The sequence below is a fragment of the Limanda limanda genome, chromosome 15 (assembly GCF_963576545.1).
Source record: "Limanda limanda chromosome 15, fLimLim1.1, whole genome shotgun sequence".
Lineage (NCBI taxonomy): Eukaryota > Metazoa > Chordata > Actinopteri > Pleuronectiformes > Pleuronectidae > Limanda > Limanda limanda.
This window is the reverse complement of record NC_083650.1, coordinates 2,695,362-2,825,000: the sequence shown is the minus strand read 5'-3', so window position 1 is coordinate 2,825,000 and position 129,639 is coordinate 2,695,362. Positions and strand designations below refer to the sequence as shown.

Below are 129,639 nucleotides of genomic sequence, written 5' to 3'. Positions count from 1 at the left end.
ACTTCGAACAATGGCTCATCACCCAAGCGCAATGCATCCTGGGATAGATTAGGCCGGGAGGGATGCACCTTCAGGTATGGAAGCATTAATTTGCAACATTCGAAGGAACCACTTTCGAAACGGAGCAATCTAGGTACGCCGCCGTCACGCGAGCTTCTCGAGCTTCCTCTGAAGGAGCCTCCTCCGTTCTGTAGGTCTTCATATATCAGGTTTTTTTCCGAGCACTTGCAGGACTCCTCATCCCCGCTGACTCTGTGCGCTAATTACAATTGTGTGGTTTCATCGAAAGCCCAAAGCAGCAACTAAATGGACCGTGCAGCGAGATTGTTTTCTGTTGTGTTATGACCTCCCTCAATAATGTTCCCATTGTTTCCAGTTATCAGCCAGCATGCCCCCACCCTCCAATCCCTCCCTGAATGACTCAGTGCAGTTCAATTCGATCTTTATTGTTCCCCGAGATGAGTGCGGTTTGCAGATGGAGTAAAAGCTCAGTGGGAACGCAGTGAAATATAGAAACACAAGTAAAACCACAGAAAAAAACAAGCATGAGCTGATAAAGCCCCTGAGGGAGTCAATAGCTGAATATACAGCAATAAAAAACTCAATCATCAGTGCAGCCAGAGCTTCCACCGAAATGAATTGGTGGCAGCACTTATGACTGACAGTAATAAGGTTTACAAACAGCTCCAGTCAATTGGGAGAATGAGTCAACATCTTTTTCTCTGCACTGAGTGAATAATGGGACAGCTAGTTAAAGACAAATCCTCCTGAATACAGTTTAACATTGTTTTAAAAATAGAAAGAAATTACATTTCTGGGTCCATTTTGTTATTTGGGGCTGTTTCTCTCCAGATAACTGCACGTCAGGAGATATTACCAGCGCAGCAGCAATGCTATAAAACAGCTAAAAAAGGCAGCACCAATTTTTTTGACTTATCTGAAACATCAACAATGGGCTAAACATCCTGTTTTGGTGTTGGTCCCTCGGGATTGTGGAGCAAAGCGCTGCTCTTCATTTTCCACCGACTTTCAACCATCACACGAGGAGAAAAGAAATCCACCCAGCGAGGAGGAGAACATAACAATCTCTCCTCCGACAGTCGCCTCCGGGGACCGCGGCACAATGCATCCAGCAGAGTTGTGTAGCGTTATCTGTAAAAGGATAGGATTCCGCCTTTTCTCAGATGAAAAAAGCGTGTTCTCCCGCTGTCGGTATCACTACCTCGCCTGCTATTGCTCATTACTTCAACACGAAACTCAAAGCTTAATACAACACACAACTCCGGGAGTTGTGGGAAATTGTGTAAAGTAAATGTAGACAGGGCAGGTTGAGGGGAACGCGGGTATAAAATTAGAGAGGGAATTACATCAAATTCAGCATAAAACCAGAACTTCGCGGAGGCCAGACGGCCCTGTAATGAAACCACTTTAAATTCACTAGATCTGGATTTTCCAAACTCTTCTCCTGAGCGGTGGTGTAGTGGAGCAAGTTACTAAACTGGATTAGATCACTTGAACCCGTTCAAACCACTTGACCACTTCTAAGAGCACTGACTCTTTTCCTCCATCTCTCAATCCTTCACTTGCTCTTTATCTAAAGATATAGATAATTTACTTCGCTCTTGTATGTTACTTCATGAATTTGCAGCCTTGTGGTTATTGTCTCAGGTGGAACTGACTTATCTTTATCTTCGTCATACTGTTGCTTGATTCTACATCATCTGTATGCGACGTATGACAGTTTGAATTAAAGATACCTTATGTTTACTTATTAGGCATAACGAAAAACTAATTAGAAGCGGCTATTAAGGTTCAAAGTTCATTGTTTCAAACAGCAGTTGAGAAAATAATCTTTTGTTCATATCACTTGCTCTAAATCTGCAGATGGTGTTTGTTTATTAACTGCAGTTATTTAAATATATGTTTAAACATTCCTGGATCTGTCCCTTGATCTGAATCCACACCAAAGTGCTCTTTGTGTAACGTGGACTGTATACATGTGATGAACGTTGGATTTATCTTGCATTCTGATCGACATTATTTCCTATTTGATTTAAAAGCTTCTTTCTTTGTGCGTCTCAATCTACTTCTGGTTTCTTGTGATCGTCTGCACCTGTTTCTAATGTGTTTTACCTGTGTTCAACGATCCCGTCCTCCCCTGAGTGTTCAGCCTCTGTTCTTCTCTTTGTCTTTGTCTTTGTCTGTTCAGTCCAGCTCCTGCGTCTCCTGCGTCTGCTTTCACTTTCACCTCCTGCCTTCTCTACTTTGTTCAAACCTGTTTGTTTCTGATGAGATATTTTTCCAGGTTGTTTCTATTTGCCTCCATTTTTGTGCAGCTCGGAAAATAATATGACACTCGCCATGTAAGTGATGAAAGAATCCCTGGATCCCCCCCGATCAGGATCCACATCTATATTTAATGGGTTCTTCCCTGACCCGTTACACATCCTTCCTCACAAGTTCTAGTGTAATGCTTCTTACATACAAACAAACCTCAATGGAAACTGGTAATAACTCCTGGGTTTCAAGGACCATCAGGCTGAGATCCCAGTGGCGTGCAGGAGGAAACGCAGGCGACGTGATGGGACGTCTTGTTGTCCATTCACAGTGGCCTGGCTGGAGGTGAACTCCGGTTGACGGGTGGGAGTTGACAGCCGATGACCTGCTCAGACAAGGTGCTGCGGTTCGTCCTTGGAAGCTGGAGGAGGGCCGAGTAAGATGGGGGGGGGGGGGGGGTACAAGGACTCTCCGTTACTGCCTCAGATGAAATTGGACTGGAAGAGGTTTTCTCGAATGCCACAGCAAGAAGAAGATCAACTGTTGTGCTTTGCTAATTAGGCAGGAGATGTTTTTCTTTCCCTCTGCAGGTGTGTGTGTGGTTGTGTGTGTCTGTGTGCACATGACATGCATGCCCTCTGCAGAAGCGATCGATGTTTGTGACTATATGAAGGAGGCGGTTATGGGGGAAAAATGGTCTCGCAGCAGAGATAGTGATTTATTAAAATTGCTCTCACACACAAAAAGGCCCTCACAGACCGAGAGGAGGAGCGGCGCGGGGAGAAAGTTGCTCCAGGCGATATTACCCACCTCTGTTGTCTTAAAAACTCGCCCTCAGCCATGTAGTCAGGAGTTGAGTCGGGGTTGCTTATAATACACACTCTCAAATTTGTCAGCTGTAAGTAAGCTGCGAGGTGTAAGGGCGTCGTGCATGACAAACGTGTTATAAATAAAAACCATACACTCCTCTGACATAAGCAAACGCACATAGGGTTGAGAGCGAGCTGATACACAACGCCGGGTAACGCGTCTGCAGCCGAGGACACTGAGTAAACTCACCGTCTCGCTGTGGGACTCATTAGAGCACACTCACTGGTACGGCCATTATTTGGGAACCAAAACTGTTGTCGCTTATACCCTCGAAAAAACCAAAGCTCATTAAAACACACAAGAGCACATGAGAGCCTGAAAGGAGCAGGCGGGTGTGACCCATTTCGGCTTGTTACTGTGTACAGTAGTTTGGCACACACACACACACACACACACACACACACACACACACACACACACACACTCGTGTCTCCATGACTGCAGAGCACATTATGTTAACTTACATAAATTTCCTGGAGACTTAGTCTAACCTTAACCATAGTTACTACTTAACTAACCCCCACCTTAACCTAATTTTTTTTACCTAACTTTAACCTCAAGCTAATCCTAAACTAAATCTAACCTTCTGTTCAATTCAAAATAGTATAACCCTACTCTATGGGGACTTGATTTTGTCCCCATAATGTGACTGTAAACAGAATCAGGTCCTCACAATATGATTAATACACACACACACACAAACAGAACCTTGTACTTCTATCTTAGTGAGGACATTGGCTCATTAGTGTAATACATTCCCTAGAACCTTAACCATCACAACTAAATGCCTGACCCTATAGTTCTAACTCTAACCCTGAAACCAAGTCTTAACCCTCAAACAGCCATTTGAAAGTGTCCTCACTTTCCCAAAATGTCCTCACTCTGTAGGTTCTAGGCTCAATATGGTCCTCACAAAGCTACACACAATACAATACAATACACACACACACACACACATCTCCTGAACTGTCCGATGAACCGAAGCAGGATATGGACGAAGGCCACATGCGTCAAATGTGCCAAATGAAATCACATTAGTAACTTAAATGAAATCTAATTAAATCAAGTTGAATCAGCAGCTGAAGCGGTGAAACCCCGGCTGGTCGTCTCTGCGCCTGCAGCCGGGACACAAGCTCACGCTCCTGGTAAAAAAATGGGGGGGGTTGACTTCTTAATAGAAGATTCTGCAAAACGACTGCAGTCCTGCTGCTGCTGCTGCTGCTGCTGCTACTGTTGCTGCTGCTGCTGCTGCTGCTGTTGTTGTTGTTGTTGTTGTTGTTGTTGTTGTTTCCTCTGCTTTCGCCCTAATTTCCCGCCCAAAGCACAAACAACCTACACCGTTTCCAGATAGGTCTGAAATTTCATCCAATACTCAGGCAATCACAGTCATACCAGGGGTGTGTTAATTGACCAGCAGTCTAAACAATCAGCCTGTTAAACAGAGGCAATGAGAGCGGCCTTATGTGCCGCGGCCAGATGCTTCCTCTCTAACAACCGTTTTATGCTCAGGACAATTATTTTCCTCTTTTTTCTCATAGTTTCCCGTCGCATCACTTTCAGGGTTTCTGCAGCACAATTTGTTTTCTTAATAGTGTATTTGTTTGTCTTACTGGTTTTATTAGTCGGCACCACCTCATTCCTGGCTTCTCTCCGTTAGGATGTTTGCTTTAGAATTGACTTTGTGATTTTCCTTATCATTTTGAAAGCGCCTGCGTGATGTGGCAGCAGCCTCAGATCCTCAGGTGGAGCCCGTCTGCTTCTGTGATCAGCAACATCCTGCCTGAGGAGATAAAGCTTCTTTTAAATCACTATTTAACGCCTGTTTTTACAGATGTGTCTTATTGAGTTTAATGCTTTTATTCTCTATATTTTAATTTACTGCTTTGACACAATGCTGTATTAATTCTTTCTATTAGTGAGAATGCAATCGTGCAAATGTTCCAAAGCACGTTGTAAACCCTGTTTGTAAAGGTGCTATATAAATTAAAGCCCTCAAAAAGCCAATTCATTTGCCTGAATAATAATAATAATAAAAATGGCCACTAAATGCAAGATAGCAGGCTTCCTGTTGTGTTTTTCCAATTGCAACTAAAGACTTTTTTGTTTGTCTGGTCATGATACACCTGTATATCGATTTTTGTGAAGACTGGTCAATGTGAACATGTTCCAGGGCTCTCGGGGGCACCGTTGAGCCATTTTGCGACGCCCATTGAAAATTCCTTCAGAATACGTAAATTTTCACCACTTTCTAGCTTTCTGCAAATTTTGGTAAGAAGTTGAGCATGTTAAAGCCCTCAAAAAGCCAATTCATTTGCCTGAATAATAATAATAATAATAAGAAGAATAAATTAGGGCAGCGCAGATAATCACAAAAGTGGGAAACCAGACAATGACAGGAATTAAGGAAGAAAAAAAGAAAACAGGACCAATCTAAAAATCCAATACATACAAATTTCTAGGGCTGCAAAGCAGCACTGGCTGGGCCCGAGCACATGCATTTTGAAGTGTTGCATGCTTCTTGCCTGAAAAAACAAAAATAAAATAAAGTTTCCTTTGATCTAGGAAGACTGAAATCAAAGGATTCATGGTCCATGGAACATCGTGTTTTAATGGCGTGTAATCAAACTTTGACGCCACGCCACAGTCACACCGTGTGATTAAAAAAAAATCTGTCAGTCAGTTTTTATCTCCATCTTGTTGTGATGAAACTCATCTCAATTTAAAGTTGATCCGATGAAAACCCTGGTACAAGTGCATCAAACAAAAAATGTGGAATATGGCCAAAATGGCCACTAAATGCAAAATAGCAGGCTTCCTGTTGTGTTTTTCCAATTACACCTAAAGACTTTTTTGTTTGTCTGGTCATGATACACCTGTATATTGATTTTTGTGAAGACCGGTCAATGTGAACACGTTTCAGGGGTCTCGGGGGGCACCGTTGAGCCATTTTGCGTCGCCCATTGAAAATTCCTTCAGAATACGTAAATTTTCACCACTTTCTAACTTTCTGCAAATTTTTGTAAGAAGTTGAGCATGGTAAAGCCCTCAAAAAGCCAATTAATTTGCCTGAATAATAATAATAATCCTTACAATTTCAATAGGGTCTCACCAGACACCTTTGATGTCTGTGCTCGGGCCCTAATAAGGTTTATTTTATTTAGGGCCCGAGCACTGATCAAAGGTCAGGGAGGACCCTATTGTTGATCAAAGGTCAGGGAGGACCCCATTGTTATTGTAAGGATTATTATTATTCAGACAAACAAAAAAGTATTTTGGTGCAATTGGAAAAACACAACAGGAAGCCTGCTATCTTGCATTTAGTGGCCATTTTGGCCATATTCCACATTTTTACTTTGATGTACTTGTACCAGGGTTTTCATCGGATCAACTTCAAATTGAGATGAGTGTCATCACAACAAGATGGAGATAAAAACTGACTGACAGATTTTTTTTTAGTGACACGGTGTGACCGTGGCTTGGCGTCAAAGTTTTATTACACGCCATGAAAACACGATGTTCTGGCCATTAAAACACGATGTCCTGGACATACATCGACCATGAATCCTTTGATGCTGAGCCGGTCAAATATCAAAGGAATCTTGGTTTTTATTATTATTTTCAGGCAAAACGCATGCAACGCTTCAAAATGCATGTGCTCGGGCCCGCCCAGTGCTGCTTTGCAGCCCTAGAAATTTTATTTTATTTTGATACTGTATTTTTGCTATCATATTTATTTTTATTAGTATTATTCATTATTATTATTACTGTATAAAACCATTTTGTGGTTATTTAAACTCACAGATCTAAATCATGTGATCACTGCAAGTAGCTCAGTTTGAACATATAGATGTAATATGTGAAAATAAGATGTGAACATGTCAATAAAAATAACAATTTTATAGTTGGTAGATCTAAAGGAATTGTGCATGTAAATGGCTCTGTAATAATGTCATGCTCATAACTCCATACCTCATTATGAAATCTACCAAACTGAGGGAAACTGACCATCATCAAGACTTTTTCTCTATAAACCATTTATAAACATGAGTTTAATTTCCATTCAGCTGTTTAAAGTTAAACACTTGTTTGTAAAAACTCTAATTTCTGTTCTCTTGCTGACTCTGAGCTCTAAGGGAATGTGCTGGAATTCTGCTTCTTCTTCGCTTCTCGTCAGCGTCTTTCCTCACAGACACTGCAACACTGACCTCCAGCGGTCAAACACCCAAACTGCACAGTAGTGACATAGAAGCCTGAGTAACAAACCCTGAGAGTCCCCCTCCTGTGGAGAAGCCAAAAATTTATAAAAATAAAAAATTTGTGATATTATAACACTATAACACTGAGCATCATTCTGTGACATAACAATTCATCTCATATCATCCTTATAAATATATATCTATATATATATTTGCTTTTTCCTTACATAGGCTTTTGGCTTATTAATGTTTATCTGCAGTGGTATCTTATATATTTTACAGCCTCTCTCGCAGTAATAACAATGGTGTCTTGATTTCCCAAGGCTCCATCTTTGACATTAAAACACAGTAAAAATAGAATAAAAATAAAGCAAATAAAAGACAGGAGCTGGGCTGGAGGAAGGTGGGAGGGGGCGTAGTAACACAAATATTGACTTGATATCTGAAAATGAATGACTTCTGATCTCAACATAGATGGTTAATATTGCAATAAAATGACTTAATTGATTTTTTATATATGTTCGATCACTGTCTAGTCCCTGTCTGGTTCCCCCCCCCCCCCCCCCTCCTCTCCGAGCTGTTCTCCCTCTATGACCAGACCCGCTGCCTGAGATCCTCGGGGGAAATCTCTGTTATCTGTCCCTGAGTCTGAGCTGAAGCCCGAAGGTGACTGTGCTGTTTCCTTCAGAGCCCGGCGACTTTGGAATGCCTGAGGAGATCAGGCACTTTGAATGTCGCCCCTTTTTAAAACGCTCCTTAAAACCCATTTATACAAAGCTGCTGTTCATTTCTTTATTCTGATTAGGACACTTTCATCTGGTTTTAGTTAATTAACTAAATTTAATGAAGTAAATATTTTACCTCCTTAATCTTTATCTTGATGTCTTTCACTGATTTCTGTTTGTTGTTGACCTGCTTTTTGACACGTATCTTGTTGGATATTGTTTGTGTGATGTCTAAATGTGAATGTGAATCTGAATCTGAATCTGTTCTGATCTGAATCTGAATCCTATCTGATCTGAATGTGAATGTGAATCTGAATCATATCTGAATCTGATCTGAATGTGAATGTGAGTCTGAATCTAAACCTGAATCTAAATTTGAATCTGAATCGAATTCTGAATCTGAATGGGAGTCTGAATCTGAATCTAAACCTGTATCTAAATTTGAATCTGAATCTGACATGATCTGATCTGAATCCTATCTGAATCTAAATTTGAATCTGACATGATCTGATCTGAATCCTATCTGAATCTAAATTTGAATCTGAATCGAATACTGAATCTGAATCTAAATCTGAATCTAAATCTGAATCTGAAATGAGGCTCCATGGAAAAATCGATTTGTAACCTGTGTAGGCTACGTGTATGGACCATAGGCATGGACCTTTATATATAGTCTGTGGTATGGACTACACTACCCATCATGCCTCTCGGTGAGCGCGATGACGTCAACGTACGTCCCTGGCTCACATGTGTCGGTTGAGCTGCTCCGCGCAGGTTCGGTAGCAACATCTGGCTAAACGAGCTAAATGTGGAGGCGACGTCCCTTCAGCAAACTGCACTTTGGAATTAACATCGCTGGTTGAACGCAGGTGACCCGGAGCCAAGATGCCCCCGAAGAAGCCCGCTCCGGTCGGGGGCAACAAGAAGACCCAGGAGAAGAAGAAGGAGAAGATCATTGAGGTAGGAAGGGAACTACACGAGTGTGAGCATGGCGGGGCTAGCCGGGAAGCTAGCCGGGCAGCTAGCTAACCGCTCTCTGACCGAAGCTAGCACGCGTCGTCACGAGGGAACCGCGAAGTTAACATGGTTTCTGAACGGCTGTTAGTGTTTATAAACTTTTAATATGAATCCAGTTTCCTCTTGGATTAGTTTAAATCACAGTGAGGTCACATTACGGGAGCTAGCAGCTGTCCGAAGGCCGGGATGCTAACAGGGCCGAGCAGCCACACAGGCTCTTATCTCCGGGAGCTAATGAGCCTAAAGTCTGCAGCGGAACCCAGAAGCATCATCTTCATATATCTGTTTATTCTTTACTCTAATAACCCGAATTGTTTAATGTGTGGTTAATGGAGCTGGAGCGAGTGGATCCGGGCCTGGTTCCCATCGGCCCTCGGGACACATGAGGGAACTGGTTCCCAGCGACGAGTTGACCATGATGTGATAAGTGAAGTGTTCAGAGAAGTTTCCAGAGTTTAAAGCTCCTCAGGAATCATCAGGTCCGAATGAAACCATCTCTTCCTGGAGTCAGTGTGATTCCAAACACCTGTCAGCTCCATAAAGGCTCTTAATGGACTTTATTTAGTCTTAGAATGAGGTTTTAACCGAATAGAACTACATGCTTCACTGGAGAATGGAGATTATAGTCTGTAAATATTATTAATAAGTGAGTATAAAGGAGAGAATCTACAGGAAAACAGTTTATTACAACGTTTAGGAAACTGCTGTTACAGATGTGTATTAACCTGGTGGGTATTCTCACTTTAGAGTTAACATATTAAATCGGAGAAAGTTGAAGCTCCATTAAACAATCAAACAATATTTGCTGCAGATGTTTTTTCTGACAGGAGAGGCAAACTACCACGTAGAATAGAAACATTGCATCATCTGTTTAACTCGCACACACACATCACAGTCCACACACAAGGAATTGTGTGTCAAACGCACACAACTGTATCACACTCGTGCTACAGCTGTAAATTCCTTCATAGCACTGTTTCTTTTCTCGTAACACGTTTAATGTCCATGTTGACACTGTGTGGTTTAAATTTGGATGCACGTCACGTCAGATTGTGTGTTTATAAAAACCAAGCAGCAGCCACATCTGAGGGTTGATGCAGCCTGTCTCTAGGATCTAATGGTGGAATGTAGAAGCACTGTTGTATAATTAAGGTCAATATTTCCCTTCAAGTTATAATGTAAAGGTTTGCTCTGTCAATGTGGAGGCCTTCAAGCTCTGTGCTGCTATGAATGCATTTCCCCTGGTCCTTTGTGTTTGGTTGATGTAATAATGAAAGAGAACCAGTGCAGGGAACTGATTCTTGTTCGTCTGTTGGTGAAGTCGTGAAACTGATGATTACTTGTCCTTTTTTTTTTTCTTAGGACAAGACGTTTGGCTTGAAGAACAAGAAAGGGGGCAAACAGCAGAAGTTCATCAAGACTGTTGTTCATCAAGTGAAAACAGGAGGACCAGCTGCAAAACAGGTCAGAGCAACTCCCTCCATCCCTTCATACCCCCCGACTGTCTCATGTTGGAAGTTTCCCCAGATCGAACATTATCACCACATTCCTTTTCCTCTCTTTGTCTGGTCGACTAGATTGTAATGAGTTTTCAGTCCCCTGGTGTGTTGTTGTGCGTTCTTCTCAACAATACATCCCTCATTTAACGTGTGTGTGTGTGTGTGATGGCCCAGGCGGATGGAACCAACAAGAAAGCTGAAAAGAAGAAAGATTTGGACGAACTCAACGAGCTGTTTAAACCCGTCGTCGTTGCCCAGAAAGTCGCAATAGGTAACAAACACACGGCTGTGACACAACAGTGACTTGTTACCTAATCACATTGTGTTGCTCTGCATCAAGTCTTTATTGACCTAACCTGCTGAACAGATCATCACAAACTATCCCCTCTTCTCTGCAGGCGTCGACCCAAAGTCAGTGCTGTGTGCGTTCTTCAAGCAGGGTCAGTGCACTAAAGGGGACAAGTGCAAGTTCAGCCACGACCTGTCGGTGGAGAGGAAATGTGAGAAGAGAAGTCTCTATGTGGACGAAAGAGATGACGAACTGGAGAAAGGTTGGTGCCCAGCGTCCGTGACACCATCATATAACTGTACAGTGTGTTATGCCAGAGCCTCAGCATCATGACTTTCTGTGTCTGAAAAATTCGTCCCTCTGACAGTTTTAAGAATTGATGGCATTTCATTTTACAAATCGAATGTCGCTCAGCAGAGAGTGAACCTCTGCCCAGCACAGTCACCTTCGGGCTTCAGCTCAGACTCACGTTCACACGTAGATATCAGTCCCTTAAATATGTCTCCTTTTTCAAATTAAGATCCATGAATTAGTCCCTGGGAAATTGGTGAAAATGTCAAAGCTCCACCATCTCATAATGTCAGAGAAAGTAATAAAAAACTCTTTCTTGGCCTGTGTCCCATCCTTCCAAGTTTTGTGGAAATCACTTGAGACGATTTGGTGTCAAATGAAAAGGCTGAAAATGTAACCTGGGGCGGAGACGCTATTATCAAACATAAGCCTGTTTCCTGTTGGCTCGGCTTCTTATTTTGTATTCGTTTCTAATTAAAACCAGTTTGGCAGTTGACTTGATTTGTTCGTCTTTAGTGAAACGATAAAACAAGGGAAGATAAATTTATAATTCAGTATCACCCTGCTGCTATTCCAACTGACCCCCTCACCGAGCAGAGACTCCAAAACATTCAGAGTTGAGTATTAAATTACTGAAACAGCTTCTGCACCAAGCAGCACAACTGCAGTGTTAAATATATACACTTCACAACAGAAAACAAACGTTTTTGCATTGGAAGTTACATAAATGTATTTGTATCTGCGTTACTCAAATTTACAAAAGAAAACACCTTTGTCATTTCATTATATATACACCTCAGCGGTGGGTGTAATCATAAATAATAAAGACAGCTGTTACAATCCCTGCCACGGAGGTTAAAATCAAGTTTTAAATGTAAGTACATTTAAGAACAAAGTGCAAATATAACTGCAGCAACTATTCAGCGGAATGAAATGCTGAAATGTCGTCATTGAGCATTCAAAGGTCACAACATGATAACACTGTTTAACATTCAGCAGCTGATCTCTACCGGTCGTGTTTAATATGGTTCCTGTTTGTGTTCGGCTCAGATACGATGGACAACTGGGACGAGAAGAAGCTGGAGGAGGTGATCAACAAGAAACATGGAGAAGCTGAGAAGAAGTCTCAGTCCAAAACACACATTGTGAGTCTGGTTTAAAACTTGAAAATGAACATTTAACAAAGAAATTAAATATTTATATGTAACAATGTCCTCTGTGTTGTCTGCAGGTGTGTAAATTCTTCTTGGACGCCATAGAGAACAATAAGTACGGCTGGTTCTGGAGTTGTCCGGGAGGCGGTGGCGAGTGTATGTACCGACATGCCCTGCCGCCCGGCTTCGTCCTGAAGAAAGACAAGAAGAAAGAGGAGAAGGAGGATGAAATTTCGTTGGAGGAGCTGGTGGAAAACGAGGTAAGGAGGCGTGGAGGGAGAGATGCAGAAATACGATTTAGAAAAACAAGTTTAGGTCTAAACTGCTGAAGCTGACGTCTGTCTCTCGTCCCACAGCGAGCGGCTCTGGGTCCCAACGTGACTCGAATCACCCTGGAGACTTTCCTGGCCTGGAAGAAGAGGAAAAGGCAGGACAAGGTGGGAACCCATGGAAATCATGTCTTCAGGATTAAATCATGAATCTTAATGTGACAAACTAAACGATTGTTGTTTAACAGGCGGACAAGGCGATGGAGGACATGGAGAAGAAGAAGGCTGACTTCAAGGCTGGAAAATCACTCATAGTAAGTTCCTCTGTTATCCGTGTCTCTTAAAAGATTCCTGTTTACACTTTGTACCATTTTCATTTACTAATGGATTTATCTGTCTGTGTAGGTGAGTGGACGTGAGGTGTTCGAGTTCCATCCGGAGCTGGTGGACGATGACGATGCTGAAGCCGACGACACTCGATACGCCAGCGACGACGAGGAAAACGATCAGGAAGAGGTGATGATGAAATTTACGTGATGCGAAATATAAATAATATAGCTGTGTCGTCAGTTCAACAAAGTGATGTCACAGCCTTCACCCACAGGCTTCCTGACCGACTGTAAACAGCTGTTCAAGCCCAGCTAGCTGCCAGGGCGTCGGGTTACATATTTAAAGCCCAGAATGCTGACAAGGGGCTCCAGGCTTATCAGGAGCAGTGCTTCTGTGTGAGAGGACGATTATTTGTTTTTTGTATTAATAAAAAAAAATGAAGCCCCATACAGACACTTACTTAGGAACATTTTTAGGTTTTATGGAACACAGCAACAGGCCAAGTGTGGTTCACGTTTGTTTTTTACATTGATTGATTGATGTTAATATTTCTTGTGTCCCTCTCCTGTCTGAACCTGCTGTTTACCTTCCTATTGCAGGTTGATTCCACAGAGTACCAGGACATAGACGTATCCCGTTTTGTTCCACAAGAGGTCGACAACACGGGCATTACCATGGCAACCACGGACCGCTTCGCCTCTCGGACTAAACGCGCACCAACAGATGATGAGAGCTGTAAGAAAACTAACCTTTTTATTACAAAAGGAGTATTTCTGATGCACACAGGAACCAACTTTAATCATCCTATTTCTTTGCTCGTCTACAGTGGAGCAGATGAACGGAGCTTGTGGCGGCGCTGAGGCCAACGGCCTTTCAGGAGGAGAGGAGGAGGAGGAGGAAGAAGAGGATGTACCGGTGGATGAGAACTTGTTCACGGGTGAAGACCTGGAGGAGCTGGACGAGGAACTCAACGAACTGGCCCTGGAGGACTGAGCGGCATCGCGTGAGGTGGAGGTTGGGAAGGACTAAGTGTCAAAGGGACAGACTGATGGATGCATGGAGCCTCACAACAGAGACCAGATGTTTGAGTGATTTTAAATTTCAGAGACTCCGATAATAAAGCCTGATCATATCATGACATCACTGCCCGTCTCCGCCCCGTTTCTCTATCGCCCCTTTCTCATCCATCTGCCTCCCAGACCAGAGTCCACCGGGGGTCCACATTTTCACAGCAGGGCCAGTCAACATCAACCAACTCCACCTGAATGTCGCCTGTCTCCGTTCCCACTAACAGAACTGGGCTGTTGTGCACGTTCTGTTGCCCAGCGCTGGCTCCCGATGAAACCGAACTTAGTTTTGACGAATTAGGCCTCGAGCTGATCCCAGATAAATAGTTAATTCGCTGAGTGAGACATTACAAGGGTTTACAAATGAAAGCATCATACCTGAGAGCAAATATCCTCAATAAAGTTAATGTCATTACCGATGGATGTTGAAAGAGAGCTCGTGTGAAATGAATCTGTTCACAGCTTCACTTGCTCTTGTACCAAAATAAAAGCTGTAGTTGAAGCACTTTCATTCTAACTAGTGAAGATTGTTTTTTCCACTAATTGATTTTGCTGAAGTTGCAGCTCTTTTGAATTTTATTTGAAGGAAAAGTCCAGACACAGCTTCTAACAGAGTGGACCTTTCTTCTGAGAGCAGTTTTATGTGATAAACCAAAAGATCCCATCACCATCCTGGTTTGTAAATAATGTTCTCATGAGTTGCCTCCTGAAGAAATAAAAGATTACTGTACATCCAGTGTGTGTGTCTGTCTTATCTTGAATAATGCTTTAACACAATTACTACAAATATACATACTGGCATTTATTGATATGAAATCATAAATGAGTGATTCATCTGCTAATTATTCAATAAGATCATAGCATCAACCAACCAGCACTTCACTGGTCTCAGTTAAGAGTTGGGACACATTTGAAAATAGACATGGAATGTATAGCAATAATAAAGACAGTGAACTTTTCAGCTTTAGTGCCATTGAGTTCCAAATAACATACTTATAAAGAATCAAATACTTTGAGTAGTGAGATTTATTCTCAAGTGTCCTCAATAAAATTCGTATGTTATCTGAAACCAAGGAGACATCAGCAACGTGACTTGATCCAATTAAGTAGGTTGTTTCTGAAAGTAATCTCATGACCTCCCTCAGTTGCCCAGGTAGTGTGATGAAGCCTCATTATCTTACACTGACAAAGACTAGTGAAACAATGTTGATAAGAAATGAATCACCTAATGAACAGGAGGAACAACTACAGCAACTAAAACCAGTTTTCATATTTAAACCTGATTATTGTTTCAACACCGACCTGTAATGATATTTGAACTTCTCCCAACGTGATTCATGTCCTCTTAAAAAAACGGACTGATATTTCCATTTAATTGAAGCAGTTTCTTCTAACATGTTGAATCAATAATACTGTTTGAGAAAGTTATTAAACATTAACCATTGACATATACATACCTGCCACTGGGCTGATCCTAGACAGTCCAGCTTGTACTTTTATATTTAACATGATGAAAAATCCTATTAAAACACTGAAACTGCCAGTTATCTATCCAAAGTTCCAGAGGAAAAAGTGAGACGAACAGGAAGGTGTTTGGAACTAATTTTTATTTGCATCAAGGCAGAAAGAAAATGGACAATCTACGAAACATGAGATTACAGGTCACAGCAACATAGAAAAAATAAGGACCTGTCTGAAATAATTAGTCCAGATCCAGCTTTACAATTCCTGCGTTAAGTTCTCAAAAAGAATAATGTTGCCAAAGTAAAGTAACTTTTTCTGTTGATATAAAAAAAAAGAAGACGTGCTGCTGTTGCTGTGGTTCTACTGTTCATCATTTAGTCGTGGCTCAAACTATGAACTTAAAATAAAAGAAGCATAGAATCTGGACACTGGTGACAGACGACTACACACAGGAAATGATGCTGCTGCTCACACACTGGGGAGGTTTACGCTCCGTGTGCACTTGTTCTGTCAGTGAGTCGTGGCAAGGTCACAGGCCAGAAGTAAGGTCAGACAGGTGTCAAAGGTCAGGTCAGTGGTCAGGAGGAGGGCTTGATGTCGGTCGGTCTGTCAGGTCAGGTGTCAGTGTCATGACAACAGTCGCCTAGGGGACAAGAAGCTTCAGTGTTATTCACAGGAAGAGAAAGAAGTCAACAGTTACTTGTTGACGTCTCATCACTGGTAGTAAGTAGGTAGTTAACAGGTGTGTGTGGACGGAGAAGAATGAATATCTACAGCCTCTAATGGGAGAAGAATGGTTCTGAGAGATAAGTATATCAAAGTAGAGATGAGGAAAAGCCCTGCTAACAAGCTTTCTTTGTCACTGTAATGGAGGATTATTAAAAAGAGGCAACGAGAAATACATAAGAGAATAAAAAGATAGAGTAACATAAACCTGACTCACAATCCGTCCTCAATGTGTCTCAGGTTAAATCTGTACTTTCATGTTCAACCACATGAAAGTACAGCTCAACCGCTCTATCTGATCATAAACATCCATCACCCAAAACACATGTTAAAGCCAGATTCATTAAATGGGATTAAAAAAATAACAGATTGGTACCGAATGTCCTGTGATTCGTTCTGGTCCCTGCAGCTGTGGACGTGGTACTTACCGCTGGTTTCGGGCAGGAGGTCTCAGTAGGTGCGAGGGCGTTTGTGTGACTCCTCTTTGGGAGGATCAGCCAGCATCACCTTCATCTTCACTCCGTTCACGACTCGACCGTGAAGCGCTGCCAGGGCGTCGTCTGCACACTGATGGACAGACGGACAGAGGGACAAGAGGGGAGAAGAGCAGGTTATATAAAGTAAGACAAACTTTACACAACCTCCATCTTTCTTACTGTTTGTTATCAGTCTAGACTCTCACCTGTTTCTCTGCGTACTTCATGTACCCTACTTTCCTTCCTGGAACCAGATGGACCTCGATCAGTGAACCAAAGCGACTGTGGTGACAGACAGAGAGACACAGTGGGAAGAAACAACATTTAATTGAACCGCAGGAACATTTGTTAATCCTGATTGTCTGCTGCGTCATTGAAGAGCACTTAGCTCGTGCCCTCATTCCGACAAATGTACAGTGACTGTGCTTTCGAGTTGTGATCGATTGAACCTTTGACCCTCTGGTTAATGGACCATGATTCTGACCATTTGGTGACGTATATATACACAATATGATATTTTTCTGATGAGCAAACAGACAACGCAGGATGAACTGACCAGAAAACGTCCTCCAGCACATCGGGGGGCAGCTGGGCGGGGGAGAACACGACAAACAAGCGCTCCTTGGTCTTGCTGTCAGGGGGAGCGAGCTTCTTCAGTGGGGGCAGGTTGACGTCTGTCTGAACACGAGACATTGAGGAGACGGAGGAGAAACCCTGGAGGATAGAAGAAAAAACTCAACAACTTTCATATTTTATCATTTTTACACCTGAAAACATCCAAGGTTAGTGTATGTGTGTGTGTGCAATTACCATCTTTATTCCATTAATTATTTACCCTGCAAAATGTCATAAGTGTCAGAGGCCTGGAGGAATAATTACCCAGAACAGTAATTAACTTTGAAATGTTGTTTACCGGGTCTGTTTTCTGAAGCTTGGATTCGTCTCTCAAACAACGGCAAATAAAATAAAACGTTTTTCAGATTGAAAAAATTGCACAGGCAGTTAGTGTTGTTGATTCCTTTGGTGCAGGTTCAATAAATGTGTGAAATACAAGAGCAATGAGCAGAAATCTAATTCTTTCATAAAAAAGCTTTTAGAGGAGTCTGTGAGTGTTAATCTTACGCAAACACGTTGCAAGTGACATTTGAAAAAGTGGGAAAATAACTCAAGAGGACAAACGGGTCGAGCTGAGACGAGTTTGTAACTCAGGCATCGATTCTCTGGACTTACAGGAGGTTTCATCACTTGACTGTTGGAGGGACCGTTCCACACTGAAGACATCATCTGTGCTGCAACAAACTGCATCGCCATCCGACCTACAGGACTACACACACACACAGTCACACACACACAGTCAAACAAACACCACATTGTCCACATTTTGCAGCTCAGAAATTGTTGGTTTTTATGGTCATTTCAACCTTTGGAGAACTGACTAATAAGAACTTTATTCGTGCTATTAAGACGAAAATCAGACCGATAAAAACGACCTGACAAGACAGTAATGTTTTATATAAAGAGAATTTCCTTCTTCATCTCTGCACCCGACATGGAACAGTCACATCCACACATGATGAATATTTGACAACAAATAGAAGGTGAACATGAAAAATGTTGCCGTTAATTATCTGTGCCATTTTGGGTCCCAATTCTTTAATTAATGGATATATTAACTTTTAAGGGCCCTTCCGCTTCACGCCTCCATTAACGCCTGGTCCATGTGTGTGTTTATTACACATGTGTGTTTGTGCTTGTGCTTGTGTGTCTGTACCTGTTTCGGTCTTCTCCATCGTCGACGAAATTTACGACCAGTCTGTTTCCAGGTGGATGTTCAAATCCATTCAGCTTCTCTTTGGCATAAACTGCTGATCCCAAGTTACTGTAACGAATCAGTGCGTGACCTGAGAGCGCGGGACACAAACACATGAGTTTCAAGTTAAAAATCAAGAAAATAATGTATGAACTTGTATTTAACAAGGATTTGACTCATGTTCTGACAGTAGCAGTTAATCACAGACATCAGGCTGATCCAGCAGATCACAAACACAACATTAAAGACAAATTAGGGTTTATTTTGAAATCCTGTAAGCAGTATTGGATCACTAACCTTTGCTCATTCCGTAAGAGTCTCTCTGCAGCTCGCAGTACTCCATACCAGGGATGATGTCAAACAGTGCAAAGATCTGCTCCTGAGTGACGGCCGCCCGCGTGGAAACCATCAGACTCCGCGTGAAGTCACCGGAGCGGAAGTCCATGGCCTGGTAGTTCCCAGGGTCACCTGTAGAGGGACAAACATTTCCTCAACACACTTAGAAAAAATCCTACAGCTTCGACATTGATTTGAATGATAAATGAAGAACTACGTAAGCTGTAAAACATCTAATGAAACAATGTTCCTGCCGCCCTCCACACACTTCACCCTCCTTTCTTTTCTGGTCTGTTTCAATGACAGTGCGTGAATGTCAGTGGGTTTTAATCAGGTGCTGTGTAGATGGTAAATCGCTGACTAAGGAATCATCTACAAATTCCAGCACATAGAGCCACAACGGCCTCTATAAACAACCCATACTGTCACTGTGGCAGACAAGTCTTCTGTTTTTCATATTTCAGCTGATGTTTTAGTGTCTTAAACCAATTTACAGTTTAATATGTAACCTGGTGCTTTGTTGCCACCTACAGACCAGAGGAATAGTGTGAAACCACCGGCAGGAAAACAGGAGACACTCAGAAAAACATAATGTAATAGGTTGAAAATGCCATGCATTTAGTTTTTAGTTTAACAGACACCCACCCAATTTTTGCAATACAACTGAACCATATTCACAGTTTGTCATGACAGTTGTGCTCCACGTCAGTGGGTGGCGCTGCTTTGCAGCGGTGGATCGGAGGGGCTTCTGGGAACTCAGATAGTGCGCATCTCATATTAAATCTGAGTTTGTTTGAAGCAAGACGTGTTTAACTCGTCTCCTTCTGTAATCCACAGGTAAGACAAAAGTCAGCTTCATAACTAGTTTAGTGTCAGAGTTAAGTGTGGATGTTATGTTAGATGAGTGCTGATGACAGTGAAAAGTGTGGGGAAAGTACTTAAATGTATAGTTTAGTGACTCGACGGGCACCGTAAGCGGGTACACATACTTTTCCTTTGAAGTTTCAACCACTGGTCTGTATCACAAATACTGCGGTTCAGTAAAGTAAAAATGTTCGGAAATGTGTTAAAAGTATTTGTAGCCAGCTCTGGCGTATGTGCACAGGTTAAATGTTATATATTAACAAGCTGTATTTCATCGGCAAAAGCCGGGTCTCGCCATTTTGTGAGAGGCCGCTGAGGAGTGGGAATGTGTGCGTGCGTGCGGAGTGTAAGATGGCGATATGTGGGATGGAAGAAAGTGTTAAAAACCGTGTGTCTGAGAGATATTCAGAGTGTGTGAATCTGTGTGTAATCAGAGTGGTGTGTGTATGAGTCAGTGTAGTAATTTATGTCCAGTGAATGTGTTTCAATCTTGTTAATTATTATTTATGTATCTGTCATTTCATGTTGTTTTATTTTTGAGTATAATGTTAATGTGAAGATTTATAAGTGGTAATGTCATATTAAATCTGAGTTTGTTTGAAGCAAGACGTGTTTAACTCGTCTCCTTCTGTAATCCACAGAGTTATTTATCTATTGGTTACACAGCGCTCCCTAGCCTGTGAAACCCTTGCTGCTGGTCCAGATAACCCCTAGGTCTGGTGCCGGTAACAATAACATGACTAAAGGGGCCAGTGTCTCTGTCTGAAATGCTTGTCAGATGGCTAGATAGCTTAAGACCCCTGAAGCTGATCTTAGGCTTGAAAAATCCTAAATACAAATATGACAGAAAAAGCACTGATTTAAGACGCAAAGAAAGTGTTCGTACCCATTGGGGGGGCGTACTGGTTCATGGAGTCGTTACCGCCCATGTACTCCCCTCTGTTGGATCCCCCACTGTAATCCTCTGATGATGTAGCCTTGGTGCGAGGTTCAGCCAGGATCGCCCTGTAAGCTGATGACATCACAGTAATGAGAAACAACAATGACCAGTGGACGTTTAAACACAGAGGGGTCAATCACACCTGGAAACAAAGTCAACATTATGGTAAATGTATCTTAGAAGTTCAGGTATGAGCGAGAATATCTCAGTAAATCTCCTGCTACTAGTTCTTGAGCAAATAAAGAAAAGAGTCGTACTTTTGTCACAGTTCTCTATGGCGTGTGCAGCCTGGGAGGGTTTGTAGTATCTCACGTAGCCCAAACCTTTACTTTCCCCCGTGAACTTGTTCTTGATGATCACACAATACTCAATATCACCATATTCCTGAAAGACAAACAGAGATGGAAGTTATAGCCTAACCCTGACTCTGTGTTTCAAAGAGCCATGGATTAGAATTTAGTTTGATCTACACGCATCAACACAAGAGATATATTGACTACTGTAAATATAGGAGCTACGGCATATACCACCAATATAATCTTAAATCGGTCACCTAATATTCCTGGTGTAACAACACATGTCATCTTAATCAGCTCATCTGAGTCAGTTGCTGTGATTTAATGTTCTAGAAATGTGCCTGTTGTTATAAACAGGTCTGACGTGTACAATCATAAGTGAAAGACAAACTGTGGAAATTATTTATGACAGCGATGAGGCACAGAGGAAGTATGTGAGAGGGAGGTGTCGTTACTTTGAATGTGTCTTTGAGGTCCTCCTCCGAGAAGCTTTTAGGGATCATGACGAAGATCCTGGTCAGCTCTTCATCCTCAACGTCTCTGTGTCTCGTTGACGACCGTGACTGGGCAATGAAAACCTACGTGACCGAAGAGAAAAGGAACAAAATGGGTACAAACATTGTGTTAGAAGTTTTAAAAAAACATACAAATTTACAGTGAGACAACCATAATTTAAGATTTTCAAGCAATTACATGCTCTACTTGTTATATAACCTGGATTTCAAACATGAAACCCAACAACTTAATTGAACTCTTTACCATTTATTCGTATTCATTCATTTATCCATGGATTTTGTAAGGCACACCTTGTTTGCTAAGTGCTAGGAAATAATGATTGAACTATAAACTTCTCCTTCTCTCTTAATTATAATGTTTTTGTAGGTTGCTTTGGAGACTCAGACAACACAATGGAAGATAATAACATTAATCTGCACTGATGGGGACACACGTTACTCACTCCAGTTCTGGTTCATCAAGACAATCCACATTCCCACCTGTTGTTATCTGGGACTACCGGTTTCAGGGGTTCACTGGTTCAACTGGTAACACTGGGACACGCAGATGTCATCAGAATCTAAATTAACCTTCACACACCAACTTCATTTTTAACATCAGTAGATTATATGTCAACTATCAACACCTGGAATTAGAAGTAAACTCACACTTCTAAGTAGCTAGCCTAGCATGCTAACAAGTATAACACGCTACCCTCCATTGGTTTTAAGGGACATTTAAAAACTATTAGCATCAAACTGGTTTAACCCCCTCATGTCCCGGGTCCCAGTGTCCGCTTTACCTTGACTGGTTTGGACGCCTCCGCCAGCTGCTTCCCGTGCATCTCCTCCATGGCCAGGCAGGCCTGCGAGGACTTGGAGAACTTGACGTAGCAGATTCCCTTGGACTCCTTGGTCTGCTTGTCCTTCACGACCCAGACGCCCTGGATGTCCCCGAACACGGAGAAGGCGTCCCGCAGCGCCTCCTCGGTGATGGAGCGGCTGGTGACCACGAACAGCCGGCTGTTCGGGGGGTCGTCCAGGTTCTCGGTGGGCTGCTTGGTCGGGTATTCCTCCATGTTTGTTTCTTCTGTGAACACTGAAGCAACGGCTGCTGCCTTCAACTGCGCCCCGGGACTTCCTGTTTCCGGTTTTCCATCGTTAGCTTTGGCAATCATCACAAAACAACCAAACAGCTTTGAATGATTTAATTATTATTTGTATTCATTTATATCTCCGCTTATTGGTAATAGGTAAAACAAACTCAATAGATAGAGCTGAAAAACTGCAAAGAGAGCGAACGTTTACTGCCATCTGGTGTCTGGGAAAACTCAATGCACAAGGACGCTTCATAGAAAATACATATTTGCTGATTAACAGTTTAACTTTATTACAAATAACTATAATTAAAAAGGAAATAAACATTCAACCGAATATGTAGGACTTGAATTAAGAAAAATAGTTGTTTGTGAATATAAATACACATCTTTTCTTTATAGTTTATTGTGTAAAATAAATCACGTAAACACTGATATGGCTCTTAATAAATCGAATAAAAATACAATATTTTTTATCTTTAATTTATCCGATGGGCTGATTTCAGTCTTTATCAATAAACATATACGAAAAATAATAATCAGCAGTAAAGAATCAGTTATTGTCAAGTAGTTAAACACGTACAAGGAATTTGCTGTGGTATGTTTGGGCATAAACACAACATATCAGGTGAATTGTGGTATTCGGGAAATTTTGTCTTATGAATTATTATCTTCTGGGATAATAGTTAATTGTTTTAGAGATTAGATCAACATAGTATATGTTTCTGCAATCCTTAAGATCTTACCAGACTAGCTGAAAGAATTGACAAATCATAATCAGAGGAGGCATTGCACAGCTTTTAGTTTTCTTTGTGCCTGAATTTTCACTTTGTAATCAAATTTGACAAATTACTTGTTAAAAAAAGGTCTCCATCAACTTGCTTAATGCAGGTCAAGGTCAATCATTAACATCGTATCAACAGACTTAAAGTTTAGGTGTCAAACATTAACCAATGTCCAAGATTACCTGAATCATCCCTAATAAATAAATAAACACATACATACAAAGATATAAAAATATCGCACAGGGGGAAAAAAATCACACTAGAAATAAGATATGTGCTATATATATGATAAGCATGTTTATTTGACGTATGACCAGTGTGACGTATTAAGGCCAATTTATGCCTCTCTTCTATTACGGACAGATAAGACCGCCCTATCCGTCGTGAAACGCCCTCTCCGAGCGCCTCCGACAGCTTTTCGTACACGTCTGATTTTTCTAACTATCCGTCTTCATTTTGGAGACCCGACGGACCGCTCTTGGCTGTGATTGGTCCGCGAACGTCATCATTTCCGTATGACGTCATTTCCGTATTTCCGGACCTCAAACTTTCTGTTTACTTGTAGCAACAAACACGAACACAACTATGATTCTACGATTAATGTGACGTGTGTGTTAAGCCAGCGGAGTTGTCCGGCTGACGGTGGCTCGTTAGAGCACTGAGGGCATGTGTGCACGGTCACATACGGTTATAACGAGCTTTCAAAACGGCGCTAGCAGGCTAGGCTAGCCACCATGCTAACTGCGGTGGTAACAGTGCAAGAACCCGCCGTCACGACTTTAATTCCACTTCTATCATGACACTGTTTCTATAATACCGTCAGGTTAGAAGCAAACACTGGGTAGTAGCTAGTGCCGGGAGTCCCTGCTGAATGTGTGTGGAAGCTGGGGGGGAGCTAGGTCCGGGTAGCTTCTAGCTACATGTAGCCTCAAGCAGATTCAAGCTGTGGAATCAGCAACACAATTCGGAAACAAGACCGGGGGACCGCTGCGCTAAGAAACGATTACATCAGCATCTTGACACGCTGGGTGTCACTTTATTTAGATCTGTTAGTTGCTATGGTTCAGTGTGTGGGACGCAAGCTAACATGTCAACAGAGACACGTGGACTTCTTCTTCCCAAATGGGGTAGGCTTCTCTGAGCTCGTCTTCCGTTGCGCCACCTATGGGTTTGGCGGGGAATTGTTTTTAGACGGATAGTCGTCGGAGAAGTAAAAATCAAAAAGACACTTTGTCTCCCGCTGAGACCTCTCCGAGAAACGGATACGTAGAAGTATATAAGAGCCTTTCTAGGGATTTCAGTGGATAAATGGTAGCTTGGAACTGCAGGTGGCGCTAGAGGACAAGATAGAAGTCAGCAAAGTCATGAGCAGTCATCCTCTGTTCTGCTTTTAAGCTTTTCATCCCCTGATGAGTATAATCCTAAATGTGTCACATACAGAAATAAACCACACAGTTTTTAAAAATACATTTTAATAAAACATTAAATGTGCCATAAAATGATGACCTTTCCAAACAGTGAGAACTTGAGCCTGTCAGGAACTGACTCTGTCAAACATTTCTTATCCTGAAGTCACAAAGAACTGAGACAGGCTTGAAAATGAAGTGAAATCATCAAGTTGGCCCTAACCTTTTCACAATAAGTGCCAATGTGAAATTTTCTTGTCAAATAGTGTGCCATATCAACATTATTTTTATCATTAAGTTTTATTATTGAACAACATTCATATATACAAAGACATGACATTTTTTTCTATCCATATTAGCAATATATATATATATAGGGTTAGTGTTAAAAGAATCTTATTCTCATTATGACAATAGGTTTGTCCTACTAACCCCACCAACCACACTCATATTAAGACAGATTGCACTGACACCATTTCAAAACACTGCTTTCATTAAGTCTTTAACAACTATTGCATTGGAATTGTCCAAAGTGGACATACTATAAACTATAAATATAAGAGTATAAGTTAAGACAAGTGTCTCCACAAAATAACACAAACTGGTCATAACACAACAGGCCAAAAATGTCCACTGTCTTCAGGACATCATCTCTCAGACACTTTCTGTCCCTTGTCTCTGCTGTGAACCTCCCATCATCATTTATTTCCCAGCATGCTGCTGTTCCCAGAGGCCTGCTACAGTCTCCCCCTGGTGGTTGTTCTGAGGTGATGGTCGAGAACGTAGAACAAGAATCCTCATCTACGTTTGTATAAAACGTGGAGGACCATCTAGTGGTGAAGTTACATATTACAACAACCTCCTCTGATTCCTCTGGAGCTCTGTCTCCACTCTGCCTTCCAGCAGCAAGTCCCAGTCAGAGCCCCTCTACACACAAGCTGCTGCTGCTTCAGCCTCTGGATCCTCAGGACACAGCTCAGCCTCCATTCACACACACTGTCCTCTTCACACTCACCTCCACGAAGACGTCCACCTGTTGAGAGAAGAAGACATCAGTGTTACAGAGACTCACTTCGTCAGCTGTGAGTCAGTGATGCAGCACATCCAGTAGAAAGAGCAGCAGGGACTTCAGTCCTGCTCAGAAGTGGAGCAGATTCCTCTCTGCTTCATGTTCACGTGTTGGAATGAACATGCTAGGAGCTCAGTGTGTGTCCTCTGCATGTCAAAGTGCAGAGTGGACACCTGAGAGGTGGATTTACTGCTGTTACAGGTGAAGCCATGTTTCACTGTGTGTTGATGAACATCTGCTTCTGACAAACTGGGAACAGATAAGACAGATGGACCTCAGCAGAGGTTCTGCTCTGTATAAAGAGCTACTGGTTACCATGGTGATGATGAGAGGCTTCAGTCCCACTGATTTCAGAACTGTGACAAAGATCCACCTGATAAGTTCTTCACTGATGAAGTGAGAGAACAAACTGTCTCAGATCAGATGGAGACATCGTCTCTGTCCCTCGTTTGAGGCTGTCAGCTGTGGTCCAGCTTCATTTCCTGTTCACATGAAAACAACAACTGTTGTCTTCACTTCAACTCAATCACATGATCTCAAGCAGCTTGTGGCTCGTCTGATTGGCCGACTGTTGTATCTCTGTGTCTCTGTCCAATCCTGACGTCTGTCCTCATTGTCCTCTCACAGCTTCACTGAGGAAACACTGAGGCCTGAACTACGAAGACATTTCAACATGTCTGTTGTTTACTAACAAGACGAGTAAAAGAGAGGAAGGTTCTTGATGAGAAACGTTTGAATCCCAGATTGTGGCCTTGATAATGAGCTTGAGTTTGACACACACTTTCTCACGGTCTCTGAGGACACACACGGTCTCTGAGGACACACACTGTCTCTGAGGAAACACACTGTCTCACTGTCTCTGAGGACACACACTGTCTCACTGACTCTGAGGACACACACTGTCTCACTGACACTGAGGACACACACTTTTTCACTGTCTCTGAGGACACACACTGTCTCACTGTCTCTGAGGACACACACTGTCTCTGAGGACACACACTGTCTCACTGACTCTGAGGACACACACTGTCTCACTGACACTGAGGACACACACTTTTTCACTGTCTCTGAGGACACAAACTGTCTCACTGTCTCTGAGGACAAACACTGTCTCTGAGGACAAACTGTGGTGGAAACCTCTGACATCACTACTCAATAGAAACACATGGACCTGTCTTCGGGAAGCTGACTGAGGTCATCTGGTGTTTTGGTGACAGGATGAGTCTGGAGAGATGGAGATGTTCTGGGTGAGTTAGAGATCAACTGAACCAGACGTTGATTTAAACTTCCCTTATCCGTCCCTTTAAGGAGAGTGTGCACCTCACAACAGTGTAGACTCACTGTGGTCAGTGGGCGGAGCTTTGATACGGGTTGATCTCCAACTTAACCTGGAGCAGGTTAGCCGTTCATCAGAAGTGACCATGGTGATTTACCTCGTTAAGAAGTGCACAAGCTTCGTAGGACTGAAAAAACTAAACCTGAAGTTAACCGGATAACCACAAATCCTGATTGGTAGCACAGACCCTGGATCTGTACTGTGATACTGACTGTGTTTAGTAAAATACTGATGAAAGCAGCGTGGACGGACTCCAACCATCTACTGACCTCAGACTCTGCAGTCGACAGGTTGGACTCTGCTGTAGATCAAGCAGCTCCTCCACTGCTGAGTACTGCAGGTAGTTGTAGCTCAGATCCAGTTCTCTCATATGAGAGGGGTTTGACCTCAGAGCTGAAGCCAGAGAAGAACAGCTGATCTCTGACAGTCTGCAGCTCACCAACCTGGATAAAGAATAAAACTTAACTGTAAATTAAACTGAGCTCATGTGTGAAAATAACAGACACATATTCATGTCAGCACAGACTCATAACATGGAAGATAAATATGAAATTAGACACGTTGGACAAAAAACGAGTCCTGATTCAGTAAAAATAGATTATTTGGACCCGGTCTCTGTCCTGCAGATCAGTTTAGGAAATCCAGAACTAAACTCAGGGTTTTAACAAGTAGCTGAATATTTAAAATGTCACAGATTAATTAATGAATGGATCATGTTATGTATGAAGAGGAATTATATTAAATTAGAATTCAATTAGATCAAGTGGGTATAAATGCTCTATTATAGATATGAGATCTACAAAAGTCAGTCAGTGAACTGACCTCATAGTCTCCAGTCCACAGGTTGGACTCTGTAGAAAACCACACAGCTCCTTCACTCCTGAGTCCAGCAGGCAGTTGTAGCTCAGATCCAGTTCTCTCAGATGAGAGGGGTTTGACCTCAGAGCTGAAGCCAGAGATGAACAGCTGATCTCTGACAGACTGCAGCCCCCCAACCTGGATAAAGAATAAAACTTAACTGTAAATTAAACTGAGTTCATGTGTGAAAATAAAGGACTTTGACTAAACATCACTGTCTCTGTTTTCAGACCTGAAGTCTGAGTCAAGTTGTTCTGGACATTTTCTGGAACTTTTCCTGCATCCTCTTAATAAAGTTTCTGAGTGAGTCCATGTGAGAATAGAGCAGGTGAATGTCCAGAGGATTCACAGAGAGCGAGTGGAAGTGTTGATGAGGTTTCTAACACTTGACGGACGTGAAACTGGAAGAACACAAATATCTCAGGATGAAGAAGAGGAGCCGTACACGTAGAAGACGGAGACGTCAACTTGGAAACACGAGGAGATTCTAGAGCTTTTGGTGCTGAGGGCCGACGCCAGTGTGGATGAGCTGTAAACAACACTGATCTTTCCACAGCAGGATTTATACGTCATGTCCGGCCTCCTGCTGCTCTACAGGCCCCGCCTCCTGCTGATCTACAGGCTCCGCCTCCTGCTGCTCCACCCCCTTTTCATATGTGAAATTCAAACTCCAGAAAATGTCCAGACACTATTTAACAGAGTTAATGACAAAAACAGCTTGAAAGTCCTCGTGTCCTCGGGGTTCAGTTGTTTGTAATATGTAACTTCACCACTAGATGTCTCTAAATATCTTGCTGGACATGTTCAGGAATCTTACAGGTGAACAAGTGGACTACGTTCACATGTACGACACATGGAGACATCACTAACTCCTTCACAGTGAACCTGTAACATAACTTAACTGAACCTAACCATGGTTGTCATCGACATGTGTTTTGGCTCCGCCCCTCGTCTGAATGTTCCTACATGTTCCTGTTGCTGTCAACGAGTCGGACCCGGACAATCTCCTGCTGCTGCTTTAGCTCCAGAAAATGTCCGACCCACTTGTCAGAACATGTTCCACAGTTGATGTGTGCAAAGGGCGAGCAGTTCTATGATCATGTTTTCTTGAAGTGGCGATGATCTGAGCAGCAGTTTGACCAGTTGAAAGTGGTGCAGGGAGCCTGAGGAGCACGTGTGTACAGGGCGGGACAGAGATCTAGTGCTGAAAAGATAAAGGCATGGACGACCCCGTGTAAGTCCTGCAACAAGAGGAAGGGTTTCATGTTGGAAATTAACCCAAAGTGGAAGAAACATGGCTGAAGAACTTGGTCCTAAAAATAAAAGGAATCAAATACAACCAACTTGGACTCTGGACCCTTAGCCCAGTCCCAGAACACCAAAGCAGCACGCTGTCATGTGGTCAGTCCACAAGACCACCGGGACAAGTCCTGGTTCGCTTCCACAGAAATATTACATGTACACATTGTCCAGCATTAGATTGTTTCTCTGTCAGTAAAACTTCAGTCACATTGAGCCTGACTCGGTCCTCAGCACTCATTCTACAAACATCTCTCAGCTCAGTATCAGTGTTCACTGTTAGGAACACATGTTCTGACCTTTGACCTTAAAGCTCCAGTGTGGAAGATTCAGGTGAAAGGATCTTCACTTGTTTCATCTGTACCAGTTGTGGTTTTCTGTACTTCAGAATGAGCCATTTACATACATACTTTATATATAAATACTTTACATATGAATACTTTTCATTTAAATACTTAATATTTCTATACTTTATATTTAGATAATTTATATTTAGCTGCAATATGAAACTTCACCACTAGATATCACTACATTCTACACACTGAACCTTTAACATTAAAACATGGTGTCTGACCTCAGAGTCTCCAGTCGACAGGTTGGATTCTGTAGAAAACCACACAGCTCCTTCACTCCTGAGTCCTGCAGGTCGTTGAAGCTCAGATCCAGTTCTCTCAGATGAGAGGGGTTTGACCTCAGAGCTGAAGCCAGAGAAGAACAGCTGATCTCTGTCATTCTGCACCAATCCAATCTGGATAAAGAATAAAACTTAACTGTAAATTAAACTGATTTCATGTTCTGCACTTTGACCTTAAAGCTCCAGTGTGGAAGATTCAGGTGAAAGGATCCGTTGTTAGAAACTGAAGAGAAAAGCATTCAGAGATGATTTCACTAGTTTCATCTGAATTGTACCAACTGTTGTTTTTCTGTACTTCAGAATGAGACATTATTATTTATATACTTTATATTTAAATACTTTATATTTAAATACTTTATATTTAAATACTTTTTATTGACATACTTTATATTGACATATTGTATATTTACATACTTTATAAATTAATACTATATATTTACATACTATATATTTAAGTAATATATATTTACAGACTTTAGAATTAAATACTTTATATTTAAATATATACATTATATTTAGACTGAACCTTCAACATTAAAACATGATGTCTGACCTCAGAGTCTCCAGTCGACAGGTTGGACTCTGTAGAAAACCACACAGGTCCTTCACTGCTGAGTCCTGCAGGTCGTAGTTTCTTCTCAGATCCAGTTCTCTCAGATGAGAGGGGTTTGACCTCAGAGCTGAAGCCAGAGAAGAACAGCTGATCTCTGTCATTCTGCACCAATCCAACCTGGATAAAGAATAAAACTTAACTTTAAATTAAACTGAGTTCATGTTCTGACCTTTGACCTTAAAGCTCCAGTGTGGAAGATTCAGGTGAAAGGATCCATTGTTAAAAACTGAAGAGAAAAGAATCCTAGAGATGTTTTCACTAGTTTCATCTGAATTGTACCAGTTGTTGTTTTTCTGTACTTCGGAATGAGACATTTTTATTTATATACTTTATATTTAAATACTTTATATTAAAATACTTTATATTGACATATTGTATATTTACATACATTATAAATGAATACTTTATATTTACATACTATATATTTAAGTACTATATATTTACAGACTTTAGAATTAAATACTTTATATTTAAATATATACATTATATTTAGACTGAACCTTCAACATTAAAACATGATGTATGACCTCAGAGTCTCCAGTCGACAGGTTGGACTCTGTAGAAAACCACACAGCTCCTTCACTGCTGAGTCCTGCAGGTTGTAGTTGTTACTCAGATCCAGTTCTCTCAGATGAATGGGTTTGACCTCAGAGCTGAAGCCAGAGGAGACCAGTTGATCTCTGACAGTCTGCAGTACTTCAACCTGGATAAAGAAACATGAATATTAGAATGTGTCCTCCTGTTGTTGTGGATCGTCATCATGTCAACACAGACTCTCAACATGCTGCTGACCCCAGTCCAGTCTGTGACCTGAAGGTAAATATCAGATCAGACATGTTGGACCATGTTTCATTCATCAGCTTCTTCTCTGTGTGTTGGTCACTGAGCAGGTTTGTGTAATTAAACACTGTTTAAAGTAGGGGTGGCTCCTGACAGTCACTTCCTGTTTGTTTCTATACTTATCAAGTGTCCAACGTGTTTCAATAAGAATGCGTCTTATTTTGAAAACCTGACGAGGACGAGTGCTCGGCCTCAGTCCACATGTTATTTACAGACACTTTCTTAGTGATCAGGAGCAGGTGAGTGCAGGTGAATGGAGTTGATGAGGTGGACGTGACTGACAGGCTGGGTGAGTGACAGATGACTGAGGGACAGTGAGCAGAGCGGAACTGAGACAATTTAAATAAATAATGACCCAATAAGAAAGAAAGTCTGAAAAGGATTTAAGGACCTCAGAGTCTCCAGTCGACAGTTTGGACTCTCCAGTCCAGAACACAGCAGCTTCACTCTTGATTCCTTCAGCACGTTTTAGCTCAGATCCAGTTCTCTCAGATGTGAGGGGTCTGACTTCAGAGCTGAGGCCACGTCTTCCCAGTGAGTCTCTGAGAGTTCAAGACCATCAAGTCTGTAATTGAAGAAAATATCTGTTGGAATAAAACAAGAAAACACAACATTCATACAAAACATGATCATGTGACCCTCACCCTGGTAAATCCCCTCTTTGCATCATGAACATGTTAAAAACTCCTCAAGATAATCCTTCAGATTTGGTTCAAGCGTTCATTCAGACTAACAGAGGAACTCATTAGATCAGGTGGTCAAAGGTCAAAGGTCAAGGTCAGACAACATGTTCATGGCCTGTTGGAGTCTCAAGTCTGTCTTAATGGGATTTCTTCACATTTAGACCAGTTGGACTCAAAGATAAACTGATTAGATTTCAGTAGTCAAAGGTCACAGTGACCTCATCTTATTGTGAATGCAACAAGTAAGGAACCTGGAGGGCCTGACACTGCACTGGTTGGTGGTGGCGAACAAAAGGATAAATATAAATATTACCTTGTATATAAGTACATATTGAACATTAGTTCTCCAGCTATCAGTCACTCACTTCCATTGTGTGTGATAAGGACTGAACTCTGTGTCTGTAGGAGTGAGACAGGTGACCTCAGGAGGCCTCAATTAGTTTGGATGCAAATTTCAGTCGACCACTCGATTATTCAGCCAGTTGCAGGCATTTTAATAAAAGTTCTTTGTATTTATGTTATTTATAATACAGTTCATGGTTAAACTGTAAAATATCAAGTCTCAATTACATTTCTTTGCCGTAAGGGTTTGATAACGACATCTTAGGAATCATTGTCAAATCTTTTTCATAAATGTATTTACCGTTATATCGGTATCAGATTTCCTATCACTCTAATATCGATATGAACAAACTCTCAGAAACTGATGCTTTAGGATGTGTCTGCTGATATGAAGCTGTTAAGGCAACGTGACAAGAATAAAGTAGTTTACAGCATCTCCATGACAACAGGGTTATTCTTTAGAGCAGAATATTGTAATTCTCAGTACAGAATATACAGTTAACTTACTTTAAATGTGTCCTTTGAAGCATCTGATTGTGAATTTTCCGTTTTGGGTTTGTTCAAAAGAAATAATCATTAGAAGAGACATCACATAATAAATGAACAGCCGAATTAGTAAGTATTCATATTTACCTTTAGTCTTCTAAAGTAGAAGAATCCTGCTCCAGCTCCAAATGCTACACACACAACGAGCACTCCGACCACAATTGCTGCAACTGAACCTGAAAAACATCAAAAGCATCAACAGAGTGCAGTGATGTGTCTTCAGTGTAAAGTGTAGTGTGTGTGTGGACTCCTCGTTCCTGTATGTTCTCCTGACAACATGTGGACATGATGTTCCTGATGAGCTGGAGGACTGAGCCCTGGGGGAGCTGCTCCACCAGGAGGAACCCAGGGCTCACTGCACCAGCCTCAGGTCTAACAGTCGCGCTGAGGATTTCATCAATCAGTTCTCGTCTCATGGGATCTTACCTTTCTCTATCGTCACGTAGCTGTTGATGAAATGCGTCTCCTCTTCACTACTGAGTTCACAGGTGAACGTCCCTGGTGGTCTGAAGATAAGTGGTGCAGCGTGAGGCTGCCTGACGCTGACACATCCTCCACCTGCTGCCTCCACTGCTCTGAGACGCTGTGGAGGCCGTCGACCCCGGTCTGGTCCACAATGATCTGACTGTGGTTGAATTTCCACACCCAGTGTGTCGGGGGTTTGGTGTTTGGAGCAGTGCAGTGGATTGTTGTTGTTGTTTTCAACAGTGACACAAGGACGGGCGCTGAAAAGAAAAGGGATCAAATAATATCATCTTTGTCAGAATGTGGTTTCAGGCTCTGATGAGACTTTCTGAACATTTTCTATCATCAGAATGATTCATGTGGAGGAGGGTGTGGCCTTGGAATGATGAATTGAACTAGAAGGTCACTCAGTGGAGCTGATATCTCCTCCAAGGACCAACAGTCAATTCAAGCTGCACCACATCTCACACATCAGTCCTCTCAGGGAAAATGTCAAGAAAGGTCCAATGTTAAAGAAAGAAAACTAATGGATATGTTCAATGTTCCATTTGTTTGTTGGGCTTCAAGCAACATTACACAACAACTGCTGGACAGATTTCCATGAAACTTGGCAGGAAGGTGTGTTATGGGTCAGGCTCAGTGAAGAACTCATCAAATGTTTGTGTGGATCCAGGATTTGTTGTTTTTTCACATTACCATTGTGAGAGAGGACGTTTTTCAACATTTTCATTGATTTCCCTGCGAATACCCGATGAAGGTGAAGAAACAATCTGACAAATTTAGAGGACTGATATTTATGAGTGTGTGAAATTTGGTGCAGATCTTGGGCCTGGTGAATTTCAATGTGGTTTCATAAGGAGACTGTTGGGCCTTGTGGAGGTCTGATCTCTACTGAGTGACCTGTGGCCACTCACAACTAGTTTAGTGGAAATCTGTTCAGCGGACAAAGAAACAAACAAAGTAAAGATTGAGAATCAACATTGATATAAAACGTAAGTTATCTGCACGAGCAGATAGAAATATGCAGCAGTACAGTGAAACAAGCAAAGGTTCAGTTCCATAGAGCAGATAAAACGTACTGGGTTGATACCACACCGCGCTCCTCCTGCCACTGCGAGTGCTGATGCTGCAGATCAGAACAGCGTCTCTGTCTGACAGTGTCACTGTGCTGCTGATCTCATAAAGCTGCTGCTCAATCTCCTTCATTGAGGTTTGGTTCTGAAGGGTCAAGTTGGACGGAGGCCTGGTGGACCACGTGAGCTGGGGCTCGGGGTAGATCCCCTCTGAGCGGCAGGTGAAGCTGTCCTCCACTTGCTCAATGTCCACGTGATGCACCAGAGCTGCAAGACAACATTTCTCTTTTATTACTCATTGATCATCTTTGACCCATGCACTGTGGAGCTCTTCATTAATTTGACATATTGTGCTTATTATTTAACACGTCACATATGAGCCATTATGTGGTGCTGCTGACATTAGCTGTGTCTCAATTCAGGAGCTGCATTTGAAGACCGAGCTCCAACGAGTGGATCCGTCCCCGTCCAACCTGTCTCAGGATTCATTGCACTTTAGTGACTAACCGTTTTTCAAAGAGGAAATGGTGCCGGCAAGCAACGAGACGTCCAATGCTTCAGTATCAGCTTCAACTCAACCCAACAGTATGTTAAACAAGGTAACAGCAATAAGAGAGAAATATAATTTCTAGTCTTTGTGTTCTGTTTTCACTGTGAGTTTCTTTACCATCTGCTCTTAGGTTGATAATTGACTCCTCCGTGACTCCAGTGGTGCCGGTGTAGCACTCGTATCGGCCCAGGTCCTGAAGCTGCAGCCCCGTCAGCCTGATGGAGGCGTTTCCACTGGAGATCTGATCTGTGAACAGAGATGTCCGGCCTCTGAAGCGCTCGCCCTGGTGTACAAACTGGTCTTTGGCACTGTAGTAGGAGTGGACACAACTGTTTCCTGGTTTCACCTGCATCCAGTAAATGACTGGGTCTCTACCAGGTTGAAAACTGCAGGGTAAGATGCAGCTCTCCTCTAAAACACAGGAGACCTCATCATCTGTGAGACACCGGGTAAAAGAACAACCAGTTCAGGAACAACTGTGGTGAATAGAAGCTTTTTTCAAAGTACAGTTAGAGAATTTGCTCACAGATGGATTGTGAATGTAAATATCCTGATGGAACTGTCTGTCTGTTTGACTGTTGACAGTTAACATACAGTAGTTTTATCTGAGCTGCTTTCACAAAAACAACCTCCTGCCACACGAGGCATTTGAATGTGTAACGTACATTTACTGTCAAACCAAAGGTATGAACTAAAAGAGGCTCAGATTCACATTAAGTTGGGAAAGTTGTGTTGATGATAAAAATGTTCATTTAGAAAATTGACTTTGAGATTCAGCAAAATCTGAAAATTCTTTGCAATGAGAAGAATTCAGGATCTGGAAATTTAGACAGTAAATAAAGACGGACAGCTCCCAAAAAGTCAATCAATCAAATTTGATTTGTATAGCCCATATTCACGTATCTAAATTTTTCTCATAGACCTTAACAAGGTGTGACAACCACATTATTTAACTTGTTACTTTTCCCCCTAAAATAATTCATTTTTTCCCCCCAATTGAATTGTTCATGTTATAGGTCACATTGAAGGTGGAAAAAGTTCTGACAGGATTTATCTTGGTCTCATTTTTTTAAATCACAGGGGTGTGTAGACTTTTTATATCCACTGTACAGTCTATGGTCTATATACAGAAACCTTTAAAAAACCACAACTCAGTTCATTTCTGTTGACGATGAAGTTTCAATGAAGAATAAAAGAAGCCTACATCCGGTGTGAACTGTTTTACCTCCAGCTCAGTGAGAACATGTTTCTCTATGTTGTTATAAACCTTCACAATCATTTCTCATGTTTCCTGCTTCGTCTGATGGAAACCAACATGTCTGTAGCCTACAAAGTACTACGTTCAAACAGAACCTGTGATTTTCTGAGTAAGATGAGACTTCACGTACCTGCTGTGGTGAGAGTCCACATGATGAGGATCCACACAACCAGAGACTTGAACGCAGACATTTGTCTTTCATTCTGTGAGAACTGAATGTGGATCAATGGAAGAAGGACGAGTTAGTTTGACTCGTGACACCGAGTCAGAGCAGCTGAGGTTCAGACTCCGCAGCTCCAGTCTCTGACTGCAGTAAAGTGAGCCCTCATATGTGAAGCCAGCCGCCACTCGGGTTTTTGTTGCGCGTCCACTCATTCATTTTACGGTAAAGCGGTATAGATAGTCGGAGCGCCTAAAAAATACGTAAACACAACCAAATTTTAGTTTTAGTCTCTCATTTGATTATTTATTTTTGTATCTTCATGGCGTATCTGTTCGTGTTAATTATGTAATTTTTACTGCAAATTAAAGGGAAAGTCTGAAAAAAAAGGACCAATGTATTAATCGTAACCATATTTGGAAGCTGATTAAAAATATTCCTTAATAGGTTGGTTATAAGTGACTTTGAGTGGATTCCTGTTATAGGTGTCTCTGACTATGCTGAGAAAAAAGTTTCGTGCGTTTTTACTGTAGAATAAATGAGAAAATGAAAGAGCAAGTCTGTGAAAGTGGCCCAATGTATCCTTACTCACCTAACAACCGGGTGTCCACTCCTCCTCCGGGTCTGTTACTGAAGAACAGGCCTGAAACCTGGTGAAATCCTAATAACACCGAGTCACACTGTGTTTCTGTACTTCCTCTTTCTCTGGCTGCACCCTCCTTCAGACAGATCACTCCGCCACGGGACTGCGGTCAACGCAGCCGACACAGAAATTCTACTGCACTCATATACTGACATGTATGGTAAACCATAGACTGTCAAAATAAAGTGGCAATATAAAACCGGCCTACGTCCGGTTTTCAAAATAAACTTTTGACATGGAGCCTAAACTAACTGGATAATTGAAAAATAATTTGGATTAAATTCACAAGAAGTATATATCGTCTTACCTGTGTCATTTTTATGACTTTAATTTTAACTATCAATTAAGACATTTTACAAAATAAAAGTCACTCATTTTTAGCTTCAAGTAGCTCATTACTGGATATTACTATATAGTACTATAAAAACACTTTGCTCAATAATTCCAGAGAGAGACTAGTGAAGCCCGGGTATAACCTGAGGCTATATTGGTTCTATGGTATTAATGATGTTTAACTTAGGTGAATAGATGCAAATTAAATAACTGTTAATTGGGCAATAGAATATGGTTGGGCAATAATTGGTCTACAGAGTTTCAGTTATGGGTTAAAAGAATAAAAAAGGTGGGAGTGTAGTCAATCTGGCATGCTAGGTAGGTGAAGTGGTCAGTAGTTGGTGGGAATGTCCATCACTCAAGAATGGTGACTCCTTATTTGATGGGAGGCGGGATCAAAAAAGGAGACACGGGAGATGCCCGAGTGAGAGAGACAAGAGGAAAAAAGAGAGACGGAGTTGAAGACACTTGAGATAAAGTGAACTTAAGAAGACTACTACAGCACCAGTGAGACAGTTAAGCCACTCTTAGATTGAGTGTAACTAAGGCTGTAGTGTTTTCCTTCAGCCACCGAACGAGCACTTTATTTTATGTGTTGTTCTGGAGCTAGTTAGCTTGCTCAGGACTGTAAACTTATAGGTAGTGCTAGATAGCCACCGTGATTTGTGAAGAGAACGTGCTCCTCAAATAGCGCCCGAGTAACCCGGACGCTCGTGGTTCCTTTGAGGCAGCCTACGAGGGAGCCACGCCCAGTGCTTAATTTGTAAATCACAAGGTGCCGGAACGCAAAGTACATATGACAGCGCAGGGGTGACGAGACGGGCACAGGTCCCGGAACGCATACAGAAAACGGTGCTGAAAAAAACATGCAAATGCCCACTGACAATGCTGTGGGAGTAACAAGCCTTAATTTCAATTAATATCCATGGTATAAATTTTATGACAATAATTTACAATTATTTTAGGCTATACAGCACAGGCAAATGCCCACATCAACACAGGTGGGACTTACAGTCAGCAATTAATTTCTCAACATAAATCTAACTTGTAAAACATAAAAGTTCAAAGCTTACAATAAATCACATAAATCTTCCATTATTATTATTTAAAGATTGGCACGGCGGCCTATTAATAGACAGTATGCTCATCATATTTAGTCCAAAACACCCCACATCACGACCATGTCCGGATTCTCCTCCTCCTCCCGGAGGTTTTACTGTGTGTGTCTGTGGCAGTTCTGTGTCCTTTGGCCACCCACGACCTAACGTACGGGACTGGATTGAATTTAGCCAGGGGGGGTCCAACAAGATTTAGGAAGAGTAAAGATGATATGGTGGATGTGAGCAGAGAGGTACGGTTGGGAGTGCAAATTAAGTTCACTTGCGAAAATCCGCGCTCACATTCAGCACTTGCAATAGGAATGCTGTTGACAGCAACAAGTCACTCCATCAGTTCATCGGGGATGTCTTTTCCATCCGAGTCTCTGTGTTTTCTGTAGGCCCGTATGACTGCGCGCGGGTTGGTAATGTTAAAGCGCTGGCACAGCGACTCAACCTCAGTCTCTCCATACAGCACACCTGCGTAAAGCACCTTCAGCTCCTCAATTAACTTGTTGCACAAGTTGCAAACACAAAAATCAAATGAGAGATTTATTACAAAACGTCACATCAGCGGCGGTGTGTCTTTAGCCGCCGCCGCCACCTCCTGCCCTGGACGATGTAGCGAACCTCGTCCGCGGCGGGCCTCTAGTCAGGGGGGGGGGGGGGGGGGGGCGTGGCGGCGCCGGCCCACACAGCATTCACGATCGATGTATTGGCCACTTGTAAGAAATCACTTTTTTTTTTTGGCGTGACAAATTGGATGAGTGTCACACGCCGAAAGCGTGAGAGTTGTCAGCTCTGTATTCATATTTTTTTCTATACGAGAGGTACCGGATCAGCACAAATAAGTCCCGGAACACGGGCAGGCCAAAACCAAGAGGTGCCGGATCCTGTTCCGGCATGATCCGGCACAAATTAACCCCTGGCCACGCCACTGACTAGCGCGGCTAGCAAGAGGGGCCGTGAGCGGCTCCATCCAGCTAAGTGGGACGAGTGCCGGCTAGCGACGAGGGGTTGCTAAGCGACGGACTGACGGCAACATCAACGGTGCACGCGGCACCAACGTGGTGGTTGTGAGTAGCCCTGGTGGGGCGCAGAAGGACACAGTAACAGGCCTGCAACGGGGGGTTTAACTGATAGTTTTTTATTTGTTATTTTCCATGCCGGCTTTTGTATTTTCTTTTATACCTGTATGCATGTCCCTGTTGTGAGAGGTGACTGTAATTTCATGTGACACATTGTCTAAAGTTTGTTATCCTAAGAAGAGTGTTTTGATAGTTGCTATCGTGTGTGGCCTAGTAACAACTGTGAGGTGCTGTTTTATTGTATTTCATTGATAAGGGAGATTTCTATTTTCATTATTGGTCTAGTGCCCATATCCATTGAGTCTGATATATAGTGCCTAAATATAGTTTAAATAGTTTTAAAAATACTAAATCTTATTTGTTGTAGTGAATCATTATTATTTCAAATACATGACTGCTTGGGTTAAATAAATCCTTTGTAAATAATTGACTAAGTGTTATGGACTCCACTCACTTTCAAGTAGCATATGTTATTCAGATTCAGGTGGTATAAACTGAGCTCAGATAAAAGCCTAGTCTTAACTGGGAAGTGACTAAAGGGCTACACTAGTATGCCTGTGTTCTGGACCTCTCTGAAACATTTTTACTGTATAGTTTATGAGATTTTGCAAATTAACTCAAACTGTTCAACACAACAGGCCCATAATGTCCACTGTCTTCAGGACATCATCTCTCGGACACTTTCTGTCCCTTGTCTCTGCTTTGAACCTCCCATCATCAATTATTTCCCAGCATGCTGCTGTTCCCAGAGGCTGCTACAGTCTCCCCCTGGTGGTTGTTCTGAGGTGGTGATAGAGGTCTTACAACAAGAATCTTCATCTACGTTTGTATAAAACGTCCTCGGGTCAGTTTTCTATTAAATATGGTAAAATGTTTATTAAACAGTTTCCTCAGAGACTAACGAACATATACACATAATGTGGTTATACACACATGGAGACATACTGAGGGACAAAGGTGGAACAGAATAAAAGAAACTTAAATACATATATGTGACTCTTTACAGAGGGTTAATACATTCTGCTTGTGTTGTGTCATTTCAATAAACACATTCTTCATGTGAATAAACACAAGCAGTAGCGAGGGTCATCTAGTGGTGAAGTTACATATTACAACAACCTCCTCTGATTCCTCTGGAGCTCTGTCTCCACTCTGCCTCCCAGCAGCAAGTCCCAGTCAGAGCCGCTCTACACACAAGCTGCTGCTGCTTCAGCCTCTGGATCCTCAGGACACAGCTCAGCCTCCATTCACACACACTGTCCTCTTCACACTCAGCTCCACAAAGATCCCCTCCAACTGTTGAGAGAAGAAGACATCAGTGTTACAGAGACTCACTTCATCAGCTGTGAGTCAGTGATGCAGCACATCCAGTAGAAAGAGCAGCAGGGACTTCAGTCCTGCTCAGTGGACAGAGTGGACACCTGAGAGGTGGATTTACTGCTGTTACAGGTGAAGACATGTTTCACTGTGTGTTGATGAACATCTGCTTCTGACAAACTGGGACCAGATGAGACAGATGGACCTCAGCAGAGGTTCTGCTCTGTATAAAGAGCTCCTGGTTACCATGGTGATGATGAGAGGCTTCAGTCCCACTGATCTCAGAGCTGTGACAAAGATCCACCTGATCAGTTCTTCGCTGATGAAGTGAGAGAACAAACTCTCTCAGATCAGATGAAGACGACACCGTCTCTGAGGACAAACACTGACTCACTGTCTCTGAGGACACACACTGTCTCTGAGGACAAACACTGACTCTGAGGACACACACTGTCTCACTGACTCTGAGGACACACGCTGTCTCACTGACTCTGAGGACACACACTGTCTCTGAGGACACACACTGTCTCACTGACTCTTAGGACATACACTGACTCTGAGGACACACACTGTCTCACTGTCTCTGAGGACACACACTGACTCTGAGGACACACTGTCTCTGATGACACACACTTTCTCACTGTCTCTGAGGACACACACTGTCTCACTGTCTCTGAGGACACACACTGTGGTGAAACCTCTGACATCACTACTCAATTCAAAGACATGGACCTATCTCCAGGAAGCTGACTGAGTGCATCTGGTGTTTTGGTGACAGGATGAGTCTGGAGAGATGGAGATGTTCTGGGTGAGTTAGAGATCAACTGAACCAATCAGACGTTGATTTAAAGTTCTCTTATCCGTCCCTTTAAAGGGACTCTTACCTTTGTTGCATTTTTACACTTTTTTTGGATAAGGTTAAATTGGTATTAATAAGGTAATGACACTCTAAAATGCAAGACAGACCCACGAGGAGTAAAAACAAACAATTATTTCACTCTCATAATATTTAGTGAAAACTTCAACCAATAAAATTCTTCGGACCGAAGGACCTTATTGGCCGACAGACCTGTCTGTTTGCTGCATGGACATGCAGGTTTTCCGTCTGCTTCTTGTGGCGCATTCGGGCCCGCGTCATCAATGTATATAACTTACCGGTGCTTCTGAATCCGAATCCATTGCTTTGGTAAACAAAAACTCACATGCGTGCGCGGAGGCAGTAGGTAGTAAGTAGGGATGCACCGATCCGCTTTTTTCACCTCCGATACCGATACCGATATCGGTATCGGGCCGGCGGAGGGACCGGGAGCCGGACCAGGAGCGGGACCGGGAGCCGGACCGGGAGCCGGACCGGGAGCGGGACCCGGAGCGGGACCCGGACCGGGAGTCGGACCGGGAGCCGGACCCGGACCGGGGTTCACAGCCGCCCAGGGGAAGCTAGCGGCGGCGGCGTGCGGAGTGGGAAAAGTTCCGGGTCCCGGTCCCGGGGCAGCAGCACCAGCAGCCGGCAGCCCGGCTCCGGGGAGCACCGCGGCCCCGGTGGAGGCGGCTCGGCTCGCACCGGGAACCAGGGGAGAGGCGCCGGGCACTGTCGGCTCCGCACGGCGTGTTGCTTGCGTATGACGTCACTCACAGCGCACAGCATAGAATTACACTGAATAGATCAGCCGATATGGATCGGCCCATTGTCACCGATACCCGATCTAGAAATTTCTTCAATATCGGTACCGATCCCGATACAAATATCGGATCGGTGCATCCCTAGTAGTAAGTGTGCTTGTAAATAAAGTTTCTTCAAAAAAACACCGCGGATGGGAACGAGGGGGTGGGGCATTGGAGGAAGGCGGGATGATTTGAATGTGCTGTAATTCTCAAATGCAACAAAGGTAAGAGTCCCTTTAAGGAGATTGTGCACCAAACAACAGTGTAGAGTGACTGTGGTCAGTGGGCGGAGCTTCGATACGGGTTGATCTCCAACTTAACGTGGAGCAGGTTAGCCGTTCATCAGAAGTGACCATGGTGATTTACCTCGTTAAGAAGTGGACGAGCTTCGTAGGACTGAAAAAACAAACCTGAAGTTAACCTGATAACCACAAATCCTGATTGGTAGCACAGACCCTGGATCTGTGATACTGACTGTGTTTAGTAAAATAATGATGAAAGCAGCGTGGACTCACTCCAACCATCTACTGACCTCAGCGTCTCCAGTCGACAGGTTGAACTCTGCTGTAGATCAAGCAGCTCCTTCACTCCTGAGTCCTTCAGATTGTTTAGACTAAGATCCAGTTCTCTCAGATGAGAGGGGTTTGACCTCAGAGGTGAAGCCAGAGAAGAACAGCTGATCTCTGACAGTCTGCAGCCCATCAACCTGGATAAAGAATAAAACTTAACTGTAAATTGAAACTGAGTTCATGTGTGAAAATAACAGACACATATTCATGTGAGCACAGACTCATAACATGGAAGATAAATGTGAAATCAGACATGTTGGACTAAATACGAGTCCTGATTCAGTACAAATATATTATTTAGACCGGTATCTGTCCTGCAGATCAGTTTAGGAAATCCAGAACTAAATTCAGTGCTTTAACAAGTAGCTGAATATTTAAAATGTCACAGATTAATTAATTAATGGATGCACGTCATGTATGAAGAGGAATTATGTTAAATTAGAATTAAATAAGATAAATTGGGTATGAATGCTATATTATAGATATGAGATCTACAAAAGTCATTCAGTGAACTGACCTCAGAGTCTCCAGTCGACAGATTGAACTCTGTAGAAAACCACACAGCTCCTTCACTCCTGAGTCCAGCAGGACGTTTCTACTCATATCCAGTTCTCTCAGATGAGAGGGGTTTGACCTCAGAGCTGAAGCCAGAGAAGAACAGCTGATCTCTGACAGACTGCAGCACTCCAACCTTGATAAAGAATAAAACTTTACTTTAAATTAAACTGAGTTCATGTGTGAAAATAAATGACTTTTACTTAACATCACTGTCTCTGTTTTCAGAACTGAAGTCTGAGTCAAGTTGTTCTGGACATTTTCTGGGACTTTTCCTGCAGCCTCCTAATAAAGTTTCTGAGTGAGTCCATGTGAGAATAAAGCAGGTGAATGTCCAGAGGATTCACAGAGAGCGAGTGGACGTGTTTATGAGGTTTCTAACACGAGACGGACGTGAAACTGGAAGAACACAAATATCTCAGGATGAAGAAGACAGGCCGTACATGTAGAAGACGAAGACGTCAACTTGGAAACCCGAGGGTATTCCAGAGCTTTTGGTGGTGATTTTTTTTTTTTTACTTTTGAAACTAAAACTTTAGTAGCACTTAAATGTCACTTACTTATAGCACTCTGTAGTTTTGCTTTATTTTTTCAGAAATTGTACTTACTTGATTCTTGTCGTCCTGGGTCTGTACCCTCGGGGTGGAATGCACTTATTGTCAGTCGCCTTGGATAAAAGCGTCAGCTAAATGAAATGTAATGTAAAAACAGCTTGAAAGTCCTCGTGTCCTCTGGGTTCAGTTGTTTGTAATATGTAACTTCACCACTAGATGTCTCTAAATATCTTGCTGGACATGTTCAGGAGTCGTACACGTGAACAAGTGGACTACGTTCACATGTACGACACCTGGAGACGTCACTATCTCCTTCACAGTGAACCTGTAACTTAACACTACTATACATAACCATGGTTATCATGGAGATATGTGTTTTGGCTCCGCCCCTCGTCTGAATGTTCCCACATGTTCCTGTTGCTGTGAACAAGTCGGACCCGGACAATCTCCTGCTGCTGCTTCAGCTCCAGAAAATGTCCGACCCACTTGTCAGAACATGTTCCACAGTTGATGTGTGAAAGGGCGAGCAGTTCTATGATCATGTTTTCTTGAAGTGGTGATGATCTGAGCAGCAGTTTGACCAGTTGAAAGTGGTGCAGGGAGCCTTAGTCTAGGTCCTGGGGAAGATTTTTATGCGCTTCATTTAGCGGAGAATATCTCAACTGTTATAGACTAATATGACCCCACTGAACAACGTGGGATGTGTGCCAAAATCTCTATCTGGGACGAAAGTCCTGAAAATTACCACTACAGGTGACACTATTATCACACTACAGGTGAATGGGACTTTTTTTCCCTTTATATATATCCTCATCAATTTCTACCAGATTAATGTTCATATTAAGAGAAATATTTTTTGTATTACACTTTGTCTACAAAATGTAATAATATATGCAAATTAGGCAATATCTCATTAAATATACGTACATATAAACTCTTGAAGCTACAGATTTTCTTAGGTGATCACAATGTTTAAAGTGAAGGAATTCTGATTTGATTTTTCTAATTGTGTCTCTGTAGATGTCCAGGGTGGATGCTGTGTGTGTGTTGCTGTTATCATTGGAACGTTAACTTAAAGTTAAAAAAATACAAAACAGCAGGTTTATTTCCTGTGTTGCAAGGTAACACTTCAGGTCCAGGTACTGGTAGGAGTCCAGGTATGGAGATGATGATGAGAGCTCATTCAGTGATAGGATTTTTAACAACTATTGCCTCCCTTGCATTTGCAGTACTTGCAACAATGGATACCAGCTACCCGACAGGGACATCCATTCTTGTGTGCACACTTGCCACATGAGCAGGGATCTGGCAAACCTTCAGGTTTTGAGATTACAATCTCAGGGACTAATAAATTGCCCTTTCTTACAAAACCATAAGCATCTGCATTTAAGATTGAGGTGGCGTCTGTAAATGGTGCTTTGACCCAAAGTTGCTGTTGATAAAAGGCTCTTTGTATATGTTTTCTTGCATTAGTTGAGGTGCAAGCAGTCCTCTCAAAGTCCATCTTGAGGACACTATCGAACGCAGCAATGCGCAGGTCGTCAAATGACTCCATGTCTGTTGATGGTTTGAGACTTTTGACCAAGAATGTTTCCGCTATTTGTATTGCACTCTCTGTTAGCTGTTGACAGTTGAAATTGAGAATCAGAGAAGAGTTGTCTGGTTTGTGGACAGTGTTCAGAGCTGCAAGTTTGGTTGAAATTTTGCTGGTTGTATCACACCCAGTCAGCGCATGTAGTGGTGGCAGGCACCTTGCTTGACAGCCATGTGCTCTGCTATGACCTCAGGTCACTATGGCTGCCGAGTAAACTTTTGTTGAAAGAAAAGTTGGAGGTGATGACGTGATGACAGCAATATATAGAAAAGCTAGGAAATGTAAGCTTTTAAAGTTTAGGTTAATAAATAACTGGCAATTCCTGTATGTTGCTGGTTGTATGTAATAGGTAATAGTTGTAACTTTTTTTAGCCATTTTATTTATATCAAATCAGAATGCTTACACTTTTCTATGACCTTATAATCATGGTCATTGTGAACATTGTGATCACCTAAGAAAATCTGTAGCTTCAAGGGTTTATATGTACGTATATTTAATGAGATACTGCCTAATTTGCATATTCTAATATTATTTTTTAGACAAAGTGTAATACAAAAAGTATTTCTCTTAATATGAACATTAACCTGGTCGAAATTGATGAGGATATCTATAAAGGGGGAAAAAATCCCATTCACATGTGGTGTGATAATAGTGTCACCTATAGTGGTCATTTTCAGGACTTACATCCCAGATTGTGGATCGCGCGTCAGAGGTCGCAATGGTGGATCCAGTCCGGTGGATTCTGTATCGTGCCAGCTGATCGTCGTTGTAATGGAGGATCCTTTGTCGCGTTGGCATCGGATGATGAGGGACCACGACCGAGGCGGCAGCTGATAATGGATTCAAACTGGCGGCGGTGGACAATGACTGTAGATTATAGTGGATCCCATCCTGATGCTGGATTGTGGTCTTGCTGGCTGCTGGCCAGAGACTGTGATTGCAGCGGGACTGCCTGACACATAGTATTGAAAAATGTTTACCCTCATCGATGCTGCTAAAAATCCTGATGATGTTTTCTTACACCTGACATCTATTGCACTCCTGTCCGTCCTGAGAGAGGGATCCCTCACATGTGGCTCTCTCTGAGGTTTCTACATATTTTTACCTGTGAAAAAGGTTTTTAGTAGTTTTTCCTTACTCTTGCTGAGGGTTAAGGACAGAGGATGTCACACAATGTTAAAGCCCTATGAGACGAATTGTTACTTGTGAATGTGGGCTATACAAATAAAACTTGATTGATTGATTGATGATTGATTGAGATAGAGATTTTGGCACACATCCCATGTTGTTCAGTGGGGTCATATTAGTCTATAACAGTTGAGATATTCTCCGGTAAATGAAACGCATACAAATCTTCCCCAGGACCTGTACTACATTTCATGTAGACATTGTCCAGCATTGGATTGTTTCTCTGTCAGTAAAACTTCAGTCACATTGAGCCTGACTCGGGCCTCAGCGCTCATTCTACAAACATCTCTCAGCTCAGTATCAGTGTTCACTGTTAGGACTACATGTTCTGACCTTTGACCTTAAAGCTCCAGTGTGGAAGATTCAGGTGAAAGGATCCGTTGTTAGAAACTGAAGAGAAAAGAATCCTAGAGATGTTGTCACTAGTTTCATCTGAATTGTACCAGTTGTTGTTTTCTGTACTTTAGAATGAGCCATTTATATTTACAAACCTTACATTTACATACTTTATATATAAATACTATAAATGTAAATACTTTTCATTTAAATACTTAATATTTCTATACTTTATATTTACAAACTTTTTAATTTAGCTGCAATATGAAACTTCACTACTAGATATCCCTACATTCTACACACTGAACCTTTAACATTAAAACATGATGTCTGACCTGAGAGTCTCCAGTCGACTGGTTGGACTCTGTAGAAAACCACACAGCTCGTTCACTCCTGAGTCCTGCAGGTTGTTGAAGCTCAGATCCAGTTCTCTCAGATGAGAGGGGTTTGACCTCAGAGCTGAAGCCAGAGAAGAACAGCTGATCTCTGACAGTCTGCAGTTCTCCAACCTGGATAAAGAATAAAACTTAACTGTAAATTAAACTGAGTTCATGTGTGAAAATAAAGGACTTTGACTAAACATCACTGTCTCTGTTTTCAGAACTGAAGTCTGAGTCAAGCTGTTCTGGACATTTTCTGGAACTTTTCCTGCAGCCTCCTAATAAAGTTTCTGAGTGAGTCCATGTGAGAATAGAGCAGGTGAATGTGAAGAGGATTCACAGAGAGCAAGTGGACGTGTTGATGAGGTTTCTAACACGTGACGGACGTGAAACTGGAAGAACACAAATATCTCAGGATGAAGAAGAGGAGCCGTACACGTAGAAGACGAAGACGTCAACTTGGAAACACGCGGAGATTCCAGAGCTTTTGGTGATGAGGGCCGACGCCGGTGTGGATGAGCTGTAAACAACAACACTGATCTTTCCACAGCAGGATTTATATGTCATGTCCGGCCTCCTGCTGCTCCACCCGTTCTTCATATGTGAAAGTCAAACTCCAGAAAATGTCCAGACACTATTTTACAGAGTTCATGACTGAAAACAGATGGAAAGTCCTTGTGTCCTCGGGGTTCAGTTGTTTGTAATATGTAACTTCACCAAGGTGTCTCTAGATATCTTGCTGGACATGTTCAGGAGTCGTTCACGTGAACAAGTGGACTACGGTCACATGAACGACACCTGGAGACGTCACTAACTCCTTTCCAGTTAACATGTAACTTAACATAGCTTAACGTAACCATGATTGTCAGGGAGATATGTGTTTTGGCTCCGCCCCTCGTCTGAATGTTCCCACATGTTCCTGTTGCTGTGAACGAGTCGGACCCGGACAATCTCCTGCTGCTGCTTCAACTCCAGAAAATATCCGACCCACTTGTCAGAACATGTTCCACAGTTGATGTGTGCAAAGGGCGAGCAGTTCTATGATCATGTTTTCTTGAAGTGGCGATGATCTGAGCAGCAGTTTGACCAGTTGAAAGTGGTGCAGGGAGCCTGAGGAACACGTGTGTACAGGGCGGGACAGAGATCTAGTGCTGAAAAGATAAAGGCATGGATGACCCCGTGTAAGTCCTGAAACCAGAGGAAGGGTTTCATGTGGGAAATGAACCCAATGTGGAAGAAACATGGCTGAAGAACTTGGTCCTAAAAATAAAAGAAATCCAATATAACCAACTTGGACTCTGGACCCTTAGCCCAGTCCCAGAACACCAACGCAGCACGCTGTCATGTGGTCAGTCCACAGGACCACCGGGACATGTCCTGGTTCGCTTCCACAGAAACATTTCATGTACACATTGTCCAGCATTGGATTGTTTCTCTGTCAGTAAAACTTCAGTCACATTGAGCCTGACTCGGTCCTCAGCGCTCATTCTACAAAAGTCTCTCAGCTCAGTATCAGTGTTCACTGTTAGGAACACATGTTCTGACCTTTGACCTTAAAACTCCTTTGTGGAAGATTCAGGTGAAAGGATCCATTGTTAGAAACCGAATAGAAAAGAATCCTTGAGATGTTTTCACTAGTTTTATCTGAATTGTACAAACTGTTGTTTTCTTTACTTACAATGAGCCATTTGTATATAAATACTATATAATTAAATACTTTATGTTTAAATACTTTATATTGACATATTGTATATTAACATAATTTATAAATTAATACTATATATTTACATACTATATATTTAAGTACTTTATATTTACAGACTTTAGAATTAATTACTTTATATTTTAATATATACATTATATTTAGACTGAACCTTTAACATTAAATCATGATGTATGACCTCAGAGTCTCCAGTTGACAGGTTGGACTCTGTAGAAAACCACACAGCTCCTTCACTCCTGAGTCCTGCAGGTCGTTGTCTCTCAGATCCAGTTCTCTTAGATGAGAGGGGTTTGAGCTCAGAGCTGGACCCAGAGAAGAACAGCTGATCTCTGAAAGACTGCAGCTCTTCAACCTGGATAAAGAAATATGAATATTTGAATGCGTCCTCCTGTTGTTGTGGATCGTCATCATGTCAACACAGACCCTCAACATGCTGCTGACCTCAGTCCAGTCTGTGACCTGAAGATACATATCAGCTCAGACATGTTGGACCATTGTTTCACTCATGAGCTTCTTCTCTGTGTGTTTGGTCACTGAGCAGATTTGGCAATTAAACACTGTTTAAAGTAGGGATGGCTCCCGACAGTCACTTCCTGTTTGTTTCTATACTTATCAACTGTCCAATGTGTTTCAATAACAATGTGTCTTATTTTTAAAATCTGAGGATGAGTGACAGATGACTGAGGGACAGTGAGTAGAGCAAAACTGAGACAATTTAAATAAATAATGACCCAAGAAGAAAGAAAGTCTGAAAAGTGAACAAGAATTAAAGGACCTCAGAGTCTCCAGTCGACAGTTTGGATTCTCCAGTCCAGAACACAGCAGGTTCACTTCTGAATCCAGCAGCTCCTTGTTACTCAGATCCAGTTCTACCAGAAGTGAGTGGTCTGACTTCAGAGCTGAGGCCACGTCTTCCCAGTGTGGTTTTGAGAGTTCACCTTCACCGAGTCTGTAATTAAAGAAAATATCTGTTGGAATAACATCAGAAAACACAACATTCCTTCAAAACGTGGTCATGTGACCCTCACCCTGGTAAATCCCCTCTTTGCCTCATGAACATGTTAAAAACTCCTCAATAGAATCCTTTTCAAATATGATCCAAGCTTTCATTCAGACTAACAGAGGAATTCATTAGATCAGGTGGTCAAAGGTCAAAGGTCAAGGTCAAACAACATGTTCATGGCCTGTTGATCATGTTTTTGTGAATGCAACATGGAGAGACGGACACTGCACTGGTTGGTGGTGGCGTACAAACGCATAAATATGAATATTACCTTGTATATAAGTACATATTGAACATTAGTTCTCCAGCTGTCAGTCACTCACTTCCTTCATGTGTGATAAGGATTGAATTCTTTGTCTGTAGGAGTGAGACATGTGACCTCAGGAGGCCTCAAGTAGTTTGGATGCAAATTTCAGTCGACCACTCGATTATTCAGCCAGTTGCAGCCATTTTAATTAAAGTTCTTTGTATTTGTGTTTAAATAATACAGTTCATGGTTAAACTGTAAAATATCAAGTCTCAATTACATGTCTTTGCTGTAAGGGTTTGATAACAAAATCTTAAGAATCATTGTCAAATCTTTTTCATAAATGTATTGACCGTTATATTGGTATCAGATTTTCTTTCACTCTAATATCGATATAGTTTTTGAATGAACTCTCAGAAACTGATGCTTAAGGATGTGTCAGCTGATGCAGATGAGATGAAGCTGTTAGAGCAACGTGACAAGAATAAAGTAGTTTACAGCATCTCCATGACAACAGGGTTATTCTGGGAGAATATTGTAATTCTCAGTATAGAATATACAGTAAACTTACTTTATATGTTTCATCTCTGTAGCATCTGATGGTGGATGATCCGTTTTGTATTTGCTCTTTTTTCTCTGAGTTCAAAATAAATAATCATTACAAGAAACATCACATAATAAATGAACAGCAGAATTATTGTAAGTATTAATATTTACCTTTAGTCTTCTAAAGTAGAAGAATCCTGCTCCAGCTCCTAATGCTACACACGCAACAAGGACTCCGACCACAATTGCTGCAACTGAACCTGAAAAACATGTAATTCAGAGATTAGAACTGTAGCATCAACAAAGTGCAGTGATGTGTAAAGTGTGTGTGTGTGTGTGTGTGTGTGTGTGTGTGTGTGTGTGTGTGTGTGTGTGTGTGTGTGTGTGTGTGGACTCCTCGTTCCTGTAGGTTCTCCTGACAACATGTGGACATGATGTTCCTGATGAGCTGGAGGACGGAACCCAGGGCTCACTGCACGAGCCTCAGGTCTGACAGTCGCTCTGAGGATTTCATCAATCAGTTCTCGTCCCATGGGATCTTACCTTTCTCTATTGTCACGTAGCTGTTGATGAAATGCGTCTCCTCTTCACTACTGAGTTCACAGGTGAACGTTCCCTGGTGATCTGAAGATAAGTGGTGCAGCGTGAGGCTGCCTGACGCTGACACATCCTCCACCTGCTGCCTCCACTGCTCTGAGACGCTGTGGAGGCCGTCGACCCCGGTCTGATCTACAATGATCTGACTGTGGTTGAATTTCCACACCCAGTGTGTCGGGGGTTTGGTGTTTGGAGCAGTGCAGTGGATGGTTTTTGTTTTAAACGGGGACACACTGAAGGGAGCTGAAAAGAAAAGGGATCAAATAATATCATCGTTGTCAGAATGTGGTTTCAGGCTCTGATGAGACTTTCTGAACATTTTCATCAGAATGATTCATGTGGAGGAGGGTGTGGCCTTGGAATGATGAATTGAACTAGAAGGTCACTCAGTAGAGCTGGTATCTCCTCCAAGGACCAACAGTCAATTCAAGCTGCACCACATCTCACACACATCAGTCCTCTCAGGGAAAAAGTCCAGAAAGGTCCAATGTTAAAGAAATAAAACTAATGGATCTGTTCAATGTTCCATTTGTTTGTTGGGCTTTAAGCAACATTACACAACAACTACCCGACAGATTTCCATGAACCTTGGCAGCAAGGCGTGTTATGGCCCAGGCTTAGAGAAGAACTCATCAAATGTTTGTGTGGATCCAGGATTTGTGTTTTTTTCACATAACCATTGTGAGAGAGGACATTTTTAAACATTTTCATTGATTTCCCTGCGAAAACCTGATGAAGGTGAAGGAACAATCTGACAAATTTAGAGGACTGATATTTATGAGTGTGTGAAATTTGGTGCAGATCTTGGCCTGGTGAATTTGTTGTTTCATAAGGAGACTGTTGGGCCTTGTGGAGGTCTGAGCTCTACTGAGTGACCTGTGGCCCATATTCAATCCTCACAACTGGTTTAGTGGAAATCTGTTCAGCAGACAAAAACAAATGAAGTAAAGATTGAGAATCAGCATTGATATAAAACGTAAGTTATCTGTAGGACCAGATATGAATATGCAGCAGTACAGTGAAACAAGCAAAGGTTCAGTTCCATAGAGCAGATTCAACGTACTGGGTTGATACCACACCGCGCTCCTCCTGCCACTGCGATTGCTGATGCTGCAGATCAGAACAGCGTCTCTGTCTGACAGTGTCACTGTGCTGCTGATCTCATAGAGCTGCTGCTCCGTCTCCTTCACTGTGGTTTGGTTCTGAAGGGTGAAGGTGGACGGAGGCCTGGTGGACCAGGTGAGCTGCGGCTCGGGGTAGATCCCCTCTGAGCGGCAGGTGAAGCTGTCCTCCACCTGCTCAATGTCCACGTGAGGCACCGGAGCTGCAAGACAACATTTCTCTTTTATTACTCATTGATCATCTTTGCCTCATGCACTGTGGAGCTTTTCATTAATTTGACATATTGTGCTTATTATTTAACACGTCACATATGAGCCATTATGTGGGGCTGCTGACATTAGCTGTGTCTCAATTCAGGTGCTGCATTTGAAGACCGAGCTCCAACGAGTGGATCCGTCCCCGTCTAACCTTTCCAAGGATTCATTGCACTTTAGTGACTAACTATTTTTCAAAGAGGTAATGGTGCCAGCTAGCAACATGACGTCCAATGCTTCAGTATCAGCTTCAACTCAACCAAACAGTACACATGTTAAACAAGGTAACAGCAATAAGAGACAAATATAATTTCTAGTATTTGTATTCTGTTTTCACTGTGAGTTTCTTTACCATCTGCTCTCAGGTTGACAAATGACGCCTTGCCGGCTCCAGTGATGGTGCTGGTATAACACTCGTATCTGCCCCGGTCCTGAAGCTGCAGCTCCGTCAGCCTGATGGAGGCGTTTCCACTGGAGATCTGCTTTTTGAACAGCGATGTCCGGTTTGTGAAGCGCTCGCTCTGGTGATAAAACTGGTCTCTGGCACTGTAGTAGGAGTGGACACGAGTGTTTCCTGGTTTCACCTGCATCCAGTAAATGACTGGGTCTGGACCAGGTTGAAAACTGCATGGTAAGATGCATCTCTCCTCTAAAACGCAGGAGACCTCATCATCTGTGAGACACCGGGTAAAAAAACAACCACTTCAACTCTGGTGAATAGAAGCTTTTTTCAAAGTGCAAATAGAGCACTTTCTCACAGACGGATTGTGAATGTAAATATCCTGATGGAACTGAATGGACATTTACTGTCAAACCAGAAATATGAACTAAAAGAGGCTCAGATTCAAACCAAGTTGAAAAAACTGTGTTTTGATCACAGAAATGTTCATTTAGAAAATTGACTCTGAGATTCAGCAAAATCTGAACATTCTTTTTGCGATGAGAAGAATTTGAAAAGGAACCCTCTGTATAAACCTCTGGTATAAACACAGCTCAGCTGCAGAATCGGTTGTTCGTCACCCAGTGTGAATGTAAGCTAATTTATTTTATTTTATTTATTTTGCCTTATTGTGAAGGTTTGGTCAGTGAATTTGTGTTTCCTGTCATCCTTAGCAATGTACCAGTATGGGACCTTTTTTGTGAAGGATCTTCAGCGGAAGTGGGTGTTGTTTTGATTAAGGCTTTGACTTGATGTGGAACATAAAAGACATGTCTCCTGGTTCAAGTCCACATTGTTCAGTTCTTATTTTACTGTGAAGTGTCAGTAAAGGAGAATCAAACCCTTGGCTCCATGAACATCAGACAAGTGAGAAACAGCCAGTGACTCTGTGAAATAACGTGTCAAGGCTCCAGTATGCTTCTACGTTCTCCGTTTCTCAGAGAGGGCTCCACGAGGCGAAGAGTCTTTTTGATTTTTACTAATACGACCACTGTACGTCGAAAAAAATTCACCGCCAAACCCATAGGTGGCGCAACGGAAGACGAGCTCAGAGAAGCCTACCCCATTTGGGAAGAAGAAGTCCACGTGTCTCTGTTTACATCTGTTAGCTTGCGTCCCACACACTGAACCATGGCAACTAACAGAACTAAATAAAGTGACACCCAGCGGGTCAAGATGCTGATGTTATCGTTTCTTAGCGCAGCGGTTCTCCGGCCTTGTTTCCGAACTGTGTTGCTGATTCCACAGCTTGAATCTGCTTGAGGCTATATGTAGCTAGCTAGCTCCCCTCCCAGCTAGCTTCAAGCCCAGCTTCCACACACAGTCAGCAGGGACTCCCGGCACTAACTACTACTATCCAGTGTTTGCTTCTAACCTGACGGTATTATAGAAACAGTGTCATGATAGAAGAGGAATTAAAGTCGTGACGGCAGGTTTTTGCACTGATACCACCGCAGTGAGCATGGTGGCTAGCCCGCTAGCCTAGCCTGCTAGCGCCGTTTTGAAAGCTCGTTATAACCGTATGTGACCGTGCACACATGCCGTCAGTGCTCGAACGAGCCACCGTCAGCCGGACAACACCGCTGGATTAACACACACGTCACATTAATCGTAGAATCATAGTTGTGTTTGGGTTAGCTGTCAAGCAGGAAGTTTGAGGCCTGAAATGACGTTGAACAGAAATGACGTCGTACGGAAATTACGTCATACGGAAATTATGTCGTTCGCGGACCAATCACAGCCAAGAGCTGCCGTGGCTCTCCGACATAAACACGGAGAAGTTAGAAAAATCAGAGGTGTACGAAAAGCTCTCTGAGGCGCTCGGAGAGGGCGTTTCACGACGGATAGGGCGGTCTTATCTGTCCGTTTTACAAAATACGTACAAGCATAAATTGGCCTTCATTCACAAATTTAAATTCATCTCATAGAACTTAACAATATGTGACATCCTCTGTTCTTAACCCTCAACAAGAGTAAAAATACATAAAACAAACGTAGAAACCTCAGCGAGCCACATGTGAGGATCTGTCCCAGGACGGACAGACGTGCTTAAGATCCTGCGTGTAACCTCTTTATATATAGTGGATATAAAAAGTCTACACCTACCTTACCCTAATCCTAAAATGCCAGGTTTGTGTGATGTAATGTAAAAATAATGTTGTACTCTTCTCCTGACTGACACCCTTTCAACAATGAGATCCCTCTGATGCTTTGGAAGCTCTCTGCGAACCAGAGCTTTCGCTGTTAGATGCAACTAAGAAAATGTCCGGAAAATCCTCCTATAACAGCTGAACTTTATTTGGGATTAATCAGTCACTGAAAATGATGGCAGGTGTGTACTGATTACTATTTAACATGAGTTTGAATGTGATGTGATTCTGATCACAGCTACATCACCAGTTATAAGAGGGTGTGCACACTTATGCAACCACATTATTTAACCTTTTATTTTTTTTCCCATTTGAATTGTTCATGTTATACGTCACATTAAAAGGTGGAAAAGGTTCTGACATGATTTATCTTGGTCTACTTTTTTTACATCACAGGGGTGTGCAGACTTTTTATATCCACTGTACAGTCTATGGTCTTCAAAGAAAAGCTGGTGTGCTTTTATTTTGATATGTGCAAAGGCAGCAATTCAATCATTTATCTTTATGAGATTAATTTAAATTGTGTTAAAAGTTAATTTTCACTGTATATTCTGCAGTGAACCGCGCGCGGAATGTGGAGAAACTCCGTGAACACCTCAACAGCATTTGGATTACAGACCTTATAAACCTTCACAATCATTTCTCTTGTTTCCTGCTTCGTCTGATGGAAACCAACATGTCTGTACAAAGTATGTTCAAACAGAACCTGTGATTTCTGAGTAAGATCAGACTTCACGTACCTGCTGTGGTGAGAGTCCAGATGATGAGGATCAACACAACCAGAGCCAAAAACGCAGACATCTCTCTTTCATTCTGTGAGAACTGAATGTGGATCAATGGAAGAAGAGACGAGTTAACAGCTGGTTGGACTCATGACACCGAGTCAGAGCAGCTGAGGTTCAGACTCTGCAGCTCCGATCTCTGCAGAGTTCAGACTGTAGACTCACACACTCTAAGTTCCATTGTGAACATTGTGTAATGCAAACTGAAAGTGACTCTGTAAAGTGCTCCTCCCCCACATGCAGAAGTAAAACCTGTCAAGAAAACAAAAGTTTACTCACCGAACCACCGGGTCCACCGCTCCTCCTCCGGGTCTGTTACTGAAGAACAGGCCTGAAACCTGGTGAACTCCTAATAACCGAAGCTAAAGTCATAAAGACAAACGAACAGTAAACAAGTCCAAAGCTTCTCCGAATTCAGTTTTGTCAATCAGAGTATTTATTTAGGAGAGCAATGAACAGGTTACAGCAAAGTAATGGGCTTCCAGTACGTTAGTCGTATTAGAGCGCCACGAACATCCGGCATTTGTCCATTTTATAACAGTACATCTTCGTTCCTCCTCCTCGGAAGCGCGCAGGCGCAATCCATCCTCCTGGCTTTCGGAATACGGAAGTAGACAGGGAGACACTCCCAATGACGTTATAGTTGCTCGGCAACCTGTTTACTTCATGAAAGGCCTTGAACCAGCAGATGCCATTATGGCCAAAGAATATTATCAATTGGAGAAAAGATTATTATGTTTTCTGCTATAGCAAAACAATCCTGACTGTGTCAACATTCGCAACAACTGAACCCAAACAATGTCATACTGACTTTGCTCCAGAAGGGACAGCTCCTGGAACTCTGTCTGATGTCGAATGCAGCTAAGGAAATTATGCTTTAATACAGAAGTTAGAAATGAGATCAAGTCAACGTACATTATTAACACCAAACAGCAAAGGTTATTATTAAATCATTTGTATGAAGCCTAATATCTAGCTAAAACAACTTCTAGCTTTATTTGGTTGGAATTCTGTCAGCAGACTATAGTTAAAAATTTGAAATCCTAACAGACCAACACACCGACTCACACTGTGTTGTGTGATTCTGTACGTTCCCCTCTGGCTGCATCCTCCTTCAGACAGCACATTCCACCTCGGAGCATTTCAATATCAAGAAATTTAGTACCATCGATTAATAACTAAACACATGATCGTCAGTTCGTCTCCTAAATCATCCCAGTGAATATAAAATGAAACAAATGAAAGTGAACTAGTTCAGTTCTGGAACCGAGAACATAATTAGGGCCCGAGCACTGACATCAAAGGTGTCAGGTGAGACCCTAGCACTGACATCAAAGGTGTCAGGTGAGACCCTATTGAAATTGTAAGGATTATTATTATTCAGGCAAATGAATTGGCTTTTTGAGGGCTTTACCATGCTCAACTTCTTACCAAAATGTGCAGAAAGTTAGAAAGTGGTGAAAATGTACATATTCTGAAGGAATTTTCAATGGGCGTCGCAAAATTGCTCAACGGTGCCACCCGAGACCCCTGGAACGTGTTCACATTGACCGGTCTTCACAAAAATCGATATACAGGTGTATCATGACCAGACAAACAAAAAAGTCTTTAGGTGCAATTGGAAAAACACAACAGGAAGCCTGCTATTTTGCATTTAGTTGCCATTTTGGCCATATTCCACATTTTTACTTTGATGTACTTGTACCAGGGTTTTCATCTGATCAACTTCAAATTGAGATGAGTGTCATCACAACAAGAGGGAGATAAAAACTGGTTGACGGATTTTTTTTTAGTCACACGGTGTGACCGTGGCGTGGCGTCAAAGTTTGATTACACGCCATTAAAACACGATGTTCTGTAACCCGGACATACATGGACCATGAATCCTTTGATGCTGAGCCGCAAACAAACAACTCCACTCCTGCAGTGTCAGTCTTCCTAGATCAAAGGAAACTTTATGTCTTGCAAAGGTCACGTCTCTTTCTCGTTAACTTTGTATTTTCAGGCAAAAAGCATGCAACGCTTCAAAAGGCATGTGCTCGGGCCCACCCAGTGCTGCTTTGCAGCCCTAGAAATTTTAGTTCAAAATTGAATTTCAAGTGTAAACTGGCACAACACTGAGTGTAACTATCTATATACATTACTTTATACTTATAACTTTATAAGCTGTGTAACGGCCCCCCGCTTCTCCACACAAACGCTGAGTCTCTTGAACTGATGTTACACGGCTCTTTATTCTCACATCTGGTTTGCCGTAGTGACACCGTAAAACTGTAATGACAGTTACAAGTTACAAAGATTTTAATCATTAAAACCAAACACGAACGTTAAAATACAATGAACAAACAAATCGCCACGTGAGACATCTGACTCGTTAACGTGACAGCGACTCCCTTCCGCACACCCAAAGTAAATGGGACCAGCTTCCTTACCTCGTTCCGCTTGGCGAGGGGTGTTAAGCTAAAGTTGTTTGGATGGTTCTTTCGGTCCGAGAAATGCCGCAAAGCTGGCGTCTGGTTTGGTTTCCTATCTGTGCCGGGCTGACGGCAGGTATTTTATTGCACTGGGGCGGAAACGAGGGATCAGGTGTGTCGAATAAAACCGTCCGCTCCTTTGCTGCAGGTAACTATGCGAGGGGAGTCGCTACGTGTAAAAGACAACGAAAATAACCCAAACCATAGTTGAACATAAGAACAATATATAGCCCAACCCTAAAATAAAAGAATAAAACAGTCTGCATAAACTGGCCGGTTTTGCTGACAGTTACACTCCCACCAAATCCTGATATAAACATTTTAACCGACTGTGCTATACAGGATTTCTAGAGCATTTAATGGCCCTTTCAGCTAAATATCTAGGAGTGTTATGTCCTTTTAACTACTCCTCATGCAGGCAAGTGGGATGCCTACGACCACAGGTATTACATGTATGTCGCCCTCTACAGTCTTTATTGATGTGTCCCTTCCTTAGGCAACCAAAACAGAGGCGGTTTTCGTGGATGAATGCCCTTTTATCTTCCAAAGATTTCGCAGCGAAAGAAGGGCACCTGACGATGCCATGCGTTTCATCTTGGCAGAGCACACATGGGGGTCACCCCTATAATTGGCCGTTTCAGGTGCATCTCGGGTGGCGTACTTTAATTGGGCAGTTGAATTTAGGGATCTGGCTTCCTTCTCGACTGTGGGATTAAAGTTCATCCAATGTGGGGAGGTGATAGGGTTGCAAGATATCCGGGCCTCTTTGTTCAGGAACGCTGTGAAACTTTTGAAATCAGGGTAATCCCCCGCTTTATACAGGTTATCATCGACGATTCGGCCCCACTTTTGTACAATCCAATCAGGTAGTTTTTGAAGTAGCTTGTGGTTTTCTTCGCAATCATTCAAGATGGTCAAACCTTTAACGTGTGGGATTGCCTCTGCGCAGCCTTGGAGAAAGTCTGTAAAATCTCTCAGTGCTAACGGATCAGTCGCACTAATTTTGGGCCATCTGGCGAGCTTGTCTCTGAAGGCCTTTTGAACAAGGAATGGGTTTCCGTATCTCTCATGTAGGACTTTCCAGGCACCTGTATATGCTTCCTCAGAGTTCCTATAGAAGAACCCTTCCACTGCTCTGCGGGCTTCTCCGACGAGGTAGATCTTTAGATAATACATCTTCTCGCTTGGTGAGAGGTTTCTGATCGATAAGGGTTGTAAAAGACATCTTCCAATCAGTGAACTTCAAAGGATCGCCATTAAACGTTTCTGGCTCCGGTACAAGCAAGCAATTTATGCTTAGTGCGCTTGCTATTGCTTGGGCCAGAGAGACTGTATCTTCAGATGTTGTTGCTCGCAAAGGTGCTAGTCGAGGTTGAGATGGTGAACCATTTGAATTTAGCCGAGCTTCATCTCTGGTCTCCTGGTGAGCAGCGACTGATTCATGGTTCATCCCATCTTGGCGGACATCTTCGAAACTGTTATATGCTCCTACTCTAGCAGCTGCTACCTGGACTTCCTTCTCTGCCTTAAGCTGCTGCAGGTTCCTCCTTTCCTCTTCTAGCTTTGATTGTCTCTCTGTCCTTTTCCGCTCCAATTCGGTCAACATGGCCGCCTCTTCAAGTTTCCATTCATCTTCCAGTCTTCTGAGCTTGGATTCCTGGGATAGAATGTCTTTTGTTGCCTTTACCTCCGCTTGCTTGGCTGCGAGCTCTGCTTCTGCGTCTTGTCGTTTACTAGAGCTTGTTGAAATTGCATTTGATTGGTCTGAGTTCCGTGATGTTTCTGAAAATGCGGTTTCAGTATTTGTAAGTCCAAATATGGAGCCATGATCTTCCTTACTCAGCACTATTCTCACTCTCTCCTTCTCGACTCGTTCATTATAGTTGCCATCGATGATGGCTCTGCGTTTACTCACAAGAGCAAGAATTTCTTCAGTCAGAGCAGAGCAGGTGTCCATTTTACCAACAATATCTGGGGTGGTGGTTTGGCTGCATACAAGTGCCTCATAATGATGGCTCACCACATCATGGTTTGTGCAAATTTTTCGTTGGATTTTATCGAGGTCATCTGGAGAGCAGTAGTTTTTCATTTCAGTCCGAACTTCTCTTGCTGACAATTTCCAGGACTCATAGGCCGAATAGAAAGTATTTTTATGCAGCTCTCGGATGTTCTCAGGAATTATTCTTTGCTGCGAGCCTGGTCTGTCTTGATGCATGGGAACTGATTTACTTGTTGCTGCTGCTTTAAGTGACATTTTATTTTACTTGCGTTGTTAATTTGACCTTCGGACCTTAATCTTTAGGTGTGATATGCAGTGTGCCTGAATAGAACCTCTGCAAGTAGTCGCTTTAATTTAGTAACTGCTATTTCTTATACCAGACATTTGCAAAACAGTTGAATACTCAGAGTTTTAGCACAAAAACAGATGCAACCTAAATATCCTAAGTAAGATGGGCACAAACAAAAGAGGATGCGCTGTAAGTATGCTTAGAAAATTATACTAGGCAATTTAAACAGTGTTTACGCTCCTCATAGACAACAATAAATAATGTTAGTTGCAACATGACACACACAATTACCATTGGTCGTTAAAATCATCATCATTATTTAGTGATCAGTTTTGACTTCAAGAAAGCAGGAAAGTTCACAACATTTTTGTATTTACATATGTAAATGCTTCATTAAATTTGCATATAGTCTCTCGTGCGTGCGCCTTTGATGCGTTGTCCGGTCTTGTCTGACGGTCGATTTGTAAGTTTTGTGTCTTCGGGTGACGACACGAGTCAGGAAGACGTTTTGTTGTAGCCTCGAGTTTTACTGTAACGGCCCCCCGCTTCTCCACACAAACGCTGAGTCTCTTGAACTGATGTTACACGGCTCTTTATTCTCACATCTGGTTTGCCGTAGTGACACCGTAAAACTGTAATGACAGTTACAAGTTACAAAGATTTTAATCATTAAAACCAAACACGAACGTTAAAATACAATGAACAAACAAATCGCCACGTGAGACATCTGACTCGTTAACGTGACAGCGACTCCCTTCCGCACTACCCGCAGCAAAGTAAATGGGACCAGCTTCCTTACCTCGTTCTGCTTGGCGAGGGGTGTTAAGCTTAAGTTGTTTGGATGGTTCTTTCGGTCCGAGAAATGCCGCAAAGCTGGCATCCGGTTTGGTTTCCTATCTGTGCCGGGCTGACGGCAGGTATTTTATTGCACTGGGGCGGAAACGAGGGATCAGGTGTGTCGAATAAAACCGTCCGCTCCTTTGCTGCAGGTAACTATGCGAGGGGAGTCGCTACGTGTAAAAGACAACGAAAATAACCCAAACCGTAGTTGAACATAAGAACAATATATAGCCCAACCCTAAAATAAAAGAATAAAACAGTCTGCATAAACTGGCCGGTTTTGCTGACAGCTACAAGCTGTGTTATCAAATATATTTTGCGGCTCCAGACAAGTTTATTTAGGGGAAGGGGCGGAATGGCTCTTTTAATAGTAAAGGTTGCTGACCCCTGAAAAATGATTTCCACCACCGCATTAAATCATCTATAACCAAAAAGAGACCACGGGGATAGTTTAAGTCCATTCATATTTATTTGCATGATTGTGGCTGCTGCCTGCTGATGAATAAATGTGTTTGGTGATTTTTTGTTTTTATACATTTTAGATGCGCTCATCTGGTGGAGCACTGTCAGTCTCATTGTATCCTGCACAATGACAATAAAGCTTTCTCTTCTATGCTCTTCTATCTCCAAACTCTGTGAAATATATAAAAATAATAAAATATAAATTGATAAAGATATTCAAAAGATAACGATGGTGTATAGATTCATATTTTTCCACAATACCAGTAACAAAAGGTTGAAGTATTCACGTGTGTCCCCGGGTTTACACCGGGCGCTGAAGCGTCGCGTAAGCTCAGCGCCATGCCTTAAATAACAGCTGACTCCCGTCCACTCCCATGTTAATCCTTTGTGCCGGTCCCACCGGAGGCTGAAGTGCAGCGCTGCGCCAAGGCTGCCTCGCGCCTTGCAGCGGTCGTTTCGGCGTCGGGTCTATTTTTTGCGCTTGACGCGAGCGTATCGCTGCAGGAAACACACTGAAAAATGATTTTAAACGATATTGATGACATATTTTATATGATATAAATAATCAAAAATATCAAATATTCCCCTTCTGTTGTCCTGGAGTTTTCAATTTTACCGATCACATTATTAAATGTCCCCCTCTGCCCCCACTACAGCCACACAAGCAGTCATAAAGATAAAAAGAGAGAGGGGGTGTGTGTGTGTGTCTACGTACTCTCCCCATAGGCTTGAGTGGAGAATACGTAATTTACCCTCGACACCCGACATTGAACGGAGCAAACAGCGGAGAAGTTCTTGAAGATGGATGACATTAAATTAATAATTGAAGTGCAGAAGTAGTACAGTGAGCTGTATCATCCTCGGCACATGTTGTATAAAGGCAACATTAAAAAGGACAAATGCTGGGACGCCGTTGCAGTTAATGAAAATTTCAGCTGTATGTGTGATCACGGAGAGGAATCGCAGGATGACCGCCGCGGAGAAAAGCGTGTCTGTTGTGACCAGCCTGGCGCCTGCGCACTAGGGATCTACGCGACGCTTACGCGACGCTTCAGCGCCCGGTGTAAACCATAGAGGTGTAAACCCGGCGTTTTAAGGCGGGTGGATTTTACTTCTCAATGGAATCTGGGGGCATGCGAGGAGATAGGGGGGGGGGGACACGTCCCAAAACACACTTGACACCTCCTTTCCTAGCTTCCTCGTCTCTCCTCTCCCTCAGACCTAGGAAGGAACCAGTGACACACAAAGTTCAACAACTTGACTCAAACTATTCAGACTCAGACTTTTAAAAGTGTAGTTGATTATTAAATCTGTTTAAGTGAACTGATTTGCAAGTGGACAAGTGGACGAGTCCTTCCCGGAAATGGGACGCGGCCCGTGCTTCCTACGTGCTCTACGTCACGGTGCTGAGGAGAGCGCGGCGGGCACGTGACACCGGCGGGTGACGTCACGAGCCGGTACTTGTAAAGCGAAGTGACCTTCTTCACGACCGCCACTCGCCCAGAGAGAGAGACAGAGAGAGAGGAGCCGCTGATCGTCACCGGAGACTTGTTCTAAACTCACAGGTACGTTCCTCCTCTTCCTCTCTAGCTGAAGACCGAGGAGTTGTGGGGGTTATCCCCGGAAACGATGCTTGAACCCCGGCAGTAAGCTAACAGCCATGATGGTGAATGGCTCGGTTGTGCTCCCTGTTGCGTTTTGAGCAAATTAGCATATTTGTCCTTCTTCTTGTTCCTCCTCTAATAATATCTGAACTTCCATCAGATGCTCCCCAGTGTCCTCGAGAACATTAGCCTCGGTCCTCACCCCCCCTCCTCGTCATTGAGGCATCCTTGACCCGGGGGAGGGCGACACATCCTCGGCTAGCTTAGACAGTTTTGTGTAAGCTAGCTCCTAGCCTCGTTAGCCGGGTCAAACAGAAACCCTGTTAAATGTGATGTGTGTTGTGTGCGGGTTGTGAGTCAGTGGAGGAGAGAAGCTGTGTGTGTGTGTCCTTGGTGCAGCCCGCCATGTTAAGTCGAGGAGGGGGAGGTGGGGTGGGGGGGCTACCGGTGGTACTCAAGCTAGCTGTCCTCTCTATTCTAAGCGCTTGTTATAACGGTCTGACCCAGGGAACGAGGGGCACACGACGGGTTCTCTGCTCTGATCTGAGCTTCCTGCTCCTCTGGGGACCGGGATGTTGAATGAACACTTGTTCTAACACAGATCTTCTCCATGTTGAATGTGTTATAAACGGATTTCAGTCGCTGGGTTTCCCCTCACGTCACGACTCTTCCTGCCGCGGGAGAGGTCGCGTGAGGACGGAGGAGGACGCCGGGGGTGTTGCGCCAAAACTCGTACACCTGCTAAAATGCCCCCCCCCCCCCCCCCCCTTTACGTAATTTGTACCAATCTGACGACACCATTCTCTGTCTTTCATGTATATACTATTACGCCTGTAGGTGGAGGACAAGCTGACGTAGTGTCTGTTAATTACGTAGTAGTTGAGTCACACTTTTCGGTCACGTGAGGACACAATATGCAGGGGGAACGTAATTTACTGTTGCACCCATATCACTGACAGTGACATCAGCTGAGTCCTTTTTAAACTTGTGTGTTAGCTCCTCATTAGATATAATCACTCTTATATAAACTGTTTATCACTTCAGCATTTTCCCTCTGCCAGTAAGAATAGAGGCCGTGTTATAGCAGTGGTGTAATGGAGGCCATGCTAACCTGTGTGTTTTAGGGTGGGTGTAGTCCTTTTCCCTGGAACGACCTCTGCTTGATGCCAACCAGCTCAAAGGTCAAAGTCAGGATTGTTAGAAAGTACAGAGAGTCAAACTACAGGTGCAGATAAAGTCTTCACCTCAAACGCCCTTCACAGCTCGGGCCTCGGTCAAACTGCAGCCGGGGATGAGCTTCCTGCCTCATCCGGGGTCTATGAATAGCAGACCCACTGTTGTACTTATGGATCTAGACTCACATCTCTGGTCCTTTCTGCTTTTTAAATCTTTTCTTCTTCCTTCTGTTTTCCATCCAGCTGACGATGGGAGACATTGCCAAGGGAAAGAAGGCGTTTGTCCAGAAGTGTGCCCAGTGCCACACAGTAGAGAACGGGGGCAAGCACAAGGTGGGCCCCAACCTCTGGGGTCTGTTCGGACGCAAGACCGGCCAGGCAGAGGGCTACTCGTACACAGATGCCAACAAGAGTAAAGGTCAGTTCACACGAGTAGCCCACTTATCTCCTGGAAGCTGATTGATTGTCTGAAGTTCACTTAAAGATTTCTTTAATTTTCTGCCATCAATGAAAACTACAAACTGTGGAACATCTCTAAAATAGTTTATTGAATGAATTTAGCGCAAAGTAGAAATGGTTCAATCAGCTGCATCAGAATAGGTGAAAGTTAGTATTTTATTAACTGTTAATTGATCATCTACAATTTAGTCTTTTTTTAAGCACATTTGACTTTGTTGTTTGTAGTGACTCAGATATGACACATAATAGTGAATTATTTTAGATATTTGAAGATTTTACCTTATATAACAAGTTTTGGTTATTTTTTGATAACATTGATGAATCAAGATGATAACTGGCAGAGTAATAGAAAAATGAAAGCAATCATTAGTTGCAGTTCTTGATATAACAATTTGTTTTAAGCATTCATAAATATCTAAATTAGTGATTATTTTTTAAATAAATGATGAACTCTATTGAAATAATGAATAATAATCATGTGCATTAGACTTAAGGTTAGCAACTTATAATCAATAAGGCAGTTTATTGTCTTTCACTAATGTTTCTTTATAGAATAAATATATGAAAAATACCCATAATCCAAAGTGAGAACCTGAAAACCAGAAGATATTCAATATATAATTGTAATAAAATGGGGGAAAGAACTATCATAAGCTGAATCGACTAAATGTTTATCATGTTATATGCTAAATGTTAACTAAATACATTATCAGTTTGTACTTTAAAAGTTCCAATTGGTTGAACTTTGACCCCTAATTTCTTTTTCCTGATCACGTGGAGCTCTGATCTCACTAAGTTACCCTGAATAAAAGATCCCGTTCTTTCTCCAGGTATCGAGTGGGGCGAGGACACCTTGATGCAGTACCTGGAAAACCCCAAGAAGTACATTCCAGGAACCAAGATGATCTTCGCTGGCATCAAGAAGAAGGGGGAGCGCACGGACCTCGTTGCGTACCTGAAATCTGCGACGTCATGAACCCGTCACTAAAACCAGAATATTTAATGCCATTTTACTGTCTTTTTGTTTATTTGTAGGCTTGCCCATGGTACAACTGGTTTTATGTTTTGTCATTTGCACGGAACTAATATAATCTTGTGTACAGTTAGAGAAGTGGGACTTCCTGTTAGCCAGTGAATTCACAGCAGTTGTTCAAGTGACGAAGCATAAAACTTGTTTGTTGTTTTATTTTCTTTGTGAATCTATGCTTAACTTATAACTAATCTTATTATTTAAATTTGCTAGATAAGATAGGTCGCCTGATCTATCTCTCATTCTGTTTTCAATGACAACATGTGTATGGTACTTTATGCGAGCAGCGCAAATCATCTAATATTAACATCAGAGAGATAAAGAGGAATTTTGCTGTTCTGATGATTAACTGGTGCTGATACTTCTTCCACTCCCTATTTCGTGGCAGGTGGAGTTTCAGACCTTTTACAACGACTGACAGTGAATTTTATCCTTTCTGTCTCGTCTCTCTTTAAACCTCAGCTGTCAGAAACTCCCACCTGCCATGAATTCTCCCCAGATTCCACTGATACAACATTTAGTCCCTTCCAAGATTTGGCTCTTCCCGGCTAAGAATTATTGAATATGAATGCTGTGTGGATTGATTTCTTTAAACCCCCTCCCCCCCACCATGCTGTGATACCTGCTGTGTGAAATTAGCTGGCAAACAATCACCGTGCCGAACAAATGTTGTGGAGCGACTGTATTCTCTAGAGTAAACTGCATAGGTCAACATCTGGAGCGAAGGAAGGGTTCTGTTATTTACCTGGTTTCACAGGCCTGAAGGAAATTGTTTTAACTTATTTTACTGTAACCGGACAGACTGAGTATGTAAAGTATTTTAATGAGGTTGCTTCCTATCAGTGTACACACAGCAATGTACTGTATATGCACATACACTATATATCCATGTGGTGGCTATTTTGTGTGGCTGTGGAAAGGATGGATGGAGGATCAATTAAATGCAGACATTCAGAAATGTTAACACGATTGGTTGTGTTTTTATTCGTGTAATTCCTGAGTAAATATTCTAAACATTAATATTCAAAACCTTATGTTAAAATGCTTGTTTATTTTTCAAATTCAGTTAATAACGCTAAGATTTCTCTGCATGTTTTAACAGATATTTGTATTTATTGGGGAAACTGTCACACAAAGTGGTGAGTATCTTTGAGGGAGGTTATGTTTTCATCTGTGGACGATCTGGGTTGTTAGATGTTATAAAATTGGGCAGTTTTTCAATATTTCTTAGAGAAGCAGAATAAAACTGAGTCCTCACCCCCTCAAGAAACCACATTTAAATTCCCTGGGTCCAGTTTCTATTTGGATCAGCTTGATTTTTCAGTGTGAGAAGGTAAAACAGATCTTTTACAGGACAAAACAACTTTGAAGTCTTCCAGTTTAAAAACACTTGAGTTGATTAGAACTGTACAGACCGAGTCTCGCTCGCTGCAGAGCCCTGGATACTTTCTTCCCTTGTGTGTGAACGTGGTCAACGTGGAGCAGATTTCATCACCTTGGGCTCCGCTCCAGGTCGTGTAGTGATACAGTGACAGTGTTACATAATCCTCCTCTAATGCTCATGAGGTCTTTCTAGGAAGTGAAGCGGCTGAGGGCAGCTCAGGCCACGCGCTCGCTCACGTTTCCCTTCGATCAAAGTCCAGCCAACAGACCTGTTGAGACCTGAATCATGTGACTCTCACAGGCTGCCTGGCTACACACAGCCGAGGTCATTAGGTCGACTGCTCGAAACTTGTGGAATTTACTCTGCATGACATTTTTATAGAAAGTGACATACAAATTAGCCTTCCTGTTGTTTTGAGGACACATAAAACATTCCTAACCCTCCTCTCCAAAATATCCTACAACCTGATTAACCTTGAATCAGGTCAACGATGGTTTAATACCAAAGTTTGAGAGACAAGTAGAAACATACACACGCATATGCAAACCGTGAGATATAAATACAGCCGACATGTGATCCTGAAGCATGTCATGAATGATAAACAGGTGTGTGTGCTCACTCATATGACACAGTTTGTATAGACAACACAGACGTCAGTATGTGTGTGTGAGGCCTTTTGAGTTATAAACAGAATATACTGTATATATATATATGAGAGATAGAGAGAGAGTGAGATAGAGAGATTGGGAGAGAGAGAGAGAGAGAGAGAGAGAGAGAGAGAGAGAGAGAGAGAGAGAGACAGAGAGAGACAGAGAGAGACAGAGAGAGACAGAGAGAGATAGAAACTTACTTTGTAGATCCTGGATCTTGGAGGATTGCAATAATATATTTGGCCACAAGAGAGAGCTGCTGTCCACGGTATAGTTGAGTTTTTGTACCCTCAGCCTCTGTACACTTTATTATTAAATCTTTAATGTCACTAATGTATTTGTTAAACATTCTTCATATTTATTGATCCTTTATTGATCAAAAGAGCATAACAATAATAAAGGGTTATTGTAAGCATGAGAGTCGAGTAAGATCCGAAAACAAATATAAATCCAGATTTAAAGATAAACAAATATAACAAAAGTTGTGCATTAGACGAACACAGCCTGTAAACTATGGCACAACAAACACACACATATTAATATGCTTGTCACTTTGTAATAGATTTTCTGATTGGATTTATTTTGAGCTCTATTTATTTATTTAAACGTATTTAGCGTTATTCTTTATTCACTGCTCTCATTGCTGAGCTGACCTCTTGTCCAGCACTTGTTATTACACCACTGACCCTGTGTGAACTTACACATGATAATAAAACATATTTTTCAGACAAGCATCATGAGAGTGGTGTCCGAACGTGGTTGAGAAAGAAAATAGAAAATCCTTCAGAGCTTCAGTTCCCAAACATTCCAGATATTTTCAGATGACCTCGTTTGGGAAAACTTTACCGTGGGAACGTGAGAGGATTTATTTTTATTATTCCCCAGAATTACTTTGCCCAATTCTTCATCATTTCTCAGACCGTCCATCATTGAAGTCCCCTGTCACCATGGAAACCACTGGACTGAACCACCTGACTGTAAAAACAACAGAAAGTAAGTTGGCAGGTGGTATCTATCTATCTATCTATCTATCTATCTATCTATCTATCTATCTATCTATCTATCTATCTATCTATCTATCTATCTATCTATCTATCTATCTATCTATCTATCTATCTATCTATCTATCTATCTATCTATCTATCTATCTATCTATCTATCTATCTATCTATCTATCTATCTATCTATCTATCTATCTATCTATCTATCTATCTATCTATCTATCTATCTATCTATCTATCTATCTATCTATCTATCTATCTATCTATCTATCTATCTATCTATCTATCTATCTATCTATCTATCTATCTATCTATCTATCTATCTATCTATCTATCTATCTATCTATCTATCTATCTATCTATCTATCTATCTATCTATCTATCTATCTATCTATCTATCTATCTATCTATCTATCTATCTATCTATCTATCTATCTATCTATCTATCTATCTATCTATCTATCTATCTATCTATCTATCTATCTATCTATCTATCTATCTATCTATCTATCTATCTATCTATCTATCTATCTATCTATCTATCTATCTATCTATCTATCTATCTATCTATCTATCTATCTATCTATCTGTCTGTCTGTCTGTCTGTCTGTCTGTCTGTCTGTCTGTCTGTCTGTCTGTCTGTCTGTCTGTCTGTCTGTCTGTCTGTCTGTCTGTCTGTCTGTCTGTCTGTCTGTCTGTCTGTCTGTCTGTCTGTCTGTCTGTCTGTCTGTCTGTCTGTCTGTCTGTCTGTCTGTCTGTCTGTCTGTCTGTCTGTCTGTCTGTCTGTCTGTCTGTCTGTCTGTCTGTCTGTCTGTCTGTCTGTCTGTCTATCTATATATCCATCCATCCATCCATCCATCCATCTTTCTACTTATCATATAAACAACAGTGCATTTCTATTTTTATGAAGCTGCCTGGTTGTTTACATCATTTCAGAGACAAAATGAACAAACACAGTTTTTTTTGTATTATTTTATCTGCAAAGCTTATTAAACATAAACACATTCTCATTATTTGAGTAGAATTATAAATATAAAACCACAATATAGGAAATACCCAACAATTTAAAGTCATAATTCATAGTAATAAAGTTCTTGTAAATATTGCAACATGAAACCAAATCAGAAAACCTACATTTCAGCTGGTAGGTTGTAGTTTCCTGTTCCTCAGTGATGTGTTCAGTGACATAATGAGAAATGAGCATAGTACAGTAAAGAAGAAATTCACTGTTATAATCAAAACTGTCACAAAACAATGTTGCACACACACATAGAATTTGAAAATCTCTTAAAAACTGAATGAATATTATAGTTTTTGTGATTCATATTCATATCCACTGATCCAGTGGGGCTGAAAAAATTATAATACTATGATGTAAAAAGTTATGATAAGTCTCTTCTCTGATAGCGATCCCACCATTAGCGGCAATTCAAAATAACATCACTTGAGTTCCTGCTGCTTCACTGGAGAACTTTAAATTAGTCAGTGCTGTCCGTAAACAGTCCGATTTCTGCCAGTTCCTCGCTGCTGCATCATTTCCCAGCTCACAGGGGTCAAACTATGTTGTGAGGCTCAGTTGTTAACCTTCATCAGCAGTAAACCAATCAGATTTAACAGAACAGCCAAGAAATAACAGTTTGCCAGACAACACCAGCGATGACTCTTGGAAAACCCTTTAAACATTTAATAGACTTTACTTAAATTGCAATGAAGATCTGGTTATCCAAGTTGGACCGGGTCTGACCCAGTCTGGCTGCGCTGGTGCAGACAAGGAGCAGATCAAGTCATAGACTGAGTGATGTACATGTTCAAAACCAAAGTCTTCAGATTCAATCACTTGTGTGTTTCCCAATGACGACATTTGAGTAAAGAAGAAGGAGGAATCTTGTTTCCTTTGTCCAAAGTCTCCATTCAGGATCTCTCCCAGTTGATTCTCAGATTTTCCAGCTCGTCTAAGTCTATGCACATTGTTATAGTTATAGTTTTCTGTTTGGTTTCAGGTTTGTCTCGGACTTAAATGGCAGCACGAGGTCCAATAGTAGAAACTTCATTTAAACATGTTCATGGTGAAACAGGACAGTTGTGACTCTTCCAGCGGTTTTGGATGAGAAGCTAAAGTATGATGAGCATGGTAGCAGGTTTAAAAAGGGTCAAATATATCTGTTGTTTTTATGAGTAGTTGAATTTGTCTGTTTCTGTGGCTGTTCTCTAAACGGAGAGGTCGTCCACTCTCGTCCGGCTGCTTGTTCCGCTGGTTTTACTGAACCTGCGTCTGTCTTTCTGACAGAGCCCTCCGTTGGGACAGAGCAGCAGCCCCTCTGGCCCCCCACTGCTCTGTGTCTGAGGGCAGCTCATGTCCCGGCTCCCGGGGCCGTAGCAGTCAGGGTCGGCCCTCAGGTAGCCTCCATCTTGGCTCTGAGGTTTGCTCGCTGTCTGCCACCCGGGCGAGTAGCAGCTCATCTGGTGCAGGTTCACCTCCTCCACCGCGGCAGCTATCTTGTTCTTCTCCGTGGCCATGTTCTCTGAGTTCTGTTGGTTGGCCAGGCGGTGGGTTGGGAAGGGCATCGGCAGGAAGTGAGAGGAGCCGATCATACACTGGCTGAAGTCTGGAAGAGGGGGTGACGGCGGTGGAGGAGACAGCGAGAGCTGTTGGGCCAGAGAGGTCTTAGCTGGAGTGATGGCCTTCCTCGCGTAGTACATCTGCCTACAACACAGAGTTTCAGCCTTTCAAATAAAGTGGGTCCTAGATGCAACTACCAGAATTTTTTCATTAGATCTTCCCTGTCTCTCCTCCCAGTTTGTAACACAGGCTTTCTGTTCAGAGTTTTAAGTCTTTGAGCCCAAACCTAAGATAACAATGATTATATCATCAGATTAATTTCATCTGACTTCAAAAAGCTCCGGTCAGGGACACACACATTCTATTGTACTTCTCATGTTGAGTAAAACAAAGACTGATTTCATGCTTCTGTGGCTGATTAAGCTACCAGGGTCCCTGGCTAAAGCCCCTGCATGAAACAAAAGTCAAAATGCTCAGTTAAAACACACAAAAATAACACATGTAATGCTAATTGATCACAAAGACACAATATGACAAACCGATCAGATGCTAAATGACTATAAAGAGACACACAACTACATCAGACAAATAGAAGACAAAGACAAGAATAACAACCACAAAGATCTGCAACCGGACAACAGATGACACCATTTGAAACAGTTTTGTGTTGCTTTCTGACTCTATTGCCTTAGTTGTGTATCGTTAAGAAAAAGTTATAATGTTTTGATCAAAACCAGTTCCTGACCAGAACCAGCTCAAGAACCAGAGCTCACTGGGTGGTAAAGAGTTGTGTGTCCTCAGAAGGAGGTGTGTAGGTGTGTGAACACACAACTCTCTCACCTGCAACAGTGTCTCCACGCCAGGTGATGCAGCTCCAGCACGCTGAGGGCCAGAGAGACGGCCGACACCGCCAGCATGAACACGATGAAGACGTTCTTCTCTGTCGGTCGGGACACGTAACAGTTCACAGGGTGAGGACACGGCCACGCCTGAGAGAGAGGGACAAGAGAGAGAGAGAGAGAGGCAGGGAGGGATGGAGAGGAAGAATGAGTGAAGGCTTGAACATGTTTTTAATACAGATTTAAATCAAATTGACTCCGGTTTCTGCTCTTACCTTGCAGACATACAGAGGATGGAGGAAGATTCCATACAAGAAGTACTGGAGACACAGAAACACCACCTGTGTGGAGGAAGAGTCACATTGAGTTCTGATTTCAAGTTCCATGAGAAGTAGAAATACACATTTACAGCTTTTTCATAGGTAGTTTAACTTTAAAATGCTATTATCATCATGTATCACAGAAAGGAGGCACTTCTTGGCGAGTAGAAGAATAAAGTTTGATGGTGAATCTGCTGGATGATCTGTCTGTAATCAGCTGATAATGTTGACACTTTAAAAATTAACTTTGTTGGTGTTTTATTTAAAAAAAAGTGCTGTCAGGAAGTTTTTCTTAGGCCTCACACACAATGAAAACATAACTTGTGGAGAGAAAACTCAGCACAATGAGCGAGAAGAGGCCTAAAAGCTCCATAGATTCAACAGTAATAAGTCATATTTACCTCCATGATGCTTCGTATCAGAATACTCAGGATGTACGTCTGCAGCAGCGCTCCCCTCAGACGAACCCGACCCGTCAGAGGACTGTCTCTCTTGTCCTTATCGTCATCCTTCTCTACTCGACCCCCGTGTTTCTCTCTTCCTCCTCCTTCACCCCCTCCGGGGTCCTCGTCTCCATCACTTTCATCGTCCTCCTCTTCCTCCCTGCTCCTCCTCTTCTCCTCTCTGCGGACGGTGTGCATAGCGTGGCCCATGTAGATGAGACTGGGCGTGGACACAAACACGATCTGGAGCACCTGGGAGGACATCAAGGACATTTAGAATCAACAAGTAAATTAAAGGAATAAACAAACAGTTGTGCACGAGGTTATTAACTATAATCCCTGTGTAGTTCACATTAATGGCAAATCTTTTCAAATTTGACAGGGGCCCATTAATTTGTGCAACAATTAAGTCTTTTTTAAACGATCCCGCCATCAACAGGACTGAACATTCAGTTGTGTTGAATAGAGACACATTCTTAGCTGCAGATCTAACTTTGAAAACCAGCACTGTCCCCGAAATGATCAGAAACCAGTGGCTGCAGGGAAGGAAGCTAATGAATCTGAAAAACTACTCTTATTAAACTTCTTAAAAACACGTTGTACAAGGTAACAACCAATCCTACTACTCCGATGAAGTCAAGATATAAAAAAACTTGAATAAAGCACAGTATTGTTAATTGTAGACCACACTGGTCTGAATCTCCCTGTCTGTTGTTCACAAGAATGGATGAACAACCAGAACATGATGCCTCTGGCCACTGGCAGAGATTATAAAATGACCACAAGTATATTTATTTGTAGTATTCTGTAGTTCACCCTCTACAACCTTCAAGTCAATTGATGTTGATTTGTTGTTATTAGGATGTAACATCACCACAGGTTTTCAGCCCAGTAAGAATCCATTATCCCCACAGCTCCCATCAGGTTTAAAGTCATCACATCACATCACATTAGGTTGTGTAGTGTGTTACCCAGTATCGTATGTGTGCGATGGGGAATGCTCGGTCGTAACAGACGTTCTCGCATCCTGGCTGTTCGGTGTCACAGTTGAAATCCTCCTGCTCGTCTCCCCAGGACGACTCAGCGGCCGTCCCCAGGACCAGGATGCGGAAGATAAACAGGATGGTCAACCACACCTGTGGAGAAGAGACACGTATCGAACTGTAGGACCAAACAATATGGGATAGAAGATAAATCTAATTTTATGGATCTAACTGACTATTTCAAATAAGAATTAAGTTTGAAAAGGGTCAGAAAAAGCCATTATTTTAGTTTATCATCAAGTATAAAAATTTTGGTCAGTAGCATAAACTTTATATCTTTTTATTAGTAAACCAGCGGCTGGTACACTCAAAATAAACTGGATCATTTGGATATATAAGAATGTTTTATTTATATCCACTGTGTATATGTCTGTTTAACTCTACTTTAAACATTTTGAGTGTGTGTTTATGTGTTTGTGTGTGTGTGTGTGTGTGTGTGTGTGTGTGTGTGTGTGTGTGTGTGTGTGTGTGTGTGTGTGTGTGTGTGTTTGTGTACCTTGCCAACCGAGGTAGAATGCTCCTGTACTTCTTCCAGGAAGTTTCCCAGCAGGCTCCAGTCAGCCATGTCCGATTATAGATCAGCACAGATTTTCTTTGTTCACTTCCCAACTGATGATCTCTCAGCAGAACTCAGGTACCAGATTCACCTGAGGAACAGAGAGAACACGACCTTTAGAGAACAGCTTCCACCTTAAAGCCTGATGTAGACACACAGCAGGTGACTTGTTTGTCCCTCAAGCACCATCCACTCCTTCCACATGTAACTTGGAATCCGATAACAGATGCAGCATCAGCAACTGCACACAACTCCTTATTATATACCCCTGTTCTATTTTCACAAGAGTATTATAGAAGTAGGTCATCAGATGCATTTTCTTTTGCAAATGTTTCTGGATATGTGTCAAAAACTTTCACTAAACTTTGACGTAAACGAAACCAGAGAAAAATCTGTAGTTTGCAACCGGTCCACTAACCATGGTGGTGGGTGTGTGTGTGTGTGTGTGTGTGTGTGTGTGTGTGTGTGTGTCTGTGTGTCTGTGTGTCTGTGTGTGTGTCTCTTATCTTGATCCTGTGACCCTCCCTGCACCACGGCCCTGAGCCCATTAATACAAATGTCTGTGCCCATGTCTCAGTTTGGCTTCACTCTCAGTTCCCACACTCCCTCTCAGTCTGTCTCTGGGGAAGGAAAAAGTTGACGTGTACTGTAAACACTGCTGCCTACACACACACACGCACACACACACACACGCACACACACACACACACACACACACACACACACACACACACACTCACACACACACACACACACACACACTTACATATAAATAGTACAAACAAGACTATGAGTCTACAGTCTGGCTGGTGCTCATTCCAAACAACACTGAGAAAGTCTGGTCAGAAAAAACAGATCAGACATTAGAATTAAAATAGTGTTTGACGGGTCACTGAAAAAAAAGTAAGATTAAAATTAATATGACAGCTAATACAGAGCCATGGCCATACAGGACCTTTAGATTCAGTTAAGCTGCAAAGACTTCACCTCATATCCATCCAGCCACCCTCCATTATCTATACTGCTTCTCCTTAGGGTCAAACTCAACTTCAGACCAGTTAAATCTTAAATTCTAAAGATGCTATAAAATAGATCTACATGCAGATGTGGCAGAGGATTATTAAACATCCTGAAAAAAGCTCCCTCCAGCCTGGAGTGTTCTCCTCAACATCTAACACACATCAGTTTCCAGAGCCGATCATTCATCTTTAATAGAAGATGGATTTGAGATATTTCGGTCCTTTTCCAGTCAGTGTCACTCTTCCACTGGTTCCCCCCCTGAAGCTGTGGTCTCTCTCCAGTACTCTACATCAAAGACTGTCGCACCAACCACACCAACAGACACGTTATTGTCCTTTCAGGTGACTCTTGTCTCCTTGAAGCGGTAACACAACATCACAAGTCTGTGGTTGATGAATTTGCATGTTGGCGCAGTGACTCCATTCTCCCACTTTAAGTGTTTCTAAAATTAAAAACACAGGAATCAGCTTCAAAGTGACTCCTCGTGCTGAACTGATCAGATTTGAAGGTACTGGTGCAGAGACTCGAACTTTGTTCACTGACAACAAACAGTTGTTTTCAAGCTCACGCCGCGTCCAAAAAAGATCCAACGACAAACCTCCCTGAGGTAAATCTGCTCCTTTAACGTCACCTCCGAGGTAATGAAAGTCTCTTTTATAAACGTTTTAGCTGAATCAGTTTCAATGTTCTGCACACAAGTTCTTGACCTTTTCTGCAGAAGGTGAGAACATCAAAGTCGGAGTCGGTTGCTCCCGATATTTAAATGTGTGACAATGTTTGTTTGAGCCCCTGTGAGAATACAGCAGGAACATTCACGTAAAATTCACAGCGACATTTCTAACATGTGACGAAAACGTACACATTGAAGATGACAACAAAGATCCACGGGCTCTTGATGATAATAATAATAATGATCGATATTGGGAAACCCCTCAACGAGCTCTGGTGTCTTTCTAACGTTGGATTATGCCGAGTTCTGTCTGAAACGTTTGACAACTTCCTAAAATCAACAATCTGACGTTCACGTTGTGTTTTGCAGAGTGTGTTAAAGTTAAGAAAAGAGCCAGTGTTTGAATCTCTCTCTCTCTGAGAGATTGAAGACCTAGTGAGAGACTAAAATCATGCAGCTGTCCTATAGAGGGAACTTTTTGGACAGCGCTTGAGACAACGAGTCTCAAGCTCCTGCCATGGACCTGTAAAATATCCAGAAAAGTGACCCAATTGTGTCTTTTTCTAACAGTTTAGAAAGGGAGCTCCCTGCTTGAGCACCAAGATAATTATTGTCTGTTATAAGGACCAAGAGATAGAAACTTACCAACCTTCACAGCATTCAGACTCTTTGATACGACTGTTGTGTTATTTGTTGGTGTTGTGCTGTTTTTTGTGCATGTGTGTAGCTGCAAAACTGTTTCCCTGAATTGATTGAACATCTTTGAACTTAACTGCTTCACGCACTAGTTTTTTAAAACTCAAACTAGTATAAACCTAACGTGCAATAATATTTTGCAGCCACATACAAGTTTGTCTTAATTACCACGTTGGAAATCCTTTAAAATAACACAATATCATTTGGTAACACACTAAATAAGCCACTGGAATATGATTATGTTGTTAAAGGTCAATCCTCCCGTTGACACGGTCACAATAAGCGTAAAACATTTTCATCAGAGGGCGAGTTTGTCATCTCTCAAACCACAGAGCATGTGTCACTCATCATTTCACTGCTACGGTCATTTAGAGCTGAAGTCAACTTGTGTTTGAACCTCTTCTCTGTGTCAGAAGCTGCTCGGTGCAAACACACACTCATTTCAGATGATGAAGTATAAATCTGACTTAAGGGAAAAAACTAGAGTTTAAAATCCGATCACATATTTTGTATTTTTTAAGTTTATCCCTTAAATGCCCCTCCCTTCCTGTTTTTGTGAAACCCAAAAGGCTTCGAAGGAACTGTGTGTGTGTGTGTGTGTGTGTGTGTGTGTGTGTGTGTGTGTGTGTGTGTGTGTGTGTGTGTGTGTGTGTGTGTGTGTGTGCGTGCGAGTGTGTGTGTGTGTATTTACATTGTTTTCAAGTGCCCCCAGCATCATTAATAACAATATTACTTCCTTGTATAGACTTTCGCTTGACCTTTGTGATAGTGTGTGTGTGTGTGCGTCCATCCTGCATGTTTTTCTATTGTTGTGGGGACACATTGTGATTTTAATCCATCATTTTGATGATGTTTTTTTTTGTTGAGGGTTAAGATTCGGTTTTAGGGTCATGGTCATCATGAGATTTAAGGGAAGGGGGGGGGGGGGGGGGGGCATCACATCAGTGGGTGTCGTCTGTATGTGCGCCCACTATCCAGCACTCAGTATTGTTCTGCATCCTGTTCTGATAACACACACACACACACACACACACACACACACACACTCACGCACACACACACACACGCACACACACCCACACACACACACACACACACACACACACACACACACACACACAGGAGGAACTCTCTCTCTTTCCTCTGCTGGTTTTTAAGATGATAAATTATTTTTTCGTTGACTTCTCTCGGACGTGAGGAAGCTTTTAATCTGATAATAAACTTTATTTATAACGTGCACCATTAATAATGTGTCAACATCAAAAGACCAAGACTCTTCTACAGAAATTCTTCTATTCATATTTTTAAAATATATTTTATATTTACTATAATAAATCTTCTTTTAAAAACCTGCTCACAATGTGTGGGCTGGGAAAGTTAATCTGTGAAGCTCTTTATACACTTCACCTGTTTTATTTTTACATTACATCCAGAAACATTTATAATTGACGAAAGCTGAAAACAAAGATTCATTAATATCCACATAGTTTTGAGGACTGCCCGAAATAATAAACCTCAATGGAGCCTTTATTTAACTTTTTAAATCATGTGAAACTCCATCGATTTATCTGTCACTGTCTTAATTAACTGTAAATTCATTCGATTCATCTAATTGATGAAGTTCAGCTTCTTCCTGATCATGACTACAGGACAATGAGCTGTGATTTCCTCATGTTGGTTTAATAATGTCTTTTAGGGGTGAAAGTTACTCACTTGGCCTCAAACCGTAGATGATTGATCAATGGATGAAAGAGAAGTTTCACAAGTTTGAATTTTTAGTCTCACAGTAGAAACAGTGTTTTAGAGGAGTCGTCATTAAATTTGCCTGATTATGTGAAAACTGAATAAAATACAAATGCTTGAAATGGATAGTTTTATAAATATTTGACTGAGGCTAAGAATAAAAGTAAAAACATTAAAAAAACACCTCATGGACATGTATTCACTCACTTTACCTGTTTGAAGATGCAGAAGCAGGGAGCCGCAGAACTACTGGATAAGAAAGTCTCTGCAAAGTCGGAGCTCTTGTCTTCCTCAGCAGCTGCTGTTGAAGTCCCGTTGAGCAAGGCACCTCTTCCCTCTTCCACTGAGCCTCAGCAGCCAGTCGCAGAAGGAGCTTTATGATGTGTTTGTAAAAGGTTCTTCCAGTTGTTTAGGCTGTTGTTTAGTCACCAGTTTGAGTCCTGCGGTACAACCACAAGTGTCCAAAGCCCAACCGAGGTCGAGAGGGATTAAGATTCTCAAAGAGAGAGCGAGAGAGAGAGAGAGAGAGAGTCGAACAGACTGATGATGAAGGAACAGAGGAGTTTGTCCAGTTGAACTGAGAGAGTCAGATCAGCAGTGAACTGATGAGAGAACAGTTTGTGTCTCAAGAGATTAAAACGTCTCAGACTAAGTTTGTACCAGCCTCCTTCTCTCCCCCCCCCACTCTCTCTCTCCCTCCCTCTCCCTCCATCTCCAGAGGAAGTGGGCCTGTTGCCCCGCTGCCTGCCTTCTCCATTCAGCTCTCATGTATGTGCCTGTGTGTGTTTGTGGTGTCTGGCATCTAGAGGAAGTCAGATATTGTATTAGGACACAATGGCTGCAGGTCTGAGTCCTGCATTCCTCCATGTCTCTCTATTCTCCTCCATTAGTCTCTTTGTCTCTCTCTCGCTCTCCAATCAGTGACTTCACTCCATTGTAAGGACAAAGTTAACAATGTCCATGTGCACTGAGTGGATTAGGAATCGTCCTTTTGAAAGACATTGAACCCTAAAGTGAACCTCACCGCTGTGTGAGAGTAGTGTATATAATGTTTATGTATATGTAGTGATAGAGAAAGTGTGTGAATGCGTGAGTGTGACTCACACTGTGAAGCGCTTTGAGCGTTTCCATTGAAGTGATATAGTGCTGGTTAAATGCATCAATTTACAACATGCACACACTCTGCTTGTTACACACTAATGATCTGCTCGTGTGCAAACTGTTTCCTTATAATAGCAATTATTGATTTATCTCTTGCCCATAGGAGAGGAATTTCAATTATTTATATATATATACATTTATTCCTGCGCAATTAAGCCGTCTTTGTCATGTGTGATTTCTGTTGTGTAAGCTCATCTGGTTTAGTGAATGGGAGATAGGACTCTGATTGATTTACTGCATGTAAATAAAACTACTCTTACATTCAATGTGACAAAGGAGAGCTCATATCTCCACCAAGGCACAACTGTTCCCTCAAACCTAATCAGGCAAACAAGCACAGATACCGGTCCTTTCAATGGGTTTCAAATAATGAAAACTGTGAAAGTCTTAAAGTGAATAAAGAAACAACCCATGAATCAGTTCCCTGATCCAGATCCGAGACAAAGTTTTATGGCTTCCTCGTTGACCCCTTCCACATCTTTCCACCATCTAGGTAATCTATTGGGTTGTTTTTATGTAATCCTGCTATCAAACAGACAAACAAACACTCAAAACCTCCTTGGCTAAGATTTCGGGAGATGGGAATTTGATTGTTTTATTGCATGTTACACCTTAAACACACCTATGATTAGTAAAGAGTCAAAGTGCAAGCATTTAGATCTCGTTAAACTGGCTGAAGCTTTGGATGCACGGTGAAAGCATCTGCACCGAGCGCTCTGGATCGTCAGCACCATTAAAACCGTGTGTTTCAGTCGACAGGATCTTTACGCGGTTGTGTGCCGAGCAGGTCCTTCCACAGTCCTGCTCCTGTCCGTCTCCATCATGTCTCCTCTCTATTGACACGATCTCCGAGTCACTGCAGCGAATCACACAAGAGTTTTTATTGTGAAAAAACAAGACAAATATATATTGATGTGCAAACAGATGTTCTCCCAGCAGCGACTTGTGTTCCACCCTCCTCGGCTTTTAAGGTTTAATCGGTTCGGTTCAATTCTGTTAGAGTAAATTTGAGATCGATTAAGTGACCTCTATTTGCCTCAAACTCATGAAAAGTAATGAGTGATACGTTAAATTCCAAACCAGACTTTTCAACAGGATGAACTTAACCACGCAGCATGTCTTGAAACTCCAGAAGTGACTGGCAAAGTCACACCAGCGAGTCACTGCAGGTCGTCAGAGGGGTTAAGTATTTTGACAGAATTGTGCTCAGGGCTTCTTTATTCAGCGTGACAAATGAGTGGAGGCTGTGTGATTTCTCCACAGACCTTGTGATAGTGTCAAATGCATCTCTGGTTCCCCTCCGGGCCGTTCTCCGCCTGTGTGTGAGTTCCCCTCTATTAATCTGCTGCAGTGGTTACACCATGTGACCCGTGGAAACATGGTGGCGAGCAGATCTGCACGACCACGAGCGCTTCACCATCCACCGAGTGGAGGAGAATCTGAGCTGACCAGTTCCTGTCCGAGTTGGATTAGTGACAGTGAGTGAAACAAGGTGAGGAGACGGCAGTCAGCTTGACCTCAGCAGGAAGTCGGTGAAGTAGAAGTAGAAGAAGTGTGCTGCACGCTGACGTCCTCAGATCTGAGCATAATGACTCGTCTGTGGATTCAACAGGGATAATAAAACTCTGCAGATGTTTCTCGGAGCGATAACTTTATGATTTCGGTCGAAGCGTTTTATTTTTGCAACACATGACCTTTTCATCAAAGCTGAACTTTTACACAGCGACTTGAGTTCTGCACAGAGTCTGCATGACACCACAGAACACGTGGAACAAGGCTCTGGCTTGTTCCAAACTGCTCCAGGTGATGGGGGCTCGTGCCAAATCCTCCATCACAACGAAAACCTTGTGTGGAGCTGTTTTGGTGAATTTTAGGCGAATTTGAAAAGATCTGATCCGTGAAACTTTCTGACTTTAATTTTTGTATGTCAAAAGTAGGAGTCTGGTCCATTTGTGGAAGAGTTGCTTATCATTTAAATCAGTTTACTATCGTTCAGATCATTACCTCTCCCAATAGGAGTTTATATTTTCACCCCTGTTGCCTCTTTTATTTGTTTGTCAGCAGTTTTACTAAAATAATTAACAGATTTCCAAGAAACCTTAAGGACCATGTAGTTTAGGTCAGGAGAGAACCTGTAAATAACTAGAGTGACTTTCCAATTAATTTACTGCACATTTTCACTATTTTTCTCTTTTTTTTATACACTTTTTATATATACTTGACTTTAAAAGTAACCCATTTGTCTTTGCTGTCGTAACACTGGAACTTTCCCAGTTGTGGGACTGATAAATGATTATCGTATCTGATCTCGATTCTGTTTCCCATTCGTGTTCGTAATTCGATTCTGATCCTTGACAAATCATTTGGTTTGATTCTTGACATTCATTGATCTGTTATGACATTAGAACGAGTCACAGAACCAACACACATATGTTCAGCTTCAGATTCTCTCTGTTCGGCTTTATGTAATAGATTAAATTTTGGTAAGTTGAAATTCAAACAATATACAATACATAAATACATTTATGTTCTAGTATTGATTATAAGTTTGGCAAATGTCAGTAATGGTCTTATTGTATAATATAATAATGCAGTGATGAGTTTCCACAGCAGCTTCTGTATGACGGAGCTGAAAAAAGCCTTGTTGACAATGTTTGACTATTTCATGTGTTACATATCTAGAATAACTCATCATGGAGTCATGGGAGGTTTTTATATACTATTAAAGTGTCATGGGCTTCAGACTCTGCCTCGGGGAGTAATTTTCATTAAAGTCTAATTTTACACTCAAATGTAAGTTTCACTTTCACGTGCTGTTTATATACTTAAAAGTATAAAACAACACACACACACACACACACACACACACACACACACACACACACACACACACACACACACACACACACACACACACAAACACACACACACAATATACACATCCACGCACAACCCTACACCATGTGTGTGTGCAAAGAAAACAGCAAAGACAGATTTGCAAATTACAGCTGAATTCAAATCCAAAACAAAACATTTTCATACTTTCATACCGTATTTTCAATCCCTCAGTTTTAGAACTGTGTCATAAAGAGATCGTTACGATGTCATCACGTCGTGTCATCTTGTGCTTCCTGTCGTGTGTCTTGTGATTGGCTGAGAGATGAAGAAACCTGTGACCTCCTGTGAAACCACTTTCAGGTCAGATGACATCACCCTGAGTCTTTCGAGCCGGACGGTGAAGGTTGAATATTTGTGAACTTATTTATGATTCACATGATCTGGTAAATTTCTGCAGGGCACATTATATATCAGCTGTAAAGCGTCTTTTCAGGATGTGAGAATAAACCAGTGTGTTGAAGTCATATGACATCAGATCCACAACAAAAAACACAAATAGAGACTCATTGAACTTTGTGTGGTAGATTCTAGTTTTCAGACTTTCTGCATAATTTATTTTGTTGTATGTTCAAATTTAAATGTCTAAAATAAGTCTACATGCAGTAAAACTAAATGACAATGTAAAAGAGATTTTATATGATGGTCAAGTGTATTGACTTTGCTTTAAATGTCCTTGAAATGTGGCAAGAACTTGACTGGATGTGTGTGTGTGTGTGTGTGTGTGTGTGTGCAGAGTGTACACTGAAGGATGACCTACTCAAAGGTGGAGCTCAAACTCAGAGTGTAAGAAGTGTGTGTGCGCTGGTGGAGGTAGAGGAGAATGTTTAGGAAGGAGGAGGAGAAGAAGGGACGACAGGGAAAAGTAATCTTATTACTCATTACTGTTCTTAAACTTTAATGACCTTGATTTTCTCATTGCTTTAACAGAAAAGTCACTTTAAATTTGATTGTTTGTTTATTGTTTAATAAAATGTATATACAACAACAATAAATAAATAAATATACAGTTCAGTACAGGAGAACTTCATAATCACTGCAGTTCACAGAATTAACAAACAATTCAGAAAACAAAAGTTTAAATAGTTTAATTCATCGGTTGGGTGATGACGACATAGTAAAACTTCCCAAAACTTGATTGATTATTGATTGATTGGTCAAAATTACACATCCATCATCAATAAGGTCTCCACACAGGCTCATCACCTCTAATTGAAAGACACGCCCCCTCGATGTAATTGGACAGTGCTGCGACCACATTCCTGTCCTCCCCCGCGCTTGGCAGCGGATGGTTTGTCCCGTAGCAGAAACCTCCAGGCTGGAACGCACCACTGTGGCTGAGCTGAGGGGGAGGAGGAGGAGGAGGAGGAGGAGGAGGAGGAGGAGGAGGAGGAGGAGGAGGAGAGGACAGGTAGGAGCTGTACGGAGGAGGCTGGCTGGAGAAGTGGAGGCCAGGGAGGTGGTGCATTCTGGGACTTGGGTTGAAGGAGGAGGTCAGAGAGGTCACATGGCCCAGGAACGACGGCTCATTGGTCCACAGAGCGGAGGAGAAGGATCTGCAGTCAGCTGAGAGGAAGACACTTTCTATTTATTCTCTGTTTTCTACACATTTATTTTAAATTATTTTATTTGTTTTAGACCTTTTATTCACTCTGGTCATTGGAGGTTGTTTTCAACTTTATAATTACATATTCTGTTATTTTACATTTGATGCTCTGATCTTACCAAATATTTTATTTTAAAATGTTTTATTTTATTGAGTTTTCACTCTTTTCTCACCTGTTACATTTGTATTGCTCTAATTTGTGATCTTCAAAATGTCTTTTTTGTTTTCCTTCAATTCTTCATTTTTAACTTGTTAAGCATCTCATAACTTTGTTTTGAAATGTGTTTTATAAATACTTACCAGAAGTAATACATCTTCTATTCAGCATAAAGTTTGAAAGCACTGTGGACATTAATAAACAGTTTTGAATCCTGTAAGTGAAATTTAATACTGACGTGGTTTGTTGAGGAATTAAATCCAGTTTTTAACAACTATCATCACATAAGGATTGTATCTCCCTCTCGTACCTGATTGAGCTGTGCTGCTGTGAGAAGACCTGAACGCCCCGGACCTCACCTCCTTCTGTCTCTGTCCTGAAGGAGAAGAAGAAGAAGAGCATCAGTCCGGCTGAAAGCCTGGAAAGAAAACATCCCAAGCTCTGGTGTGAACTCACGTCTCGGCAGCCGAGGCCCGTCCACAGTGACCTTGATGGCTTTGTGCACGGTGGCGATCTGAGGCGGCCACGTCAGCACGTTGATAGTGAGGTTGAAACTCTTACCTGGAAAGAAAAAACACAAAAAATATAAAGGCTTTGACGTTTATTTAAAGTAAACAACAAATATTAGTTACTGTTTAATTGTCAAACAGCTGTTGTACAGGATCTGTCTGGTCTACCTCTCCCACTGCGGCCTATGAAGCGGAGGTCGTTAAACTGGGCGCAGCCTTGCTTCATGGTTGCCGTGGCGTTGCGTAGCTCAGCGCTGCTGTTGTCATCATTGCCAGCCATCACCGTGACAACCACACCATCTGGCACATCGTTGCCCAGGGCAACCACCTGGAGGATGGAAAAGCTTTTGGGTTAGATCTGTTGGCGAAAGGGATTTGTTGGACGGATGGATGGATGGACATGAGTGATGGATTACAGTGAAGGTTCTCGGCAGAGTCTTGTTACATCTCCAGTGCTGCGGCACGCTGCTGCACAGGAAGTTAGGGCTGTCAGTCTGGACCAGGCCTCTAGGGGGCGCTGTGCTGTGCTGCTGGAGGGACCGCACCTCCTGGTCCTCCAGGTGGAGGCGGATGGGCGATGGTGACGGCCGACGCTTCACCACAGGATCTGATGGAGTTAAAGAAACAGAAGGAAAGATTTGTATTTCTTAATTTCTCTGAACAACATCAGTCTGTGACAATGAGTGAAATCTACTATATAAAGATAATTAATAAAAGGATTCATAAACATTCACCACATTTATTTAGACTTTATCTTAAACATAAAGACGTATACAGACAAACTTCCAGAAATAGCCATTATATTAATTACAAATTACAATAATGGAACCTGAGCCTGAATAATAAGGTCCAGTGTAAAAAGACTGGACAGAACATTAACGTCATCTGTGAAATATGTTAAATTTGAAAACCTCAAACTGAAAACATTGGGGGTATTGGTCTTAAAGTTACTAAACTGGTTAAACTGTGATTAAAACATGAATATTTAAACAAATGGTGGAGAAGCTCCATTGAACTCTTGCAGGAGGAATATTTAATAATTAATTAACCGTCATTTCTCTTCTGTTTTATATGTTTCATCGATATAAAACCTGAAGAATTTGGTTAAAAACGGGAGAAAGCTGGTTTGAGCGCAAAAGTATAAAAAAACTACAAATCCCACAACACGCCAGGTCTGAGTTTATACTACGTCATCAAATCGCGCGGCGAATCGAACAAAACGTGAAAAGTAGCGACGGTTGTTGTTTTTCTGCGACGGAGGTGAGTTCGATTTATTTAGACTGTTTCTCTCCTCTTCCTCATCTTCCTCTTCTCCCTCTTCCTCCTCCTCCTTCTCTCCTTCTTTGTGTGTTATTCACCGCAGTGTTTGAATATTTTCATTCACATGTCACTGCCGGAGCGGAAGTTACTGCGGTCACACCACCTGTGTGTGTGTGTGTGTGTGTGTTGTGTTTATGTGTGTGTGTGATGTGTTTATGTGTGGGTGTGTACTTGTGTGTGCTTGCGTGTGTATGTGTGCATGTCTGTATATGTCTGTGTGTGTGTGTGTGTCTGTCTGTCTTTGTTTTTGTGTGTTTATGTTTATGTTGTGTTTATGTGTGGGCGTGGGTGTGCATGTGTGTGTTTGTGTATGTGTATCTGTTTATGTTTACGCATGCGTGTGTCTGTGCCTGTGCATGTCTATATGTGTGTGTGTGTCTGTCTTTGTTTCTGTTTGTGTTGTGTGTGTGTGTGCGTGTGTAAGTCTGTATATGAGTGTGTGTGTGTGTGTGTGTGTGTGTGTGTGTGTGTGTGTGTGTGTGTGTGTGTGTTGTGTGTCCTGCTCTGTTGTTATTTTAGCTTCTGATCTCAGCTCTAATGATCTCGTGTCACCATCTTTACACAGAAACAATTAACTCTATTTTATTGATTAATATCTTTTGATTTCATCTGGAAATACAGATGATTACTTATTAACATTAGATGTTGAACTAAAACAGTAAACACAGCTTAATTTCTCTGTTTTGTTCCCATCCTCAGGTGCGAGTGGTTATGAGCAGTCCCATGGCATCCAGCTCCAAAGACCGGCCAGTGTCCAGGACTAGCTTCATCCCAGAACTACAGAGCATGATGTGAGAGACACACACAGACACACACTGACACACACAGACACACACAGGGAAACTCACCCCAGTAGAGGATGGGGCTGCTGCTGCTGAACAGACTGTTTGAAGCCATAGAAACCTGCTGAACAAACGACAGAAGTACCACAATAAAGAGACTGGGAGACGTGTTTTGACTAAAACCACAATAAGGATCCTGGTCAAAGCCTCTTTACTCTGCAGAATATTAGCTTAAGTACGAAGCATTCTTTCTGTGTTTAAAACATAAGAAAATATTCATAACAAAAGCGAGGGGGCGGGTTGTAACGGCAAATTGCAAACATCAATCAACATTTAGAGATTCCTTCTAATTGATAAAACAACATATGTTCAATAAAATCAGCATTGAAATTCCCTCAAATGCTTTAACAACAGATAAAATGACTCTGTCTCAAAAAGGCAATTACCATTAAATTAATTACCACATTTTAAAAATTTAAATTGAGTCGTTCAACAGAGAATTACTCTGCATCTATTTGAAAATAATCTATTAATCAGTCATGATCTTTTCATCAGAAAGTTAAGTGGATTTTGGGCGTTTCTTTGTCTCCCAGTGACCTGAATATCTGTTTGATCTGTTTGAACTGGGACTGATGGTTGGAAGCAGTGGTCAACATTTTCCACCACTCAAAGACATTTTCCAAATCCAACAGTGAATCGAATTATCCAGGAAGTAATAATAATAATCAGTCATGAAACTAAACTTCAGCTCCTCTTTGCAATAGAAGAAATTTAAAAATACTGAACGGTAATAACAGGAAATCAGTTTGCACAGAGTCGTCTTCAAACGTTTTCATCAGAGAGAGGGGGAATAAAGGAATAGTCACGAATCCTCTGCAAAGGCAGATGCAGATCATTTTAAAATATTAATGAAATGTGAATTTGTACAGATTTGTTAATTTTTATCTGCACAGGCAAACAACTGTTTACTCGAGGAATTTACTTACATTTAGATAGAGGCTGTGACGTATCGACAAATATGTGTGTTTGTGTGTGTGTGTGTGTATGTGTTTGTGTGTGTGTTTGTGTGTGTGTCGGGGTACTCACCTTGTGTTGTGTGTGGCTGCAGAGAGGTGATGTCGGTGGTCAGAGAGGCTGAAACCAAACTAAACCCCAAAACCTAAAACCAACACTCAGCCTAAAGCCGACCTTCCCACAACCCCAAACCAAAGCCTGTCTCACCCGTAGGACCGACAGCCAATCCACTGCTTCCTATGAGGGTGGGGTGGGGGGGTTGTCAGGTGTTTGTATGTAACCTAGAGAGAATGGGGGGGGGGGTGGAGAGAAAGAGACGGAATGAGAGAAGGAAAGAGCTTCAGGATGTGGCTTTAGGTTAGTTCGTCATCATGGAAGTGGCTTCTCTGGATGCAAATTGGGGTTTGACCAAATTGTGGTTTAAGTCTGTGTGGCCGGTCGACCTCAGTGTGTGTCCGTGTGTGTCTCTGTGTGTGTGTGTGTGTTTGTGTGCTTTTGTGTCTTGCCGGAGAAACAAAGCATTAGATTGTTCAACATTCGCTTTAATTAAGTTCCAATATCAGTTAAAAAGTAAATGTTCTCCTGATTTGAGATGTTATGTTAATTTACTACAAACTGATCATATACTGGTGTGGATCAGGAACAAAGTAAAGCTGAAACAATACAAATATTAAGCTTCGGTTACCAAAACAATACATTTCAGTCTCTTTCTAAATATAAGAAATAAACTGTTATATTTCAAACCAAACACAATTGATTTCTTGTTCTTAATATTTGGATATTGTGTGTGTTTGTGTTTTGCAGGTTCGCGCTGGGAGACGCTCGCCGGCCTCTGCACGACACGGCCGCTCTGGTGGAGGACATCGTGCACACGCAGCTCGTTACCATGGTAACGTATGCTTGTACGCAGACATACGAGTCAATGTCAAGTCAAAGTTAAAAGTGTAAATAGCAAGTTTAAAACAACCACAGTTGATCAAAGTGCTGAACTCGCTTTAGAACAAAAAATACAAATACAAAAACTCTAAATATAAATTTTTAGTGTATGAATCTTAATGATCTACACATGTGATGTTGTATCAACTGAAAGATCAAAATTCAGACCTTCATTGGGAATTTTACAAGTTTTTAATATATTTATTTAGTCAATGAATTTTCAAGAAGAAGAAATGATGTGATTGTTTTATTCTCCAGCTGCATCAGGCCAGCGAGGGGGCGTGTCATCGAGGGTCGAGGGTCATTTCTGCTGAGGACATCCTGTTCGTGATGAGGAGAGACAAGGTAGGAGAACAACTAATAACATAAAATCAAATACAATCACAAAACTTCATCTCACGTCGGATTTTAAAATATTAAAATTATCTGGAACCCCTTTGGTTTATAACTAAATGTATTTCCTGTCCGTCTCTCTCACAGAAGAAGGTGGCGAGGTTACTGAAATACCTTCAGTTCAGAGATTATAAATCTAAACTGCTCAAAGCTCTTGAGGACGACGACCCGCAGCAGGAAACAGGTTCATACTCTCACTCAAACTTTACATTTACCTGCAGAGACACTGAAAAGATGATTTAACAACAGTTCTCATTCTGTTTATTGTGAGACAATCGTTTTCCATTAATTTTTTGTCTAAGCTTTTCATCTTTTAAACATTGTTTCTGTTACATTTTCTGACTTTAATTACACAAGAAACAAGATTGTGTGACACTCAAACATTGACACAATGGAAGGCTGTGGTGACGGTGGTTTTATTCTTCTGCTGTGTTTGGAGATAAGGGAGGAGCCACAGGTGGCGTTGCTGGGGGCAACCAGCGGAGGCAGCGATTGGCCCAGGACTTTCTGGTGTGGATGGATCAGACTGGGGAACTGCTGTCATTGGCCGAGAGACAAGAGGTGGACCCTGTCAAACAGGAGAGGATGGAGGTCAGAGGTTCTCTTCATGTTCTCAGTTCACTTTGTTCTTCACAGTTCATTATGTCTAGGACAAATTTATCCCTAATTAAAGCGTTTTCATGAGGCAACTGCAAAACGTTCAGTTGGACTCAAACATGAACTGATCAGCTGTTGGCGTTCAAAGGTCAAAGGTCAGGTTCCCTGTGATTTGGCCCAAATTGTCGCTTTGACACACAGATGAACTCATTTAGATCTGGGAGGTCAAAGGTCACCTTAAAAAGTAGGTCTATGTTTTTTTCTTGAACATAATATTTGAGATCAGCTTTAGGGAATTTTTACACATTCACTTGAACTCATGGATGACCTGATTAGAATAAGAATCAAAGGTCAAAGGAATCATCCATGTCCACACAAATTACATTTAATATCTTATTAATAGATGCTGGTCACAACAGATTATTATTATTATTTATATTAACTGTGTGTGTGTGTTGTATCTTTGTGTCTTCAGCGATTGGAGCGTCAGACTCGACTCATGGACCAGACTCAGTACTCAGACTTCTGTGAGAGTCGACAGCTCAGCTTTGGTGAGATTGAAACCAATGTCCGCTGACTCCTAGCTGCAGCACCGAGCTTCTTGCATTTTGAAATATCAGATTCATAGATTAGTATCAGGAACATTGTTCTTTATGGTTCTCATAACGTCTGACGCACTAACAGAGGTGAACCCCCACTGAGCTAATCCTGATGTCCTGCTCGTGTCTGTGTGTAAACCTGATTTCAGCCAAGAAGGCCTCAAAGTTTCGGGACTGGCTCGACTGCAGCAGCTTGGAGCTGAAGCCAAACAACATCGCCATGGAGATCGTGTCATACCTGGCCTATGAGACGGTTGCCCAGGTAACATGTTCATTCATGTCATGATTGTGTGTCATGTCATGTCTGCGTTAAACCAGCTGCTTAAAAAACTTCTCTCTCGTTCGGTTTCCTTCAGATCGTGGATTTGTCTCTGCTGGTGAAACAGGAAATGGCAACGAAGACGAACGCCATCAGTCATGTGATCTCTTCCAGCTTCATTCACTACACCACACACACTGAGGTACACGCACACACACTCTGCTGCACCATGTAACGTCTGTTTCGAACCAACAGTGACGTTTTAATTGACGTCCGTTTCTCCATCAGGTCAAAAAGGATCCAGACTCACCTGAGGCCACTCCACCCTCCACTCCAGGCTCCTCCCACTCAACAAAGCCCCTCCCACAGGGGAACGGCAGTGTGGACGGCCGAGCAAGACAAAGGAAACGCAAAAAGGTGAGTGAGCTGGTTCCCGTGGTTTAGTCTGTGTGGTGCTGGTTGTGTTTAGGTTCAACTTGAGGACTTTCTTTCCCTGTCATATGTTTTTCAGGCTGTCGGATGATGATCATCACTTAAATACTTGATGTACTTTCCCTTGTGTTATTTAATGAATCCAGGATTGTGTGTTTTCAGAGCTGTCCAGTTACAGTGGAGCCTCCTTGTGGAGCCATCCAGCCCTCTCACATCCGAGAGGCTATAAGAAGATACAACTACAGACACACAGTATGTTCATAGGACCTGAAACTTATCTCTAGATGATTGTATATACAACTTTCTACATTAATACTCATGTGCATGTTAAGGTCATTTTTTATCTGTACTGACTTTGATGGGATCAAACCAACGGCCCAAAATTTAGCTGATTATGAAAATGATATGAAGTTGCTATCTTCCAAACTTCCAAAGCTAACATTAACTCTACCAGTCGACCTCAAGCGCTGGAACGTTAATACCAATGAGTGACTATCAGCACCACCTGCTCCTGAGTCCTGGCTAGAAACCTTCAAAACTTAAATTAGAAAAGTCTTTGTTCTGTCGAGTGACCTCCAAGCAGCTCAGAGAGAAAACAGAGAGGAATCTGTTCCAGAAATAGTTCCTCTTTCAAAACACACCCACATTATTCTTCTCATTTACTTCAACTGAATGTGGTTGTATTTTGTTTTTGTGGATTTTAGCTCTAAACTTGAAAACAGGAAAAGGGAAATTATTCCAACAACCAGTAACTAAATGAGAAAGAATAAAACATCAGATCTGTGTATGAATCTGTTTTATAACGAATCCCTCCCATCTTTCCTTCAGAGTTCTTACAGGAGGAACGGGATGTCGTTCCTCGCCTGCTGACGATCATCATCATCATCACCTGTACAGATTGTTTTTGTTCCATTGCTTTAATAAAGAGTTTCCATTAGAAATGTATCAGCTCTTTATTATAATTTCCCAGATTGAAAAACATACATACTAAAGAAAACGGTGAATTAAAGTGTTTTCATGATAGCAACTGCAAAACGTTCAATTGGACTCAAACATGAACTGATCAGCTGTTGGCCTATTAAGCTTGAGAGGCAAAAGGTCAAGTCCCTGCTATATGGCACAAATGTTCACTTTGACTCAGATTAACTAATTTAGATCTGGGAGGTCAAAGGTCACCTCACAAAGTAGGTTCATGTTTTTTTTCTTGAACGTAATATTAACAGCTTGAGGGATTTTTTACACATTCCCTAAACTCATGGTTGGATGACCTGTTTAGAATATGGTGGTCAAAGGAATCATCCATGTCCCAGCAAAATACATTTATTCTTTTTGTTTCATTGCTTTAATAAAGAGTTTCCAGTAAACCGGTTGAAATTTATCAGCTTGTTATAATTTCCCAGATTGAAAAACACACTGCAGGCTTGTCATAGTTGAAAAGAAACTTTATTGGTCACTAACACAGAAACACAACAGACTACTGAGCATCCTCAGAACTCAGCTTGTGACATAATAGCAACATGGGCACATGTAGGCGGGGCTAATATGTGGAACTGCCATTATCTTTGAATCATTTGAAAATGACATGAAGTAATTACGATGACGACTCGTTGATTGACAATTTGTTTGAGTTTCTCACCGCTACTGTCACTTTGACGTCAGTGTATGAATGTGTGTAGTTTGTATGAATGTGTGTTGTTTGTATGAATGTGTGTGTGTTGCTCAGTACTTTTGAGCACTGTTGACCAGCGACTCTCTGTCCATCAGCAACTCTCCATATCTCTGCTGCAGCTCCCTCTCTCTCTCCATCTGCCGCTCCACGTCCTCCCGCAGAGCCTGAAACACACACAGACACAGTGAGATATAGATCATTGACTGGTCACGCCACAAAACACAATAATGCACCAAAACATAATCTGACAGCATCATCCTTACGTGTGTTAATTAGATTTTGTGTGAGTTTAATCTTCTGAGGGTTCTATTGATAATCGACTGCAGATCTTTAACAGCAAAATCGTTTCCAGATATCTTGTCCACTACGAGCCGAGATGAAAACGTTTTTACACGACGTGGTGCAGATCAAGCTGCTCGAGGTCATTTAGATACGAGATAAGTTTTCAACGCAGGAATTTGCTCCAGGAACTTGGAACCTTCATGCCTTTCCACCGCAGGGATCAGGGTCTAATTTAAGTGTCAGGGGATTTTTTTTTGTTCCATCAGCACAGAAAGTCCCTGCTCGAGGGGCGAGGGCAGAAGGCTTGGGGGGGGGGGGGGGGGCTACAGCACCGAGGATTGGTTCAACACTCCTGCAATTTATTTCAGCATTTTTAAACATCTGAAGCTGTGTAAGGAAACATACTGTTAAACTATAAAGAAATTGTTGTATTTATTAATGGTTCGTCTACACTCAGGTTCCATGTTGTTGGATACTCCTAAACTGATATAGGTGTTAATTGAACTTCATGGTCATTGAGTTTCTCTTAACTTGAGTTACACTATGTTGTGTATTTTTATTAATGACAACTTAACTCAATACTTCTAAATCTGTGCATAATGCAGAAATACAGAAGCTCATAGATGTAAAATGGTCACTGAACAGAGGAATTCCAGATTTTGTTGTTTGATAAATGTCTTAAATGATTCATCATCAACTAATTGACTAGAATTCTGCAACTTTTAAGGCCAAACTATTCATCTGATTGGAGTAACCGATGTTGCAGATGAGAGCGACTGAGTTCTACACTCATTCTGTTGTGCGATACCTCTTTTCTCCTGGGGATGGCAGTGTCCTCGTGTTTCTTCAGCTGAGTGAAGGTCTGGAGCTCTGTAGCTGCTTGCTCCACCTAGTGGACACATCAAGGGGATTTTTTAATCACAGAATAAAAGTCACCACAATATCTGAAAAGTCTGTAAAGGGAACTTATCATCTTAAATAATTAACGAAAAAATGTTCTGTAACATGAAGATAAGACTTTCGTGTTTGAAGTCGTATAATAGCTGTTGAGTTCAAACATGAAAAGAACATGTGATGACACCATTATTTAAGGTAAAGATAAAATTACGAATTCACTTCACCATCTTCAAGTTGAAGAATAAATTAAGAGCTGATGTTTATTTATTCGTGTTGCTATGAAACTCCTTCAGTACCTGTTCCCAGAGTTCATTGTGCTGCTTCAGGAGCCCCAGCGCTCTGGACTGAAACCCTCCCAGCAGGATCTTGAGTTTCTTCTCAAGCTTCGCTGCTCTCCTGGCCTCGGCTGTCATGTGACCACGGTTCATCTGGAGGGAGACGAACACACAGACTTTAATGTTTCTAGCTCCTCTGTAGAAGCTTATAAAGGTTTCAAGGTGTGTTCTGCTCCTGGAGAACATGAACTCTGTGTGGTTCCTCACCTCTAGTTTCTTCTCAAAGCTTTCAATACGGTCTTTCTTTGAAGCCAGGTTAGCTCGGGTGTATCTGTTCTGACCAGGTAGATATAACACCTGCAGGAAGAGGGAGACAGATCAATAAAAGGCTGATGACATGAGGAGGAAGGTAGTTTATCTTTAGTCCACGTGTCTACGAGGTCGCAGTGAAAGAGCAGCGGTTTGGATTCAGTCTCACCTGTCCATAGCACTCCTCCCACACCTGGCTGTAGGCCTCCATGCTGAGGTCACCGTGGCCCATTCCCATCTTCACCACCTCCATTTCTGCAGCCAGTATCACTTTAGCCTGTTTGTTAACAGACCACACAGATTCACAGAGTCATTAACAAGCACCTCTAAAGCACAGACATCTACAGACAGGCAGATTCATACAGATACAGAGACATGATAGTGTGTGTGTTACCTGGTCCATATCCTCGGTGCTGATTGGCTTGTAGGAGTGTGTTTCCAGGTAGGCGATGTGCGACGCGTTGTTGGACGTGGAGGTGGGGCCTCTGGGTTTGCCGCGCTGCAGCTGGGTGGCTGCGTTGGTCGACGGGTGGTGCAGGCAGTCGTGGTGCAGCATGGTGATCATTTCCTGTTTGATCATCTCCTCGGCCAACTGGAGGTCGGGTAGTTGCTCATTGGAGGCGGGACGGAGGACGGACTCGTTCACCTGCAGAGACGAGAGGTGACATGTTAATTCCGAAGCTAATCAAAGGTCTCACAGTTTAAATAAAACCACCCAGAATTAATAAACCATGAAAACAATCACAACAAAAGTGGCTTTTACATACAGGGTTCATACACATTTGACCAATGGATTTCCATGACTTTTCAATAACTTTAAACCAAATTCCATGACCGAACATTTTGTGAAATCTCGGTGTATACGCAAAAAAGTGACAAAAAGTAGTATTCAAACTAACTAATAAGAATTCCAAGGCATACAGTATACCTTAGATGACACAAACCCAAGTATGCCTGCTTATATTTTGAGCGTATTTCTTTAAAAGCATATGAATTATTTAAAACTCAGCGTAAATGAACTAGGGATGGGCATTCGATTAAATTGTCTTAATGGATCATCAGGAGAATTAACGATCGATTTTCGATTAATCATTAATATTTTTATATTAAAATTCACTATTTATAGGCTATATTTAAATGCAGTGAAAATAGAAAAAACACCGCGTGTTTCCTCATTGGGTCTTTATTACAAGATGAACAACTCTTGTGGCAGTTAAACGGGATCAGTTCAATGTTACACTTGAAAATATGCGCTGCTGTACTCTTAATCCCCGATGAGAGCAGCAGCTAGCCGCTGAGAGCTAGCTCGAGTTGACGGTTCAGTCCGGTTGATCAGTCCGGTCGTTGTCACGCCCTCACTCCCGGAACCCCTCATCCAGACCCGGGTCTGTCTGGGTGCCCTTCCCCGTGGACTGAGGGTCCGTGTGCGGACATGAAGCCGAGCAGCGGAGTCTAGCGCCGGGCTGCTTCCCCCAGCTGCTAACATCCTCCCTGTGCTGCGTTCAGGGCAACTCGGATATTCCGACCTCCTGCCACATAGCGAACATGCAATAGTTTTCAACGATGAAAAAATTTAATTTACGCAATTCTTAATGATCAATAAATCGATCGTCTATTAATTATGCCCATCCCTAAAATGAACGACATGAAAATATGAATATAACAAATTTCCATGACTTTTCCAAAACTTTTGGGAGATTATTTTTTTCCATGACTTTTCCAGGTCTGGAAAAACACATTTTAAAATTCCATGACTTTTCCAGGTTTTCCATGACCGTACGAACCCTGTACATAAGAACAGTCATGACACTCACTATATTTAGTCTCATTATATTTAATCACATAAAAGTGTCCTTTTCGTAAGCCCAGAATTTACACTGACAAATACACTGAAAAACAAAGTGTCCAAAGAGTCAAACATGTTAAATTGTCAGCTTGATTAAACCTTCAGGAAGTGTGTGTGTGTGTGTGTGTGTGTGTGTGTGTAAGTGTTACCTCAGTGGGTCTGGGGAGACTTCTCTGAACAGAAGTGTGTCGCAGCTTCAGCTCCTTCTCTCTCTCTGCATCCCGCACAGCCTGACACACACAACAACACCAACGGTAAACTGTCGCGTCGCAAACTTTATTTAAACTACAGGATCATACATTTGATTTCATGTCATAGAGATATCCCCCGCCCCGCAAAACAACTCCAGTGCTTGTGTACCTGTTTGCGCGACTCTATGTCGGCCGAGTCCTCGATGTAGCCGCTCTCCGTCTCCGTTTCTTCAAGTTCTTTCTCTGCGTTTTCAGGAAGAACGATCTCAAAGTCATTCTTGGGAAGAGGAAGTCCGATCAGGCCCTGCCTCAGCTGCTGCAGGCTTTCCCTCAGCTGTGTGTGGAGGAGAACGACAACAGTTAGTTTGTAGTTCATAGAAAACAAACATCTGGCATCAGAAAACAATCCATATATTAACAAGTGTGTTGTGTATTTACAGTATTACATGTGTGTAATGATTTTACCATGTGTTTAGCGAACGCAGGGTCAGCCAGATTCTCCTCGCTGTTAATATTCAGGTTGTCTCTCAGAGGTGTGCGAGCCGGGGTCGAACCCGGGGTAACGATCCCACGTGGAGTCATTACCCCTCCGGCTACAGGGGTCATGCCCTCTGACCCCTGACCGGGTGCAGGAGATCTGTTCGAGAGGACAAGTCCATGAACGTCAACATGTACTGAATCGGCTGGTCGAGCATCTTCATGTGTTGGGTTAGGGTATAAGAGTGGCGTTCACCTGAATGGAGTACTGAGCACGGTGTTGGGCGTCTGGATCTGCTGCCCCTTCGGCGTCACTCCACTGAAGTCGCTCTCGTGCAGCGGCGTGTTAAGGCCGCCCTTCAGAGGAGTGTCGATGTTGGTCAGAGCCATCAGGTTCTGGGCTTCCTGCAAACAAACAGAGAAAGGAGATGGATATCAAAAGCTGCAGATCGAAACTGTGCACGATGAAGATTTTACAGGATACGAGAATTCTACACATGCTAATATTTGTAAGGAAAACAAAAGGACAAATTTGAGACATTTTGTGCAATTAACCAGTTCATGAGCCAAAGGAGAACAATTTGAATTTGGATAAAACTTTGAGACAAAGACTTAAAATGATAAACCTAACATTTAGTTTTTGCCCAGTTTCAATACACTTGTCTTTCGTTTAATAAAGACCGAATTAATCAGTGACAGGTTGGCATAAACAGATCAACAAAAAATATCTTTTAAATATATTATTATGGAGCGAAAACCAAATATAAAGTGTTATGTGTTGTGAATATGGGCAATACAAATAAAATGATTGATTGATTGATGTGAATCTCTGTTACCTGATGTATCCTGTCCTGGACAGTGGGGGTGCGCGGGGTACGCAGTCCCTGGGACATGTTGTTGGTGAGACTGTACTCTGACAGGAGAGTGGACGAGGCCGAGTTTCCACTTTCACTTTCCTCCGCAGCCTGACGGGCGACCTCACTGGCGACGCCCAACTTCACCACCTCCTCCAACTCAGCATCACTGATCTATGAATACAAGTTAAATATAAATCACTCAGTTTTCTTTGACAGGACAAGTTTGACGCATGTCCACGTGTTTGAGAGGGTGAAGTTCCCTGAGCTGTTACCTGTGGTGCAGGTAGAACCAGCTTGGAGCGTTTCTTGGTGAACTCGGCCACGCCGCTGGTTTGAAGGATGGCCGACGGCAGATCGCTTTCCTTCTTCTTCTTGATCTTTGCTCTATCTTTCTTCCTGTCTTTCTCCTCACGATCACTACAAACAAATAAAGGTTTGTGAATGAAGCTCATACATTTAAAGTAATGCTGTGCAGTGTGAGTAACTGCGTGTGTGTATACAACACAGAGAATCATGACACTGACTTGCGTAGTTCTCCGTCCAGGTGCTGTTGTCTGAGTCGTTTGAAGTTTGGCTCCAGAGGGTTGTACTCCTCCATGCTCGTGTCATAGAAACCCTTCAAATTAAAAGTCCACAATAGGTTAATAAGTTCAATTACAAAACAACAAACCATTAGTAACATTAAATGATATAATATTGTAATAATATTAAGCTCTGGCTACCGATGCAGGTTTCTTTTCAAAGGGGACTTCAGCATTGTAGTCCACTCCTCTCTTCTTCTTCCTCTTCTTCTGAATGTCAATTCCTGCTGCTCTCAGCTCTCTGCGCTTCTGCAGAGCAGCCAACCGCCTGCAGCAGGATGTGAAGTGAACAGTTAATTAAGATCACTTTTACCACATATTAGTAGAAATTAAGAAAAGTAGAGAAAGTGTTTTCAAACAAACAAACTGAAGCGTATGGACTCAGTCTGACCTGGCTTCTTCCAGCTGTTTCTCTCTGGCCTTCCTCTTGGCTTTCTTGCCCTGGGTGTTGGCGAGTCGAGCTCTGGCCTCTGACAGCATCTCCAGCTCATCTACAGACAAACACACACAGGCACACACAATGAATTTAGTGTTATACACCTGAGTGTAAAGTTTTAAACTGTTGTCTCATACAGCCACAACCAGAAAAGAACAAGCCTTCACATGATTCTACACTCAAAATGAAAACATTATCTATCTCTGCCACAAACGAAAGAAGACCTAATTCTGTCTCAGTTATTGAATAATGTTTAAACAGAGCTTTCTGGAAACATTAGTCTCTTCATCACCGTCTGTGACAACATGAAAAGTTACTGTACCTTCGTCCATGTCCACAGGGTCGGGTCTGGCAGGTTTGGTTTCAGGGTTCGGGTCGATCTCCCCTGGTTTTAACTTCCTGGGATCATCTCCCACTTCCTCCTCATTGTCCCTTTGTGCTGCTTTGTCTCTAAAACACACAATAACAATTTACTGTCAACTGCATTTCCAACTTTGCTGCTGAACAAGACTTTGCTTTGCACATTGATTTAGCTAATTCACCTGTCATAACGGTTAAAGTGTCTGTGTGTTAATGTTAAGCATATGTATAAATATGTGTCAGGTCGTGTAGAAACGTACAGCAAGTATTCATAGTGCTCCAGACACTGGGCAGCAGTGCGTCCTATGATGGGAGCGATGGTCCTCCACTGAGTTGGCATCAGTTTGGCCAAATGAAGAAGTTTCTCCTCCTCTTCTCTGGACCATTCTGTTTTCTTAATGCTGGGGTCGAGCCACTCGTACCTGCAGACACACAAACCCAAGGTGAATCACCCTCATTGTGGCCAAGTCTTCTCATTGATCTTGTGTGCAAAGCAAACACACATCTGCGTGTGGAACTCACCATCTGGCTTTACACTGTTTGGCAGACTTTCGGTGAAGAAGGGAAGCGATACGAGACCACTGGTTTTTCCCATATTTCATCACCGCCGCTTTGAGGATCTCATCCTGGAAAGATTGTCAAATTTTAATAACGAGAAACAAACACAGACACACATCATATGCATAAAGTCATGAGTACAATATTCTGATCCAACCTTTCACATGTATCTGAGGTAAAAGATTATTGTTATTTATTAGTTTGGGTTCTTCTTGTATGTATTAGTCAGACAGAACTTATGGCATCAGGACAGACAGACAAAACAATAACAATAACTGCATTGTTAACTTTTACTTGATTATAAGGCCTTAGAATATGGAATAACATTACATTAGCTCATGATACATATCAATCATCACGACACAACAGTTTTAAAACTCATATTGTACATGATACCTTCCTATAATATTACAACAGTCTACATACGCATAAGAGTTAAGGGTTATTTTGATATCTCATTTTACACAAACACTGCAAATATCCTCATGCAATTCTTCTGTCCTGCACTTTACTCAAGTTTTTTTCTATCCACATATATTCTGTCTGTAGTGAATCATGCATATTATATTTATGTTGCATATGATGAATTTGTATTTAACTTAATTGGCTGTTTTATATTTCCACGTGTTCTCCTGTCTGTTGCAGTAACAAGTGAGTGATCACTGAAGTTGATCTAATCTTATAATCTCTTTTAGTTCTAGGATCGATTCCCTTTACTGGTGAACCACAGATGATGTCGGACTTCAGATGTGTTTGTGTCTAACGTGAAGGAAAATGTGTAGTTGCCCCTGAGTTCTGTTTATAATCCAGTTTGGCTTCGATCCGACAGAATCACACATTTCTGGCTCAGTTTTCTTCTCGTGTGCACAAAACTAAAGTAGTTTGCAGCTCCACCGTGGAGCTCAAACGATGCTAGGCTAGCAGCTAGCTCATGCTAGCTAGGACCCATAGGTTTATACTGCCGGGTTAGCATCTGGAGCTAACGCAGCTAGCCTCATGCTAGCTAGGACCCGTCGGTTTACACTGCCGGGTTAGCCCCCCGGAGCTAACGCAGCTAGCCGTGTTAGCTTCGTACCTCGGTGTTGCGCCACACTCCTCCCTTGATCATGATGCGCGGCATGGCGGCGGCTGCTTCTCTCGCTTTCCTCCGCGGGAAGAATCCGGAGAGTCGCTTTCACGACAACACGACAAAAACTAAACAACTGACGACACGAGCGCGAGGGAGCAGCGGAAGTGCACAGACGATTTCCGCCGGAAACCCGTGTCGCTAGAATTCAGTCCGCCAAGGGGCATTGTGGGTAATATACTGCAGGTGCTACGGCGAGATTCGTCCCCCGCGTGATTTGGTGTCACCGTTTGAATTTAGCGAACTGGTAAAAACCATAGATATCATATGTCTATGGTAAAAACAACTAAACCAGTTAGTTGAATAAAAAATAAACATTTTAAATTGAGCTGGTTTAAAATTAACCAGTTAACTCGCTGATAACAAACAACCAACGTAAACAGATTTGATGTGGGAACACATTTCTTCAGAACACCTGCACCTGAATCGATTAGTGGATCGTTTTTACGCTTATAAATACAAATGTAAAGTCCCAAAATATGATATTTTATTGTCTTTGAATTAGTTGTGCACACATAGTTAATATATGCAGATTAAATATGTGACTGACTAATGCTTACACGACATTAAATTGAGTTTAGAGCTTTATAGTATTATGATTAAATCTTATTCTGTATCTTGTTTATATCATGACAACAATATTCACAAACACAAAATATTCACCCTCATTGACAACAGCGTCCTCTTGAGGTTTCAGAATATACTTGCACTCTTCTTGGTGAAATAAAGAAAAAAGTAAAAGGTCGAGTCAAAGAAATTCAGCTGCTGTCGCAAACTTACTTTACTTTTTTAATAAAGACCCCCAAACCAAACAATACATGCACCTATCTGTTATTTTGAGGAGTAAAAGAAAATATCCTCTGTGGACAAAGATCCTAAAGCTTCACCTGTTGTTTACATTCATCAGTCATCAGTTACAGCGACGATTCAAGGGTTTGATCAATTAATTGAATGTGTATTTAAGCTGAAATCAGCTCAGTCAAATCAAATCAAGATCCTATCTGTTTGAATTTATATTGACGTGTAGAGTGCAACTAAAATCTGTATTTTCAAGACGTTAAAAGCTGCAAATGATAAAATGTCAGTATTGCGAATTTCTTGATTTATTTCAAATTAGTACTGATTTCATGGAGATTTAATGAAGTCATTTGTGCAGACATGATGTGACTATAGCTTCTCAAATAGTCACTGTTATTTACCAGCCAGCTTTTACTTTGAGCCAGCACATCAGCTAAGAGATGAATAATAGATCTGTCTCCAAAACCAAATGAAAAATAATCATTAAACAAAGATGTTCTGTGTCCATGTTGAAAATAAATAAAAGTCAGACATCTGGAACGATGGTGTTTTTAATTTCAACTCGGTATCTGAGGTACATATTTACTGAGTTCACGCAAATGATACCAGGCTACATGTATGTTCTTCACACGTCAGCACGATACACGGAGAACACTTAAATCCACACGACAACAGACATGCACAAACAAGGCGGTGACAAGGCGTCGGCGCCGGTGGCGAACCGCACTGACCGACCGCCTCAACACAAAGAACCACAAGTGGGTGATATCACTGATCCGATGGGGCCGGGGGGGGGCGAGGAGAGGAACGAGGGAAGACAGAGGAAGAAGAGGAGGAAGGAGGAGAGGAAGCAAAGGGGAAGAGAAGAGAAAAGAGCAGAGGGGCTAATACCTAAAATATTAAGACAAACCGTAACACTGAGCACCATAATATACAATAAACAATATTTTCAGTATTGACAATAAATATCAATTATCTCTTAAATAACATTATTATCCCTTTATCAATTACATATATATATATATTCATAAATCTCACACTTTCCCCACAAATACTTTCTCTCTCTCTCACGCACACACTCTTTTTTTTTTTTATACCATTCTTTCTTACGTACATTTCTGTCCAGTGTTACGAGAACAATACTGCAGGGGGGGGGGGGGGGGGTCAAGGTGGTTTTAAAGGTGATGCTTAGTTTGTTGAGGGGGGGGGTCACATGCAGACGCATATCTACAGCTGTAAACTCCCTCACCCGTCCCTCCTTTATTCCTTTATATTCATCCTTCCTTCTCCTTGCTCGCTTTCCTTACTTCTCCCTTCCTTCTCTTTAATCAACAACCCCCCCTGCGCCATAATCTGCTCTTGCCCCTTCTCTCCCTCCCTCCCTCCCTCCTTCACACCCCCTCCTCTTTAGATGGGTCTATTTCAGGTCCCCGGCGTCTCCTTGGATGGTCTTCTTGATGCGCAGCAGCATGGTGGTCAGCCACTGGTCCAGACGAGACACCGAGTCGAAGTCCTTGACGGCCTCGGTGAACGCCTCGCAGTTCTGCTCCTCGTGGGCTTCTAGCAGTTTCTGGTGCAACGGAATGGAAAGATTAATATTTTCCACCAACACAGAGGAGAGAGAGTTTGAATTCTCAGGAGAGGCAGATGACCTCAATAAGGTCGATGACGCGTTTGACTCCAAAACATTTTTTAAAAGTTTTTTTAATGGCAACAAACACAGTGACTGTTTTTCTATAATGTTTTGTACATGGATTTTTGGGAATTTTATAAAATCTCTTTTAATTATTACTTTTCAGCTTTGTGTGTATCTGTGCGTATTCAAGTTTCTTTATTAAATATGCGTATTCCTTATCTAAACCACTGTCTAATTTATCCAGCATTAAAAAAGGAAACATTATATTTGAATGGCACAGTAGCAGAAATAATCCTTCACACGATATTCATGCAGAATTGGAAGTTATATAAACAAAAGCATTGTTTTTGTGATTAAATGTTTTATGAGGATTTCAATGGATCAAAACTCTTCCCCGGATATATACGCAAGTGCAGATTTGAACAGAACGTGTTTGGGTTTAGAAAGTGAGAAATTAATAGAAACAGATAATAAGACAATAATGTGGAGCAGCTCAGTGAAGCTGTATTTCATAACCATCCATGCAGTAGATTTTAAGAAACCTTTTTTCAGCCTGGACCAAAGAAACAGATTGAACATGATGACTTCAGATCTGAAACAACAGGTACCTTTAACAGTTTGAGCTCTCTGGAGTCTGAGAAAGCTGGAAACATCTCCTCGTATCTCTCAAGGGCCAACTGCAACACACAAGAGCACAAGGAATCAGTCACTAAGATCAGGATGCAGGTCTGATATGTATCATAGTACAACATATCAATGTGTGTGTGTGTTGGTGTGTGTGTGTGTTACCTTGGCATTCAGTTCGTCCACTATGAAGTGACACAGCGAGGCCTTGAAGAAATACTCTTTAGCGTTGTACTTCAACAAAGGATTGTCCATGGTGCTCATGGCAACCTGAAACACACACACAAGCATGCACACACACACACACACAAACACACACACAAACACACACACACACACACACACACACACACACACACACACACACACACACACACACACACACACACACACATACACACAAATATGTTAATGATCGATTGAATTATGGTGATGCACCTTATATCTGCAGATGTTCCATGTTTGAACTGTATCTTTTTTATTATAGAACTGTGTGTGTCTGTGTGTGTCTGTATAAGTCACACTATTGTTATTACTTTAACACCGCAAAGTATAATATAAGTTTATACACAATAACTGAATATTATAAGAGTGATATTAACGGGGGGGTGCAGCTGTTACCTGTTCGTAGATTTCGATAGCTTTGGGGTACTGCTCCAGCTGAGCGCTGTAGTGTCCGACCTTCAGGAGACATTTGTTGGCTGAGCTGAAACAAACACAGACAAAGAAACACAAGGTTCAACGTGTTGGTTTCTATCGTCAACACCTCAGAGTCAAAACATTTACTTCTTACAGGCTGAGGTGAAGTACAAATGTATTTAATAGTTTTAGATGATGTGATGGTGACATCATCTAAACTCAGGCATCAGAGTGCTCTTTGTATTTTATTTTGAATGTTGCTGTGATTTAGAAGTCTCAACCACATATACCTATTAAAAATATAGAGGTTTTTATATGCCCCTTATATTCTATCTTTTAAGTCAAGTTTGCCTCTTGAAAACACTCTCTCCCGTTTCCTGATCACATCTTCTTGAGGAATAATCTTGTATTTCCTTGATAAAATGCTTCATTCAACAGACAACACGTAGTCAGAATCATCTGGAAGATAAATTTAATTTGGAAACTGCTGAATAAACTGCTGAGTCAACGTTCGCTGCCATTTTGTCGCTTGTGAAATAGAATCGGCTGTGCTGGTTGTGGCTTTACGACATGTGTCTATTCTGTGTGTTTTAATTATGAACACAATTTACCTGTTAGATTCTTCTCCCTTGTAGTAATCTGCTGCCTGCTCATAGTGAGCAATGCCCTGAAAACACACACACACACACACAAGAGTGTAACGCACAGTGTGAAACAGTAAAAGAGGTTTTAAAAAATATATATACTTTGAGCTTCACTTTACCTTTTCAATATCAACCAGCTCAGATTCGTAAACCTCCGCTATAGTGATGTGATGTTTGGCTGCGATGGTGAAACGACCCTGTAAAACACACACACACACAGGGGATGAGGTCAGAGGTCAGAGATCAGAGGTCAGAGGCAGCAGCTGGAAACTGGAGGCTGAACTCACCATGTCGGTGTAGATGTCGATGGCCTGGTTTAAACAGTTGATGGCCTCTGGAAACACAAGATAAGACGTTTGATTGTCTGATACGAGGAAACTCGTCTGAGCTGAAGCCGTCTGAGTTCACTGAGTCAAATTAAAAGTCTTCCCTCTCAGCCCCCCCCCCCCCCACTGTGAGTGTTTCATTAAGCTCCTCACAGGGGAGGTGCAGATCCGATGAAACATAACCCACATGTCAATTTTCCTCCAGCAAATCTGAGACTCAGTTTAATCCTGAAAGAAACACCCCCCCTGGGTCCGGACTCTGTCTGAGAAGCTCTCACCTTGTGTGAGAATCAAAAAGAACTGCACGGAGTCAGACAGGAGAGAAACACGGACGCAGCGTTTCTGAGTGCACAGTGTGTGTGTGTTGGTCAGTAACACACTGGAGGGATGACTAATCAATAATCTGATGGATCGATGCGTCCAAAGATGACGAGGCAGGAATCACCACAGCTGATCTGCCAACTTTCAGATTCTCTCACGAAATCTATTCTGTGTTCAGGGCTGAAAAGTAACTAAGGTCATACTGTTTACTCAGATACTTGTACTTTAACTTGTGTATTTCTACTTAATGCTGTGTATATTTCAGGGGGAAATATCGTACTTTTTTCATCCGACACATTAGTTTTACCTGCAGTGCTCACTCACCCTGGGGGTCGGCCTTCTTGTAGGCGTTGCCGGCATCGACGAAGCTGGTGGCAGAGTCCAGTTTGTTCTGGAGCTGCATGTGAAGCCGGGCGGCCTGACAGAATGCATTGCCTGCAGCTACACACACACAGACACACACACAAGCTTTAACAAATGCAAATCAAATCCAAATTCTGTCTCTAGCTGCTCTACATCTACCTTTGACCAAACATTCCTCATTCTCTAATTTTCACTGTTCACTGTGACTGTTTTTTCACGATTCAACAGCAGAAGCTCGTCAAAACACACATCTGGAAACATGATCACAGTGAGCTATTATTGGCGCAGCTGGATGTCACGCTGGTTCCTTCAGCCGTCGGTGTGTCACTTCACTTTTACAGTCACTGTGTGTTTCTAAAGCTCTGACTGATGAACATGGTCATACAATGTTCCCTGTGAGCTGGTGAATCATTTATACTCTGATAAGTGTGTGTGTGTGTGTGTGTGTGTGTGTGTGTGTGTGTGTGTATGTGTGTGTGTGTGTGTGTGTGTGTTTGTGTGTGTGTGTGTCACCTACCACTCCAGTTCTTTGCCATCTTAAACATGTTGGCTGCTCGGGCGTACATTTCACAAGCATCCTCCACCTTATGGTTCCCCCTGTAACACACAATAACATCATTTCATCTATGACATCACAGACCAACAACCCACTGAACGACCCTGAATGAATTTAACTTGAGGCGGAGGCTCATTAAAAAAACATGGTGATGAAAACGTGTGGTGAAAAACAGATGTGACCCATTTTAGGTTTGAGGACATTCTCTGATTATGGAAAACGTTTGTGTGTATAATCTATAACATGGATGTTTATATGATGAGGTTTTCAAGATTTGGGCAAAGACGACATGAGAGGAAGAAGAAGATTTTACATCTGAGAATATTTCATAATAGTAAAGGTCTGAGATTTGAAGCATTAGTCAGCATTACTCAAGTATCAATTAAGGTTAAAAGTAATCGATTATACTGACATGTACCTTCTATGTGCTTGTAATCATCACAGCTTCTTCAAAATATAATTTAATAGACTATTGTATGAGTTTATACATTCATTTATAAATGATTTAGATTTTTACTGTTTATTTGTATTTATTGCTGTTTTCTTCTCAAGTGAAAAGCTGTAAAATATTCTTCATACATGATTTAAATGATTATCAAAATAATTATATATTTTAAATTGAGAAATCAATTAATGGAATTTCTAAATGGACTCTTAAATCATTTTTTTTAACTTTTAGTTTTTTAAATGCTGCAGATTGTGTGTGCTTTCATCAAGTTAATATTGTATTTGTCTTTATGCAACATTCATATAAATGTATAGAATATGTTACTGTTGTTCGACATTATGATGAAGCCAAACTGGATCATTCTATCTATCTGTCCTAATTTGTTTCCAAACATCCCCCTCACACACACACACTCACACACACACACACACACACACACGCACGCACGCACGCACGCATGCACGCACGCACGCACGCACGCACACACACACACGCACACACACACACACGCACACGCACACGCACACACACATACACACACACGCACACACGCAGCCCCCGCATCACCGTCTCTCACTGCGCTGCGCTGCCCGCCCCCCCACAGCCCTGGCTCGGCCTCACGCTGCAGCTCAGCCCCCCAACAACCCCACCCCCCCTCTCACATCCCGCAGGATCCCGCATCACCACGTTTACATCAGTGTTGCGTGAGACAGGGCACGACACGCAGGCCACGACACGCAGGCCACGACACGCAACTATACTGATTTATCGGCCACAGGCAGAATGATCATCCTGAGAACAATCTGCAGAAGGACATAATGTCACCGAACGTACAGAATAGAAATAACTGAAATATAAAAAAAATATAGAATTCTAGCAAAGCATCGCCGGATGCTGCAGACACACGAGGAGGATTTCTGTGTTTCAGTCGGAGCAGAGGTGCAGCAGCAGAGTGACGGGCCCTGCAGGAATCCCTCCCCCACCGGAGAGAGGCACAGGCGGGTAAACACACAGAATGACAAGCGGCCTTTACCCGAACATTCCTCCCAGGAACGATCCGGAGTTTTTGACCTTCTTGTCGGCTTCAGCCATCAGCTGCATGGCCTCCTTCTCTTTGCCGGAGTTGTCCATGACGAGCCGGGGTCTTCCGCTGGAGGAGGTCCGGGAGAGAACAGGCCGAGGATCCGCAGTGGAGAGAGGAGAGAGGAGAGAGGAGAGAGGAGGCGGAGGCGGAGGAGGAGGAGGAGGAAGAGGAGGATGATGATGATGTCTGGTGCTGATGCTGAGAGGCTGCGGCTCTTCTTCTACAGAGAGAGAGAGAGAGAGAGAGAGAGAGAGAGAGAGAGAGAGAGAGAGAGAGAGAGGGAGCTCATCTGCAGCTCGATGTCGCTACGTGCTGGACAGGAGAGGGAAGTGCAGGTGAAGAATAAATACAAATTAAATCAAGATTAAAGGGATAATTTACCCCAAAATGTAAATTTGAGAAGTAATAAGTGAAGTAACTGGTGATACAAAATGTGATTCTCCTTTAATATAATGTTCTAAATCAATATCATAGCTTCTTTATTTAAGATTTAAGCTGTTACATGTCAATATGAGTAGTGACATTTCTATGAATAATATAACATTTATTATTCAGCTTTCTGACCTCTTTTCATAACGTTTAAAGAGGTTCATTTCTTTAATTTGTTTTATTTGTTTGTTTTAATCAGTCTAATGAGACGTTGTCCTACAAACTGGTTATGTTCTAATCCCAGTTTGTTACTGAGCAGATTTCCATGAAAGTGAGTGAATGGACAAAGAGCTGTATCCAGGAGTTTGTCTTCTGTCTCTAACGTTGTGAGGTTTTCATTATCTGTCGGAGAAGGATTCATGGATCATGATGAATAAAAGGCCTGGTACTAATGAGTCAAAGAAATAGGCACACATAGTTTGACGTCCTTCAGGCAGAAAGTTGATGGTTCCATTGTGTGTTTCCTTGTAATAAGAGAAGCTGACAGCAGGAGAAGCCTCCTCCTCACTCCTCCTGCCTGACAGACACACTTCATTGTCCCTGTGTGAAAACCCACATCCTCCAAACAGCAAAGAGAACAAACTGTGGGCTCTTCACGATGCGGCTGATAACACTAATTACACGTTAGACTCAAACTCCCAGACTCCTCCTTGTCTCCTTTTAACTCACATCTTCCCACACTGAGCTCTAAAGACTCGGATCCTACAGGAACATCAACTGATAACGTCTGATTCTTAGGTCAAATAGTTTTAATAGTCGTTCAGTCGTTAAGTAGCATTCAGCAAAAACCAAGAAACAGTTGAACAATTTGTGGAGAAATCCAAGACAATAAAAGCATGCTCAGTATAATCACTGAAGCTGGGGTGCGTTCAACAAGACGTTCTGCTGGAGAACCACACCAGCGTCTCCTAAACGGGTAATTTAGAGAATAATGAGGTTCTTTAACATTAATATTAAGAATTTTACAGCTGAGTCTATGTGTTGTGGTGTAAGTTAACTTTTTAAACGAGGTCAGATCCCAATAAATAAGGTTCTCTGATAAAAGACTGTTGAACGCAACTCGAGCTTCAGGTGTTTTAGTCCAGAGGAAAAACAAAAACATGGAAAAAGTTCCAACAAGGAATTTTCTGGAAGATCACTGTACAAAGAGCAATGAGCTCCATTCAATCCATTTGACAGTTTCATACAAAAAAGTCGACTCATTTCATTCTGAAACAGTTTTATAAATGATGCTCTTGTTGCTTAGTCATCATCAATATAACAATAAATAAACAAACATCCAGCGGAGAGATAATTATGTGTAGAAACACCTTTCACATCAAAATGAATAAATCATGCAGAGGCTGCTTCACATCGAACACGTGTGAGAACCAAGAGTCCGAGGGAACGTTTGGGATGTTGCTGCTACTGGTTGGGAACATTTTTTTAAATTAATTAATATGCAAAAAAAAAAATTTAGTCATGAAATCTGTGTAAATCCTAAAAATTGTCCTAAACATAGTGGAAGTAAAAGTCTGACGATGCATAAATCCATAAAAGTCTAACTGGCATGCTATGATAAATAAATATATATATATTTTTTCAATAACTTAACAGAAACTGCCACTGAGATCATTGTTCTTATCAAATCTCATCAATAAATAAATAAATAAATAAGTAAAGTGCATAATCAAACTAGCGAGGACATAATAATTGATCCTGGGGGTATTTGACCAGAAATATAGAAAAATGTATCTTTTAAAATCTTTTCCTCCCTCCGATGTACTCGCATAATCATTGTGAATGACTCATTATGTGGATATAAATGAATAATCAAACCCAAGGTAGAGTACAAAAAAATCTAAATACAGAAAAAATAAGTACAGGGCTTGATAATATCATTCAGAAATATTACATTACATTAGATTTATTGATGCAGCATGAAACCGTTAAAATAAAATAAACAAATACATATAAAAATCTCCATTGAAAAACACTATTTGTGTGTATGGTGGAGTATTGTTATCATAAATTGTGCATAATTTCTAATTTCTCAAACAATGAACACTATAAAGTATCCATATTATTTACGTGCAACAGTATTTGAAATTAAACCTTATTTTCTCAGTTTTGAAATGAGATGTGATGAATGAACGAGCAGCGTGTGCTCCAAATATGAACAAATGTGTGAGAACATTGCTAGTAATGCTAAAATATAAATAAATAATAATAACAATAGAATACAGCCGTGCTATTGATTCAGACGATTGTAGACCAAGTTGCCATGACGACCACGTCTTATTAGTGAATAATAAAGTAAAAAGTGTAGTTTGGATATGTAGCGATTATTTTGATTATTCTGAGTTTTTATATGTAAAAAACAAGAAGGATGTTTGCTCACTGATCCTCGAATGTAGGTAGATAGATAGATAGATAGATAGATAGATAGATAGATAGATAGATAGATAGATAGATAGATAGATAGATAGATAGATAGATAGATAGATAGATAGATAGATAGATAGATAGATAGATAGATAGATAGATAGATAGAGATAGATAGATAGATAGATAGATAGATAGATAGATAGATAGATAGATAGATAGATAGATAGATAGATAGATAGATAGATAGATAGATAGATAGATAGATAGATAGATAGATAGATAGATAGATAGATAGATAGATAGATAGATAGATAGATAGATAGATAGATATGGTTGTCATGCAGTACAAACCATTGGATTTCAGTTGTCTATCAAAATAAGACTAGATGGATTCTGATTAGAAGCAGACAGAGTGCATGCGAGGATGGAGATAAAATAACGGGTTAGGGTTCTTCCATGAAAAAGAAAAGTAACAGTCTTTTTCATCTGGATTTCTCCTCTTCTGTTTCTTCCCTCCCTTCCCCCCGGCTGTCATCCTCATGTCCCCTCCTCTTCAGTCCTCCTCTGACAGAGCTTCGTGAGGGGTCGACGGCCGGGACTTGCTGTGACCTCTGACCTCCGTCTTCCTGTCCTGCAGGAAGTCTCGAATCTCTCCCGGCAAACGCTGGAACTTCTCCTGGAACTCTGCCTCCACGTTGCCCTGCAGCTGGAGAGAGAGAGACGAGAGGACGCTGGTAAATACAGGAGGAAGAATAAGAGCGGCTCCGGTTTGGCTGCCAGGGGGCGTTGCATCATTTCAGCGCTCTGACGTCTGATGCTGAGCTGTGTGGGTGTGGAGCCACAAACAGCAGCAGCAGCTCAGAGCCGCGTGCAGAAGACGTTTCTTGCTGTGTAATGGAATTAAAGTGTGAACTATTCACAGCAGTAGGTGGTTCAAGGCGAGAAATAAACTTCAGAAGCAGGAACTGATGGGAAGTTAGACACAGGTCTTCCAATGTGTGTTTTACCTTTGGCTTCAGGTCTTGAATCTCCTGCAGGAGCTGGTTGTGTTGCTCCACCAGCTGATCGTGACGCTTGGTCTGAGTCTCCTCCAGCTGGAGACAGAAGAGGATGACAGAAAACTATCAGGACCACTGCTGATCGGACTTTACATTTAGAGAATAAAGTCAAAATGTCAAGAATAAATGTGAAATTTCAAGATTATAGTTGAACTATTAAGAATATATAGAAATACTACTGTTTGCAAATATGACTTATTGACTTTGTTCATGAGATTTCAACCTTATTTAGAAAATAGAATAAATATTCTTTCTTCTGGAAATGTTTTCGACTTTATGCATTTTCTTTCAATGTCAAGTTTATTCTTGGAAAATTTTACTTTAGCCAAAATTCAAGATCGTTTCTTCCTCTGATTTAGTTGGATTTGACATTTCTACTTCTAATTCTCAGCTTGCAACAAATAACCATCTTCTCTTTTCTCCTGTTTGCCTCTAGACTCTAATTCTACTCCGTACATGAAGCATTTTATCGTTGTAGAGAGATGCAGCTACAGGGAGATGGGGTATATCCATTAAATCTTAATTTGGCCTCAGTGTATAGAATAAGATCCCATAAAGAATTAGTTTAACCCAGATCCGTCCCCCTCCGCTCACCCGCTTTATGTTCTGGACGACTTCATTGACGTAGGACTTATTGATCTCCATCTTCTCCCTGGGAAAACAGACAGAAGAGTGCAGCTCTGTTATCATTTTAATGAATCTGATTAAACCAGCTGCATGAATCTGTGTGTTTATGGATCATACTCCTCAGCCAGATGTTTCTCTTTGGTCTTCGCCTGGTTGATCTTCTCTGTTCTCCTTCGATCCATCTGTCGCTTCAGCTCCTTTTTCTCCCTGAAGCAGCAGGAGAAACGTTAGAGCTCAAGATGGAGGAGAACAACCGGCTATCAAGTTTAAATATAAATTTGCCGGAACTGAATAATATACAAAATATGAATTCAAGTTGTATGTATTTGTTTGTAGGTTTGTTTTCCTTTTATTAAGATTAAGATATTTATAATAAACTGTGAAATATCAAAGCTTGATGACTTTTCTTTGTCATAAGGGTTTTATAACAACATCTTATGAATCATTGATAATAATAAACACTGAAATCATCTGAAATGTTATTTGTACATTGATCATACTTTACTTTGTGTAAAATCTAAAGTCAAGTAAAAAGTACAGTATTGTTTGGGATTTCACTTTGAATTATTATGCAGCAGAAGTATAAAGTGATATTTTTGTGATTCCTCACAGACGTTTTTCTTACTTGTCACAGATGTCTTTGAGTTTCTTCATCTGGCCGTTGTGACTCTCCTCGGCCAAACTGCTGAGTCGTTCCGTCAGCTGGAGGAAACACAAACAGTCGGACTTTTATGAGCAGAGAAAAACCATGTTACTACAAAATACTAAAGTTATCTTTCAAATGAGAGCAGGGATTTGTAATCAAAAGCGTAGAAGAGAGTTTATTTGCTGCACCTTGTTCTTGTCCAACAGGTTAAGTTTTTTTGTTATAATCTGTTGATTAGTGATTAGGGAGAAACAGATGAGCTGTGGTCAGGTGGTCACACGGCTGCTTTCCTGAGACGTTACCGTTTTGATGTGCTCTCTCTGCAGGTACTTCTGACTGTAGTACTGCTCCTGCCTCAGAGCCAGAAGCTGCTGCTGCTGCTCGTCTCTCAGCTGCTGCAGACGCTCGTCTTTCTCACTGTCCGAACCCCTGATGAACACAGAAACACCCAATGACACACAGGGAAAAGTACAGATCTCCTCCTGGATTGAAATCACTCTATGACATTGGATGTGTTCCTGTGAGTTTCAAAGTGACACGGCGACGTACCGGCTCTTGCTGCACTGCCGGGCTGTTTTCTTGAACTTGTTGTTGACCTCTCGCAGCAGCTCGGACGTTTTCTTCTGGTGTCTCCTCACCAGCTCCTTCAGCTCTTTGAACTGACGTTTCTGCTCCTTCTGATAAACTTTGGACTGCTGCAGCCCGTCGACGCTGCACACTGGGACGTCTGGAGCCACGAGTGTGCAAATAGAATATTAAGAGACAGTATTTTTAGAATTACTTTAAACTCTGGAGTCTTCCACTGGAGATTTTTTGTTACTTCTCTAACTGAGAGGTTTATTAATGTATTTATTCTTACACTACTAAATTTTACGTTGTTGAAAGCCTATCTGGCAATAAACGCATTTCTGATTCTGATGATTTTATAAATCATTTAAAACACTGTTCAATATACCAGGAATAACTGATTAACTTCATATAAGTTAATTAATAAAAAGCATAATGGTGATTGCTGACCTATCAAAACACTGGAAACCAGGTCTTCACTCTTGGCTGCTGGTTTTGCTGCGTCTGAAATACAGAGAAGAATAAAACAAAAGTCATAAACTTTCAGACTTAACTTCAGTAATGTATGAATTCACTCAATGTGAGAGTTCGTGTTGGAACAGGTGGATGCTACCCGTAGTAGCTGTTTGCTGATTTGCTGCGGAAGCTTTGGGCGTCATGGCAACGGGGGTGTGTCCAGCGGGACCAGAGGCGGGGCTGAGTCCATTTTCCAGTGGAGCTGGTTTCAAATCGTTTTTCCGCTCGGTGCCGGCGTCAGCTTCGTCCTGATGAACGAGACCAGCATGAATTATAGATCTGACTTTAAAGGTTCAGTGTGTAGAATGCAGCGACACCTAGTGGAGAAGTGTCAGGTTGCAGCTGAATACTGAAAACAAGTAGAACCAGTAGTGACCTCGGTCTGTGTGTCCTCCTCCTCGTCCTCCAGCGTCAGAGCCGCCAGCTGCTTGGACCTCTGCTCCAGGAGGTTGACGTATCGGATGGGGTTGGAAAGAGCCTCGATCACATCTGGACAAGAAAAATGAAGAAACACACAAATACACTATTCCTCCGCCAATCCAGAAATGAAGCCAAAATATCCCGGAGTGATTTTTTTTTGACCGAGATTCGTACCTGCAAAGGTGTCTGGGACGTAATCTTTGACTTCGATGTAGACAAACACAGCCGGTAGAATCAGGGACTGGTTCTTCTCGTTCTTCAAGCCGATGTAACGATAACCTGAAAGAAACACGAACACAGTCGGTTTTGACCTTCGTTTGAATCACTCAGGGTCAACAGTGACCTTCAGGGAAATGACAGGAAAGGAGGAGGCGGTTCACAGCAAACATCTCTCAGGCACATCATGTAATTGCAGGAAGCTCAAGGAGAAATTACCAGTTATTCCATTTCAAAGTGCTGAATGACATTCTTGAAAGCAGCGGCGTGTCTGAGCAAGCTGTTTGAAATGGGTTTCTTACATCGCTGGGAGACAAGGGGGGGGGGCTCCCAGGAGGTGAGCGGGGAAAAGACGGTGATTCACTGAATAATGTGACGGATTCATCAGTCGACGCAGGAAAAGAAACACGAACATGTTCATCTTTCAAGCTCAAGGATTAAAGTAATGATGAGGAACGTTTTTTTACGGAAGAAATAATCAATTGTTCATCTCTGTTCTACTTTTTGACGTCATGCAATGATGGTTTGTCTCAGTGGGAAAGTTTGAATAGTTTCTAGGGAAATAAATGAAAATGTGGAAAGTGGAAGAATTTAATCCTGGATCTGTCCCCTGATCTGGATCCAAAATAGAAATTAATGAGTTTTTTGTAATCTTGCTTTCAAACCAACAAACCAACCAATAAACAAATGGACAGAGGTGAAAAGAACCGTCTTCCTCACTTTTCTATGAGTTGCTATCATTTATTTTTTGAAAGCTGCTATGGAAATAGGGTTTATTGTTATTATTCAAATATAAAACACTTAACAGATTGGCATCAAATCAACTGAAGTACCTGGTCGAATTGCCGACGCTGGAATAATCCGATGACCGATAAACTTTCCTCCTTCCTCAAAAGCAGCAATTCTCAGCGAGGCCAGAGTGGGAAGAATCACCTGTGAGCGAGTGGAGGTCACAGCGTTACGAAACAGATCAGATTTGTGTTTTATTCGTTTCCTCTCTCTCGTTTCTCCGTGTCACCTTCTTGAAGACGATCGGCTCCTCGTCCCACACCGGGTTGATGGCGTTGTTGTTCTGGGAGGTTTTGGTCTTCAGCGCCTTCCTCCTGGTGTCGGCGGGAAGTCCGAACATGTCCACCTCCACGTACACCCCCACCCGCCGCTCCGTCAGGAACTGGCCTGAGATCACCTGCAGGACAAGCAGAGACGTGGATGAAGAAAAAGCTCAAATACACAGATATTTACTATATTTCCTCCTCTTCATATTGTGTGCTTACTGATTTATAACTTTTTAAATTTATGTTTTCAAACCACAGTGGAGCTAACGCTGGATTATCTCATATTATCGCGCAGCTCTTGTACCTTCACAGACAGCGTGTTGGCCACGATGCCGTCCACCGTGTTTTCTGTGAACGGGTCAAAGTGTTTGTCCGGCCGTCTCATGAACTCCGGCTTCAGTCTGTAGCCGCTGCGCCCGTTGTACTCAAACATGAAGAGGTTCAGCTGCGTGGACAAATCTGGAAGAGAAAGCTCGTGAATATTAGAGATATTAAAAACTCTGTTAATTCATTACCCAGGACGTTTAAATGATTTTGTATTAAAAGCACATTTCAGCAGGAAAGACTCAGTGTTTTACCGATGGTTTGGTAGTTGAGCGCGACCAGTTGACATCCAGCGTTCCAGAAGAGCTGAGGCATAAAGTTTGACGAGTCCACTCTGGTTCCTTTGGGGTAAATGCGACTGAGCTGGGTTTTATTATATCTGGTTAGTATAAAGTTAAGGACATTTGGTTTGAGTTGGTTCAAACATTTCCTGTCACTGATTATAAGAACATCATTTCATATCCCGGAACATGTCTTTATTTGTGTGTAGATGTGTTATGCTGCTTCACACTAGAGGGTTTTCAAAGATAACGATGCCATTACGTGAATTAAACATTTATACTGGAAGTTGCTTAGTGACTGAGATTTCCGAAGGTTCAGGCAGTAGAGAAACATCAGAAGACAGAAAAGAAGAGAAAGTATGGAGTCAGTTGCCATGGGATGGAGTAGCTGTGGTAACCGTTGCCAAGGATACTCCACAAACTCCACTGGTGACTTTGTGAGATGCTCCAAAGCTTTGGTCTCCACAAAAGACGACATGTGGTAACAGCGGGCTGCCTCTGCACAAACACACACACACAGACACACACATTTCTGAGCAATTATTTCCGTTACGACATGACTCCTGCTCCTACTCGAGACATTAATTTCTCCCGTTCAGATAATTTCCTCATTTTCAAACTCTCTGCGCCTCGTGCTACAACATGTCAAAACATTTTCCTCATCATCTTTTCAGCTCTATCATTACAACTCTTCATTATCATCCTGAAGATGATATGTGGAGGCCTGCACAGCCGGAGCTGAGGCCGGACATGATGATGAGGGATTCTGCTGCTGTGACAACAACAAGAACCTGTTTGCAGGGAAAAGGAAACAGGAAAGTATCGGAGCACAGAGGCTGTGCATCCGTGTGTCAACGTGTCGGCTTCTGATCTGCTTCACTTACTCTTGGATGCTTCGAATGAGTTGAACTTGGTCGGCTGGACGTAGTTTACCAGAGTTGACATCTCCTCCGTAGCCACGGCCTCGCGCTCTGCCGAGCCCTGAAATACACGACGGCAGGAATGAGGTCTGAGCTCACAGATTCCTTCGTGGTCAGCGTGTCATGGAGTCACGGACGCATCGTTTCCACATGGAAATTAACTGGGTGTAGGTTTGAGTCGAAGCAGATTCACCAGACGAACATGTTTCTTTGACGTTGGGCCTGAAATCCAACATGTTGAAGCCAAGAGTTTTCAGCACAAACATGAAATAGTAAAACAGATGAGTACACAGCAGCCCAGTTCCAACAAGACACACACACACACACACACACACACACACACACACACACACACACACACACACACACACACACACACACACACACACACACACACACACACACACACAGACACACACACACACACACAACACGCTCTAACCTACTCTCACATCTGAGGTTCCTGTTCAGTTTCCTGCTTTTCTTATTATTCTATTATTTATTATTATTCATTCTCTTCTGTCTGATTATCAGCAGGAATCCTCAAAAACATATCAATTGATGTCCATTAAATGATGGGTTGGGTTTGATCCAAGAAATAACCCATTAACTTTATGTGCAGATCTTATCTTATTTCTTTCACTTTCTTTAACATTGTGAGATACTTTTCCTCAGAATAATTAATGCAGTTTGATTTAGTCTAATGTTTTGTGTGAGCTGTCTGTTCGATATCTGTTTATGTTTCCTTGTTCTTCTTTATGTGCATTGACACACTTTCACTAACTGGTTGGGTTTTACCAGATGTTTCTCCTCCTCCAACCCTCCCACTGTATTTATATATTGTAAAGATGAACTTAATAAAAACCCAACAAGAAGAACAGTTCACATTAATAACAATCAACAACAATGACAACACTGCAGAGGAAACAGCAAAATTAAAAACTCATGTGACAACAACGAGAACATCCAGAGTAAATAACAAGATCGACGATGGCGTGAAGAACAAACAATGAAAATAAACGTCATAGACAAACGTCAACAAATGGCGACGAGCGGTGAGAGTGCGGCCACAACCCCTCGGCTCCGTGTGATGTCACCACTGACCTTTTTACCCTCATCATCTTCGTCATCATCGTCTTCCTCACTCTCAGCCTCCATCTCTGTTAAAATTAAAGTTACACACGTCTTCATCCTGCTCCACTCTTCATCGCCTCATCTGATTCCCAGAGAAACGTCAAAGACCAGAACAAAGAAACACTCGGAGAAGAGTCAATGAGCCTCACTCACCAAATATCTCAAAGAAATGTATATAAACTAAACCAGTCTGTCTTTTCTTTAAAGAGAACCACACACCAGCTAAATATTATGAATGAGCACATGTCATGCAATATATAATAAATCTATTATACAACTGTAGAAATTAGGAAAAACCATGAAGTGATTATCTTGCAAAAAGAATCACAAAACATTGGTATAAACTGAGGCTCAATAAGTCATCTGTGAAATAAGTTACTCAGTTTTCTGCAAATAAAACACTTTAGTAAATTTAAATGCAAGTAAAACCTTTGTTATTTACATTTACTTTCGAGAAATGTGCTCTGGAAATGAATGAAACTGTCGACCAGTGAAATCTGAACCTGAGTCACACGAGACACATTAGTGCAGCAGTTGTTATTCAGCGAAAATAAACCTGTGGTTTTTGTAAACAAGCCGCTGCTTTAACTTTCTCTGCAGGTGATTATTCAGCCCACTCAGGAATCCACAGTGTGTGTGTGTGTGTGTGTGTGTGTGTGTGTGTGTGTGTGTGTGTTTCCGTGTGTGTGTGTGTGTGTGTGTGTGCGTGTGCACGTCAGAGCAGCTGCCAGTCTGATCTTTGTGTTTGAGGCCAGGCTCTGAGTCCCAGACCTGTTTTCTAGGATTTGCACGTCAGGCATGTCAATAAGGATTCTCTGATTTCCCTCTGCACTGCCGTGTAATTGCTGTTCTTAGCTGTCCACCTCTTCTGGGATGTCCTGCTCATTACTGACACGTCCCTGATGAGGGGCAGACGTAAAATCCAGCGTGAGCAGATCTGACACCTTGGCCGAGGTCAGGACGACACACACACACACACATTCTAGCTGGATAAATAACAGGAGGGGGATGCAGGAGATGGAAAGTGATGCTCCCAGTAGCTTATTGAGTTTTACCTACCAGATACGTAACAAGAAACGACTCCTGGACGGTAAAACAAGTTTATGGGAGCATGAACTTGTTCGTGGACATTCTTCCGAAATTATATTTGAATCATGTGCATTCAGAAAATATAAAAAGTTATTTTGTGTGACATTTAAAATCGAATCGAACATATTCAAGTGGATTATTTAATTTGTGGGTTTGAAAAGGTTTCCATGCTCTTATGTTCAGAAAACATAACTTTCCTCAAACTGTCCGTTGCTGCAGCTCCTTGTTTCCTTTTGGTCTTGTTTATATCAAATAATCTCAACTTCCTGTGTCTCTATAATCTGTCTTCCTCATCGACTACACGTGTAAACACTTTGAAAAGATCTTTCTGTAATTGGAGGCCGAAACGTTCTTCTGCAGCCATATGGAGCCTCGTCAGAGTCAGTCAGAATTATTTATTGTCTGTTCTGTGTTTTGGTGCAAAGTGTCGCAGCCGAACACATTTCACATGGATTTCTAGACTGAAAAAGAAAAAGAAGTCCTCTTTGTCTTTGTGTCTTACCTCCCGTGTTGTTGCTAGGAGACGCAGTTTCGATGCTGGGATTGGCAGGCTGGTCCGTCAGTCTCTTGGTGTCCGTGTTGTTGGGGGGTTTGTGCGATTTCTTGTTTTTGATGATAATTTTCCCCATGAGCTCCAGAGGACTGGGCAGAGGGAGGCCAGACTCCAGCTACATACACAGACACACACACACACACACACACACACACACACACACACACACACACACACACACACACACACACACACACACACACACACACACACACACACACACACACACACACACACACACACACACACACAATGGACAGTATAGTTAGACGCAGGTTGCAAATGTCCAGCAGATCCACCAATGTTTAATGTAGATATTTTTATATATCTGTTGTGTGTGTGTGTGTGTGTGTGTGTGTGTGTCCTCACAGGGTATTTGTCCAGAGGGTCGATCAACAGCGCGTCTCCGAAGATGGAGCGACAGTACTCAGCCATCTTGGCCTGCTGCTTCAAACTGACAGATGGACAAACAGACAGTTCAACATCTCCGATCGGATCCGATCACACTGATGAATGAAGAGATGCTTAATGACAGAGATGCTCACGAGTCCACGTGGTTTTCAAAGGAGAGGATGACAGGGAAGGGAGACGTCTTGAAGGCACACTCTGCGATGGCTTCAATCACCTCCTGGAGGATCAGAGACCAAACCACCAGTAAGACCAGTGAAGGACAGGATGACCCTCGTGGAGGTCAGATCAGAACCTGGTGAGGTCTGTGTTCACCTTAAAAGGGATTTCTGAGGTCATGGTGAACCCGTGTGTGATGACCGGCTCCTCCTCAGCGGTGCGTCCCTTCCACACGTCCAGCTCCACGCAGCGGCAGCCAGCCAGGAGGACCTGCCTGTACATCTCCACCGAGGAGCTGCCCGCCAGCTGGCCCGCTGACACACACAGACACACAATAAAAATGTGTTTACAGGCTAAAAGACAAACAGCTTGTCTGCGCTGACAAGGAATGTATTTGTGTTGAAGAAAACAAACAACACCGAAGCTGCATGAACACAACGTAAACCTCACTTTCTAGGACGTCTAGTTTTACTGTGTGTTTCCTCAGAATCAGGGAGTTGTGTTGTTGTGTTGTGTGTGTGTGTGTGTGTGTGTGTGTGTGTTCGTGAGTGTGTACCTGTCAGGTATGTGTTGTGTGATGAGTTGATGAAGTAGTGTGACAGGGGGAAGCTCATGTCTTCAGACTGATCCAGTTTCTCTGGTGGAATCACTCCGTTGTCATCGCAGGACAGATAACTGGAGAAGGCCTGCAGAGAAATCACACCTGTGCAACACAGACACACAAAACATCACACAGAGACACAAAACATCACACAGAGACAAACGTTTTTTTATGATTCATTAAAATCCATTTGGACTTTCACTTAATATCTTGACTGTTTTTAACCATAAAAAGCAGAAAATACAAATTGTAATCAACTGTTATTGATCATTATTAATCAGTGTGTGAAAATGATTGCATCTTACACAACATGAATTGTTCAGGTTATTTCATGTTCCTCACACCAACAACACACAATACTGTGTTTATATTAATGGGGAATACATAGATCATAGAAGATATTCTGTTTTAAATTACAATTGTTTACCAGTTACCAATGATTATAACTTATTATAAAATAATAACATTATATTATTATTATTATCTTTGTTACTAGTTTGCATGATTTTCTCCAGAAGCTTCTGGATTCTAAGCAGATTTTCTTCTGTCAGGATCCGACACAGAAGTAACGACCTTGGGTTCTTATTTTAGCTGAATATGTTGGAAAAATAGCATTAGTGTGTGTGTGTGTGTGTGTGTGTGTGTGTGTGTGTGTGTGTGTGTGTGTGTGTGTGTGTGTGTGGGCACCTTGTTTCAGCTGAGCCTGGTCTTGTTGGTACCTCTCCATCACAGTGTGTGTCTGTGCTGGACGCAGCGGGGGGTAGAGGATCTCGTTCAGCCTCGGGTCTCTTTGCTTGTTGTTGATGAAGTCTGTCATCTGATCAACTGACAAGCTGCCGTCACCCCCCCCCCTGTAGGAGGTCGGGGTCAGAGGTCAAGGTCAGAGGTCAGGGTCAGAGGGAGGATACAACAACACAACTGCTTGTGTCTCATATCAAACGCTCAGGGGATTTATTAAAGCATCACTATGTGACTTTGACTGAACTACAGCGCCCCCTGCAGGCACACGTGGGGGTTAATTCTGTCCACAACCGTACGCTGAATATTACCCATGATCCTCTGCTTCCGGACCCAGAAGAAACAAATCCACCAAACTCTGTTTAGAATTCTTCACATTTGAAGGTTTACATGTCAGCAAATAGTAGTTTTTCATGCTGGAATATCCTACAAGTAGAAGTTAGTACCATTAAACGTTTATTAAATGCACTTGTTTCGGTGCTTGAAGGGAAAAATGGTTTCAGAATATATTTGGTGAGAAGTGGGAATTAAATCGGCACAATTATCTGTAGTCAATGAACCGTCAACTAATTTTTGAAGCTGCAATTTAAAGTGCAAAGTGTAGCTTGAAGTCAAATAACATAAAAGTGCTGTTTTCCCAAATGAAAATAAAAAACATTAATCAATTTATTTAATTACCACAGTTAAAAAATCTCAGCTTTTCAAATTAAAGCTGAAACAATTAATAATTTAGTCGACAGTCGATTCTTCAATATCAGTAAAACAACTGCGTCTTTTAAGAAAAATGTTTTGGAGACAGAAATGATGAAGTAGAAAACGACAAATGAATCTGTTACAACGTGTGATAGCGATTTGTCTCTTTTGTCGACTAATTAATTAAACAATAAAGCATTAATTAATCAACAGTCCGACTTTGAATGTGTTAAACATAATAGAGTCAAGACTTTGATTAACACTTTAACGCACTGACAGCTACTCCCTTTAATCCTCGGCTGTGCACAAGTGGGACAGCGATGAATCGTTCTTCTTCATCATTCTTCATATCAAAGAAAGTGGCCTGAAGCAAATAACAACACACTTAAGAAGAAAACTAACTGTGCCGAGCAGCTTCTTTAAAAAGAATACATCTTTGAGTTCATCGGACGTTCAGCAAGTGAAGCTGCGAAGCAGGTGAAGGACTTTTTATAAAAACACTTACTGCAGTTTGAAGATGTTGCCGAGTTCAGGACGAGGACACAAACTGTCCAGAAAACTCCTGTAGACCTCGAATGTGAAGTCCTCCAGTTTGATGCTTTCCCCCTGTCCAATTAACATTAAGACATATGTATCAATAAAGACATTGAAAGGATTTATTGATTCCCTTGATCACAATTAAATGAAAATATCGATTTGATGGTATATTGTCTAAAAGAAGTAATTAATCTCTCCCAACTCAGATGGACGGATGGTTTTTAGATGAAAACACCTGGATAAACATCTGGGAGAGACATTTTCTCTTCAAAGGAAGAAGAAGGAAATTTCCAGTTTATTAACAATTTCTTGTTTTTCACTTGCAAAAAAAATCTTTAATATTTCCAAAGATAATTCACCAAACTGTCCGAGATGACTTTTCTCATCTACAGCTTTATCATCTTGTTGTTAAATGTGCAGCTTTTTTCTTGTAGTATTCCGATTTATTCTTGAAAATTAACGCTGTCTTATAATTTTATGGCTTTATTCTCAATATTTTAATGTTTCTTTTTTTCCCTTCAATTCTCAGTTAAAGTATTTCCAGAGGTTGTTACATTCACTTTAAATATTTTTTTTGGGACCCAATATATAAACTTTTGCCTCTTGAGAGATTCAATCTTGAAAAACAGAATTACGAAGATGAGATTGAAGTGTTTGGTTCGTGTGCATGAATAAAACTGCAGCTGTCAGTGTCAGAGACGTCCTCTGAACTTGCAGCATCCAGATTCTCCTCTTTTAACCTCCTCCTCCCACTTGCTGTTAAAAAAAATAAAAAGTTTTAAAACTAAAAAAATCTCCTCTGTTAAAATAAAACTTTCTTTGCTCACAGGAATATTCGATGCAAGATTCACGTCTTTGCATTTCTGCTTTCAACTGGTTGCTTAAAAAATTGATGACCCAGATATTTGAGCTGGTTTCACCCCTCGTTGCACTGTGACTCATTCTGAACAAAAAATAAAACGCACACACCAGATAAAAGGCAGAATGGGAAATAGAAAATTAAGGAGATAAGAAGGATAAAGTTGAAAAAGACTGTGAGTGTGTCGTATGTGAGTTTATCCAAAGGGAAGGTTTTCAAAGCATGGATCCGTTTCATATTCTGACTTGTGCGTGTGTGTTCTCTTTACTGCTGCTGCTGATAGAACAACGTGTGTTTACCCGTCCGCAGGGCAGGCGGCAGTTCTCCAAGGCGTTCTCCACTTTCTTTCTGTCTGATGAAAACAGTCGCACGATGCTGCAACAGACGACGACACCACAACGTCATCAGCTCGTCCTGAGACACACACGCGCCACACACAAAACCTACGTTCACACGCCTCTGCTGCAGAGACAGGGTGGACGGGGGAATTAGGTTTTCATGAGCTGATTCGATTTGAGTGGGTGAAGGTCAAAGGTTCAAGGTCGTGGTGACCTCATGTCCTTGTCAATGGGATTTCTTCATAAATGGCACAAACATGCACTTGGACTTAAGAGTGACCTCAATAGAATGTGAAGGTCAAAGATCACGCTGACCCCATGTAACCTTTGTTTTTAACCTTGTGAACGTCTGACCTTGAGAACACCTCGAGGGAATCCTCAAAGACTAACTGGTTAGATTTGGGTGCTCAAAGGTCAAAGGTCAAGGTTACAGTGGCCTCACGAAACCTGTTTCTAGCCTTTTGAATAGATATATGTCAAGTGTGATTCAGGGAATTTCTTCAAAATCTGTCTTGACAGAGATGAACTGATACGCTTTCAGAGGTCAAAGGTCACAACGACTTCATATGAGTCTGGAAAATAAATGTATGCAGAAGGAGACTGCACTGGTTGGTGGAGGGATACAGCCACCGGTAATCCTACCTCTTAAAATACCTCCCCAGTCAATAACCAGTCCCCAAAACCCATGTATCTGAACACCCCCATACCCTGACCTTTGACCTTGCCACAGTCAGATCCTCCCTACATCTGTAGACCTGTGCCTTCCCTTCTAAAGCACTTCACCTGACCTTGATTCAGCTCCTGGTTTTCCTCTAAGAAACAGCTCTCCATCATAACTGAATTATCCGTCTCATGCTCAGGCGGTGGTTGATTACCAGGTCAGAGCTGAATTAAGCACCTTGGCGAATCCTGTCCCTGTTTTTTACTTTCCCAAGTGCACATGGAATTAAGTTTATTTTAGGAAGCGAGGGACAGGAAAGAGTAAAGTTTAAGTTTGTGCGCGTCTCTGCAGATTTCATTGGGCTATTTTCTCACATCCTCGGCCATCTACTGTAACACGTGCCACAGAGTTATCTCTCAGACGGAGCCGCTGAGTGAAAAGGAGGAAGGGAATAGAAACCAGTTACTTACCTCTTGATAGGAATTCTCCCCTCTGCGTTGGGCTGGAGAGTTAACCTCACGTACCTTGAACACAAAGGGAAAAACAATCTGGCAACAAATCCTCGTTTCCTCGATCAAACTCTAAAGATCTCAAGTGACTGTGTGAGAAAAAAATACATGGATCCAAATGTGGCAGTGCATTCTAAATAGACGCACAATTAGTAATCACCCCTGAGTGTTGGATGAGTCATCAAACTTTTGAACCAGTTTGCAGGAAGAGATTCAAACTAGGATGTCGTTTTGTGGGCAAATATTAGGTGAATAAAGGATTGAAACTGGAAACATGTATTCTTCATGTCATGGTGTGTGTGTGTGTGTGTGCGTGTGTGTCTGCGTGTGTGTGTGTACTCACGCTTTCAGCAGACTGGGGTCTCTGTTCAGATTGTGGCTGAGCAGATTGGAAGACAGAGAAAACAGCTCCTCGCACCACACCTGCCAAAATCAGACCATCATCATCATCATCATCATCATCATCATCATCATCATCATCATCATCATCATCATCATCATCATCATCATCATCATCATCATCATCATCATCATCATCATCATCATCATCATCATCATCATCATCATCATCATCATCATCATCATCATCATCATCATCATCATCACTGATTTCAGTACCTTGGCCTCTTCCTCCTGCGAAGCGATGAAGTTGAGCTGGTTGACGTTTACGTGGTCTGAAGCCGTAACCACGGTAACCATGCGGTTCTCCAGACGGCCGACCAGGTTCCCCACATCCAGCAGCTCCCGCAGCTTGGCCTCCTATTGGACGACAGAGTGAGAGCTGACGGCCTGAGACGAAGACGCGCTGGAGGTGTATATGTATATATGAAGACCCTAACTGATAATATTGATAAAGACCAGTCCCATAGTTTTGTCCATTTGAGCTCAGGCATCATCAGCTTTATGAATATACGACATGTTGTTCACCTTGCTAATGGTGCACATAACATCTTGTGTCTTGACTGTATTGAAGCTGTCGAGGGATTTGAAATTATTCCTGAAAACATCATTAAAAAGCCTTTTATAGATTCTTGTACCAGCACCATTTTATTACTTTGTTATTATTGCTTTAACCAGTGATCCTGTGCAAACTGTGCCAGGTTTGAGAGTTACTGGTTAGCTTTAGTGGCATCAGTCTAAACAGAAAATATCAATTCAGGCAGAAAAACACGTCTAAATTGACTTTGTATATCTACTTAATCTATAATTACACCTGCTGAGTAATTTACTGTTAAACACCAAATCCACCACAATAGACTCACACCTGCTACAGGAGATAAAACTACAACAAACTAATACAACAGTGAAAACTAAACGTTAGTTCTTGTGCATACGAGGAGCCGCCATCAGCGAGAGGTCACGGGGTCACGGAGATGCAGCTGGCGAAGAGATTAGCTTCTCTGAGGGGGGGGAGTGACTGCTGGAGGGAGATATCAGACTTTACACACCGGGGGGGGGGCACGTGCACAGAGGTGACGGTACCTTGGGTGTTTTGGTGCTTCGACCCGTTCTGACATCTTTTACGAGGGTCAGGTCCAGAAGCTCCGTGTCCTAATGGGAGCAACAATACAATAACACACAGACACACACATGCGCACGCATGCACACACGCACGCACACACAGACACACACAGACACACACACACACACACACACACACACACACACACACACACACAAACACACACACTGTCAGCTGTTATCTAAACGCTCCATCCTGTTTCCAGCTAAGGATTTAAGCCCACCTGCAGAGAAAAATGCAAAGTGAGCTGGTGTGTTTGTGACAATCATTCATGAACATCTCCCCCATTCAAAGTCATTACACAGTTAAATTCTCATATGAAACAATAAGTAAGAAAAAATAAAACAATGTTTTAGACGGATTTGGACATTTCAACAACAAAATTTCAAGTGCTTTACATGAATTATTTAAAAAATCAAGACAAATACAAAGAAGCTGTAAAAAAAAGAAATTATTGAGCTGCAATCCTTCCTTTCACATCCTGTGCACGGAAATGTGTTTAACTTAATTTCCCTATAGCTTAAATCTGCTGTATTTCACATTTATATAAAAAATCTAAATAAAGGAAACAGGTTAATATCAATTCTTAAACAAAAACGTTAAAATAA

The 129,639-nt window shown here is 41.9% G+C and overlaps 11 protein-coding genes across 15 annotated transcripts in view; 3 read left to right on the top strand and 8 right to left on the bottom strand.

Annotated features, from left to right (window-relative positions):
• The first annotated feature begins 8,816 nt into the window (after positions 1–8,816).
• Positions 8,817–14,720, top strand: zc3h15 (zinc finger CCCH-type containing 15). Its single transcript, XM_061087216.1, has 11 exons — positions 8,817–9,028; positions 10,448–10,549; positions 10,759–10,855; positions 10,983–11,135; positions 12,215–12,309; positions 12,396–12,578; positions 12,675–12,755; positions 12,836–12,901; positions 12,993–13,103; positions 13,517–13,652; positions 13,744–14,720. Exons 1-11 carry the CDS (start codon positions 8,954–8,956, stop codon positions 13,908–13,910), a joined length of 1,266 nt encoding a protein of 421 aa, XP_060943199.1. The 5' UTR covers positions 8,817–8,953; the 3' UTR covers positions 13,911–14,720.
• Positions 14,721–15,574: 854 nt separating this feature from the next.
• On the bottom strand, positions 15,575–22,509 carry rbm45 (RNA binding motif protein 45). The gene is made up of 11 exons (XM_061087013.1): positions 22,194–22,509; positions 21,352–21,474; positions 20,858–20,984; positions 20,547–20,672; positions 18,758–18,928; positions 18,422–18,551; positions 17,881–17,974; positions 17,207–17,364; positions 16,857–16,932; positions 16,603–16,741; positions 15,575–16,091 (listed from the first exon to the last, which is right to left on the bottom strand). Exons 1-10 carry the CDS (start codon positions 22,467–22,469, stop codon positions 16,625–16,627), a joined length of 1,398 nt encoding a protein of 465 aa, XP_060942996.1. The 5' UTR covers positions 22,470–22,509; the 3' UTR covers positions 15,575–16,091; positions 16,603–16,624.
• A 2,280-nt stretch (positions 22,510–24,789) lies between these two features.
• LOC133021055 (ribonuclease inhibitor-like) lies at positions 24,790–30,598 on the bottom strand. The gene is made up of 5 exons (XM_061087824.1): positions 30,428–30,598; positions 29,815–29,988; positions 27,906–28,079; positions 27,353–27,526; positions 24,790–25,711 (listed from the first exon to the last, which is right to left on the bottom strand). Exons 1-5 carry the CDS (start codon positions 30,586–30,588, stop codon positions 25,690–25,692), a joined length of 705 nt encoding a protein of 234 aa, XP_060943807.1. The 5' UTR covers positions 30,589–30,598; the 3' UTR covers positions 24,790–25,689.
• Positions 30,599–40,460: 9,862 nt separating this feature from the next.
• Positions 40,461–47,846, bottom strand: LOC133021131 (NACHT, LRR and PYD domains-containing protein 12-like). Its single transcript, XM_061087908.1, has 4 exons — positions 47,677–47,846; positions 43,631–43,804; positions 43,077–43,250; positions 40,461–40,861 (listed from the first exon to the last, which is right to left on the bottom strand). The coding sequence occupies exons 2-4, from the start codon at positions 43,714–43,716 to the stop codon at positions 40,837–40,839; spliced, it is 285 nt and encodes a 94-aa protein (XP_060943891.1). The 5' UTR covers positions 43,717–43,804; positions 47,677–47,846; the 3' UTR covers positions 40,461–40,836.
• A 16,255-nt stretch (positions 47,847–64,101) lies between these two features.
• LOC133020486 (cytochrome c) lies at positions 64,102–67,880 on the top strand. Its single transcript, XM_061087060.1, has 3 exons — positions 64,102–64,213; positions 65,671–65,845; positions 66,717–67,880. Exons 2-3 carry the CDS (start codon positions 65,677–65,679, stop codon positions 66,860–66,862), a joined length of 315 nt encoding a protein of 104 aa, XP_060943043.1. The 5' UTR covers positions 64,102–64,213; positions 65,671–65,676; the 3' UTR covers positions 66,863–67,880.
• Positions 67,881–70,959: 3,079 nt separating this feature from the next.
• On the bottom strand, positions 70,960–80,438 carry LOC133020598 (gap junction alpha-5 protein-like). The gene is made up of 7 exons (XM_061087219.1): positions 80,054–80,438; positions 75,653–75,803; positions 75,085–75,249; positions 74,072–74,365; positions 73,626–73,691; positions 73,352–73,500; positions 70,960–72,655 (listed from the first exon to the last, which is right to left on the bottom strand). The coding sequence occupies exons 2-7, from the start codon at positions 75,719–75,721 to the stop codon at positions 72,160–72,162; spliced, it is 1,239 nt and encodes a 412-aa protein (XP_060943202.1). The 5' UTR covers positions 75,722–75,803; positions 80,054–80,438; the 3' UTR covers positions 70,960–72,159.
• A 4,636-nt stretch (positions 80,439–85,074) lies between these two features.
• On the bottom strand, positions 85,075–90,794 carry runx2a (RUNX family transcription factor 2a). The gene is made up of 7 exons (XM_061087415.1): positions 90,783–90,794; positions 88,338–88,395; positions 86,586–86,776; positions 86,338–86,497; positions 86,117–86,221; positions 85,971–86,036; positions 85,075–85,463 (listed from the first exon to the last, which is right to left on the bottom strand). Exons 2-7 carry the CDS (start codon positions 88,384–88,386, stop codon positions 85,075–85,077), a joined length of 960 nt encoding a protein of 319 aa, XP_060943398.1. The 5' UTR covers positions 88,387–88,395; positions 90,783–90,794.
• Positions 87,397–93,442, top strand: supt3h (SPT3 homolog, SAGA and STAGA complex component). 2 transcript variants are annotated; one of them, XM_061087414.1, is made up of 12 exons: positions 87,397–87,429; positions 88,189–88,280; positions 90,090–90,174; positions 90,480–90,566; positions 90,705–90,798; positions 91,054–91,205; positions 91,687–91,762; positions 91,960–92,072; positions 92,167–92,271; positions 92,358–92,486; positions 92,664–92,753; positions 93,330–93,442. In XM_061087414.1, the coding sequence occupies exons 2-12, from the start codon at positions 88,201–88,203 to the stop codon at positions 93,369–93,371; spliced, it is 1,053 nt and encodes a 350-aa protein (XP_060943397.1). In that variant the 5' UTR covers positions 87,397–87,429; positions 88,189–88,200; the 3' UTR covers positions 93,372–93,442. The 2 variants fall into 2 exon arrangements, with proteins under 2 accessions (XP_060943397.1, XP_060943396.1); XM_061087413.1 differs by having other exon boundaries at positions 90,702–90,798.
• Positions 93,443–93,922: 480 nt separating this feature from the next.
• cdc5l (CDC5 cell division cycle 5-like (S. pombe)) lies at positions 93,923–102,474 on the bottom strand. Its single transcript, XM_061086922.1, has 19 exons — positions 102,315–102,474; positions 101,204–101,307; positions 100,942–101,103; positions 100,644–100,771; positions 100,277–100,376; positions 100,027–100,153; positions 99,829–99,920; positions 99,577–99,721; positions 99,284–99,475; positions 98,704–98,852; positions 98,436–98,607; positions 98,140–98,304; positions 97,929–98,009; positions 96,328–96,579; positions 96,103–96,210; positions 95,892–95,981; positions 95,646–95,777; positions 95,261–95,341; positions 93,923–94,334 (listed from the first exon to the last, which is right to left on the bottom strand). Exons 1-19 carry the CDS (start codon positions 102,357–102,359, stop codon positions 94,221–94,223), a joined length of 2,439 nt encoding a protein of 812 aa, XP_060942905.1. The 5' UTR covers positions 102,360–102,474; the 3' UTR covers positions 93,923–94,220.
• Positions 102,475–104,580: 2,106 nt separating this feature from the next.
• Positions 104,581–109,851, bottom strand: napba (N-ethylmaleimide-sensitive factor attachment protein, beta a). Of its 4 annotated transcripts, XM_061087556.1 has the most exons (11): positions 109,754–109,851; positions 108,364–108,366; positions 108,234–108,313; positions 107,678–107,794; positions 106,994–107,040; positions 106,826–106,903; positions 106,674–106,729; positions 106,045–106,129; positions 105,589–105,693; positions 105,408–105,476; positions 104,581–104,733 (listed from the first exon to the last, which is right to left on the bottom strand). In XM_061087556.1, exons 1-11 carry the CDS (start codon positions 109,849–109,851, stop codon positions 104,581–104,583), a joined length of 891 nt encoding a protein of 296 aa, XP_060943539.1. The 4 variants fall into 4 exon arrangements, with proteins under 4 accessions (XP_060943539.1, XP_060943540.1, XP_060943541.1 ...); XM_061087557.1 differs by lacking the exon at positions 108,364–108,366; XM_061087558.1 differs by lacking the exons at positions 107,678–107,794; positions 108,364–108,366.
• Positions 109,852–113,153: 3,302 nt separating this feature from the next.
• LOC133020700 (1-phosphatidylinositol 4,5-bisphosphate phosphodiesterase beta-1) overlaps positions 113,154–129,639 on the bottom strand; it is a 19,012-nt gene continuing 2,526 nt past the window's right edge. Inside the window, exons 3-32 of the mRNA XM_061087389.1 lie at positions 128,992–129,060; positions 128,128–128,268; positions 127,853–127,932; positions 127,471–127,524; positions 126,301–126,376; positions 125,111–125,211; positions 123,862–124,025; positions 123,130–123,276; positions 122,730–122,887; positions 122,552–122,634; positions 122,376–122,460; positions 121,956–122,121; positions 120,335–120,390; positions 119,195–119,291; positions 118,724–118,808; positions 118,284–118,408; positions 118,010–118,164; positions 117,669–117,836; positions 117,484–117,583; positions 116,609–116,713; positions 116,391–116,503; positions 116,112–116,262; positions 115,949–116,002; positions 115,481–115,658; positions 115,234–115,360; positions 114,911–114,987; positions 114,403–114,492; positions 114,253–114,310; positions 113,608–113,694; positions 113,154–113,306 (exon numbers count right to left, since the gene is read on the bottom strand). Of these exons, the coding sequence (XP_060943372.1) occupies positions 113,154–113,306; positions 113,608–113,694; positions 114,253–114,310; positions 114,403–114,492; positions 114,911–114,987; positions 115,234–115,360; positions 115,481–115,658; positions 115,949–116,002; positions 116,112–116,262; positions 116,391–116,503; positions 116,609–116,713; positions 117,484–117,583; positions 117,669–117,836; positions 118,010–118,164; positions 118,284–118,408; positions 118,724–118,808; positions 119,195–119,291; positions 120,335–120,390; positions 121,956–122,121; positions 122,376–122,460; positions 122,552–122,634; positions 122,730–122,887; positions 123,130–123,276; positions 123,862–124,025; positions 125,111–125,211; positions 126,301–126,376; positions 127,471–127,524; positions 127,853–127,932; positions 128,128–128,268; positions 128,992–129,060 (3,303 nt within the window). The remainder of the gene's footprint in view (positions 113,307–113,607; positions 113,695–114,252; positions 114,311–114,402; positions 114,493–114,910; positions 114,988–115,233; positions 115,361–115,480; positions 115,659–115,948; positions 116,003–116,111; positions 116,263–116,390; positions 116,504–116,608; positions 116,714–117,483; positions 117,584–117,668; positions 117,837–118,009; positions 118,165–118,283; positions 118,409–118,723; positions 118,809–119,194; positions 119,292–120,334; positions 120,391–121,955; positions 122,122–122,375; positions 122,461–122,551; positions 122,635–122,729; positions 122,888–123,129; positions 123,277–123,861; positions 124,026–125,110; positions 125,212–126,300; positions 126,377–127,470; positions 127,525–127,852; positions 127,933–128,127; positions 128,269–128,991; positions 129,061–129,639) is intronic.

Coding starts and splice junctions, on each gene's coding strand:
- LOC133020598 (XM_061087219.1), bottom strand. CDS start 75,721: ATGGCTGACTGGAGCCTGCTGGGAAACTTCCTGGAAGAAGTACAGGAG. Junction 74,366..75,084: donor TCGCACACATACGATACTGG/GTAACACACTAC, acceptor ATGTCCTCCCAG/GTGCTCCAGATCGTGTTTGT. Junction 73,501..73,625: donor ATCCTCTGTATGTCTGCAAG/GTAAGAGCAGAA, acceptor CCTCTCTCTCAG/GCGTGGCCGTGTCCTCACCC.
- LOC133021131 (XM_061087908.1), bottom strand. CDS start 43,716: ATGAGTAGAAACGTCCTGCTGGACTCAGGAGTGAAGGAGCTGTGTGGT. Junction 43,251..43,630: donor TGTCGACTGGAGACTCTGAG/GTCAGTTCACTG, acceptor TTCTTTATCCAG/GTTGATGGGCTGCAGACTGT. Junction 40,862..43,076: donor TGTCGACTGGAGACGCTGAG/GTCAGTAGATGG, acceptor TTCTCTCAACAG/TTGGAGGGGATCTTTGTGGA.
- LOC133021055 (XM_061087824.1), bottom strand. CDS start 30,588: ATGACAGAGATCAGCTGTTCTTCTCTGGCTTCAGCTCTGAGGTCAAAC. Junction 29,989..30,427: donor TGTCGACTGGAGACTCTGAG/GTCAGACATCAT, acceptor TTCTTTATCCAG/ATTGGATTGGTGCAGAATGA. Junction 28,080..29,814: donor TGTCGACTGGAGACTCTGAG/GTCAGACACCAT, acceptor TTCTTTATCCAG/GTTGGGGGGCTGCAGTCTGT.
- napba (XM_061087556.1), bottom strand. CDS start 109,851: ATGGACAACTCCGGCAAAGAGAAGGAGGCCATGCAGCTGATGGCTGAA. Junction 107,041..107,677: donor CAAGAAGGCCGACCCCCAGG/GTGAGTGAGCAC, acceptor TTGTGTTTCCAG/AGGCCATCAACTGTTTAAAC. Junction 104,734..105,407: donor GAGAGCTCAAACTGTTAAAG/GTACCTGTTGTT, acceptor CCGTTGCACCAG/AAACTGCTAGAAGCCCACGA.
- cdc5l (XM_061086922.1), bottom strand. CDS start 102,359: ATGCCGCGCATCATGATCAAGGGAGGAGTGTGGCGCAACACCGAG. Junction 100,772..100,941: donor GAGCACTATGAATACTTGCT/GTACGTTTCTAC, acceptor TGTGTGTTTTAG/AGACAAAGCAGCACAAAGGG. Junction 96,580..97,928: donor GTCTCCCCAGACCCACTGAG/GTAACACTTACA, acceptor TCGTCTCTGCAG/GTGAACGAGTCCGTCCTCCG.
- supt3h (XM_061087413.1), top strand. CDS start 88,201: ATGAGCAGTCCCATGGCATCCAGCTCCAAAGACCGGCCAGTGTCCAGG. Junction 91,206..91,686: donor TCAAACAGGAGAGGATGGAG/GTCAGAGGTTCT, acceptor TTGTGTCTTCAG/CGATTGGAGCGTCAGACTCG. Junction 92,272..92,357: donor ACTACACCACACACACTGAG/GTACACGCACAC, acceptor TTTCTCCATCAG/GTCAAAAAGGATCCAGACTC.
- rbm45 (XM_061087013.1), bottom strand. CDS start 22,469: ATGGAGGAATACCCGACCAAGCAGCCCACCGAGAACCTGGACGACCCC. Junction 18,552..18,757: donor CTCTTACGGAATGAGCAAAG/GTTAGTGATCCA, acceptor CCGCGCTCTCAG/GTCACGCACTGATTCGTTAC. Junction 17,365..17,880: donor GTCAAGTGATGAAACCTCCT/GTAAGTCCAGAG, acceptor TCTATCCTCCAG/GGTTTCTCCTCCGTCTCCTC.
- LOC133020486 (XM_061087060.1), top strand. CDS start 65,677: ATGGGAGACATTGCCAAGGGAAAGAAGGCGTTTGTCCAGAAGTGTGCC. Junction 65,846..66,716: donor AGATGCCAACAAGAGTAAAG/GTCAGTTCACAC, acceptor TTCTTTCTCCAG/GTATCGAGTGGGGCGAGGAC.
- zc3h15 (XM_061087216.1), top strand. CDS start 8,954: ATGCCCCCGAAGAAGCCCGCTCCGGTCGGGGGCAACAAGAAGACCCAG. Junction 9,029..10,447: donor AGAAGGAGAAGATCATTGAG/GTAGGAAGGGAA, acceptor TTTTTTTCTTAG/GACAAGACGTTTGGCTTGAA. Junction 12,756..12,835: donor AGAGGAAAAGGCAGGACAAG/GTGGGAACCCAT, acceptor GTTGTTTAACAG/GCGGACAAGGCGATGGAGGA.
- runx2a (XM_061087415.1), bottom strand. CDS start 88,386: ATGGCTTCAAACAGTCTGTTCAGCAGCAGCAGCCCCATCCTCTACTGG. Junction 86,498..86,585: donor CTCTGCCGAGAACCTTCACT/GTAATCCATCAC, acceptor TCCATCCTCCAG/GTGGTTGCCCTGGGCAACGA. Junction 86,037..86,116: donor CGGGCCTCGGCTGCCGAGAC/GTGAGTTCACAC, acceptor CTTCTCCTTCAG/GACAGAGACAGAAGGAGGTG.